The sequence below is a fragment of the Entelurus aequoreus genome, linkage group LG14 (assembly GCF_033978785.1).
Source record: "Entelurus aequoreus isolate RoL-2023_Sb linkage group LG14, RoL_Eaeq_v1.1, whole genome shotgun sequence".
Taxonomy (NCBI): domain Eukaryota; kingdom Metazoa; phylum Chordata; class Actinopteri; order Syngnathiformes; family Syngnathidae; genus Entelurus; species Entelurus aequoreus.
The window spans coordinates 24,704,153-24,848,331 of NC_084744.1; the positions used below are offsets into that span (position 1 = coordinate 24,704,153).

The 144,179-nt window shown below is 39.6% G+C and overlaps 2 protein-coding genes across 3 annotated transcripts in view; both read right to left on the minus strand.

Moving 5' to 3' along the window:
• Nucleotides 1-29,732: 29,732 nt before the first annotated feature.
• On the minus strand, nt 29,733-120,250 carry LOC133664566 (agouti-related protein-like). 2 transcript variants are annotated; one of them, XM_062069283.1, is made up of 5 exons: nt 120,056-120,250; nt 110,575-110,692; nt 110,380-110,499; nt 36,309-36,382; nt 29,733-30,495 (listed from the first exon to the last, which is right to left on the minus strand). In XM_062069283.1, the coding sequence occupies exons 3-5, from the start codon at nt 110,477-110,479 to the stop codon at nt 30,301-30,303; spliced, it is 369 nt and encodes a 122-aa protein (XP_061925267.1). In that variant the 5' UTR covers nt 110,480-110,499; nt 110,575-110,692; nt 120,056-120,250; the 3' UTR covers nt 29,733-30,300. The 2 variants fall into 2 exon arrangements, with proteins under 2 accessions (XP_061925267.1, XP_061925268.1); XM_062069284.1 differs by lacking the exon at nt 120,056-120,250 and adding an exon at nt 116,360-116,406.
• A 19,677-nt stretch (nt 120,251-139,927) lies between these two features.
• The window catches only part of LOC133664266 (sorting nexin-16-like), a 7,418-nt gene continuing 3,166 nt past the window's right edge, over nt 139,928-144,179 (minus strand). The window contains exon 5 of the mRNA XM_062068779.1: nt 139,928-140,226. Coding sequence (XP_061924763.1) covers nt 140,089-140,226 — 138 coding nt within the window. The 3' untranslated portion in view covers nt 139,928-140,088. The remainder of the gene's footprint in view (nt 140,227-144,179) is intronic.

Sequence of the window (144,179 nt, forward strand, 5' to 3'; positions counted from 1 at the left end):
TGCCTTTCGCTTTGCATAGTAGAGCTTTAACTTGCACTTACAGATGTAGCGACCAACTGTATTTAGTGACAGTGGTTTTCTGAAGTGTTCCTGAGCCCAGGTGAAGATATCCTTTAGAGATTGATGTCGGTTTTTGATACAGTGCTGAGTCTGAGGGATCGAAGGTCACAGTCATTCAATGTTGGTTTCTGGCCATGCCGCTAACGTGGAGTGATTTCTCCAGATTCTCTGAACCTTTTGATGATATTATGGACCGTACATGGTGAAATCCCTAAATTTATTGCAATTGCACTTTGAGAAACGTTGTTCTTAAACAGTTTGACTATTTGCTCACGCAGTTGTGGACAAAAGGGTGTACCTCGCCCCATCCTTTCTTGTGAAAGACTGAGCATTTTTTGGGAAGCTGTTTTTATACCCAATCATGGCACCCACCTGTTCCCAATTAGCCTGCACACCTGTGGGATGTTCCAAATAAGTGTTTGATGAGCATTCCTCAACTTTATCAGTATTTATTGCCACCTTTCCCAACTTCTTTGTCACGTGTTGCTGGCATCAAATTCTAAAGTTAATGATTATTTGCCATCAGTTTGAACATCAAATATGTTGTCTTTGTAGCATATTCAACTGAATATGGGTTGAAAATGATTTGCAAATCATTGTATTCCGTTTATATTTACATCTAACAATTTCCCAACTCATATGGAAATGGGGTTTGTACATGGTGAGTCCTCACATTATATTATTATAACTCCTGCTTTGATTAGATCTTCTATTACTGGTTTTATTCCTTCTAATGCATCTGGTTTTAGTGGATAGTTTTATGCATGATCTATATTCTGTTCTTGGTCTGATTTGTACTGTTTGTATATTTTTAATTTTGCCCACATCGGTAGGTCCTTTTGACCATAATCCTTTTGGTATTTGGTCTAAAAATACTCCTTCAACTTCAGTCAGCAGCAGATGTCAGTGTTTTGCGTCAGGTTCCAGATGTACTCCACTTTGTAGAGTTACAGTCCAGAACAGACTTGTTTTTGTCATTCCAGTTTCTCTATTTACCCATGTTTTGTCTGAGGTCTTTTCCCAATTAGTCAGATATTCTCCTTTCGTTACTAATGCTCCTAGATCTTTCCATTTCATGTCATAATCTTTGTACAGTGATATATGTGGTGCAGTATACATTCTGAACGAGAAAGACATGGCTGCAGGTAGCTTTACAGCCACTGCAGCTGCTGCTTCCCCATCCGTGTACAGTGTTACTTTTGTTGGAGTCTCTTTCTCTAATTTCTTTTGATAGCCAAAATCTGGTCCATCTCTGTACCACATGGTCACATGTAATTCATCAACGTTCATGCTGTCTTCTCTTCTATTGTCACATGTTTATTTCCCTCATTTAGCAACACTGTTGCTCTGTTTCATGGAGGTGTATTTTTCAGATCTAGGGAGTACAAGTATTTGGGTCCTCCTACTCCTTCCTCCTATGTCTCCTCTCTCTAATTGGTGTCGTCTTTTAACAGTCATTCCTCCTTCATAATCTGCACAGTCATCACGTCTCGTCCTAGTAGGTTTACTGGACAGTCTGGTAAACTTATGATTGGCATGTTACACGAGTTCCCTAACGGGTCTCGCAACCATGCTTTTTCTGTTTCTGCTACTGTCACAATTTCACCATTTGCTGCTCTTGCAGAAATTTTGTTTCCACTTAGTTTTATTCCTGGAAAAGGTTCTCCACATGTACAAACCCTGTTTCCATATGAGTTGGGAAATTGTGTTAGATGTAAATATAAACGGAATACAATGATTTGCAAATCATTTTCAACCCATATTCAATTGAATGCACTACAAAGACAAGATATTTGATGTTCAAACTCATAAACTTTATTTTTTTTGTGGAAATAATTAACTTAGAATTTCATGGCTGCAACACGTGCCAAAGTAGTTGGGAAAGGGCATGTTCACCACTGTGTTACATGGCCTTTCATTTTAACAACACTCAGTAAACGTTTGGGAACTGAGGAGACACATTTTTTAAGCTTCTCAGGTGGAATTCTTTCCCATTTTTGCTTGATGTACAGCTTAAGTTGTTCAACAAGGTCTCCCTTGTGCTATTTTAGGCTTCATAATGCGCCACACATTTTCAATGGGAGAAAGGTCTGGACTACAGGCAGGCCAGTCTAGTACCCACACTCTTTTACTATGAAGCCACGTTGATGTAACACCTGGCTTGGCATTGTCTTGCTGAAATAAGCAGGGGCGTCCATGGTAACATTGCTTGGATGGCAACATATGTTGCTCCAAAACCTGTATGTACCTTTCAGCATTAATGGCACCTTCACAGATGTGTAAGTTACCCATGTCTTGGGCACTTATACACCCCCATACCATCACAGATGCTGGCTTTTCAACTTTGCGCCTAGAACAATCCGGATGGTTCTTTTCCTCTTTGGTCCGGAGGACACGACGTCCACAGTTTCCAAAAACAATTTGAAATGTGGACTCGTCAGACCACAGAACACTTTTCCACTTTGTATCAGTCCATCTTAGATGAGCTCAGGCCCAGCGAAGCCGACGGCGTTTCTGGGTGTTGTTGATAAACGGTTTTCGCCTTGCATAGGAGAGTTTTAACTTGCACTTACAGATGTAGCGACCAACTGTAGTTACTGACAGTGGGTTTCTGAAGTGTTCCTGAGCCCATGTGGTGATATCCTTTACACACTGATGTCGCTTGTTGATGCAGTACAGCCTGAGGGATCGAAGGTCACGGGCTTAGCTGCTTACGTGCAGTGATTTCTCCAGATTCTCTGAACCCTTTGATAATATTACGGCCCGTAGATGGTGAAATCCCTAAATTCCTTGCAATAGCTGGTTGAGAAAGATTTTTCTTAAACTGTTCAACAATTTGCTCACGCATTTGTTGACAAAGTGGTGACCCTCGCCCCATCCTTGTTTGTGAATGACTGAGCATTTCATGGAATCTACTTTTATACCCAATCATGGCACCCACCTGTTCCCAATTTGCCTGTTCACCTGTGGGATGCTCCATATAAGTGTTTGATGAGCATTCCTCAACTTATCAGTATTTATTGCCACCTTTCCCAACTTCTTTGTCACGTGTTGCTGGCATCAAATTCTAAAGTTAATGATTAATTGCAAAACAATTTTTTTTTTATCAGTTTGAACATCAAATATGTTGTGTTTGTAGAATATTCAATTGAATATGGGTTGAAAATGATTTGCAAATCATTGTATTCCGTTTATATTTACATCTAACACAATTTCCCAACTCATATGGAAACGGGGTTTGTAGTTTTACATGTTCCGGTGTCACACAAAAACTAGATTTCTCTGCCATTTACTTCGATTATTATTTCCGGTTTGCTTACTGTTTGCTCATCTAGGTTTTCATTACTTAGTATGTCCTCATGATTACACTGGTCATTTCCTTCGTCTTTTGTCTCGGCCTTTGGAGATATGGGCTTCTCCTGACCTAGTCATGCTGAGTAACCCTGGTTGTTGTCTTTCCTGTCGGGACAGTCTCGTGCGAAATATACTTCTTTGCCGCAGCACCAACATACAGTAGGGTGTAACTGCTGCTGCTATTGTTGTTGTCCTCTACCTAAGTTTCTTCCACCTCGACCTGGTCGTCCTCCTCCTCTAAACTGTCCTCTACCACGTCCTCTATTTTGGTTGTAATAGATGTCACTATTTTCCTCCTTGTGGTAGAATGGGTCAGTGCCTGCTTTGGCTTTCTTTCTGTTTGTAACTTTTTCTGCATGTAATGCATGATTTATGTATTCACCCAATGTTCCTGTGGGGAATCCAATGTAATGTTTGTTCACCCACTCATGTATGGCTTGTCTGGAGTTTGCATGCAGAATGTTTTTTAGTTGTTGTTGGTAGGGTGCTTGTGGATCAGCATTTTCATTTAGTCCACTGTGTTGTTTAAATGTTTTTTCCAGTCTTAGTTTATAATCATCAAATGTTTCTTCATGTTTTTGTTTTGTTCTTCCAAATTCAGTGTAATTCACTCTCTTTTGGAACCTTTGTTCAACTCGTGCCATTAGGTCTCGCACTCTATTTCTTAGGTCGTCATGGTCATGCTCAAATGGTATTCTTCTTCCGCCTTGCATGTCTAGTCTCATGGGGTCCCAATTGCCTCTTACTTGGTGCTATTTCTGCCCCAAAGCAGTCATCCAGGTAGTCTGTGTCTCTATCCCGTTAAGGTGATAGGATCTGTGGAGGTTTTCCATTCCCTCGAGGAACTGTCCTCGGTGTATGGTGTTACCTCTTCTAATGCTTTTTTAACATCTACCAACGTCCATGTCCTGTGTACTAACAGTGTTTGGTCTTGTCCTTGTTCTCCTGCACGTGGATTAGCCACTTCGATTAATGGATATAATTCTCCATTGTCAGGATTATAGTCTCGAGTTGGCGTTTTAGGTTCGGGCGAAAATACTACCCCTTGCTTTCTGGACCATTTCAAGTCTGAGTTTTTTGGGTCCCTTTTTGATCTTACTGTTGGCTGTTCCGATACACTTTCATTGTAATTTGTTTAGGTCTGGATACAGTATAATGCTGATCTACGTTTTGTTGTTGTTGGAGCGTTGTGTGTGGCGGCTTCTGTCTTTACTACTCTCACTTGACTCTTCCTCACTGTCTTCCCTTACAACTTGCCTATTTCTTCTCCTAACTGGGCCTGTCTTAACATCTTCTGCTCTATAAAACATAAGCTTTTCGTCTCTTTTAGCCCTTTCTTTTTCCTCTTCTCTTCCTTTTCTTTTCCTTTCTTCCTGTTCTTCCTTTCTTTTCTTTCTTTCTCCGTCTTCTCTACTCTGAGCCATCCTCATCCAGCACTCAGTGTGATCCCACCCCATTCTGGCCAGTTTCTTTCTGTTGTTCCCACATTTTTGTACAATTGATTCCCGCAGTTTTAGTATATCACCTACTTTGAGGCATCGTAAATTCATATTTTGAGATCCAGTCATCGTGAAATTTCAGTAAGTCTGGGTTTGTTTTTTACTGCTTTCCAGTCTTTACATTTTAACTCGTCTTTTGGACTAACCTTTGGTTTACTTGTCCCTTTTCTCATTTTGAGGATATAGAGCAATCTGTCGTCCCCTACTTTTGTCTTTGTTGTAAGATAGTGGTTTAATTTATCATTGTGGTACACGTCGTTTCTACTGGAGGTTGCCCACCAGTGGAGGTGTTTTGCCTAGCGCTTCCACAATAACCCACTATTTGTTTCTCAAAACTTTTAGTATGGAGTGATAACCTAATGGCGATCACTCCCACACACTCCCACGTTCACACCTTTCACATTCGTTTTACGTAATTTTCAGTTTTCGCGGACTGCACAGTCCTTCAGACTATTGGAACTTGTCGTCCCTTTTATCTGTTAGAGCCTAGGATTTACAGGGTTTGTCTATGCGTCGTAACCCTCAGTCACACGCTTTTCCCCTTGTAATTCAAAACATACTCACTGAACTCTGCGTTCCTCCCCCTTGTCCTCGGACTCCCGTCAATCCTCAGATCCCAGCCGGAGAGAAGAAAACCAGTTCCTCAATGGGGAGATGGTTGCCGTGGCCACGGTCTGTCTGGATTCACTCACCCTGCTGGAATTGTCAGATGTGTTGGGATCCGGTTTGAAGGACCAAGAAGATGTCAGGTTTAAGCACCGAACTATCTGTTAAATAGAACAAGAAGCAAGGAATCAGGCAGAGACAGAGTTCCATTTTGCTCATGAGGAGAAGGCAAGGAGCTGCACACTCAGTTACAGTCTCACCCTACGCTCTGAGGAACCACCCTCGCTCTCCTCTTTTTATTCAGTTTAGGAGTTCCCTAGTTACATGCTGAGGCTGATTTTAAAGGGAGGGGTCACACATTATGCGATCAGCTCAGTACGCACAATAGGTGATTAGTCCGAACAGAATGTGCTGGGGGCATTGTGATTGCGCTCTGTTTGTGCTTGTCTGCCTGCTGTTGATATGACTTATCTTCGTTGAGGTGCTGGTTCCTCCTTTGGCTGTTAGCAAGCTGAAAGACAGAAAACATCTGCGGCAAGGTGACTCCTCACATGCAGTGGAAGATAACAAGTTGTGTGCCCTTGCACGAGAAGAAAAACTACAGCTTGAGCACAATAGATAATAACTACAGCAACGGCCCTTAAGCATAAGAGTTGTTTGATAACTTATATACAATTATTCTATCAATCAATCAATCAATGTTTATTTATATAGCCCTAAATCACAAGTGTCTCAAAGGGCTGCACAAGCCACAACGACATCCTCGGTACAGAGCCCACATACGGGCAAGGAAAAACTCACCCCAGGGGGACGTCGATGTGAATGACTATGAGAAACCTTGGAGAGGACCGCATATGTGGGTAACTCCCCCCCACCCCCCAACACTCCCCCTATAGGGGAGACCGAAAGCAATGGATGTCGAGTGGGTCTGACATAATATTGTGAAAGTCCAGTCCACAGTGGATCGAACACATCAGCGAAAGTCCAGTCCATAGTGGGGCCAGCAGGAAACCGTCCCGAGTGGAGACGGGTCAGCAGCGCAGAGATGTCTCCAACCGATGCGCAGGCTAGCGGTCCACCCCGGGTCCCGACTCTGGACAGCCAGCACTTCATCCATGGCCACCGGACCTGTGCAACTCCCCCTCCACAAGGAAGAGGGGAGCAGAGGAGAAAAGAAAAGAAACGGCAGATCAACTGTTCTAAAAAGGGGGTCTATTTAAAGGCTAGAATATACAAATGAGTTTTAAGATGGGACTTAAATGCTTCTACTGAGGTAGCATCTCTAACTGTTACCGGGAGGGCATTCCATAGTACTGGAGCCCGAATAGAAAACGCTCTATAGCCAGCAGACTTTTTTTGGGCTCTGGGAATCACTAATAAGCCGGAGTTCTTTGAACGCAGATTTCTTGCCGGGACATATGGTACAATACAATCGGCAAGATAGGCTGGAGCTAGACCGTGTAGTATTTTATACGTAAGTAGTAAAACCTTAAAGTCACATCTTAAGTGCACAGGAAGCCAGTGCAGGTGAGCAAGTATAGACATAATATGATCAAACTTTCTTGTTCTTGTCAAAAGTCTAGCAGCCGCATTTTGTACCATCTGTAATCTTTTAATGCTAGACATAGGGAGACCCGAAAATAATACGTTACAGTAATCGAGACGAGACGTAACGAACGCATGAATAATGATCTCAGCGTCGCTAGTGGACAAAATGGAACGGATTTTAGCGATATTACGGAGATGAGAGAAGGCCGTTTTAGTAACACTCTTAATGTGTGACTCAAACGAGAGAGTTGGGTCGAAGATAGATTCTTTACCGAGTCGGCTTGTGTAATTGTTTGGTTGTCAAATGTTAAGGTGGTATTATTAAATAAATGTCGGTGTCTAGCAGGACCGATAATCAGCATTTCCGTTTTCTTAGCGTTGAGTTGCAAAAAGTTAGCGGACATCCATTGTTTTAATTTCTAACAGTTATATTTGTTAAAACTTTTTGACATGATACAATGCACATTAATGAACATATAAATGTGACAGATTGTAGCCAAAGGCTGATTTCCATCTGCATCTCAAAAGAAACAGGGCTCCCACAAATTCAGCGTTATAGTGAGTTGTATTTTTCATGCACTTTTTTATGCTGTATTTATCTGGTACAAGTGGAAAGCCGGTCCCTGAAAATATCTACATTAAACCGGTCCATGGTGCAAAAAAGGTTGGGGACCATTGCTCTACATCACATATGTCAGAGTCAAGGCCCGCGGGCCATATCCGGCCCGCGAGAAGGTTTTTTACGGCCCTTGGGATGATCTTGATTTATTATTAGAACCGGCCCGCAGACCGCAGATCTTTTTTTTTTTTTTTTTTTTTTTTTTTTTTTTTTTTTTTTTTTTTTTAGACCGCAGATCTTTTACACGCACCAAGCGGATGCCGGTCCAAGGTTCCGAAAGGGGGCGAGCGGCCCGCCGGGACGCGCCTGCCGGCCGAAGGGCTGCAGCCCGGCCGTCAGTCGCGGAGCCCGCCGTGCCACGCGCGCCAAGGGGGCGGGCCGAAACCCGGCCCCGAGGCCCTGAGACTTCTGCTTTGTTTCCCCAAACCGCGCGTCACCGCCGGGCCCGCACCACCGTCGGGCTGCAGCCCGAGCGTCGGTGGCGGAACCCGTCATGTGCCGCGCGCGCCAAGCGGAGCGGGGGGGTCAAGCGGGCCGAAACCCGCAGGCCACCCCCTCACCACGAGGCCCTGAGACTTCTGCGTTTGACCCCTACGCGCGGCCCGTCGGGACGTGCCCGCCGTCAAGCCACGAGGGCCAGCCGTCGGGTCGCGGAGCCCGCCGTGCCACGCGCGCCAAGGGGCGGGCCGAAACCAGCGGGGGGTTTCGGGCACCCAACTCGCCTCCCTCCCACGGAGGGAGGAGGGGGGTTTAATGTGAACATTACTGTGCAATCACATATTTAGAGTTTTTACTCAATTCAAGTTTAAAAGTTAAAGTTTAATATTTGTTTTCACTGCATGTTACTTCTCCTTAAACAAAGTGTTGTTTTTGATTCATAGATTTTTGCACTTTATTTTATTGTATTTCAATTTAATTATATTTTAAAAATATTTCAGTTGAGTGGATGATAGAAAATTGCTATTATTGTTTTTTTCTTTGAAGTAAATTTAGCCCACTTTTGCTAAAATAGAAAATATAGGCTACTGATGGTGCCTTGAATACCGGTTTCTTTCATTTAATGTTCATGTTATGGGGATTTTTATATAAAGGAAATTTGTCTTTTGTGTCTGTTGAAAATTAAAGATTACTGACAGAGCCATAAGAAAATATTGCTTTATTTATCTGATCATATTGGAATATATTTGTTAGGTTTTCAGTAGGTTCAATTAGGTTCACTAGACTATATGCGTCATTTAAAAATTTTTCAATGAACATTCGAACAGTCCGGCCCTCGGCTTGTAGCTAAATTTTTTATTTGGCCCTCCGTCCATTTGACTTTGACACCCCTGCTCTACATCATCAGTGTCTTTTTTCCCCCTAAAAAAACAGATGCATACATTACACGTGTAATCCACATGAGGGCAGTAATTAACCTTTTAGAGCAGGCGTACTACTCTTCAATTGACCAAGTGGAGGGGATCTACCTCATATATATATCCATCTATCCATTTCTACCGCTTATCCCTTTCGGGGTATATATAATTTATATTTATTTATTTATGAAAGATACATTTTTGTTAACAAGTTACATGTATTTAATGATAATACAAGCCAAGCATGTGTAACACATATAGATTCCTTTCTTTCATGAAGACAAGAATATAAGTTGGTGTATTACCTGATTCTGATGACTTTCATTAATGGAATCAGACAGTGGTGCTGATAACGTCCACATTTTCAAATGGAGGAGAAAAAAAGTCCTCCTTTCTGTCAAATACCACATGAAAGTGGTTGGTTTTAGGCATCTTATTTGTCCAGCTTCCATACTCGTTTTTATACACTTTACAAGAAATACATTGGCGGCAAACACCGTAGCTTGCTAGCTTGTGGGCGCTAGCTTTCTGAGACTCTTATTTTGTTAGCAGGCAGGATGAAGCAGTGCTTTTATTGTGAAGACAGGAACTGTGCGGTCGGTCTTTAGGGTTTTGCCAGCAGGTGCGCCGCGAGAGTCTGTTGAAATATAAAATGTCAATTTGACGGTCATTTTTTTTCTTAATAATGAGCTCACAACAGCCAGCGTCATCTCAGAAGACTCTCGGGTGCCGTGAATGTCAATCAAGTGACAAAAGTGACGTCATAGTGAAGATAGATGATCGTAAATTTTTAAGTCTTTTTTTTTGCCACATTTGGAAGGGATAAGGTAAGACAAATGACATTTTTTACTGACACATCAGTATGAACAGTTAATATTTCATTATATATTTTTTGGTTAAACTGTGTTGAAAACGTGTATATTGAATTAGAAATAGCAAAATGAGTCAATTGGCATTTTATTGCATTTCATGCATTATTAAAACCATCGAGCAACATACAGTCTTTAGGTTTTTCAAATAAACAAATATAATGTTTACATTACACAAAATGGTATATTTAGGGGTAAAATATACATATACAATTAGCTGTATTATTTTGTTGTTTACTCAGTGTGTTCTGCGATAATGTATTTTTTATTTTTTATGAGAGAAAAAAATAAATCACATTAAAAAAAACATCAGGACGTTGACTTTGTGTACGTTTTTTTAGATGGCAAATACAAAACCCAAAACCAGTGAGGTTGGCACGTTGTGCAAATCGTAAATAAAAACAGAATACAATGATTTGCTAATCCTTTTCGACCTTTATTCAATTGAATAGACTGCAAAGACAAGATATTTAATGTCCGAACTGGTATACTTTATTTTTTGCAAATATTAGCTCATTTGGAATTTGACGCCTGCAACATGTTTCAAAAAAGCTGGCACAATTGGCAAAAAAGACTGAGAAAGTTGAGGAATGGTGATCAAACACTTATTTGGAACATCCCACAGGTGAACAGGCTAATTGGGAACAGGTGGGTGCCATGATTGGGTATAAAAGCAGCTTCCATGAAATGCTCAGTCATTCACAAACAAGGATGGGGCGAGGGTCACCACTTTGTCAACAAATGCGTGAGCGAATTGTTGAACAGTTTAAGAACAACATTCCTCAATGAGCTATTGCCAGGTATTTAGTGATTTCACCATCTACGGTCCGTAATATCATCAAAAGTTTCAGAGAATCTGGAGAAATCACTTGCACGTAAGTGATGATATTACGGACCTTCCATATCTCAGGCGGTACTGCATCAAAAAGTGACATCAGTGTGTAAAGGATATCACCACATGGGCTCAGGAACACTTCAGAAAACCACTGTCAGTAACTACAATTTGTCGCTACATCTGTGGAAACTGTGGACATCGTGTCCTCAGGAACAAAGAGGAAAAGAACCATCCGGACTGTTATTGGCGCAAAGTTGAAAAGCCAGCATCTGTGATGGTATGGGGGTGTATTAGTGCCCAAGGCATGGGTAACTTACACATCTGTGAAGGCACCATTAATGCTGAAAGGTACATACAGGTTTTGGAGCAACATATGTTGCCATCCAAGCAAAGTTACCATGGACGCCCCTGTTTATTTTAGCAAGACAATGCCAAGCCACGTGTTACAACAGCATGGCTTTGTAGTAAAAAGTGCGGGTACTAGACTGGCCTGCCTGCAGTCCAGACCTGTCTCCCATTGAAAATGTGTGGCACAATATTAAGCCTAAAATACCACAATGGAGACCCCGGACTGTTGAACAACTTAAGCTGTACATCAAGCAAGAATGGGAAAGAATTCAACCTGAAAAGCTTCAAAAATTGGTCGTCTCAGTTCCCAAACGTTTACTGAGTGTTGTTAAAGAAAGGCCATCTAACAGAGTGGTAAAAATGTCCCTGTGCCAACTTTTTAACAATGTGTTGCTGCCATTAAATTCTAAGTTAATGATTATCCATCCATCCATTTTCTACCGCTTATCCCTTTTGGGGTCGCGGGGGGCGCTGGAGCCTATTTTAGCTACAATCGGGCGGAAGGCGGCGTACACCCTGGACAAGTCGCCACCTCATCGCAGGGCCAAGTTAATGATTATTTGCACCAAAAATTAAGTTTCTCAGTTCGAACATTAAATATCTTGTCTTTGCAGTCTGTTTAATTGAATATAAGTTGAAAAGGATTTGCAAATCATTGTATTCTGTTTTTATTTACGATTTACACAACGTGCCAACTTCAATGGTTTTGGGTTTTGTATGAAAACAATACAATAGAATGTAGTACTAACAATTACAGTACCGTAGTTTTATGAAGTAATGTAATAATAATGTACCTCAGAGATTGGACTTTTACTGTATGTCCATGCAACTGTCGAACACACCATAAGCAATTTTTCCATATTTTCATGGCAAAATTTCCGCCGTTTAGATATTGCAACATTTTGGCTGGCGGTAAACTCATTCTGCTTCAGGAAGGTGCAGACGAGCAGTGATACTGCCAAGGTGGTGACACGCTCGGTCATGATTTTGATGATTTCTTTGTCCATTTTGATGGATACCATCTGCTTCTTCTTCTCAGCACTGTCCTTTGGTGTTAAGATCTGCCAATTTCTAGTTGTAAGCTAATGCTAGTGAGTAAGACCATATGTTTTGGGTACTGTGACATTTGCTACGCCAATTATCGGCAAAGTTGCTTGTTACTCAAAAGTTTTGCAACCAGCCAATAGACAGCTTTTGTCTCAAAACAACACAAATCAGGGGATTATTAAATTGAGGTACTACTTGATACAGTGCATCTGGAAAGTATTCACTTTCCAGATGCTTCACTTTTTCCAAACGTTATGTTACAGCCTTATCCCAAAATGGTATAAATTCATTTTTGTCCTCAAAATTCTACACACAAAACCTGATAATGACAATGTGAAAATGTTTTTTTTTATTGTGCAAATTGTTTGAAAATAAAACACTAAAAAATACATGCACATTAGTATTCAGAGCCTTTGCTCAATACTTTGTTGATGCACCTTTGGCAGCAAGTCAGAATAGTTTTATTGCCATTGTTTGAGAACGGGTTCACAAACTAGGAATTTTTCTTGGTGCAATCGTGCAACATAAAACACATATAACTAAGGCTGAAACGACGCGTCGACGTAATCGGTTATGTAAATACGTCGACGCCGTTTTTGTGCGTCGACGCGTCGCATATTTACGTCACACTACCGTCATGGCGGAGCGCAAAGCAGACTGTGCGAGCGAGGGGAAAAATGCACGCCAAAAGTCGTCAAAAGTGTGGGAGTATTTCAATACACAGCCTAATAATGTTGTTGTATGCACACTGTGTCGAGCGGAAATGGCCTATCATAGCAGCACAACGGCTATGAACGAACATTTGAAAAGAAAACCATCAACCATCAACTAGTCAATCGTCCGTGTTAGCATACGTTGTCATCATTACACAAAAACATGAATGTGTCATTTGTATCTGCTAGGGGTGTAACGGTATGTGTTTTGTATTGAACCGTTTCGGTACGGGGCTTTCGGTTCGGTACGGGGGTGTACCGAACGAGTTTCTAAGCTAAAGCTAACTTTAGCTGCTAAAGTCTTAACAAGTTGCTTTGCTCCTCTGCCTCTGTCTCAGCACGCAGCATTGTCCCACCCACACAACCATCTGATTGGTACACACGCAGCATTGTCCCACCCACACAACTATCTGATTGGTACACACGAAGCATTATCAGCCAATCAGCAGTGCGTATTCATAGCGCATGTAGTCAGCGCTTCAGCGTCGAGCAGATAGGTGTTTAGCAGGTGAGCATCAGGCAGCGGACTCTCCCCAAATGATAATAAACACCTCCCAGTCAACTACTAGTAACATCACTATGAGCCCGTTGACCTACTAGAAACTTAAACTGCAGCTCAGCTCGCTCGCAGTCCTGGTTTGAGGTGAAGGCTAATTAGCTCTCAGTTCCAGCCACATCGACCCCTTCTGAGCGCCTATTTTCAGCTGCTGGGAATATTGTAAACAAGAAAAGAAGCAAAGCAAGTAGACATGCTAACCTTTCTTCATTACAACTGTTAGTCACTCACTGGAATGAGTAGAATTGGTTATTGTGTACTGTGTTGGACTGGATGTTTATTTTGCACATTTTAAAAGCAATACTTAATGTTTACAGTGCTCCAGAATATTTAGATTGGCACTTTTTTGTATTGGATGTTTATCTTTATTTTTTTCACATTTTAGCAAATAAGCAATACTTTCACTTTTGTTGAAATGTTTACACTGTTGTTACAGAATATTTCGTTTTGCACTTTTTTGTATTGGATGTTTATCTTTATTTTTGCACATTTTAAAGCAAAATAAGCAATACTTTTACTTTTGAAATGCTTATACTATTGCAGAATATTAAGATTTGCACTGGATGTTTACTTTTATATTTGCACATTAAAAAGCAAATAAGCTACTTTTAATTTTGTTAAATGTTAAAAGTTTTAAATGTTTACATTGTTACAGAATATTTTGTCATGTTGTTGTCAATGTTGACTGAGTGGCCATACTTCTTTTTTTTTGTAAATAAAAGCCATGCCTTTTGAAAAAACTGGCCTACTTTTATTTTTTCATCTTCATTTTAAATAAAATAAAAAATAATCGGTAAAAGGAAAAATAATCTATAGATGAATCGAAAAAAATAATCTATAGATTAACCGATTAATCGGAAAAAATAATCTATAGATTAATCGATAGAAAAATAATCGTTAGCTGCAGCCTTACATATAACACATATTTGGTAATAAAAAGAGCTGTAACTGAGCTATCAGATTTTGTTATAGACTTAGAAGGAATTCAAGGAATTCAAGGAGCTACTGTTCGGAGTTATTGTTCATGTGCCTGATGGCCGAGGGGAAAAAACTGTTTAGGTGGCGGGAGGTGTGGCTTAAAGTACAGGCTTAAAGGGGAACTGGACTTTTTTGGAACTTTGCCTATCGATCACAGTCATTATGAAAGACATGACGATGAATGTATTCTTTTTTGCATTCTAAATATGAAATGAACGCGATAAAAAGTTTGCTTACAATGGAGTCTATGGGAGCTGCACAATTCTACCTATAAAGCCCTTAAAAAACATCCAAACACCTCCATTAGGGTTTTCTATACATGATGTAAGTATATAAGTTATGTAGTAACAGACACATTTATAATAACATTGAATATTTACGTATTTTGACTAGGGATGTCCGATAATGGCTTTTTTCCGATATCCGATATTCCGATATTGTCCAATTCTTAATTACCAATACCGATATCAACTGATACCGATATCAACCGATACCGATATATACAGTCGTGGAATTAACACATTATTAAAGGCCTACTGAAATGATTTTTTTTTATTTAAACGGGAATAGCAGATCCATTCTATGTGTCATACTTGATCATTTCGCAATATTGCCATATTTTTGCTGAAAGGATTTAGTAGAGAAAATCGACGATAAAGTTCGCAACTTTTGCTCGCTGATAAAAAAAAGCCTTGCCTGTAGCGGAAGTAGCGTGACGTCACAGGAGCTAGTATTCCTCACAATTCCCCATTGTTTACAATGGAGCGAGAGAGATTCGGACCGAGAAAGTGATGATTACCCCATTAATTTGAGCGAGGATGAAAGATTCGTAGATGAGGAACGTTACAGTGAACGACTTGAGAGGCAGTGATGGACGTATCTTTTTTCGCTCTGACCGTAACTTAGGTACAAGCTGGCTCATTGGATTCCACACTCTCCTTTTTATATTGTGGATCACGGATTTGTATTTTAAACCACCTCGGATACTATATCCTCTTGAAAATGAGAGTCGAGAACGCGAAATGGACATTCAGTGCCTTTTATCTCCACGACAATACATCGGCGAAATACTTTAGCTACGAGCTAACGTGATAGCATCGTGCTTTAACTGCATATAGAAACAAAAAAAATAAACCCCTAACTGGAATGATAGATAGAAGATAGATAGACATGTAAATACACGGTTAATGATTTCCAGGCTGGCGAAGGTTAACAATGCTGTGCTAACGACGCCATTGAAGCTAACTTAGCAACCAGACCTCACAGAACTATGTACTCTCTCCTTTTTCTATTGTGAATCACGGATTTGTATTTTAAACCACCTCGGATACTATATCCTCTTGAAAATGAGAGTCGAGCACGCGAAATGGACATTTAAAGTGACTTTTATCTCCAAGACAATACATCGGTGACACACTTAGCTACTGAGCTAGCGCGATAGCATCGTTCTCAAATGAAGATAGAAACAAAATAAATAAACCTCTGACTGGAAGGATAGATAGAAAATCAACAATACTATTAAACCGTGGACATGTAAATACACGGTTAATGATTTCCAGGCTGGCGAAGGTTAACAATGCTGTGCTAACGACGCCATTGAAGCTAACTTAGCAACCAGACATCACAGAACTATGTACTCTCTCCTTTTTCTATTGTGAATCACGGATTTGTATTTTAAACCACCTCGGATACTATATCCTCTTGAAAATGAGAGTCGAGCACGCGAAATGGACATTTAAAGTGACTTATCTCCAAGACAATACATCGGTGACACACTTAGCTACTGAGCTAGCGCGTAGCATCGTTCTCAAATGAAGATAGAAACCCATCAACAGCCGTGCTCACCTGCATTCCAGCGATCAACGGCACGACGAAGGACTTCATCCGTGGGTTTGGCGGCAAGCATCGGCTAGGCGTAGTAAGTAGTCCTTGTTGTGTTGCTGTAAGTATTGTAATGCCCCGCAGTGGAGAAAGAGTCACACAGACGAGGAAGCGCTGCTCAATCGCTTTATTAAAAAGCGGTAACTGGTTGTAGTTCAAGAAGTAACGCACACACATACACGAGCTGCTGTTAGCCAAAGCTCACACACACAAGTTCTCCGCCAACTCACTCGCGCATGCACGTTCCCCAAACCCTTAAAGACAGTACACTAATGCAAATATCACAGATATTACAGTATTGTACTTAGCCGCTAAGACACCGATCGATCCCACCTACAACGTTTTTCTTTGCAGTCTCCATTGTTCATTAAACAAATTGCAAAAGATTCACCAACACAGATGTCCAGAGTAATGTGGAATTTTGTCGAAGAAAACAAGAGGCTTTTCTATCGGGTCCGATGGGGTCCAACCACTTCCGTTGCTTTTGTGACGTCACGCGCATAAATCATATCCAAAGGAGTTTTTCAACCGGAAGTGTGGCGGGAATTTTAAAATTGCACTTTATAAGTTAACCCGGCCGTATTGGCATGTGTTGCAATGTTAAGATTTCATCATTGATATATAAACTATCAGACTACGTGGTTGGTAGTAGTGGGTTTCAGTAGGCCTTTAAGCCTAATTTGGACAACCAGGTATGGTGAAGATAAGGTCCTTTTTTAAAAAATAAATTAAAAACATTTTCTTGAATAAAAAATAAAGTAAAACAATATAAAAACAGTTACATAGAAACTAGTAATTCATGAAAATGAGTCAAATTAACTGTTAAAGGTTAGTACTATTAGTGGACCAGCAGCACGCACAATCACGTGTGCTTACGGACTGTATCCCTTGCAAACTGTATTTATATATATTGATATATAATGTAGGAACCAGAATATTAATAACAAAAAGAAACAACCATTTTGTGTGAATGAGTGTGAATGGGGGAGGGAGGTTTTTTGGGTTGGTGTACTAATTGTAAGTGTATCTTGTGTTTTTTATGTTGATTTAAAAAAAACAACAACATTTTAAAGCATTTATTGGCCAATAATATCGGCAGGCCGATATTATCGGACATCTCTAATTTTGACACATTATTTTAAAAAACGCATCACAACGTTTGCTTTTTTTCCATCACTGCAGACTTCATAAGAGTCAACAGACATAATACAACCTCACTTACTGTACAATGTCCGCTGTCATTAGGATGCCGACTGCTAGGATGTGTCACACCGATGTCTTGTCTTGGTTTCTTTTGTCTTGTGAATTGCATGTTTCACTTTGAAAAGTAACTCCTCTCGTGTCAGATCACTTGCCCTTCCTTTTGTGTCATCAGTCTGATGTCATCCCTGACCCCTGATTGTTTCCCATTACCCTCATGTGTTTTATAAGCCCACACCTCACCTTGTCCTGTGCCAGATTGTCTAGTGTATTCGTGCCTCTCTAGCCTCCCTGTCCATGCCTTGCCTTGCCTTGCCTCGTCTTGTGTTTATATTCCTTGATCCTGAATTCTTTCGTTGCTATTTTGAGTTTTCCTTCTTTCCTCCTCAGCAGAGAGATTTTTTGTTATTTAGTTTATTCAGCCGAAGTGGTGAGTTATCAGTTTTTCTCTTTCATTTTTTGTTAAACTTTATTAGATTAGATAAGTGTAGAATTTTTCATAGCCATTGTTTCTTCCTCCTGTTGGAGCTTTTTGTGTTGACACATTTTATAGCATATACGGCGTCAATTATAGTTCGTCTTTGTTTTTGTGTTTTCCTCCTTTCGGAGTGATTTTCGGTTGTTCCTATTTTTTGGAACCTTTTTCGCCGACTACTTTCTGTCGAAGTATTTCCTACTCTGCATCTGATTCCTATCTTTTTGACCAAGCCTGACATTATGTTCATATATTCCCATTTAGGTGAAGAATGTCTCATAATCCTCACGAAGAAAGAGGGTGGGGGGTGAACAAGGGTATTTTCGTGTCGTCCTCGCCAGTTCCAGTCCCTATATGGCTGTCAAAGTGTACAAACTTCTCGGATTAGCTACTCAGATGTCTCGTGTCCAGGTGAGATGCCTGATTTATGATCTAGAACAGGGGTCTCAAACTCAATTTACCTGGGGGCCACTGGATGCAGAAACTGGGTGAGGCTGGGCCGCAAAAAAAGATTTCTTAAAAAAAATCTATCATGCACTTTTTAATGAATTCACCTTCTTTGAATGGCTTTCCCGCCGTAGCAACCATCTCACTCACCATTTAGCTAGCTTTGACTGCTGCATCGCTCTTTTCGCTTGCTTTCTTGACGAAATCTTGTTGCCTCAGTAGACTGGTTTTAAAATTTGCAACCCGGTTCACTCTCTCATCTCCCTGCTATTTTGCATACTCCTCAGCATGTCTAGTTGTATAATGATGTTTCAAATTGTATTCCTTGTGCATCGCAACTTTCTCTGTATCAACTACAGAAAAGAGCCATAAGGATTATTCATAAAGTAGATTACTTAGAACACACTAACATATTATTTATTAATTCCGGTTTATTGAAATTACAGGAGCTAGTAAAGTTACAGACGTTATGTGTCATGTTTAAGGCTAAAAGTAAAACATTACCAGCAAATTTACAAAAAATGTTTGTCATCACTTCTGAGAATGAAGAGCATAGAAGAAAAGGTCATTTCAAACATCAGTATTCAAGGACAACTTTAAAACAAATGTGCATATCAGTGGTGGGGGTTAAACTATGGAATTCTCTTTACAATGAGATAAAAGATTGTAAAAATATATTCCAATTGAAAAACTATATAAAGACAGAACAATAAGATCATATGGACAGCCATAAGTGTTTACATTTTGCTGTATATTTATTATTTTACTTATTTTTTGCCTGGTTTTGTATTTGTTTTGTATCATCCTGTGAGGTGTATATTACTTTTGTTTTTTTTGTTCAGTTTGTACATCATGAAGTTTTGCACTTCTTGTGTTTTTTTGTGTGTTTTTTTGTTTGTTTTCGTTATATTTGGATGTATTTGTTGGTTTATATGATATCATTAAGTAAGACTACGTATTATGTTGAAGGGGGCAGAAAAATATACGATTTTTCTTCATCCTGCTCCTTCTCAGGCATTGGTGTGTAAATGTATAATTGAATAATTGTGGTTTAATTGTCTATCGATCAAAGATGCACATCAATGAAGGAGATAAATAAAAATGAAATGAAAGACACGTTGGGGTGCCCCTATGCTCAACAAAGAAATATTGCATCAAAAATTGTCTCTGTCTGGAGCCAACGGGAGGGGAAGGAGGGGGGCTCACCGTGGAGTTTACAGTTACGGTAGCACAATTAGCCCCGAACGGGCTAACATCACCACTAACGTGTTACACGTCTGATTCGCCCAGCGACTCTCTGTCGGAGTATCAGCGCTGGGGTCCAGTGCACCACACTTTTGTATTGTCGCTCAGTCCTTCGGCGGAGTGCTCGTCTTCCCCGCCCGGACTGTTTACAACGGGGGCGGGAGCGAGCAGGCGGGCGAGCGAGGGAGGCAGGGAGGGAGGGAGGAAGAGCGTGAACGGGTGTCGTGGAAAAGCGGCAAAATGTTTCTCTGCTTGCATCACGCAAGTGACGTCAATGCATACTTGCCAACCTTGAGACCTCCGAATTTGGGAGATAGGGGGGGGGTTGAGGTGTATGTGGGGGGGTTGAGGTGGGCGGGGTTGGGAGGAGACGGGGTTGGGGGTAGGGGGTGTTTTTGTAGCCCGGAAGAGTTAGGGCTGCAAAGGATTCTGGGTATTTGTCCTGTTGTGTTTATGTTGTGTTTAGGTGCGGATGTTCTCCCGAAATGTGTTTGTCATTCTTGTTTGGTGTGGGTTCACAGTGTGGCGCATATTTGTAACAGTGTTAAAAAATAAAATATGACCACCCTCAGTGTGACATGTATGGCTGTTCCTCAAGTATGTCTTGCAATAACTTGCGTGTGTCTGCAGAAGCCTCATACTACATGTGTCTGGGACGGCACGCTGTTTGTATGGAGAAAAAGATGATGCGTTGACAGTTTCTGGAGGACACTTAAGGCAGTGCCATCAAGGCACGCCCTCAAGGCACACCGTGATTGGTAGATTCCTTCAGCTCCGCACACAACGCTGTCAAGCGCCATTCATTTAAAACTCGCGGGCCGCACTAACATTTAACTTTCATATTTAGGTGGGGGCCGCAAAATAACGTCTCGCGGGCCGCAATTGGCCCGCGGGCCGCGTGTTTGAGACCTCTGATCTAGAATAAACTTACAGGGAACAACGATGCGAGGAAACAGGAGACCACTTGATGATGTAAACAAGTGATCACAGGTCCGCTAAATAGTTCATCTGCGTTAGCGCTTATAACAACAATATCACCAATACTTGGTTAATATTCAAGTCTCAAACTGTTGTTGCCGCTTTTTGAATGGTTATTTAATGGATTTTATGGGCGAAATAGAGGAGCTTCCACTTACTCATCTGTTAGCAGACTTTTACTCACTTTTATTTCCAAATTAGAATGCACCAAAAAATCCATTAGTCATGTCTTTCATAATGATTGTGAACGACAGGCAAAATTCCCCAAATTGTGCAGATCTCCTTTAAAGTCTTTTTAAATACGATGCTACAAGCTTAGCACACCTATCTTTGGGCAGTTTCACCCATTCCTCTCTGCAGCACCTCTCAAGCTCCATAAGGTTGGATGGCAAGCGTTGGTTTTCATGCAGGATGTGTCCGTACATTGCTGCATTCATCTTTCCCTCTATTCTGACTAGTCTCCCAGTTCCTGCCCCGGAAAACCACCCCCGCCCCCGTTGTGAGTTGTCGTGATTAAATGTAACTTGTTTATGTGTGCATGGCATGGAGGTTTTTTCCCACTCCAGACTAGGCCCCCTTAGGAGCCCAGTCTAGGTTGTATTTTTTTACTCATCTTCTTCCCCAGCGTTTTACCTTTTTCCCACCTTTTACGGGGCACCTCATGGCGACCCATCAGCGTTCCTGTTCTGTAACCCTGTACACTGTTTGTTTGTCTAATCTTGAACAGGTTTGTGCTGAAAACATAGTTTCGTTGTACTTGTTGCAATGACAATAAAGACCTATCCTATCCTATCCTATCATATGCCTGATTGGTGGATTGCTGCAGAGATGGTTCTTCTGGAAGGTTCTCCTCTCTCCACAGAGGAATGCTGTAGCTCTGACAGACTGACCAACAGGTTCTTGGCCGCCTCCCTGACTAGACTAAGATGAATGCAGCAATGTACAAAGACATCCTGGATGAAAACCAACGCTTCTCATCCAACCTGATGGAGCTTGAGAGGTGCTGCAAAGAGGAATGGGCGAAACTGCCCGAAAATAGGATAAGATAAGGTAAGATGACAAGCTTGTGGTATCGTATTCAAAAAGACTCGAGGCTGCAATTGCTGCCAAAGGTGCATCAACAAAGTATTGAGCAAAGGCTGTGAAATTTATGAACATGTGATTTTTATTATACATTTGCAAGAAAAAAAACACATTTTCACACTGTCATTATGGGGTATTGTGTACAGATTGTTGAGGATAAAATGAATGTATTACATTTTGGAATAAGACTGGAACATAACAAAATCTGGAAAAGTGAAACACTTCCAGGATGCACTGTATATAACAGGGGTGTCAAACTAATTTTAGCTCAGGGGCCACATGGAGGAAACTCTGTGCACACGCGGGCCGGACTATTAAAATCATGGCATTAAAACTAAAAAATAAAGACAACTTCAAACACATTCTGAAAATATTACAATACCAATATAGAAAAAACTACCGGCAGCGGTAAAGTTTAAATCCATGCAGGAAAGAAGAAAGTGAATGAATGTTTATAACGGAATACATTTACATATGCATGAAAATTAGTTTTCTTTTGTACTATTTATTTTAATGATTAAGTAACGTTTATGACAACCTTTTTCCAAAACAATTTACGAACCCCGTTTCCATATGTGTTGGGAAATTGTGTTAGATGTAAATATAAACGGAATACAATGATTTGCAAATCATTTTCAACCCATATTCAATTGAATATGCTACAAATACAACATATTTGATGTTCAAACTGATAAACTTTTTTTTTTTTGCAAATAATCATTAACTTTAGAATTTGATGCCAGCAACACGTGACAAAGAAGTTGGGAAAGGTGGCAATAAATACTGATAAAGTTGAGGAATGCTCATCAAACACTTATTTGGAACATCCCACAGGTGAATAGGCAAATTGGGAACAGGTGGGTGACATGATTGGTTATAAAAGTAGATTCCATGAAATGCTCAGTCATTCACAAACAAGGATGGGGCGAGGGTCACCACTTTGTCAACAAATGCGTGAGCAAATTGTTGAACAGTTTAAGAAAAACCTTTCTCAACCAGCTATTGCAAGGAATTTAGGGATTTCACCATCTACGGTCCGTAATATCAACAAAGGGTTCAGAGAATCTGGAGAAATCACTGCACGTAAGCAGCTAAGCCCGTGACCTTCGATCCCTCAGGCTGTACTGCATCAACAAGCGACATCAGTGTGTAAAGGATATCACCACATGGGCTCAGGAACACTTCAGAAACCCACTGTCAGTAACTACAGTTGGCCGCTACATCTGTAAGTGCAAGTTAAAACTCTCCTATGCAAGGCGAAAACTGATTATCAACAACACCCAGAAACGCCGTCGGCTTCGCTGGGCCTGAGCTCATCTAAGATGGACTGATACAAAGTGGAAAAGTGTTCTGTGGTCTGACGAGTCCACATTTCAAATTGTTTTTGGAAACTGTGGACGTCGTGTCCTCCGGACCAAAGAGGAAAAGAACCATCCGGATTGTTATAGGCCAAAGTTGAAAAGCCAGCATGTGTGATGGTATGGGGGTGTATTAGTGCCCAAGACATGGGTAACTTACACATCTGTGAAGGCGCCATTAATGCTGAAAGGTACATACAGGTTTTGGAGCAACATATGTTGCCATCCAAGCAACGTTACCATGGACGCCCCTGCTTATTTCAGCAAGACAATGCCAAGCCACGTGTTACATCAACGTGGCTTCATAGTAAAAGAGTGCGGGTACTAGACTGGCCTGCCTGTAGTCCAGACCTGTCTCCCATTGAAAATGTGTGGCACATTATGAAGCCTAAAATAGCACAAGGGAGACCCCCGGACTGTTGAACAACTTAAGCTGTACATCAAGCAAGAATGGGAAAGAATTCCACCTGAGAAGCTTAAAAAATGTGTCTCCTCAGTTCCCAAATGTTTACTGAGTGTTGTTAAAAGGAACGGCCACGTAACACAGTGGTGAACATGCCCTTTCCCAACTACTTTGGCACGTGTTGCAGCCATGAAATTCTAAGTTAATTATTATTTGCAAAAAAAAAACAAGTTTATGAATTTTAACATCAAATATGTTGTCTTTGTAGTGCATTCAATTGAATAAAGGATTTGCAAATCATTGTATTCCGTTTATATTTTCATCTAACACAATTTCCCAACTCATATGGAAACGGGGTTTGTAGAATGTGAGATATAACAGGATACTGCATATATTTATATTTTTTTTTCAATACGGTTACAAAAAAGTGGGACCCCAAAAATTTACTGTGGGACCCCATATTTATGACTTGATGTGGTGCCTGGGGCCCCCATTTTGAAAATTGACGGAGCCAACACTGATGGAGTATTGGTGCGTGCAAAATAGCAGTGGGCCGGTTCTAATACTAATCAAGTCTCATCCCCGGGGGCCAAAGATAATTAATTTGCGGGGCCGGATCTGGCCAGTGGGCCTTGACTTTGATACATCGGTTATATAATGAGTTGGAAATAATAGCATCTCTGCAATCTACGCCTGCTTAAATGTCATCATCTCATTGCGGTTTAAGTAAATGATCCAACTTTAATTGTATTTATACAATTATTATACTGTTTTTTTCAATTCGATATATGGAACAATGAAGATAGTTCCCATGTGCATATTAAAGCAAGCTGAAGAATGAAAGCCAGAACAGATTCCTGGCATAACACAAGTAGCAGTGATTGTATCGCAGCTGGAAAGCAAATAGTGTGATCTTACCCTGAAATGTGTCCCACTGTGCAAGATCGTGATAGTCCGCGTGTGTAAGCAGCTCAGCTTTCAATCCACGTACCAAACCCTCCAGGTAGCCATGGTCTGCATTGAAAGTGAGCACCGAACACATCTTGCAAGCAGCTGAAGTATCTTAGTCCGTGTCAGTGCATCCATTCTTCCAGGAAGTTCTCTCTGGTTCCGTCTCTGACGCTAACAATTATTTTCTTGTGTTTCAAGTACATGTACAAAGAGCCCAGTGGGGTCTGGTACCGTGTAGTTCCTCGAGCACCTGACATCAAATTTCCCACGGTTGCCCTGAAATAAATGTGTTCCTTTTTGTCAACTTTACGCTATTTACACTTCAGCTCTGTAAAACCTACCAAGATCATAGAACGACAAAAGTCAAACAGTCAACACATTTTCTTTATTTATGCTTTCCAGATCTTGGCCTTGGAGCAAACACAACAATCTTTCAGTAGCCTTCATGAAGATGACAGCAAATGGAGAATTTTAAAGAGTCAAACGGATGACAATATTTGTCTTGTGTATTTACCACAAAACAGGGAACAAACTTCACTCACACATCAACATTTAGGAATGGGAATTTAACATTTGGACAAATAAACTTCCAAACAAAGTAACATACAGTGTAGGACTGCAACTATCGATTATTTTAGTACTTGATTAGATTGTTCGATTAATTGGATGAAACCCACTTTATAGACTTAAAGGCCTACTGAAACCCACTACTACCGACCACGCAGTCTGATAGTTTATATATCAATGATGAAATCTTAACATTGCGACACATGCCAATACGGCCGGCTTAGATTAGTAAAGTGCAATTTTAGATTTCCCGCGAAATATCCTGCTGAAAACGTCTCGGTATGATGACGTTTGCGCTTGACGTCACGGATTGTAGCGGACATTTTGGGACAGCATTGTGGCCAGCTATTAAGTCGTCTGTTTTCATCGCAACATTCCACAGTATTGTGGACATCTGTGTTGGTGAATCTTTTGCAATTTGTTTAATGAACAATGGAGATAGCAAAGAAGAAAGCTGTAGGTGGGACGCGGTGTATTAGCGGCCGGCTGCAGCAACACAAACACGTAGCGGCTACATCGTAGCCGGTGTTTTATTGTTTACATTCCCGAACGATGACAGTCAAGCTTTACCATTGGCCTGTGGAGAACTGGGAGAACAGAGACTTTTACCAGGAGGACTTTGAGTTGGATATGCGGTACTGTGAGTACGCAGCTGCGGCTTCCAAACATTTGATCGCTTGCCCGTACGTGTGTGCCGCTATGTGCATGTCACATACGTAACTTTGGGGAAATATATGTGCTGTATGAACTTTGCGGAGGTGAACGGTACTTTGGGCTGTGGGATTGAGTGTGTTGTGCAGGTGTTTGATTTGTATTGGTGGGTTATATGGACGGGAGGGCGGATGTGTTTGTTATGCGGGATTAATTTGTATCATATTAAATATAAGCCTGGTTGTGTTGCGGCTAATAGAGTATATATATGTCTTGTGTTTATTTACTGTTTTAGTCATTTCCAGCTGAATATCAGGTCCCACCCGCCTCTCACAGCATCTTCCCTATCTGAACCGCTTCCACTGCCCTCTAGTACTTCACTCTCACTTTCCTCATCCACGAATCTTTCATCCTCGCTCAAATTAATGGGGAAATCGTCGCTTTCTCGGTCCGAATCGCTCTCGCTGCTGGTGGCCATGATTGTAAACAATGTGCAGATGTGAGGAGCTCCACAACCTGTGACGTCACGCTACTTCCGGTACAGGCAAGGCTTTTTTTTATCAGCGACCAAAAGTTGCGAACTTTATCGTCGATGTTCTCTACTAAATCCTTTCAGCAAAAATATGGCAATATCGCGAAATGATCAAGTATGACACATAGAATGGATCTGCTATCCCCGTTTAAATAAGAAAATCTCATTTCTGTAGGCCTTTAATGTGTATTTTAGGGAAAATAGTTTTAATAAACAACATTAAAATTGCACTTTTACCATATGTGCAATTATACACATTTTTTTTAAGTACAGACTATATGTTGCAACTTTTCCCCACCCTTTGAACCGTGCGGCTTACAAAACGATGCAGCTTATTTCATAAATGTATCATATCATTAAATCAAGACTCAAAACACACCTATTCTTGACTGCTTATTCACTGTAAATCTTATCGATCGTTGTTGTTGTTGTTGTTGTTTTTATCCAATTGATTTTATTGTTTTGATTTTGTACGTTGTCCTAGAGTGCCCAGAAAGGTGCCTTATAAGTAAAATGTATTGTTATTATTATTATTATTATAAGTTAGTAATTGTATTTTTTTAATTTACTAACTAATCTTTGTTTGTATTGTAAATATATTTAATTTCTATTTTGTGAGTTTCTAATGTTTTAGATCAGTGGTGTCTAAACTTTTTCTACCTGAAAAGTCAAGTAAGGCTTGGCATTTTGATATTTTTTAATTTAATTTATGTATTTTTCTTTGCTAACGGCCATAATGTTTTGTATTGAACAAATAGTTTTCATAAAACACCAACAAACACTGAAAAGGTGTGTTATTCTTTTGAAATGTACTTTCTGTTTTATTGCCTTGAACCGGAAGTATAACCGTCCATAGCGTTTTTGCTCGAAGGGATTCTTTATTCATTACTCCGAGCAACGTTTGTACCTAAAACAATTCTTACTTACGAAACTGTCCCATGTGTGATGTCTGTAGCAGTGTTTTCATGCATATTTTTACGTGCTATTGTTTACAAGTTGTCTGTGTTAGCATTATTAACTTACAATGGCATTTTTTTGTATCGTTTCAATTTCACAAATTCCTCAGTAAATTCACCGAAACGTCACCGGGGAGGTATTGAGTCTGTTTAGCTGATTGGAGAGCTAGCTTCCGCAGCTCGTGGATCCATGACGATGACTTCTGTTTTGTCAGATCAACCATTTTACTGCCGTGTTACAGACACCGTTTGCAAACAATTAAGGTATGTAAATAAACATTTACAAAATTGTTCATTTGATAAATTAATAAGTTACACTCATTAAACGATTAATCGAAGCAACATGATATACATTTTATTTTATTTTTTAAAATCCAATTAATCAGTTTGTTGCAGACCTATACAGTAAGCCTACATATTGTCATACCTGTCAACGTGTGCCTTTCAAACATGGGCCTTTTCTAGGAAAATGGGTCAAATAAGGGGTGTTTATTTTCATCACAAATTGCCTTTAAGTAAAAAATAAAAAAAAAGATAATAAAGGTGCTAAACAGAGTTTGAACTAATGTCCCTTGGATATTTAGAGTGTCATTATAACACTGTATACTATCCACTCAGACACACATCGAATAGTTAACCCTATAGAAGGCTTCCAAATGAGGAACCTTGTAATATTGCACAAATGAAAATTAAAAACAAACCTGGACTCCTTCACAGCGTTTATGGTTGAAACATTTTTTAAACGGGCTCATGTCATTTCTTCCTCCGTGTTACAGACAGCATGAGGAGATGTGAGCAGCTCGTCTTTACGTAATGTGTCATATTTGTCAACATATTTATGCAAAGTTTGAATCTTTGACAGAGATGTTTCTTCCGTGAGCATCCCCACCATATCTGGTAAAGAAATTTAAAAAAAAACACCAAGAAAAACAACCCGGACGCCCGGAAAGAAGGACAAAAAAATGAGACTTCACAGCAAAAGCGGGAAGGTTGACAGGTATGCATATTGTAGACATCAACATTTAAGGGTATTTCTGAAGCATGTCCAGTGGTATCTCGGTTTTGGTTAGTCCCGCATTTCTTCTAATTCGGTTGCCGACGGTTTTAGGATACGCTCAAAAATCGTACTGCCAAACATAGCACGTAGATAACTAGTCTGTTTGCCGGATAATCAGAATCCCATCTCTTGGTGACTTATTCTCTGTGCTTTTTTATGAGTATGTGTGCAAAATAAGACACCATGGGGCCAAAGACAGATGCAAGTACCAGCTCTTTGATCAAGAAGGTGAGAAACACTCTCATATTCAACAAATAACTTGTAGCGAAGTACTTCTGTCCTCCCAATCTGAATGTAACCGTCTTCACTGACAAGTTGAAAGTGATGTTAAATGTTCATTAATCTATTTTGTTTGTCATTCGTGTGTATTTGTAATTTTTTTCTGAATAAAAAAAACTGTGGTTATAATGAAAAAAATGGATTCACATCGAAATTGGGTTTCTTATTTATCATAATATAAATATGCATAATTTAAAAAAATGATTAATTTATATATATATATATATATATATATATATATATATATATATATATATATATATATATATATATATATATATATATATATATATATATATATATATATATACAAAAGTCATATTTAAATATATTAAATCTATACAATTTGTTAATTTATATTTAAATTGATATATATCAATCAATTTTATGGATTAAATATATTCAAATATGAATTTATTTTTAATACTTTACTGGCAAAAATATTATATATTTTTTTCAATCAACCTTTGAAAATTTAGAATCACTTTAGAATCGGTATAAATATTAATTAAAACAAATATATATGTATGTATGTAAATATGTGTATATATATATATATATATATATATATATATATATATATATATATATATATATATATATATATATATATATATATATATATATATATATATATATATATATATATATATATATATATATCAGGGTTTCCCGCAGCGTTTTGTTGTTACGGCGGCTGCCTTAACAACAAAGAGCCACCGCCTAAACTAATGTCTTAACAAGAAAATTGTAGGTTTCTTTATTTCTCAAATATTTGTATTTATTATAAGATATTGTTATTTGGTTATTTTTTAATAAACAATGTGTTCAATGTAATCAGAGTCTGTAGTCTATTGCCCCCCTAGGCTGTGGTGGCAACGATGAGGTGGAGACGTGATGCGATAGGCTGAGTTACACTGTTCCTTACACCCACCCACCCACCCCCTTCCCCGTCTTGCTGCCTATCCCGGGCGACGCCCTCTCCCACAAATTTTCTGGGGGAAACACTGTATATACATATACACACATATGTATGTGTATATATATATATATATATATATATATATTTATGTGTATATATGTATGTTAATATATATATACAGTATATATGTATATACATATATACATACATACATATATAATTTATATATATATGTATGTATATATACAGTGGGGCAAAAAAGTATTTAGTCAGCCACCCATTGATAATCAATGGGTGGCTGACTAAATACTTTTTTGCCCCACTATATATACTTACATATACATATGTTTGTAATTTATTTTTTCCGCCCATCTCCGGCTTACTCTCTACGCGTATACGTCATAGGCAAGTAGCCAAGAGTAGCTTTTGTAACGTGTAACCTGTTTTGAAAATATTTTATCATCATTTTTATACCAAATAATATATTTCAAGAATCAGTTTATATCGAGAGTCGATTATGAATCGAATCGTCACCCCAATAATGAGAATCGAATCGAATCGTGTTGTAGTAAGATTCACATCCCTACTTCTATTGTAATAATAATAATTAATAATATTATTATTATTATCTTCTTATTAATTGGATTTGCAATATTTCCTATAGTAAAACTTGATTTCAATTTTGTGCGACTGGGATTACTTACTATGGATTACTTATAAAAACCGAGTTACCACTGAAATGTTGTATGATTTTTTTACATTACATATTGCATACCACAGCTAAACATTATTGTGTCAGTTTTGTTTTTGATTATTCTTTTGGGACTAAAAAGTATAGACAAGAGAAGTAAAGAGAAAGCCAGTACACAGAATGTACAGTATAGTATATGTACTGTACATTGCCATACAGGATATGGCTCCATGGCGCCTACGCACCAATACCCATCCGCGGGGTTTTACGCCTCTTCACGCATGGATGATTCATCTTCCAGCAGTGGCAGACGGTGTTGAAGAAGCGACAACGGCAGGCCGAGCAGGGGTTGCAGCACGGCACAGAGGAGGAGCAGGTCTCCCGCTGGAGGCTGCAGCGGCGCACGGGGGTTACGACCTCCGTCTTGCGTTTCTGGGAACACAGAAATTGAGTTTTATGGGATTACTGCTGCTGGCAATTTATGAAATGAGACAATATTTCCAATTTTAAGTGTCAAAAGCGAGGACGATGTTTGGCATCATTTGTTAACAAGAGAGCAAATTGTTATGTGTGTTCATTAGGGATTGATAGTGAAATATCCACACCGGCGATACCAGATGCTCTAATATCGATACTCGAATAGAAATATTGATACTTCTTATATTTAAGTTCGTGGATGCCCAAAATGACATACTGAAAAGTCAAAATATGTGGGAGCCATATTGATATATATATATATATATATATATATATATATATATATATATATATATATATATATATATATATATATTTTTTTTTTTTTAAATGTAAATGCTAAAAACAGATATTGGGTTGTACAAACCCCGTTTCCATATGAGTTGAGAAATTGTGTTAGATGTAAATATAAACGGAATACAATGATTTGCAAATCATTTTCAACCCATATTCAATTGAATGCACTACAAAGACAAGATATTTGATGTTCAAACTCATAAACTTTATTTTTTTTTTGCAAATAATAATTCACTTAGAATTTCATGGCTGCAACACGTGCCAAAGTAGTTGGGAAAGGGCATGTTCACCACTGTGTTACATGGCCTTTCCTTTTAACAACACTCAGTAAACATTTGGGAACTGAGGAGACACATTTTTGAAGCTTCTCAGGTGGAATTCTTTCCCATTCTTGCTTGATGTACAGCTTAAGTTGTGGTATTTTAGGCTTCATAATGCGCCACACATTTTCAATGGGAGACAGGTCTGGACTACAGGCAGGCCAGTCTAGTACCCGCACTCTTTTACTATGAAGCCACGTTGATGTAACATGTGGCTTGGCATTGTCTTGCTGAAATAAGCAGGGGCGTCCATGGTAACGTTGCTTGGATGGCAACATATGTTGCTCCAAAACCTGTATGTACCTTTCAGCATTAATGGCGCCTTCACAGATGTGTAAGTTACCCATGTCTTGGGCACTAATACACCCCCATACCACCACAGATGCTGGCTTTTCAACTTTGCGCCTATAACAATCCGGATGGTTCTTTTCCTCTTTGGTCCGGAGGACACAACGTCCAAAGTTTCCAAAAACAATTTGAAATGTGGACTCGTCAGACCACAGAACACTTTTCCACTTTGTATCAGTCCATCTTAGATGAGCTCAGGCCCAGCGAAGCCGACGGCGTTTCTGGGTGTTGTTGATAAACGGTTTTCGCCTTGCATAGGAGAGTTTTAACTTGCACTTACAGATGTAGCGACCAACTGTAGTTACTGAAAGTGGGTTTCTGAATTGTTCCTGAGCCCATGTGGTGATATCATTTACACACCGATGTCGCTTGTTGATGCAGTACAGCCTGAGGGCTCGAAGGTCACAGGCTTAGCTGCTTATGTGCAGTGATTTCTCCAGATTCTCTGAACCCTTTGATGATATTACGGACCGTAGATGGTGAAATCCCTAAATTCCTTGCAATAGCTGGTTGAGAAAGGTTTTTCTTAAACTGTTCAACAATTTGCTCACGCATTTGTTGACAAAGTGGTGACCCTCGCCCCATCCTTGTTTGTGAATGACTGAGCATTTCATGGAATCTACTTTTATACCCAATCATGGCACCCACCTGTTCCCAATTTGCCTGTTCACCTGTGGGATGTTCCAAATAAGTGTTTGATGAGCATTCCTCAACTTTATCAGTATTTATTGCCACCTTTCCCAACTTCTTTGGCACGTGTTGCTGGCATCAAATTCTAAAGTTAATGATTATTTGCAAAAAAAAAAAAGTTTATCAGTTTGAACATCAAATATGTTGTCTTTGCAGCATATTCAACTGAATATGGGTTGAAAATGATTTGCAGATCATTGTATTCCGTTTATATTTACATCTGACACGATTTCCCAACTCATATGGAAACGGGGTTTGTATTTCATCACGTGACTTTTGACCAGAATTAAACTGGTGGGCCACCAAACCAACCTGGCTACTGTGCAGCAAACAAACTGAACTGAGCACGCATGGGGCTTAGATCTTCCTGCTAAAAAGCAGATACAAGCAAAAAAATCCTACTATCCCTATACGTAATCAAATAAAGTTTTGTCGAGTGATATCAAAGATTATCTGTTTTGTTGCACGGGCCGTTAAAAGTAGTGTGTTTTTCCCCGTTTTTATCAAAATATAACTATAGATGTCAACATTGTGTATGTGCTGAAAGCTTCATTTATGATCACTGCCTTTGGTAAAAGCAGTTTAGGTTTAGGTTTTAGGTTTACTCGTTTAGGTTTTGTTCACATTTGCTTTCTTCGCCGAGTTGGTGCTTTACGAAACGTTCGTAGCAAAAATGCATTTAAAAAAATACAAACAACATCAAGATAATACTTAAATGGGAAATAGTAAAAGTAAAAAATATATCAAACAAATGTTTAACAAAGTGATCTCTGCAAACTGGTGCGTTCTTCGACTCTGCTCCCTTGGACTGGAGTGCATGCCATTTTTCTTGTCGTTATTCGTAAAATCTTGACATCTTTCGCCCTTCTTGATTATCTCTCTAGGAACTCTGAAGAAACTTTAGTCCTTTTTGTGCTTTGAACGGTTCCAACAGCCGAAAGCAACGCAAGCATAGGACATTCTTCTTCGAAAAAGGCACCACTTCGAGCCTTGCATAGTTAATGAGCCGAACGTGACATCAAGTTAATTCAACCTATATATTCTAGATCAGGGGTCACCAACCTTTTTGAAACCAAGAGCTACTTCTTGGGTACTGATTAATGCGAAGGGCTACCAGTTTGATACACACTTAAATAAATTGCCAGAAATAGCCAATTTGCTCAATTTACCCTTAACTCTACGTTATTATTAATAATTAATGATATTTACACTTAATTGAACGGTTTAAAAGAGGAGAAAACACGAAAAAAATGACAGTTAAATTCTGAAACATAGTTTATCTTCAATTTCGACTCTTTAAAATTCAAAATTCAACCGAAAAAAAGAAGAGAAAAACTAGCTAATTCGAATCTTTTTGAAAAAATTTAAAAAATAATTTATGGAACATCATTAGTAATTTTTCCTGATTAAGATTAATTTTAGAATTTTGATGACATGTTTTAAATAGGTTAAAATCCAATCTGCACTTTGTTAGAATATATAACAAACTGGACCAAGCTATATTTCTAACAAAGACAAATCATTATTTCTTCTAGATTTTCCAGAACAAAATTTTTTAAAGAAATTCAAAAGACTTTGAAATAAGATTTAAATTTGATTCTACAGATTTTCTAGCTTTGCCAGAATAATTTTTTTGAAATTTAATTATAATAAGTTTGAAGAAATATTTCACAAATATTCTTTGTCAAAAAAACAGAAGCTAAAATGAAAAATTTTATTAAAATGTATTTATTATTCTTTACAATAAAAAAGATACATTTACTTGAACATCGATTTAAATTGTCAGGAAAGAAGAGGAAGGAATTTAAAAGGTAAAAAGGTATATGTGTTTAAAAATCCGAAAAAAACATTTTTAAGGTTGTATTTTTTCTCCAAAATTGTCTTTCTGAAAGTTATAAGAAGCAAAGTAAAACAATTAATTAATTTATTTAAACAAGTGAAGACCAAGTCTTTAAAATATTTTCTTGGATTTTCAAATTCTATTTGAGTTTTGTCTCTCTTAGAATTAAAAATGTAGGGCAAAGCGAGACCAGCTTGCTAGTAAATAAATACAAATTAAAAAATAGAGGCAGCTCACTGGTAAGTGCTGCTATTTGAGCTATTTTTAGAACAGGCCAGCGGGCGACTCATCTGGTCCTCACGGGCGACCTGGTGCCCGCGGGCACCGCGTTGGTGACCCCTGTTCTAGATAAATAACTATGTTTATATTAATTATTGTGGACCAGCTCTATACTCTCGGCAGGGTCCTGGAGGGTGCTTGGGAGTTTGCCCAACCAGTCTACATGTGCTTTGTGGACTTGGAGAAGGCATTCGACCGTGGGGAGTGCTGAGAGAGTATGGAGTATCGGACTGTCTGATTGTGGCGGTACGTCCATGTATGATCATTGTCAGAGCTTGGTCCGCATTGCCGGCAGTAAGTCGGACCCGTTTCTAGTCAGGGTTGGACTCCGCCAAGGCTGCCCTTTGTCACCGATTCTGTTCAGAACATTTCTGAACAGAATTTCTAGACACAGTCAGGGCGTTGAGGGGATTCGGGTTGGTGGCTGCAAGATTAGGTCTCTGCTTTTTGCAGATGATGTGGTCCTGATGGCTTTATCTGGCCAGGATCTTCAGCTCTCACTGGATCGGTTCGCAGCCGAGTGTGAAGCGACTGGTATGAGAATCAGCACCTCCAAGTCCGAGTCCATGGTTCTCACCCATAAAAGGGTGGAGTGCCACCTCCGGGTTGGGGAAGAGATCTTGCCACAAGTGGAGGAGTTCAAGCACCTCAGAGTCTTGTTCACGAGTGAGGGAAGAGTGGATCGTGAGATCGACAGGCGGATCGGTGCGGGTGATGAGGGAGCTGAGCCGGAAGGCAAAGCTCTCAATTTACCGGTCTATCTACGTTCCTATCCTCACCTATGGTCATGAGCTTTGGGTTATGACCGAAAGGACAAGATCACGGGTACAAGCGGCCGAAATTAGTTTCCTCCGTCGGGTGGCGGGGCTCTCCCTTAGAGATAGGGTGAGAAGCTCTGTCATCCGGGAGAAGCTCAAAGTAAAGCCGCTGCTCCTCCACATGGAGAGGAGCCAGATGAGGTGGTTCGGGCATCTGGTCAGGATGCCACCCGAACGCCTCCCTAGGGAGGTGTTTAGGGCACGTCCGACCGGTAGGAGGCCACGGGGAAGACCCAGGACACATTGGGAAGACTATGTCTCCCGGCTGGCCTGGGAACGCCTCTGGATCCCCGGGAGGAGCTGGACAAAGTAACTGGGAAGAGGGAAGTCTGGGCTTCTCTGCTTGGGCTGCTGCCCCCGCGATGGATAAGCGGAAGGCGATGGATGGATGGATATATTAATTATTAATTGGAACATTTAAACTTTTTCTCATTACGTCCTGATTTTTTTGCAGTTTTTTCTTACAATTTTACTATTATTTTTTCCCCCATGTAAAAATAGAATAAAAATACGATTGTTTACCTGCCTAACCAAGTTTGTACATAAATAATAATGCTCTGTTACACATTTAACAGTCTTTATGGTTGTTGTAATTCTTCAAATAATTTCATAAGTTAGTAATTTTATTTTTTAATGAACTAACTGTTTGTTTATATTGTAAATATAATTCATTTCTATTTTGTGAGTTTATAATATTTTAGATCATGGGTGTCTAAACTTTTTCCACCAAGGGCCGCATACTGGAAAGTCAAGTATGGCAGGGCATTTTAATATTTTTTAATAAAAAATAAATAAAAAAAAGCTTAAAAAAATACATTATATATATTTAAAGACACAACGTTGTGTTAAATGTGACTAACTATGACATTATTATTATTAGTTTAAAAAAACAGAGCTATTTCTCATTATATTACAGGTAGATATGTTATTTGAAAATACACATCTTTTAAAATTTTTGCAGACACATTAGGTATATTTGCACAAAACATCGGTATTGCCGATATCAGCCTGAATTTTTACTTGGTATTGGATCGGAAGGAAAATCCGTGGTATCGCACATCATGAGTGTTCATGCAGTTGCGAGAACATTTAATAAAAAAATAGTGGCATCTGGAAAATAACTGGAAAATTGGAAAATGACACTTTCAATTTGACGTAAACAACAAAACAACCTACAGGACTGACACCCTCCGCAGGCGGTGAAGTCTTTTGTCTCGCAAAGAGCCGTCTGGTCCTCGCTTGGCCCCCAACTAAAATCAGATGAAAAAGAAGCAGTGTTTATTTTCCATATTCAGACAATGCACACGTTTTCTACACTTTACCACAAAATAATATCCTGGATCTCTGACAACCTGTGAAGTTATAGATTAGGACATTGATATTGGAAAATCCAATTCAGGCTGTGGTCAATTAAGTTTTAAAAAGGTATTTTTGTGCCCCAAAGACATTTTAGGTTAATTACGCTGTCATCTGGATTTAAAAGGGTCCTCATTTTTTAAAACCCTTACTTGTGTTCTACTTAACATGTAATGGTGGGTCTTTGGTCAAAAGTTGTTTTTCTCTTCAGAATGCGCTGTTTTGCGGGTGGTCTTATTCACGTGCCTCCACTTCGACAGCGACTTCTCCCTGCCAGCCATGTTGTAGTTGTAGCACTTCCATATGGAGCCCACTGACCGATATAGGGTTGAACTATTCGCTACTTTGAATTAGAAATGGCAGCAACAGAGGATGCATGTGCATGTACGAGCCAGTCTGCACCACAACAAGGGGATAGAGAAAAGAAGGAGCTTATTGACTATGGCTTAAGGCGGGGGTCGGCAACCCGCGGCTCTCGAGCCGCATGCAGCTCTTTAGCGCCGCCCTAGTTGCTCCCTGGAGCTTTTTAAAACATTTATGAAAATGGAAAAGATGGTGGAAAAAATTAAATTTTTGTTTTAATATTGTTTCTGTATGAGAGCAAACATGACACAAACCTTCCTAATTGTTAGAAATCCCACTGTTCACATTAAACATGCTTCACTGATGAGAGTATTTGGCGAGCGCCGTCTTGTCCTACTAATTTAAGCGGTCCTTGAATGCACCGTAGTTTGTTTACATGTACAAATTTCTCCAACGCTGCCACAGAAAGACGTGTTTTATGCCACTCCTTCTTTGTCTCATTTTGTCCAACGAACGTTTCATGCTGTGCGTGAATGCAGAAAGGTGAGCTTTGTTGATGTTACTGACTTGTTGGAGTGCTAATCAGGCATATTTGGTCACTGCATGACTGCAAGCTAATCAATGCTAATAATGCTATGTCCTCCATATATTTAATTTATATTTGCATGCCTCATGACACATTATCTGTAGGTAATATTAATAATAATAATAATAATACTAGATTTTATTTGTAAAAAGCACTTTACATTGAGCAAACAACCTCAAAGTGCTACAGTGTATTGAAAAAAATAATAAAAAGATAATTTAAAAAAATAAATAAAATAAAAACTAGAACAGCCTAATAGCTAGAACTAGTTTGCATATATCTATAACAAGGCTTTTTTTTTAAAAGAAGGGTTTTTAAGCCTTTTTTAAAAGCATCCACAGTCTGTGGTGCCCTCAGGTGGTCAGGGAGAACATTCCACAGACTGGGAGCGGCGGAGCAGAAAGCCCGGTCTCCCATAGTTCGTAGCTTTGTCCTTGGAGTTTGGAGGAGGTTAGCCTATTCGGAGCGGAGGTGTCGTGTGGAGGATTTGGGGGTGAGTAGTTCTTTGAGGTAAAGGGGGGCATTTCCATGGAGGCACTGGTGGGTTAGTAGGGAGACTTTGTATTCAATCCTGAGTGGAACAGGAAGCCAGTGAAGGGATTTGAGAATTGGTGTGATGTGGTCGTATTTCCGCACTCTCACCAGGATCCTAGCAGCACTATTTTGTATGTATTGCAGGTTCTGGATGTTCTTGCTGGGGATCTCGACAAGAAGTGCGTTGCAGTAGTCTAACCTGGAGGAGACAAAGGCGTGGGCGAGCCTCTCGGCATCAGAGAGAGTGAGTGAGGGGTGTCTGATAGTTGTTTGTGTGACACGTTGTTCCAGACCACAGCAAACGTTAACCAGCTTGCAAAGATTGTAATAAATCCAGTAGAAGAAGACAGCCTGTTGTTTCCTTTAACTTGGACACACACATCTATACCTTTCGCCATTCTAAAGCAGTAAATTCCAGGAGTTATCTCACTCTCTGGGAAGCCTCTGTTTTACTAATGTTTTCCGATGTTGCAAAAATGTGTAGAATAAATATTACATTTCAACATTTCTGTCAATGACCATTTGCATCAGCCTGCGAAACATAGTCATTTTGATAGCTAATAGCTGATATAAACACTTACACCCTGTGTTGCCTTCATTATAAGACTTATGGAAGGCTTTTAATTTTTTGCAGCTCCAGAAGGATTTTTATTTTTTATTTTTGGTCCAATATGGCTCGTTCAACATTTTGGGTTGCCGACCCCTGGCTTAGGGCTACGATGGCGGAGTCATGCAAAGCACGTTGGATACAATTCTACAGTGGCAAGCTGTGCATTTCACCTAGGCCTTCAGTGATAGCATATTATCTAATGCTAACAACGCTAGCTTGATTACATTATGATAGCGCGTAAACATATGCATGAGAACACTTCTACAGACATCACACAGGACGATTTGGGAAGTAAGAATTGTTTTCGTTATATTGAAAAACTTACAAACATTACTTGGAGTGATGGATGAAAAATACGTTCGAGCAGAAACGCTATGGATGGTTTTACTTTCGGTTCAAGGCAGTACATTTTTCAACCCGCAAAACCTGCATTGAAAAATGGTGCCATCGCACAAACAATAACACAGCATTATAGTCCTCTGCTTGGGTTTAATGAAAACTATTGAACACAAAACATTAAGGCCAGTAGCAAAGACAAATCGACAAATTGTCCGCATCGTTTTATTAGCCGCAGGTTACAAAGTGTAGGAAAAAAGTAGCGGCTCATATAATAGTATATCTGCAATAGAGATGTCCGATAATGGCTTTTTTGCCGATATCTGATATTCAGATATTGTCCAACTCTTAATTACCGATACCGATATCAACCGATACCGATATATACAGCCGTGGAATTAACACATTATTATGCCTAATTTTGTTGTGATGCCCCGCTGGATGCATTAAACAATGTAACAAGGTTTTCCAAAATAAATCAACTCAAGTTATGGAAAAAAGTGCCAACATGGCACTGCCATATTTATTATTGAAGTCACAAAGTGCATTATTTTTTTTAACATGCCTCAAAACAGCAGCTTGTAATTTGGGACATGCTCTCCCTGAGATAATCCTGATACCCACTACAAGTATGGGAAATACTATACTTTGACTTTCACAAAGTGCATTCTTTTTTTTAAACATGCCTCAAAACAACAGCTACAAAAACAATGTAGGCACACAGCTTCAGTCCAGAGTATACTAGAGCATACTTGGCAACCTTGAGACCTCTGAATTCGGGAGATGGGGGGGGGGGGGGGGGGGGGGGGTTTTGGTGGTAGCGGGGGTGTATATTGTAGCGTCCCGGAAGAGTTAGTGCTGTAAGTGGTTCTGGGTATATGTTCTGTTGTGTTTATGTTGTGTTACAGTGCGGATGTTCTCCCAAAATGTGTTTGTCATTCTTGTTTGGTGTGGGTTCACAGTGTGGCGCATATTTGTAACAGTGTTAAAGTTGTTTATACGGCCACCCTCAGTGTGACCTGTATGGCTGTTGACCAAGTATGCCTTGCATATGTAGCCGAGCTAAATTTTATTTTATTTTAATTTTGGTCATTTATTCACATCATTTTTTGTTGTGAACTTCCCCAAAAGTGTTTCTCATTGTAAATAGGTTCCACTCTATTATTTTCCGTTACATACCTTTTTGTTTCCCTGGGGGGTGATTTGGCGTCGCACCTGTGTGACCAGCTTCAGTGAGCACTGACGTTCGGAGCTGGTAAGTCACGTTAATGTCTCTCTCCCTTTGTTTTTTTTTTTACAAACTTTTTGGTTGTCGCTTTTAAAAGTGTTTTGTGGGAATGCGCACTGTCTTGTGACTTGTTGGTGTGCATGCGGGTTGAATTCCCGAATAATGGTTGTTGAATTGTTGAAAAAAACGGACTTTTGTATGCTAAATGAAGTGTGGATTAGCTTGATTAGCTTACTGCTAGCGGCAGTTGTTGCGGGGTTTCCTGGTCTCGTGAGTTTGTGCACGAGTCAGGGGCTCTGCTGTGTGTCTGTGTGGACATCTTGTGTGCCACTGTAGCATTAATATGAGTGTGTATTATTCCTCTCTTTATTCTTTAGTGGAGAGAGATACTGTTTGCTGTGGACTGTGTGTGACGCCCTGTTGTTTTTGTTTCTATTCAAAAAAAGGTATGTCTGTTATGAGTTTTTTTGGCATAGTTTATTGTAAAAAAAAAGTATAAAAAGAGTTGATGTGGGTGGGAAAGATGAGGTGTATTGCTGCACATATTAAGGATCCTTTTTCTTAATATATATTGTTATTTGCTGAAGTATATATTTTATATACTGTGTTTTATTTTATAATTTTATTTGAGACTATTTTATGCTTTATTTACCTTTTTATTATTATTATTATTATTATTATTGTTATTATTTCCACATGAAAGCATACATAATTGAATTGAGTGAGCACTGACGCTCGGAGCTGTGGAGAGAGATCCTGTTAGCTGTGGACTGTGTGTGACGCCCTGTTGTTTTTGTTTCTATTCAAAAAAAGGTGAATAAACCCTCTAAGACTCAACTCCGGTGTGTGCGCCTCACTACAAAATACACAACGCAGAACAGTGACTGTTACACATTCACTTGTGTGTGTGTGAAAAGCCGTAGATATTATGTGACTGGGCCACAATGATGAAATCTTAACATTGCAACACATGCCAATACGGTCGGGTTACATTAGTAAAGTGCAATTTTAAATTTCCCGCGGAATATTCTGCTGAAAACGTCTCGGTATGATGACGTTTGCGCGTGACGTCACGGATTGTAGCGGACATTTTGGGACAGCATTGTGGCCAGCTATTAAGTCGTCTGTTTTCATCGCAAAATTCCACAGTATTCTGGACATCTGTGTTGGTGAATCTTTTGCAATTTGTTTAATGAACAATGAAGACAGCAAAGAAGAAAGCTGTAGGTGGGAAGCGGTGTATTAGCGGCCGGCTGCAGCAACACAAACACGTAGAGAACTGGGACAACAGAGACTCTTACCAGGAGGACTTTGAGTTGGATACGCGCTACTGTGAGTACGCAACTGCGGTTTCCAAACATTTGATCGCTTGCCCGTACGTGCGTGCCGCTATGTGCATGTCACATACGTGACTTTGGGGAAATATATGTGCTGTATGAACTTTGGGGAGGTGAACGATACTTTGGGCTGTGGGATTGAGTGTGTTGTGCGGGTGTTTGATTTGTATTGGTGGGTTATATGGACGGGAGGGGGGAGGTGTTTCTTATGCGGGATTAATTTGTGGCATATTAAATATAAGCCTGGTTGTGTTGTGGCTAATAGTATATATATGTCTTGTGTTTATTTACTGTTTTAGTCATTCCCAGCTGAATATCAGGTCCCACCCGCCTCTCACAGCATCTTCCCTATCTGAATCGCTTCCACTGCCCTCTAATCTTTCACTCTCACTTTCCTCATCCACGAATCTTTCATCCTCGCTCTCGCTGCTGGTGGCCATGATTGTAAACAATGTGCAGATGTGAGGAGCTCCACAACCTGTGACGTCACGCTACTTCCGGTACAGGCAAGGCTTTTTTATTAGCGACCAAAAGTTGCGAACTTTATCGTCGATGTTCTCTACTAAATCCTTTCTGGAAAAATATGGCAATATCGCAAAATTATCAAGTATGACACATAGAATGGACCTGCTATCCCTGTTTAAATAAGAAAATCTCATTTCAGTAGGCCTTTAATGTCCTTTGTGTTCTTTGATGTTTCCCTCTTACACACATGTTTATGTGTGCTATGGCTATGGAGGGGCGCCGGAAGTTGGCAGACCCGTGAGCGATCCTGTTCTGTCTCCCTGTAATGTTTGTCTGATCTTGAATGGGATTGTGCTGAAAATCTTTATTTCCCCTCAGGGCAGTGGTTCTTAACCTTGTTGGAGGTACCGAACCCCACCAGTTTCATATGCGCATTCACCGAACCCTTCTTTAGTGAAAAATAAAATGTTATTTTTTTCAAATTTAAGACAAAGTTATATGATTTTTTACTGGTGCACAAAATGAACCGTGCATGAACATCACCTTGTTCAAAGAACAAAACCAACACAGTGCACAACACTCACAACAAATTACACACCTGCAAATCAGTTTGACTTCTGCTGTTGCCGTATCCATAATATGCCGATAGGGAGAAGTTTTTATGTACACGATGAGTCGGGTGTGGCTTGACCTCCCGGGCGGAGGCTCCACCGAACCCCTGAGGCCGACTCACCGAACCCCGAGGGTTTGATCGAACCCAGATTAAAAGCCTACTGAAATGCGATTTTCTTATTTAAACGGGGATAGCAGGTCCATTCTATGTGTCATACTTGATCATTTCGCGATATTGCCATATTTTTGCTGAAAGGATTTAGTAGAGAACATCGACGATAAAGTTTGCAACTTTTGGTCGCTGATAAAAAAGCCTTGCCTGTACCGGAAGTAGCACATGATATGCGCGTGACGTCACAGGTTGTAGAGCTCCTAACATTCGCACATTGTTTACAATCATGGCCACCAGCAGCGAGAGTGATTCGGACCGAGAAAGCGACGATTTCCCCATTAATTTGAGCGAGGATGAAAGATTTGTGGATGAGGAAAGTGAGAGTGAAGGACTAGAGGGCAGTGGAAGTGATTCAGATAGGGAAGATGCTTTGAGAGGCGGGTGGGACCTGATATTCAGCTGGGAATGACTAAAATAGTAAATAAACACAAGACATATATATACTCTATTAGCCACAACACAACCAGGCTTATATTTAATATGACACAAATTAATCCCGCATAACAAACACCTCCCTCCTCCCGTCCATATAACCCACCAATACAACTCAAACACCGGCACAACACACTCAATCCCACAGCCCAAAGTACCGTTCACCTCCCCAAAGTTCATACAGCACATATATTTCCCCAAAGTCCCCAAAGTTACGTACGTGACATGCACATAGCGTCACGCACGTACTGGCAAGCGATCTAATGTTTGGAAGGCGCAGCTGCGTACTCACGATAGCGCGTCTGCGTATCCAACTCAAAGTCCTCCTGGTAAGAGTCTCTGTTGTCCCAGTTCTCCACAGGCCAATGGTAAAGCTTGACTGTCATCTTTCGGGAATGTTAACAATGAAACACCGGATACGTGTTTGTGTTGCTGCAGCCGGCCGCTAATACACCGCTTCCCACCTACAGCTTTCTTCTCTGCTATCTCCATTGTTCATTGAACAAATTGCAAAAGATTCACCAACACATATGTCCAGAATACTGTGGAATTTTGCGATGAAAACAGACGACTTAATAGCTGGCCACAATGCTGTCCCAAAATGTCCGCTACAATCCGTGACGTCACGCGCAGACGTCATCATACCGAGACGTTTTCAGAAGGATATTTCGCGCAAAATTTAAAATTACACTTTAGTAATCTAACCCGGCCGTATTGGCATGTGTTGCAATGTTAAGATTTCATCATTGATATATAAACTATCAGACTGCGTGGTCGGTAGTAGTGGGTTTCAGTAGGCCTTTAAGAACCACTGCCTCAGGGATTATTTAAGTATTTCTGATTCTGATTCTGATTATTGCGACATCCAGGGGACACATTTAGAACTCATCCCAAGGGCCGGACAAAACCTGTTCGCGGGCCTGATCCGGCCCGTGGGCCGTATGCTTGACAACCCTGTCCTAAATACACAAAAACAGGTACCAATAGGTAGGAAAAGTTGGTTTTGCATAATAGGTTCCCTATAAATCATTTTAATCACGCTCTTGAATTTGGAATAATCATGATTAGTCACAGGTTATTACTCACTTGCATAGTTTAAACAAAGTTATGAAAGAGCCCAATATTTGGACACAAATGGAATTTTTTTGGACACTTAAATGCACCACTTTTTTTTTTGTTTGAAAACGTTTTATCAAAAGGCTAATCAGGGTGTATTTTGGATTGAAATTTGCCAGCGAACACACCAGTCGGAGTCTCCTCACTCATCTTTGCACTGACTGGACCATTGAGCAAACTAATCATTTATGTATGTACGCTCAAAATAAATTGTGTAGTTACCGTATTTTTCGGAGTATAAGTCGCACCGGCCGAAAATGCATAATAAAGAAGGAAAAAAACACAAGTCGCACTGGAGTACAAGTCGCATTTTTTGGGGAAATTTATTTGATAAAACCCAACACCAATAATAGACATTTGAAAGGCAATTTAAAATAAATAAAGAATAGTGAACAACAGGCTGAATAAGTGTACGTTATATGAGGCATAAATAACCAACTGAGAACGTGCCTGGTATGTTAACGTAACATATTATGGTAAGAGTCATTCAAATAACTATAAAATATAGAACATGCTATACGTTTACCAAACAATCTGACGTCACTCCTAATCGCTAAATCCCATGAAATCTTATACGTCTAGTCTCTTACGTGAATGAGCTAAATAATATTATTTGATATTTTACGGTAATGTGTTAATAAGTTCACACACAAGTCGCTCCTAAGTATAAGTCGCACCCCCGGCCAAACTATGAAAAAAACTGCGATTTATAGTCCAAAAAATACGGTACTCTAAATTAATGTTGTGATTAATCACATGAATTAACTAGTTTTTTGAGAGAGCCATTTGAACATCTATCATCTCCCTCAGTTGGTACTGTCTCTGACCCCTCAGACAGCAGACTCCTCAGATACTTCCCAAATCTGCTGAGGAATTTGTCTTGGTCTTCTCCACTGTTGGGAAGCACCGCCCTCCTGAAAAAAGGGCCCCTGTCAGGATCAGGCCACAAAGGAGGTAAGGGCTTCATGATTAAGAAGGGATTGTACAAATAATTGTCTCCAAACCCGAAAGAAAACTTGACCGTTTCACCCTGCAGTTACTGTCATAACATGTCTTCTAGAGGTTTGACCCTGTAAGCTGGGAAACCCAGGACAGAAGAACAATTTAACACCTTAGATCAGAATCCCCAGTGGAGGAAAAAAACAAACATTTTTCATTGCACTTATGTCCACTGGAACCGCGCAAAAAACTCTGCTCTTGAATAAATCTTCATCTTCCTGTTGATTATAATCAGTTGTGAACGAAATAGCGTTATAGCGAGCGATGGAAAGGATTCATGTACTTCTTACAAGCTACTTGGAAAATGTAGTAAGCTAAGCTACAAGTTACTCTCGATTAAATGTTGCTAAGCTACAGGGGAAGCTATCCCTGGAGAATTGTAGAAAGCTTCATGGCAAAAGTAGCTTGCCATATCAAAGCTACATTTAACAGCATTTCTATCTATGGGTCCACATGTATAATATCAATGTTAATGTAGTGTACAAATTGACCCAATAAGGGTCCATTACTATTAACTATCTGTCATTTAGCTGGGGGGGGCAGCACGGTGGCACAGGAGTTAGTGCATGTGCCTCACAATACAAAGGTCCTGGGTTCGATCCCCGGGCTCGGGGTCTTTCTGTGTGGAGTTTGCATGTTCTCCCCGTGACTGCGTGGGTTCCCTCCGGGTACTCCGGCTTCCTCCCACCTCCAAAGAAATGCACCTGGGGATAGGTTGATTGGCCCTAGTGCGGGGGTCGACAACCCGCGGCTCGACCTGAGTGGAGGCCTGAATGTATATTTGTTATATATATATATATTACATTGGTTTTTAAAATAAAAAATATCAAAATGGCCCCCGCTTCCTTTGATTTGTCAGTGTGCGGCCCTCAGTGGAAAAAGTTTGGACACCCCAATCTTAGATCGAGGGTGTCAAACTAATTTTCATCAAGGGCCACATCGCAGATACCAAAGCCCTTGGAGGGCCGCTTCATGATAATATTACAGTTTCCATTTTTTGGAGGGGGGGGGTTTGAGGTGTGTGTGTGTGTGGTAGCGGGAGGGTGTATATTGTAACGTCCCGGAAGAGTTAGTGCTGCAAGGGATTCTGGGTATTTGTTCTATTGTGTTTATGTTGTGTTACGGTGCGGATGTTCTCCCGAAATGTGTTTGTCATTCTTGTTTGGTGTGGGTTCACAGTGTGGCGCATATTTGTAACAGTCTTAAAGTTGTTTATACGGCCACCCTCAGTGTGACCTGTATGGCTGTTGACCAAGTATGCCTTGCAGTCACTTAAGTGTGTGTAAAAACCGCATATATTATGTGACTGGGTCGGCACGCTGTTTGAATGGAGGAAAAGCGAACATGACGACAGGTTGTAGAGGACGCTAAAGACAGTGTCTTTAAGGCACGCCCCCAAAATTGTTGTCCGGGTGGAAATCGGGAAAAGTTCGGGAGAGTGGTTGCCCCGGGAGATTTTCGGGAGGGGCACTGAAATTCGGGAGTCTCCCGGGAAAATCGGGAGGGTTGGCAAGTATGTGCATAGTTGTGTTTCATTGTATCCATTAAACCATATTCAGTTGTATTTACAATCCTCAAAGTATGTGAAAATACCGTCTAAACATCACAAAATGCCACAAATTCTGTCGGCCATTTTGATTATCCCGCTTCGAATATCTTTGGCAATTTTCACGTAGATTCGGGGTCGGATGACGTCTCTGGAGAACCGTTTCTGCACTCTGACCATATCATCAGATCAGTCATGCTGCTTATCATTCACAATCCTTACACATGCTTGGCTTTTTTATGCATTCAGTCGTAAAAAAAATATGTAAAAATTAAGTAAACAAATCGAGAGGCCTCTATTGCGTCCATTAGCAGATGGCCTTTTTTAGCGGCACATTGATAGCAGTGAGCTAATGCTGGCTTACGCTGCTATTGTTGACACACTGAGCCGGCGGCTGCTTCTGCTTCATCTCAAATTTGCTAAAAGTTAGTTCTAGATTGTAGTTCATGCATCTCTCACCTGGTAGTAGACAAATGTGGCCATGTACCGAGAGGCTGGTTGACTTTCACATGCCCCAAGATGGTGAAAAAGACACAAAAAGACACTTGTTGTTTCTAAGGATTGTGATTGATTCTTCATCTAAACGGGATTATGTTAGCGTTTTGTCAGTCGGCATCCCAGCAAGAGTGGAAAATGTACAGAGAGTGTTTGTTTGATTTTGGTTTATTGTAGTTAGTTTGTATGTTTAGCACCTAGCAATGTTGCTGATGCCATAGTGTTTCAATAAAGCTGCATCCATTTAGCACTTGGCTTCTAAAACTTATAGCTCAACTTCCTTGTGTTCAGGCTCAAAAATATAAGTATCTTAATCATATAATTCCCAAAGTAATCGTTGTTGGTTTTCACAAAGTCTTTTTGTTTAGCATTGTTGTTAATGGAGACGGGATCTGTGGTTCCTCACTCTACGTCACACTTCTCAAAATGGCAGAGAGATTTATACTATTTTGATCATATCTATTTACTCGCAAACTTTGGAAGTCTTTTAGTGTCAAATCAGATAATAATAATTTTGTTCCCATTATATTGGTAGCAGAAGAGTTTTTTGGGATGAAAATCATGGAAACAAAAATTTTGAATGTCTCAAACCAGAGGCCTTAAATGGCATTATAAAACATTAAATACGACGCCCAGAGGCATTAAAAAAAGAAATGCAATTATAGGACTTGGCTGATCTGATCAGATCCGAGCCAAGATGTCAATCAATCCAACGATAAATGATAATAAACCTAACAACGTTGTGGTCGTCGATAAATTGCTACGTCTGTCTGTGTGTTTCTTTTCTTCGTCTCTGGCTTTAAAACTGGATGCAAGAGGTCTTGTAAGTTCCAAAAGCTTGAAAAGCGCTGCCTCCATGGACGGCAAAATGAAACGGCTCTAGGGGCCTAAACTTTGCCATTCTTTGGTCAGTCACTATGTTTCCATGCACTTAATTAGTCTGATTTCTCAAACAGTTACTTGTTTTGTATTTCCCCTAGCTATTATTTCGGCAACTGCTAGTTTGCACATCTTTTCTAGACATACTAAACATGTATGCAAAACAGCCGCTCCAGAACAATTTCAGTCTTAAAGGCCTACTGAAACCCACTACTACCGACCACGCAATCTGATAGTTTATATATCAATGATGACATCTTAACATTGCAACACATGCCAATACGGCCGGGTTAACTTATAAAGTGCAATTTTAAATTTCCCGGGAAATATCCGGCTGAAAACATTTCGGTATGATGACGTTTGCGCGTGACGTCACGGATTGAATGGAAGTAAACAAACAGCGTGTGTTTTCATCGAAAAATTCCACAGTATTCTGGACATCTGTGTTGGTGAATCTTTTGCAATTTGTTTAATGAACAATGGAGACAGCAAAGAAGAAAGCTGTAGGTGGGATCGGTGTATACAGCAGAGGACTTTGAGTTGGATAGCAGACACGCTATCCGACGCTAGCCGCCGACCGCACAGATGATCGGGTGAAGTCCTTCGTCGCGCCGTCGATCGCTGGAACACAGGTGAGCACGGGTCGTGATGAGCAGATGAGGGCTGGCGTAGGTGGAGAGCTAATGTTTTCAGCATAGCTCTGTCGAGGTCCCGTAGCTAAGTTAGCTTCAATGGCGTCGTTAGCAACAGCATTGCTAGGCTTCGCCAGGCTGGACAGCATTAACCGTGTGGTTACAGGTCCAGGGTTTAGTTCGGTGTCTCCTGATAGTAGAAGTAATAGTAGTATTGTTGATCTTCTGTCTATCCTTCCAGTCAGGGGCATGTTTCATCTGTTTCTATCCGCAGTTAAGCACGATGCTATCACGTTAGCTCCAAAGCTAAAGTGCTTCACCGATGTATTGTCGTGGAGATAAAAGTCACTGTGATAGTCCATTTCGCGTTCTCGACTCTCATTTTCAAGAGAATATAGTATCCGAGGTGGTTTAAAATACAAATCCGTGATCCACAATAGAAAAAGGAGAAAGTGTGGAATCCAATGAACCCTTGTACCTAAGTTACGGTCAGAGCGAAAAAAGATACACCCTGGCGTCCTGCACTGCACTCTAATCCTTCACTCTCACCTTCCTCATCCACAAATCTTTCATCCTTGCTCAAATTAATGGGGTAATCGTCGCTTTCTCGGTCCGAATCGCTCTCGCTGCTGGTGTAAACAATGTGCAGATGTGAGGAGCTCTTCAACCTGTGACGTCACGCTACTTCTGGTACAGGCAAGGCTTTTTTTTATCAGCGACCAAAATTGAGAACTTTATCGTCGATGTTCTCTACTAAATCCTTTCAGCAAAAATATGGCAATAAATCGAAATGATCAAGTATGACACATAGAATGGACCTGCTATCCCCGTTTGAATAAGAACATTTCATTTCAGTAGGCCTTTAATAAATCAAACTGCGTGTGCTAAGAAACTATATTTGCATTTTTTTCCTCCCAGTATTGTAGCCGTTCTGATAATATTGCATATTAATGAAGTACGCAAAGTGAAAAAGGTTTGTGCTCCTTACTTTTCTCACTTAAGACGTTATCCTCTACGCACCTCTTTAGTGGATCAGCTTTGCGTAAGCTATCAGGTTTGCATGTGTTTTAATCAGAGCCGGCCAAAGGCATAAGCGTACTAAGCCCTTGCTTAGGGCCCCGCGGCCACCAGGGGCCCCCAAAAGCAATTAACAAAAAATTCTTATTTTTTATTTTTTGCATGTACGAGTCTGACTGATGATTTCTAAATGATCAAAGATATATTATTGTACAAAAACACAATTTTAGGTCAACAGAGTGCTGCTGCTGATCTAGGCCTTGTGATTCTTCCTGCCTCTCTTTAAATGTAAAGCTGCCTCTGCTGCACCTGTGACGTTTGCCGCCTGCCATGCAATGCCAGTGCGCACTGGGCATCAAAAGCGCAGATAGAGGCAAAACAATGTCACAAAAAAGGACATATCCTTCAGGTGCAGAAAAAAGGAAGAAGAAGAAAGTGGAAGAGGAGAAAAAATGCCATGATAAAGGTATGTTTGCATGACTTGGTAATAAAAAGTTTATCAAAGAGATTTGTAGCTGTAATTAGCTAGGTGACGTTAGCTAGCTAGCGCGGTGCTAGCAATATGTTACAATGCATCAGGTTACTAGTGAGATATGTTGTTTGCACAAATTGTTTGTAGCAGAGCAAGGTAATTTATGTGAGTAAAATAAACATTATTTTTTACATCAACTCGTAAGTTATGTGAAACTTCCCCAGGAGCATTGTTAAAATACTTTGGAGGCACAGAATCAGCCCAGAGCCAGTCCACATCCTCAGGCTCAACTGTGAGTGATGAATCAGGTGAGGAAAAGACTGTCACCATACAGTATACATTTAATTTCTTAGTATAAACATTACACCTGAAGGGAAATTAATATAGTCAAACTATCTCATTAATATGTGTGCCTATATGTCTGTATGTACACTACCGTTCAAAATGTTGGGGTCACCCAAACAATTTTGTGGAATAGCCTTCATTTCTAAGAACAAGAATAGACTGTCGCGTTTCAGATGAAAGTTCTCTTTTTCTGGCCATTTTGAGCGTTTAATTGACCCCACAAATGTGATGCTCCAGAAACTCAATCTGCTCAAAGGAAGGTCAGTTTTGTAGCTTCTGTAACGAGCTAAACTGTTTTCAGATGTGTGAACATGATTGCACAAGGGTTTTCTAATCATCAATTAGCCTTCTGAGCCAATGAGCAAACACATTGTACCATTAGAACACTGGAGTGATGGTTGCTGGTAATGGGCCTCTATACACCTATGTAGATATTGCACCAAAAACCAGAAATTTGCAGCTAGAATAGTCATTTACCACATTAGCAATGTATAGAGTGTATTTCTTTAAAGTTAAGACTAGTTTAAAGTTATCTTCTTTGAAAAATAAGGACATTTTAATGTGACCACAAACTTTTGAACGGTAGTGTATGTATTTCATCTTAGGTCCATCTCCATCCTCTACAGTGCTCTCTCACACACCTCCATCCTCTGTGCCCACTGTCCCCCCCATGTCTGAAACCACAGCTGATTTATCTAGTAAGTTAACTGCAAAACACCCTTTATAATTGCTCATTGTACTGCAGAACATTCTGAGATTAATCATTATGTCCAACAGTGCAATTTAATGACCTTATAGGTCCTTCTTTTTTAGTCATTGTCATTCTTTGGTCACTTCCACCACAACGTCCCCTTCACACCATGGACCATCATCAGCTCCGCCAGTTGACCCAGCTGAGTGGCCTTCTTTCCTCTCAGATTCAGACAGGACTGAGCAGGTGATCAGAGGACCACTGTCTATTAAGGAGAACTTTTCATTCCCCAAATGGCATGATGGCCGAAGTTTTCATTATCATTATACCTACAGACAGCTAGTCAATGGGGAAAAAGTCAAGCGTAGCTGGCTGACTTGTTCAAGAAGTAAAGATGCAGTCTATTGCTTTTGCTGCAAATTATTTTCCAAAACGTCCTTAAAACTGGCAGCTGAGGGACAGCGGGATTGGGTCAACATAGGTGCACTGCTGAAACAGCATGAAAACAGTGAAGCTCAGTGTAGCAACATGGTGAAATGGAAGGAATTTGCCTTGCGTCTTTCAAAGGGGAAAACTATTGATGAGACAGAAATTGGCCTCCTGGAGGCAGAAAATAATCGCTGGAGAGACGTTCTCACACGCTTAGTCACTATTATCCAGTCACTGGCAGAAAGGAACCTGGCACTGAGGGGATCTGTTGACACATTACATCAGACGAACAATGGGAACTTTCTAAAAGAAGTGGAACTGATTGCTAAATTTGATCATGTGTTGAAAGATCACATGAGACGCATTGACAGTGGAGCAGAGCATATCACATACTTGGGGAAAACTATTCAAAATTAGTTGATAACCTGTATAAGTGATAAAATAGTGGAGACAATGGTGTCTGAAATCAAACAGTCAAAATACTATGCTGTAATACTGGATTGCACCCCAGATGTAAGTCATCAAGAACAGATGTCTGTTGTTGTGCGCACTGTAAATATTGACAAAACACCTGAGGTAAAGGAGCACTTCTTGGGGTTTCTTCTAGCTCCTGAATCTACTGGTCAAGGCTTGTCTGAACTAATTCTTCAGAGGCTTGAAGAGTTGAACATCCCCTTTGAGGACTGTAGGGGACAATCATATGACAATGGCGCAAACATGAAAGGTTTTAAGATTAGGAACCATATGTAGCACTCTGGACATCATTCGTTCATTCATTGGTATTATTTATGTTCTTAACTGGGCCACCCCCATATCTTTATAAATGACATGTCATTTGTAAAGACATGCCAGGCTGACAATAGGATAATGTAAACAACACTGCCAGAGCCGCAATGAGTTTATAGTAGGTGTGTGAATGATCAACAATCAATATTATTGGCAGAAATAGAGGGCCCCAAAATCAAATTTTGCTTAGGGCCCCATGGAGGCTTGGCACTGGTTTACACGCAAACCTTTAGTAGCCCAGGCACAAAGTGTCCAAAGATCTTTTATTTATTTATTTTATAGTTTTTGCCTGTTTGTTGTTGTTTTTTTTTTTTGTTTTTTTTTTCAATTTAATGCCAAAGCGACATAGCTGTTTTGCTTCACTGAGGTAAAATATATCACGTTTCATTCCCCTTGAAACCATATTTTGAAAAATATTTGTATTTTTTACAATGCATTTTTGTTACAAGTGTTTCATAAGGCACCAACTCGGCGAGTCTAAATAAAAGAAAGCAAATGTGAGCAAAACCTAAAAGAGTTAAGGTTTTACCAAAGGCAGCAATCATAAATGAAGCCTTCAGCACATACACAATTTTGATATTTATAGTTATATTTTGATAAAAACGGGGAAAAACACGCATACTTTTAACGACACTTGCAACAAAAAGGCAACAAACATGGCTGTAGATGTGAAGTTAAAACAAACAAAAACGATGCATATTCATCCAGAGTCTTGATACCAATTTCTTTGACCCAGCCACACACAGAAGTTGTAGACCACCATGCTTTTCCAAGTTTTCATCTGTTTTGTCGTGTAGAATGATGTCTAGAGCACCAAATAGTTTGATATGTCTGGGAACGCGACCAACAAATAATCCTTGATGACACTCGACAAATATTTATTTGATAACATATAGGGATCTATTCCATTTCATAGTTAGGTTGTTTTGCTAGTATCTGCTTTCAGTGGTAAGATCTAGGCCCCTTGCGTACTCCGATAGTTTGCATACTGTTAACTGCACAGTCGCCATGTTGGTTTGGTCGCCCACTACTTTGTTCACCTCCGTTCAAAAGTCATGTGATGGAATACAACCTAATGACTAATGATGCACCGATAAATCGGCCGCCGGAAAAATACTTTGCTCACCAAAACCAGGTGTCGTGATGACATATACACTTCTGCACACCAATGATGTAGCTCACCCAAAAATGACGTAAAAGGTCGCATTTCCTTTAGGACAGCAGTCATATTTGAAAAGATCAATTTCCAATCAGATGCAAAAAGATCAGGTATTTCTCAAGATTCTGAGAATCCTCTCAGAGAGCTCCTTACTTAACCTGAAAATTCCTAGCAAGGAGTCTAAGCTTAGGAGTGATTCCAGAACATTCTCGGAGAACTCAGAGCAAGGAATACACATAAACTACTATCTTAGTGAGGAGGGTATGAGTCATCTTTTCAAAAGCTGTGATTCGTTGATCCTAAAAGCTAGATACAAATATACTTTTGGTGATAATGGGCAAAGGATGGACCCTCAAATCGATAAACTTAATCATATAATCAAATCTTATGAAGACTCTGAAAATAATATTTCACATAAAATAAAAATATATGTTAAATTAATAGTTAGCTATATTTTAAAATTAACCTACAAATGTGTGAAAACTTAGGCCCACTTGCACAGTATTCACATAGTGATAGATATATTTTTTTCTCATAATAATTGACAAGCTTTGTACTTTCGACATTTCACCTCAATTTGGTATTTACGAGGGTAAAATGGCTCAGCTTTCATCAATGTCTGTGATTGCTATCTGACCTATAAGAAACCGCCTTGGTGGCTTTCATTTGGGCTGGTATTGCATTGTGGCGTTGGGTTGGAGAAGAGAGTGCATCTTTATTGAAATCAACCACAAATATGATTCTTGCACAATCCAAATAGTTTCATTACTTTACTTTACAGTGTTTGGAAAATATCTCTCTTGCCTCTTCCGTCCGCTATTTTGTCCTCTGTTTAGGAAACTCATGAGCCACTTAAAAGTCCTCTTCCCTGCTCTTAACAGCTCTCACCTTCAAATCTCTCTTAAGATCTCAGGTTCTTAAAGAGTAGCTTTTATCTTACTTGGATCTAGACCAGTTTTAGGGCAAATTCTAACAAAACATCATGATTCTAAAAATTGTCTTAGAATTTAGAACTAACTGCACAAAAAATCTTTAAAAAGACGTACAGATTGGAAGCACTTTGGAGCGTTTGGACGAGCAAAAAATATTCCATCCGTGACACTTGAGGGCAAAAAAATTGATTTGTTGTGCAGTGTAAACAGGGCCAGAGAAACATAGTAAACCCTCGTTCATCACTGTTAATTGGTACTGGGCCCAACTTTGGTTAATTCATTTCTGTGAAGTGGGAATTATTCATTATAAATTGATTATTTTTTTATGGCAAGAGCATAAAAAACCTGTTTACAACTTTCTGAATATGTTTTTTTAACATCACGACTCTAATACAGTACTCACTAGGCTGCAGTCAAACCTGTAGCCCCTATAGCAGGGGTGTCCAATCATTTTGACTTTTGACTTCTATATATATATGTGTATATATATTTATATATATGTGTATATATATACATATATTACAGATGTCCGATAATGGCTTTTTTGCCGATATCCGATATTCCGATATTGTCCAACTCTTAATTACCGATTCCGATATCAACCGATACCGACACCGCCACACCCCTTCCCGCAGCCTCCGCTCCTCCGACGCCAACCTCCTATCCCCACCTATCAGAACCAAGCACCGGACCTGGGGTGACAGGGCCTTCTCCATCGCTGCTCCCACCCTCTGGAACTCTCTCCCCAAACACATCCGTGACTGTACAGACCTTCCATCATTCAAATCACATCTCAAAACTCACCTCTTCAAAACTGCTTTTAATATATGATTCATATGTTGTGTCTTGTAATGTCCTCTCATGTTTGTCCCATGTTATGTGTAATTTGTCCTGCCTCCACTGCTTTTTAACTGTCCTGTGTGTACTGATTTTATGATTTTATACTATGTAAAGTGCCTTTGAGTTTTTAGAAAAGCGCTATATAAATAAAATGTATTATTATTATTATTATTATTATTATATACAGTCGTGGAATTAACACATTATTATGCCTAATTTGGCTGTGATGCCCCGCTGGATGCATTAAACAATGTAACAAGGTTTTCCAAAATAAATCAACTCAAGTTATGGAAAAAAATGCCAACATGGCACTGCCATATTTATTAATGAAGTCACAAAGTGCATTATTTTTTTTAACATGCCTCAAAACAGCAGCTTGGAATTTGGGACATTCTCTCCATGAGAGAGCATGAGGAGGTTGAGGTGGGCGGGGTTGGGTGGGGTGGGGCGGGGTTGAGGTGGGGGGAGGGTAGCGGGGTAGCGGGGGGGTGTATATTGTAGCGTCCCGGAAGAGTTAGTGCTGCAAGGGGTTCTGGGTATTTGTTCTGTTGTGTTTGTGTTGTGTTAGTTGCGGATGTTCTCCCGAAATGTGTTTGTCATTCTTGTTTGGTGTGGGTTCACAGTGTGGCGCATATTTGTAACAGTGTTAAAGTTGTTTATACGGTCACCCTCAGTGTGACCTGTATGGCTGTTGACCAAGTATGTGTGGCATTCACTTGTGTGTGTGAAAAACCGTAGATATTATGTGACTGGGCCGGCACGCAAAGGCAGTGCCTTTAAAGGCCTACTGAAATGAATTTTTTTTATTTAAACGGGGATAGCAGATCTATTCTATGTGTCATACTTGATCATTTCGCGATATTGCCATATTTTTGCTGAAAGGATTTAGTATAGAACAACGACGATAAAGATTGCAACTTTTGGTATCTGATAAAAAAAAGGCTTGCACCTACCGGAAGTAGCGTGACGTAGTCAGTTGAACATATACGCAAAGTTCCCTATTGTTTACAATGATGGCCGCATGAAGTGAGAGAGATTCGGACCGAGAAAGCGACAATTTCCCCATTAATTTGAGCGAGGATGAAAGATTTGTGGATGAGTAAAGTGCAAGTGAAGGACTAGTGGGGAGTTGAAGCTATTCAGATAGGGAAGATGCTGTGAGAGCCGGGGGTGACCTGATATTCAGCTGGGAATGACTACAACAGTAAATAAACACAAGACATATATATACTCTATTAGCCACAACACAACCAGGCTTATATTTAATATGCCACAAATTAATCCTGCATAAAAACACCTGCGTGTTTGTTATGCTAGCTCCTAGCTCCTCTGCTAGCTCCTAGCTCCATAGAACACGCCAATACAATTCAAACACCTGATCAACACACACAATCACTCAGCCCAAAAGACCGTTTACCTAACCCAAGGTTCATAAAGCTTATATATTTTTAAAAAGTTACGTACGTGACGCGCACATACGGTCAAGTTATCGAATGTTTAGCAGCCAAGGCTGCATACTCACGGTACCTGATATTCAGCTGGGAATGACTACAACAGTAAATAAACACAAGACATATATATACTCTATTAGCCACAACACAACCAGGCTTATATTTAATATGCCACAAATTAATCCTGCATAATAACACCTGCGTGTTTGTTATGCTAGCTCCTAGCTCCTCTGCTAGCTCCTAGCTCCATAGAACACGCCAATACAATTCAAACACCCGATCAACACACACAATCACTCAGCCCAAAAGACTGTTCACCTAACCCAAGGTTCATAAAGCTTATATATTTTTAAAAAGTTACGTACGTGACGCGCACTTACGGTACGGTACGTGTTATGCTAGCTCCTAGCTCCTCTGCTAGCTCCTAGCTCCATAGAACACGCCAATACAATTCAAACACATGATCAACACACACAATCACTCAGCCCAAAAGACCGTTCACCTAACCCAAGGTTCATAAAGCTTATATATTTTAAAAAAGTTACGTACATACGCAAAAAAAAAGCCAAAGCTGCATACTCACAGTAGCACGTCTGCGTCTTTGTCATCCAAATCAAAGTAATCCTGGTAAGAGTCTGTGTTGTCCCAGTTCTCTACAGGCGTCTGTGTATCCAAATCAAAAGTCCTCCTGGTTAGAGTCTCTGTTATCCGAGTTCTTCCATCTTGACTGCATCTTTCGGGAATGTAAACAAAGAAGCGCCGGCTGTGTACTGTTGTGGCTGACTACGTTCGAAAAATACGTCCATTTCGCACCGACAACTTTCTTCTTTGCTTGCTTGGCTTCCTTCTCCATAATGCAATGAACATGATTGAAACAGATTCACGAACACAGATGTCCAGAATACTGTGGAATTATGAAATGAAAACAGAGCTTTTTCATATTGGCTTCAATGTGGAAGGCATACCCGTGTTCGTCGGGCTACGTCACGCGCATACGTCATCCTCAGAGGCGTTTCGAACCGGAAGTTTAGCGGCAAATTTAAAATGTCACTTTATAAGTTAACCCGGCCGTATTGGCATGTGTTATAATGTTAAGATTTCATCATTGATATATAAACTATCAGACTGCGTGGTCGGTAGTAGTGGGTTTCAGTAGGCCTTTAAGGTCTGTACTTTTCCCTACGTCCGTGTACACAGCGGCGTTTTAAAAAGTCATAAATTTTACTTTTTGAAACCGATACCGATAATTTTGAAACCAATACCGATAATTTCCAATATTACATTTTAAAGCATTTATAGGCCGATGTTCCCTCCGGGTACTCCGGCTTCCTCCCACCTCCAAAGACATGCACCCGGCGATAGGTTGATTGGCAACCCTAAATTGGCCCTAGTGTGTGAATGTGAGTGTGAATGTTGTCTGTCAATCTGTGTTGGCCCTGTGATGAGGTGGCGACTTGTCCAGGGTGTACCGCCCGAATGCAGCTGAGATAGGCCCCGCGACCCCGAAAGGGACAAGCGGTAGAAAATGGATGGATATATATATATATATATATATATATATATATATATATATATATATATATATATATATATATATATATATATATACATATATATATATATATATATATATATATATATATACATATATATATATATATATATATATACATATATATAAATAAATGATAAATGGGTTATACTTGTATAGCGCTTTTCTACGTTCAAGGTACTCAAAGCGCTTTGACACTATTTCCACATTCATCCATTCACACACTGATGGCGGGAGCTGCCATGCAAGGCGCTAACCAGCAGCCATCAGGAGCAAGGGTGAAGTGTCTTGCCCAAGGACACAACGGACGTGACTAGGATGGTAGAAGGTGGGGATTGAACCCCAGTAACCAGCAACCCTCCGATTGCTGGCACGGCCACTCTACCAACTTCATCATCTTCTTCATGCTTTTCATAATTCATTCACACCATGTGTTTTCCATGGCAACACTTTTAATAATTTATGTGTGTTTTTTGTCATTCACTTCCTGTTTTTAAGTGTCACCATTTTCTGAATAAACAGAAAACAACAGGATGTGTTGGCCCTGCGATGAGGTGTACAAGAGTTAAAAAAAAAAATATATATGTGACTGAGTAAATAAATAAAATATATATATAATATAATATTCATATAATCATTTATAAATATAATAATATACATAATATGTAGAGAAACAAAAAACAAAAGTGAATAATACGATTGATATGATTAAAATACATTGAATAACAAATAAAGAAAAATGTACTGCATACAGGCAAGTCATTATGTGTTTTCTTTTTTGTTTCTTTAGCCTTATTATAAATTTGAATTGAGCGTCTTTGGCATTCTAGTTCAGCGATGTCATCGGTCAGGAGTCACATGTTTGTTTTGTATCGTGTTAAGTTGGATAGCAATTTGTCTTCCTCAAAAGGTCAGAGCAATTACTTTTTCAGCTTATGTTTTTTTTAAATAGCCTCAAACTAAATCTTTCACGGTTATTTACAGTCTTGCACTGCACATTAAACACAAAGCGGTGAAATATTTATCCCTTAGCCACTAACAAATTGACTTTAAGCATACATATTTAAACATACCTGACTTGCGGCTTTGTTGAAGTGATAGCCAGCGTCTGACATCCAGGAAAAATACACTTTGTCAAACTTATTTGTGCTTTTGTTTTTGTTTTTGGGCTTTATTAGAGCGAGTGGTTAGTCTGCTTCTGTGCAAAAGTCCATTAGATACTAAAGATCACGTACATACAGTATATATAACTTCAAGGTCAACACCCCATTAAGTATATTAACACATGGGAAACAACCATCTTTAAGAAAACTAAAATATTTAAGCAGGTCCTCACCATATTTTATTGTAGTATTTTCTTAACGATAGGGCCTATTTTTGGGCCACGAATACTGTCTGTTTTTGAGCTGTGGGTCTGTATTCCCTTGTAATACACTTTTCCACCACTTGTGGCAGTAATGACAATATCAAACAAACAGAAGAAGTCTGGAGCTTAAAGGTGCTGTCTGCAACTTCCTCACAGAAACATTTTTCATAGCAAAAAAAACATAAGAACACCACCGGCTACGTTATGTTAACATTATTGTCTATATTTCTCACAATTTGGAAGTTAATGTCATAAAAAAAATTTTCGGCCCAGGTAAAATGATTTGCCTTTACGGCGGTCACTCGTACACGCAGAGAGCACGTGCACAAAAGTAGTCCTACAGAAGCAACGAACAAGTTGCAGTCATGTTGTTGTTATGATAAAATAATGCTAGCTATCAAATTGCATTTTTTAGCTAACAAAAGCTATTGCTAATGCAAGTGCATGTGTTCTCATTACATACGTTGGAAAATTGGCGCCCTCTAAGCATCTGTGTAAATGTTGCAAACCGCCCGTTTAGTTCAGAGAAGTTTCTTAAGCGCAGAAATTATGACTAAAGTGGTAAAGCTGCATTTAATTTTATTGACAGTTAAGAAACATATCAATGATCAATTTAGTTCATGTTTTACTACAACATAAATGTATGTTAATGTATTTTTGGAGTTATTTATGAGTCCCTTCTCATGCAGTGTGTTTGGTTGGTACTTATTTTTCTAATCAGCCTGACCTATGCCTAATGTCTATGGGTTAAATAATTATCTGTGTGATCATATAATTTGAAACTGTAAATTGGTTGGATATAATGATTAAATACAATTAAAATTAAGAGTAAAATTAACATACAAATTGTTAGAGCGTAATGCATAAGAGCTGCTTTTTCTTTGTAACAAAGTACACAAGTATGGAGGCATTAAACCTAAAAGAGCCTTATAAATGATAGTCAGCCAATGTGTGTATCGGCATGCACTCAATGAAGATAAGTCTGATTTCATATACAGTTGACAGTGGTGGGTGAGGTTACGACAGCCAGTAACAAATCTTAGTGCTGAATGAAAAACAGTGTCCAAGGACTGGAGGCATTTAGATGAAGCACATAATCTCCATAATCAATTACTGGCAAGATAGTTGCTGTCACCAATTTCTTTCTGACTTTAAGAGGGATCAGTTTTTATTTCTAAAAAAGAAAGCAAGCTTTACCCTAAGCTTAGAGACCAAGTTGTTAATATGGGCTTTAAATGAAAGCTCTTGATCAAGAGTAAAACCCAAGTACTTGTAATTTAAGACCTGCTCTATAGGGTTTCCATTTGATGTTACAATATTTGGAATATTTTCCATTAGCACCCTTGAATGAGAGTGTAGTAGAATTTCTGACCTTTGAACTATATTTCATGTCTGTCAAGAATGTACGCTCATTTCATTTCTCTTCTATTCTGTGCCATTGAATGGACCGGGTGTGGGACAAAGTTGAATATGAAGTCGTGCCAACCTGTCTACAGAATTTGATTGTCTAAGTATGATTAAGGGATTCAAGGATGTTGCAAAACAAACCACAAAACCGTGATGCACGAGGGAAACAGATTGACGCACAAAGAAACAGATAAAAATGGCCAGGAGACCAGGACTCGGGAAAGATTGCTTTTTTGTGTGTCCTCCGGAGGACGGCTGTTTGTTTGCAGGGACAAAAGAATCCAACTTATGCACTTTTGACTATGAGTAAATAAACGTGTTGTACTAAATTCACTTTTGTTGCTGTTTAAGCTTTGAACAATCCACAACAAGAGAAAACCATTACCTTGCTTTTATTTGTATTTAAAACCAATTTAAGATCAAATAAGCGAGCCTGGATGACATCAAAAGCAGCTTGTAAAAACTCAAAAGCCTGAGTGATGGAGGTGAACAGCAATAAATAATGGTGTCGTCTGCATAAAAATGGTAAATTGCGTTTGACAAATTATTGCAAAGATTATTTAAGTAGATAGAAAATAAAATGGGCCCCAGCACTGAGCCTTGTGGAACTCCTTTGGTAATGTCCAGTAATGAAGAGGTTGTCCCAGCCACCTGTACACGTTGTGAAATATCCGGCTGAAAACGTCTCGGTATGATGACGTTTGCGCGTGACGTCACGGATTGAGCGGAAGTATTGGGACACCATTGTGTCCCAATACAAACAGCTCTGTTTTCATCGCAAAATTCCACAGTATTCTGGACATCTGTGTTGGTGAATCTTTTGCAATTTGTTTAATGAACAATGAAGACAGCAAAGAAGAAAGCTGTAGGTGGGATCGGTGTATTAGCGGCTGGCTACGGCAACACAACCAGAAGGACTTTGAGTTGGATAGCATACACGCTACCGTGAGTACGCAGCTTTCTTCCAAACATTTGATCGCTTGCCCGTCCGTCCGTGCCGCTATGTGCATGTCACGTACGTAACTTTGGGGAAATATATGTGCTGTATGAACTTTGCGGAGGTGAACGGTACTTTGGGCTGTGGGATTGAGTGTGTTGTGCGGGTGTTTGAGTTGTATTGGTGGGTTATATGGACGGGAGGGGGGAGGTGTTTGTTATGCGCGATTAATTTGTGGCATATTAAATATAAGCCTGGTTGTGTTGTGGCTAATAGAGTATATATATTTCTTGTGTTTATTTACTGTTTTAGTCATTCCCAGCTGAATATCAGGTTCCACCCGCCTCTCACAGCATCTTCCCTATCTGAATCGCTTCCACTGCCCTCTAATCCTTCACTTTTCACTGACAAGCATTCTCCCGAATTTCTCCCGATTTCCAGCCGGACAACAGGTCCATGCGGACCTGAGTGAGGACAGCCTGTCGTCACATCCGCTTGGCCAACCAAAAAGTAACCACAGAATACGGGTACCGTATAGTGTTCTGTGGTTACTTTTTGGTTGGCCAACGGTTTACGTTATATTGCGCACCCTGACGGCAAGTGTGGGAGTCGGTTCTTGACTCCAACCCAAAATATTACACTGCCCATACCTATGCTCCTTCAAAGGCTGTGCTACTGGCTGCAAAGCATTGCACTTTCAAATACAACAATGAGTAGAGAGGAGTGTTATGTGTGTGTATATGTGTAAATAAATGAACACTGAAATTCAAGTATTTATTTTATTTATATGTGTATATATATATAATACAATACATATATATATATATATATATATATATGTATATATATAATTCACTGAAAGTCAAGTATTTATTTTATTTATATATACTTATATATATATATAACAAATACTTGAATTTCAGTGAATTCTAGCTATAAATATACACCTCCCCCCTTAACCCTGCCCCCCGGTATCGCCCCCGCCCACCTCAACCCCCCCCAAAAAATCTCCCGAATTTGGAGGTCTCAAGGTTGGCAAGTATGGACTGGAGTCACTTCGCACCGACCAGAAAGAGGAAGTCGTATGCAAGTATTATTGCAGCAAAATTATTTAATCCACTGTGCCTACAATGATTCAACCACCAAAGACACCACGCAACTTAAACCAATCAGGAACAACATAAGGCGGGTCTTGGCGTCTCTCTTTCACGCACCTCAGCTGTACCTTGTTTCTGATTGGTTTAAATTGCATGGTATCTTCCGTGGTTGGTGACATGTAGGCACACGTCAGATACGCACGCGCAGATTGTGTTACATGCACACACTTCGTACACGGCAGATGTGTCGCAAAAGTCACGCGTGAAAAAGACAGCCAATGGTGTCAAAGTCGTTTTCACTGAGGGCCACATCGCAGTTATGTTTGGCTCCAAAGGGCCGATTTTAACAGTGAATACTATTATTACACAATTTTTTTAATGCATTTTATTAGTGGATTTTTTTAAACTAAAATGTAAAAAAATATGGTAAGTTGCAATAATTTCACCTCAACATGTACTGTATATTAGTGTAAATGGAAAAACAGTACTGCTGTTTTCATGGTTAAAAAAGGCAGCTCAGTTGCCATAATTTTACTGTAAAATGTACATTTGTTTTTTTTACTGTAAATAAAAAAACATGCAATTTTACAGTAAAATTTTGCCACCAGTGTCACCAGGTTGTTTTCTTTTTTTCTTTTTTTTTCTTTTTTACGGCAAATCAACAACTGTAGATTTTTCGGTGTGTTACTGTAAATGCTAAAACAACACCACAGTTCATTACAGTAAAAAAAGTACTGTTTTTTTCATTTAGAGAAAAATGCTGCAAAAGCCACAGTGAAATTTCACATTTTTACCATGACATCTATTGCACAATTTGATGGATAACTTGCTTCAAAATCATTATTGTTAGTATTTATTTCTATTTAAAAAATGGTTTGGATGTTTGATAATATATATTTGCATAATTAGACAATATTTAAGTTAACATAATTTGCGATTACATGGAGTACCGTATTTTCCGCACCATAAGGCGCCCCGTGTTATTAGCCGCACATTCAATGAACGGCATATTTCAAAACTTTGTTTACCTATTAGCCGCCCCGTGCTATTAGCCGCACCTACGCTACGCTAAAGGGAATGTCAACAAAACTGTCAGATAGGTCAGTCAAACTTTAATAATATATTACAAACCAGCGTTCTAACAATTCTGTTCACTCCCAAAATGTAATGTGCAAATGTGCAATCACAAAAATAGTAACACTCAAAATAGTGCAGAGCAATAGCAACATCAATAACTCAACGTTGCTCATACGTTAGTGTCACACAACACACAAAATAAACATTTAAAGCTCACTTTCTGAAGTTATTACTCATCCACAAATCCATCAAATTATTCTTCTTCGGTGTGCTTCACTTGTTTTTTGGCACCATCTGTGAAGTAGACGCGCATGCAGTCGTAGATCAACAGGGACGTAGCTGCGTGAAAAAAGTCACCCGGTGTCTTCGCTCATCTTTTCTTCATCCATCCATCCCTTCGAGTTAGCTTTTATGATGACGCCGGCTGGAAAGTTCTCTTTTGGCAAGGTCTTCCTTTTGAATATCACCGTGGGTGAAAGTTTCTGGCCGTTAGCATGGCAAGCTAGCTAGCTCACGGTGAAGGACGACTTCTCATTGCCTGTGGTGCGAATATTCACCGTACGTGGTCCCGTTGTATCCACAGTGCGGTTCACATGAATATCAAAAGTCAGTGGAACCTTGTACGCGTGTCTCTTAGTAGGAGACATTTTGTGGTCTTTACAGAAACACACAAATTAAATGAAAGGTAATATCCGCGCGCTTCTTCTTCTACGGGGGCGGGTGCTCACCTTGGCGGTTGCTTACAGTAGAAGAAGAAGCGCTTCCTCTTCTATGGAGCGGTTGCTTACCGTAGAAGAAGAAGCGCTTCCTCTTCTACGGGGAAAAAAGATGGCGGCTGTTTACCGTAGTTGCGAGACCTAAACTTTATGAAAATAAATATTAATATTAATCCATATATAAGGCGCACCGGGTTATTAGCCGCACTGTCAGCTTTTGAGAAAAATTGTGGTTTTTAGGTGCGGCTTATGGTGCGGAAAATACGGTACATGTATTTTTTTTCTCTCAAAATAGAAAGAAAGAATACATTTAGTAAGAAAAGTTACAGTACTTTATTGATACATATTATTTCCAGGCTTTCGAGGGCCGAATAAACACCTGTGCAATAGAGGGTTCCTGCTCCTCACAAATCATAGATACGCACGTGCAGATTGTATGCATGCGCTTCTTTGAATGCACTCACAAACCTGGATGCGCGCGCTTAAATCTTACAAGTGTGTGCTGGAGCCTATCCCAGCTGCCCACTGTAATGATCCATCCATCCTCTTCCGCTTATCCGAGGTCGGGTCGCGGTGGCAGCAGCCTAAGCAGGGAAGCACAGGCTTCCCTCTCCCCAGCCACTTCGTCCAGCTCTTCCCGGGGGATCCAGAGGCGTTCCCAGGCCAGCCGGGAGACATAGTCTTCCCAACGTGTCCTGGGTCTTCCCCGTGGCCTCCTACCGGTCGGACGTGCCCTAAACACCTCCCTAGGGAGGCGTTCGGGTGGCATCCTTACCAGATGCCCGAACCACCTCATCTGGCTACTCTCGATGTGGAGGAGCAGTGGCTTTACTTTGAGCTCCCCCCAGATGACAGAGCTTCTCACCCTATCTCTAAGGGAGAGCCCCGCCACCCGGCGGAGGAAACTAATTTCGGCCGCTCGTACCCGTGATCTTGTCCTTTCGGTCATAACCCAAAGCTCATGACCATAGGTGAGGATGGAAACGTAGATCGACCGGTAAATTGAGAGCTTTGCCTTCCGGCTCAGCTCCTTCTTCACCACAACGGATCGATACAGCGTCCGCATTACTGAAGACGCCGCACCGATCCGCCTGTCGATCTCACGATCCACTCTTCCCTCACTCGTGAACAAGACTCCGAGGTACTTGAACTCCTCCACTTGGGGCAAGATCTCCTCCCCAACCCGGAAATGGCACTCCACCCTTTTCCGGGCGAGAACCATGGACTCGGACTTGGAGGTGCTGATTCTCATCCCAGTCACTTCACACTCAGCTGCGAACCGATCCAGCAAGAGCTGAAGATCCTGGCCAGACGAAGCCATCAGGACCACATCATCTGCAAAAAGCAGAGACCTAATCCTGCAGCCACCAAACCGGATCCCCTCAACGCCTTGACTGCGCCTAGAAATTCTGTCCATAAAAGTTATGAACCGAATCAGTGACAAAGGGCAGCCTTGGCGGAGTCAAACCCTCACTGGAAACGTGTCCGACTTACTTACAATGCGGACCAAGCTCTGACACTGATCATACAGGGAGCGGACCGCCACAATCAAACAGTCCGATACCCTATACTCTCTGAGCACTCCCCACAGGACTTCCTGAGGGACACGGTCGAATGCCTTCTCCAAGTCCACAAAGCACATGTAGACTGGTTGGGCAAACTCCCATGCACCCTCAAGGACTTTGCCGAGAGTATAGAGCTTGTCCACAGTTCCACGACCAGGACGAAGGCCACACTGTTCCTCCTGAATCCGAGGTTTGACTATCCGGCATAGCCTCCTCTCCAGTACACCTGAATAGACCTTACAGGGAAGGCTGAGGAGTGTGATCCCCGATAGTTAGAACACGCCCTCTGGGTCCCCTTTTTAAAGAGAGGAACCACCACCCCGGTCTGCCAATCTAGAGGTACCGCCCCCGATGTCCACGCGATGCTGCAAAGTCTTGTCAACCAAGACAGCCCCACAGCATCCAGAGCCTTAAGGAACTCCGGGCGGATCTCATCCACCCCCTTGCCACCGAGGAGCTTTTTAACTACCTCAGCAACCTCAGCCCCAGAAATAGGAGAGCCCACCACAGATTCCCCAGGCACTGCTTCCTCATAGGAAGACGTGTTGGTGGGGTGAGGAGGTCTTCGAAGTATTCCCTCCACCGATCCACAACATCCGCAGTCGAGGTCAGCAGAACACCATCCTCACCATACACGGTGTTGATAGTGCACTGCTTCCCCTTCCTGAGGCGGCGGATGGTGGTCCAGAATCGCTTCGAAGCCGTCCGGAAGTCGTTTTCCATGGCTTCCCCGAACTCCTCCCATGTCCGAGTTTTTGCCTCTGCGACCGCTGAAGCCGCACACCACTTGGCCTGTCGGTACCTGTCCGCTGCCTCAGGAGTCCTATGAGCCAAAAGAACCCGATAGGACTCCTTCTTCAGCTTGATGGCATCCCTCATCGCCGGTGTCCACCAACGGGTTCTAGGATTACCACCACGACAGGCACCACTACCTTGCGGCCACAGCTCCAATCAGCCGCCTCGACAATAGAGGTGCAGAACACGGTCCACTCGGACTCAATGTCCAGCACCTCCCTCGTGACATGTTCAAAGTTCTTCCGGAGGTGGGAATTGAAACTCTCTCTGACAGGAGACTCTGCCAGACGTCCCCAGCAAACCCTTACAATGCGTTTGGGCCTGCCAGGTCTGTCCGGCATCCTCCCCCACCATCGCAGACAACTCACCACCAGGTGGTGATCGGTAGAAAGCTCCGCTCCTTTCTTCACCCGAGTGTCTAAAACATGAGGCCGCAAATCCAATGACACAACTACAAAGTCGATCATGGAACTGCGGCCCAGAGTGTCCTGGTGCCAAGTGCACATATGGACACCCTTATACTTGAACATGGTGTTCGTTATGGACAATCCGTGACGGGCACAAAAGTCCAATAACAAAACACCACTCGGGTTCAGATCCGGGCGGCCATTCTTCCCAATCACGCCTCTCCAGGTTTCACTGTCGCTGCCAATATGAGCGTTGAAGTCCCCCAGTAGAACGAGGGAATCACCCGGGGGAGCACCCTCAAGTACTCCCTCGAGTGAATCCAAAAAGGGTGGGTACTCTGAGCTGCTGTTTGGCGCGTAAGCGCAAACAACAGTTATGACCCGTCCCCCCACCCAAAGGCGGAGGGAAGCTACCCTCTCGTCCACTGGGTTGAACTCCAACATGCAGGCTCTGAGCCGGGGGGCAACAAGAATTGCCACCCCAGCCCGTCGCCTCTCACTGCTGGCTATAATGATACCAATCAATATTTTTTTATGGTCACAAAATATTCTTTATTTTTTTAAATAATTCATATTATATTCATTAACTCAGGAAATACGTCCCTGGACACATGAGAACTTTGAATATGACCAATGTATGATCCTGTAACTACTTGGTATTGCATCAATACCTAAATTTGTGGTTTGATTGATTGATTGAAACTTTTATTAATAGATTGCACAGTTCAGTACATATTCCGTACAATTGACCACTAAATGATAACACCTGAATACGTTTTTCAACTTGTTTAAGTCGGGGTCCACGTAATCAATTCATGGTATCATCCAAAACTAATGTAAAGCATGCAAACAACAGAAGAATAAGTGATTATTACATTTTAACAGAAGTGTAGATAGAACATGTTGAAACAGAAAATAACCAGATGTTAGTAAATAAACAAGTGGATTAATAATCCATGTTTACAGCTTGTCCTTTATAATTTTGACAAAATAATAGAATGACTGGGATGAGGTGGCAACTTGTCCAGGGTGTAGGGTTGGGTATCGTTTGAATTCGAACGATTCCAATTCCGATTCAGATTCTTTGTTTCGATTCCGATTCCTGACGATTCTCGATTCCGATTCTTTTAAGAGGCAGAGTCAAAAAAAAGTTTAGGATATTTTAAATGAGCTAGCTAACCTACAGTCTTTCTGAATGAAATAGTCTGACATTCTCCATCAATTTTAATTCTATTAACTTTTTATTAACTTTACTATAAATTCCTCACAGAGCTGTTTTCAACTAGAATATAAATATCAAATCTATGAACTTGATTATAAATATTATAAATTATGAATACATTTTCCCAGGGGTACACTTTCCTCAAGAGAGCTTTATTTTTGAAAACCTCATGAAAACACATTTACACATAAGTGTATGATGCTGCAGGAAACCTCATGAAAACACATTTACACATAAGTGTATGATGCTGCAGGAAACCTCATGAAAACACATTTACACAAGTGTATGATGCTGCCGGAAACCTCATGAAAACACCTTTACACATAAGTGTATGATGCTGCAGGAAACCTCATGAAAACACATTTACACACACAAGTGTATGATGCTGCAGGTACTTAAAAATGTTACCGTGCTCCCACTGATGGGCTAACCTGGTGCAGAAAAGCAAATAAACAATAAGAAACAACTTGCAAAACCCAGTCCAGATTAGCAGCAGGTACTATAAAATCAGAGACAGTTCTTGTTTAGGAAAATGACCATATCCGCCTTCTCAGGCAGGATGCGTGAGCGTTCTGGACAGATAGTGTCTCCTGCTGTGGAAAATACACGTTCGCTGGGTGTGGAAGAAGCTTGAACACATAAATAGGAGAAAGCGAGATATGACAGCAAAGGATAAGTCTTTTGTTGGTTCCACCGGACCACCACCATGCAGCAGGGTCGTCAGACATAAGTATCGGTGGAACGTCCTGGTACATCTGCAGCTCTCTCTCCACTCGTTTCTTGATGGACATGGAGCTCTGTTATTTCGCGGTTATTTCATTTTTTTTTTGTAAAGTAAAGCCACACTTTCGACCGCCGACGACCGCTATCCATGCTTGAGCTTGACTGACTCGCTCGGCTATGCTAACACTTCCGGCGGTGGGCGCTTCTTCGTTGGTGTTCAGCGGCTTCTTCTTCCGGTTCGGCGGACATATTTTTTTCCGGTCGGCGGACTGGGTATCGAAAATAGGAATCGAAATTTAAACTTTTGAACGATTCCGGGAGAATCGGAAAGTTAGTCCCGGTTCCAATCGATACTCGATACTCGATACCCAACCCTACCAGGGTGTACCCGCCTTCCGCCCGAATGCAGCTGAGATAGGCTCCAGCACCCCCCGCGACCACAAAAGGGACAAGCGGTAGGAAATGGATGGATGGATGGATAATAGAATGACAAATGACACAATATAGTTTACTGCATACATCAGCAGACTAATTAGGAGCCTTTGTTTGTTTACTTACTACTAAAAGACAAGTTGTCTCGTCTGTTTACTATTGTATTCAAGGACAAAATTGCAATAAGAAACATATGTTTAATGTACCCTAAGAATTTTTGTTCAAATAAAGCCAATAATGACATTTTTTGTGGTTCCCTTTATTTAGAAAAGTATCGAAATACAGTTGGGTACGGGTACGGGTACAAAAATATTGGTATCGAGACAACCCTAGTACACACACACGCAAATAGAATTACACGTGCACAGATTGAGATACACGTTTGCAATAATTTTACTAAAACAATACTTCCATAAAGTCAGTGTCGTAGAAATTTCTGACCTTTTGACCTATATTTCTTGTCTTTTAAGAATGTCCGCTCATTTTCAATTCTCTTCTATTTTGTGCCATTGAATGGACCAGTTGTGGGACAAAGGTGAATATGGAGTTATGCCAACCGGTCTACAGAATGTTTAGAATTTCCAAATATGACTAAGAGATACAAGGTTGTTTTGGAACAGACAAAACCAAAACAAAACAATCATGACGCACTAGATAAAAAACAGTGACGCACAAGAGACATATAAAAAATGGCAGAAGACCGGAACTCGACAGTGATTTTGGCTTGTGTGTGTCTTGTTTTTCTCCGGAGTAACATGTGGTCTGTCTGCACGGCCAACTTAATTCAACCTACACTTCTGATAATGGGTAAATAAATTTGTTGTACTAAACTACTTTTGTTGCCTGCTTAAGCTTCGGACAATCCACTACACAAATTGGCGTCACGAACAGGATGGTTTAGAAGCTACAGGTCGACAGCCGCTCCCGCTCTCTCTGTCAGGCAGACAGTGTGTTGCACGCGCGCATCACAAGGTAAGCAGTTTGCTTTAAAGTGTAAACATTTTCTGCCTGGAGAGAGCCGGATCGATAAGACTAATTGCTGAATCTATTTTTGATAAAAGATAGGTTTAGTCAGGTTCTCCAAAACAACCTGGAATGGGGTAAATTATGGTTGGATTGAGTTGTTTTATATGTGATCATTTGTCTGTGTGTTTGTTGAAAACTTGTGATTTCTTGTTTTTAGCTATAAGGGGATTGTTGATAGAATTTTGGTGGTTTGGAGTGTTTTTGAAGCATAGACGATGTGAGACGAAACATTTCTTTTAACCTCTTCATCTTCTGTCGTTGTTGGCAGAGGATGCTTCTTGCTGCAAGTGCATCAGATTAGTCAGAGTTGGATACAGCTAAATTATAGGCAAGATTTGCTAACTGGTGTGACATTTGGCCCATACAAATTGATGACGTCTATGAAGGTGCGACATATCTGTTTATGTGGAAACTGCAGCGGTGGGAAAAGCGTCTTATAGGTGACCGCTCATTGACTCCGGTAAAGGAGATCAACTGAGCGGATAGCTGTCACGACGATTTGGAAATTTGCTGCAAATAGACAGGTATTGATCGGGCTGCATATGGTAGAGCTTTGGTGAAACTTGGTGAAACTGTATGGACTGACCAGACACGAGTCTGTAGGATTGTTGGGTGATTCCCCGTGGTCCTACTGGGCGTTAGGCCAGGTTTTTCCGTGTTGGTCAGGGATAACGCAGGTGCTGCTCCAATGAAACGGGTTAATCGCCGTTGTATGAGCAATGATGGAACCTGGTTTTTGTGATATGAGACGGCCGATTCCACAAAAGCACGCGTGCATTAGTTGTTTATATTTGTCCGGACATGGGGTGGTATTGTAATTTATAAATGTGTGTGTATAATGATGAATGCTGAAATGTGTGTGTATTGAGTGAGTCAGTTTATGTTGGTACATTTAGATGTATGCATAATTTAATAACTTTTGTGTAGCACCTGGTTTCTTATCTGGTTTAATTCCCCCCTTGAGCTAGGTTTAGAGAATACATAAATAAATAAATACAATTTATATATATATATATATATATATATATATATATAATATATATATATATATATATATATATATATATATATATATATATATATATATATATATATATATATATATATATATATATAGTGGACAGCTGTACTCAATCTGAAGAGAAGGCTGACAGGTTGGTTTTGATAATAGGAAAAATAAAATATACTGTATATAAATATCAATACATAAATTTGGACTGGGACATTTAAGCATTGTTAACTTCATTAGTCATTAATTATGTGTGTAATATACTGTATTGAACAGCCATGTTGCTTATCTGATCCATCCAGTTCCTGTGTGGAAGTTGAGACAAACACACACGCACGCACATCATAGATTAGAACACATTGTAGCTTTGAATTAATAATGATATAGCAAACACATTAAATAAAATTGAATTAAATTTAATAAAGGTAAAATTATTATTTAATTATATTGACATTTTAATTATTTCAAGAATAATCACGAAGTAAAATTTTAATTTATATTCTAAAACTTCTAAAAAACATCTGTGCAAACTGTGAAACATAGAGTCTGAAGAAGTACAGATAAGAATCGCCAACACTCAGCGCCATAGTCAAAACAAAACGTAGAGAAGCGTTAAACAAATTCTAATCAGAAGGAAGACAGACCAAAAAATGAGAACTTAAGTAAACGGACAGCAAGTAAACCAGAAATAATAATGTAAATAAATAACAAAGAAAGCAAATTTCTATGTGACATTGGTGCATGTAGAGAATAAAACAAAATGGAAACAACTGTCTGCAAGATAAGCATGACATCATGAATTGTGCTCGGGTTGACAATACATAGATAGATGAACAGATAACACGTTATTGATTCCTTCAGGAGAGTTCCCTCAGGAAGAAGAAGTAAAAAGTAAACAGTAACTAATAAGGGTATAAATGGAAACAAAATAGAAAAATATTACAAGGAGAATAAAAATAGAACAGTAAAATAAGAGAAACTAGGCATTAACGACCATGATATAAAAAAGTATTGCACTGTTATTGTTTTGCATTCCCTGTCATCCTAGCCCCCCCAAAGAGGAGTTGTACAGTTTAATGATGTGTGGGACAAAGGATTTTTTATAGGCTAAACCAGTAGTTCTCAAAGGAGGGTAGGGTGTTTCCGCCCGGACAAAAAGGGGGGTACCTGAGATTTTAAATATTTTAAAATAGCGACAATTCAAAATCCTTTATAAATATAATTATAGAAGAATAATTCTTCAACAAAATAAATATTTAGAATTAAGTTCATGAGCCCAGATGGATCTCTATTACAATATCCAAAGAAGGTTGATGATTGATTATATGTATAGAAATCTTTATTATAATTTAATCACTTGTTTAATTTTTAAAACGTTTTAGTTATTCTTATATTTTTTTGTCCAAATAAGTCAAGTAAGACCACAACAAATGAGCAATATGGTGCACTGTTATACAATTTAATAAATCAGAAAATGATGACATTATGCTGTATTTTATTTTTTATTTTACTGGGAAAAAAGGTTGAAAACCACTGCCCTAAATCATATCTAAAGCTAAAATTATTTTATAAGACTGATTATTTTGGATTATTGTGTTTGTATTGTGAGAGAAGGAGAGAAAGTGAGAGAGAGAGAAAGAGAGAGCAGGTGAAAAAACAGATTGAGGGTGAAGAGGATGGTTTGAGAAAATATGGGAAAAGGATGTTTATAACCTTACGTTATGTGAATGGTTTCTAGGAGAACAGAAAATAGAAACATTGTGTGAAGTGTAAGGAAGAGATGGATACAGGATGTTGTTTGTAAAGGAAAACGAAAGTGAAGAAAAGATGAGAAAGTGACAAATGAAGGTATTCGTAAATGGTATGCTGTTGATTGTGGTTAGCTGCAAGTTTGTTTAGTTGTTTGTTTGTTTAGTTGTTTGAGTGAAATGGGAAGAAATCAATAGGAATAATTACATGCAAAATGGAATAAAACTATGAGTGCAATAGATAATGAATGAATAGATGAAATAGGTTTATTTTGGTCATATAATCAACCATCAACCAATTTGTGTGAGCAGTTTAACAGTAAATTAGACATATTAACAATCATACACATTTACACACAGAAAAGAAAAGAAAAACAATGACCGAAAAAAGAATAGGCGGAAGCCAAAGCTTATATTGGCCTATGATATACATTTACTGAACATTAAATTACCTGGAATCTCAACGTTAAAAGATGAAAGTAATTGTTACTATATTTTATAATGTTCAAAAAACTTTACTTTTCAAGGGTCTCCAAAACCATAACAAAAAACTACATGTGTTCAGCTCATCACTGAGGGTGGTACATCATTTAACTCCTAAAACTGAAATACATTTGTGTTTTTATTTTTATTTTTTGACCTATTTCAAAAATCAATATCCCCCATAAATGATAGTTTCTCCTCATAATGTAAATAAGCTAAGAATACAAACTGGAAGGCTGTTGTTCTTTACTCTGAAACATAATTGCCATTGTTTTAAAAATAGATTATCTGAACATTAAACACATTATGACTTATAAAAAATGGATTGGTATGATTATAGTAGCATGCTTTGTGTATTATTGAAATGAGCCTTTTAATTTTAAGTATTGGGTCTATATTTCTTCTATAAACATTTCCCCAAACTTAAAAACAATATTACATATGGAAAAATAAATGAATAATATAACATGTGCAGACATTTCTTATTCAGCATGTGTTTTACTTTATACCGAATAGCAGTGGATTTGGATATTTTTCTTTAATATGTTCAATATGTGGCTTCCAACATATTTATGATCAATTATTATCCTCAAGAAGTTAGTTCATATACTCTGTCAAGTTACTCTTTCTGGGAAAGATTTAGTCTTATTAATTTCTACATATTGAGATCTATTACTTAAAATAACTACTTAACCACTGTTGTGAAACACTTTTAATTTATGGGAGTATTGGGATAGGATTGAGGAAGATGTCTGCTGTGGTGGTGGTTAGTTTGGAAATCAATTTAATAAAAGTACGTTTAAGTCAGGTAACTTTAAAGTGTAGTCTGACATTTTAATTTGGAGTAATTTATATTTTTAATTAGACATTGCATTCCACCATACATCTGGGAGGTGGCCTTGTGAGGTGTTTGTGCTGCGATATCAGGACAGCTGGCACAAAACAATGTGTGTGTGTGCATGTTGTAACTAGTGTGAAAGAAAAGATAAGGAGAAACGTGAATAAAAACATTCTTTTGTTTTGGAGAATATCACGCACAGCGGGAGGTCAGAGTGCAAGCATGACAGCTTGCTCGCGCCTACTGATAGACAAATGATAGTTTAAATTAACTTATAGATAATCTTTAAGTGAATTAAAAGGGTACTTAAATACACATGAAGTAGTACGTATAATATTTGATTTAGGGTTAGTGATTAACATTTAATGGGATAGTTAAGACTGTGATTTTAAAACGTGATATGCAAAATTGAACTAACCGAGAGGATATGAAAACGATGGGTGTACATGTTTTGAGTTCCAAATTCTGGAGGAAAAAAAAAAAACCCTCAACAAAACGTAAAACCATACAGACGGACTTGGGTGGTAGCCGCCGTTGCCCTAGGTCAAGCGAGGGTGGAAACTGTTATGCAGCCGGGGGACTGCCAACTTCTCTGAACAAGACAAGCTCCAAAGTTGTAGCCAGAACATGCTCACAAAAAATACAGGTGTGACAGAGGACGCCCACAGCAGGACGAACAGCAGGATACAAACAGACCCCTGCTGGACATAAGTGTCAACGGACAATGTTCAACACAATCTTTGAAGCATTCCTTTGTGGTCAACCTGCACACACCTTGTAATGACCTGCTTACGAACTGTGCCCTGACAATTCAATACTGCACAGAAGGAACTTCCTGATGTTGCCTGACAGCACGACATCAGCTGACAACTACTGGGGACGCCTCCCAGGAACGAATGGAGGACGGGGACTGCTCCAACTGTCCTAGCACTGGCTGACTGAGGTGCGTCCGTGTGCCCTGCCACCCAAACCGCCAAAGTGTATGATCACCAATTAGACGACTCATAATAGGAGCCTTTTGACTCTTATATATGGTGGGACTCAAGGTATGGCCGCTCATGTGAACTATCCTTACAACAATTAGCATGGTATAAGATGGACAACTAATGACCCACATTGTTCCTTTGCTCTCTGTCCTGCCTATGAAACCAAAAATTTAGGTCAAATGATAAAACAGGGCGTAGCTGCCGCTGATTGAACCGATACGCTAATACCACATTTTCAATTATTTCGGTTGTCTGTTAAAAACATAGCTATTGGTTGCAATTTGGACACTCCTGCTGTAGGCTACAAGGAGCTAGCAGCTATATAACAGCTGAGCTAAAATAACAAATTTAAGCATATCAAATATTTATAGTTGCTTATTACATACACAAAGTCGCAGAGAGACAGAAGTCTGTAGAAAGTATTCAGTAACAAACGTGTCCATCCATCCATCCATCTTCAACCGCTTATCCGGAATCGGGTCGCGGGGACAGCAGCTCCAGCAAAGACCCCCAGACTTCCCTCTCCAGAGCAACATTTGCAACTTCCTCCTGGGGAATCCCGAAGCGTTCCCAGGCCAGAGAGGAGATGTAATCCCCCCATCTGGTCCTTGGCCTGCCGGGGGGCCTCCTCCCAGTGGGACGTGCAACGAGGACCTCCCTAGGGAGACGCTCGTGAGGCATCCGCACGAGATGCCCGAACCACCTAAGCTGGCTCCTTTCCAAGCGAAGGAGCAGCGGCTCTACTCCGAGTCTCTCTCGGGTGACTGCACTTCTCACCCTATCTCTAAGGGAGATGCCAGCCACCCTTCTGAGGAAACTCATTTCGGCCGCTTGTATCCGCGATCTTATTCTTTCGGTCATTACCCACACTTCATGACCATAGGTGAGAGTAGGAATGTAGATAGCTCGGTATACCGAGAGCTTTGCCTTCTGGCTCAGCTCCCGTTTCGTCACAACAGTGCGGCAGAGAGACTGCAATACTGCCCCAGCTGCTCCGATTCTCCGGCTGATTTCCTTCTCCATCTTTCCCTCACTCGTGAACAAGACCCCGAGATACTTAAACTCCTCCACCTGGGACAGAGTCCTGTCCCCTACCCGGACTGTACAAACCATCGGTTTCCTGCTGAGAACCATGGCCTCAGATTTGGAGATGCTGATCCTCATTCCAGCCGCTGAACACTCGGCTGCGAACCGATCCAGTGAGAGCTGAAGGTCACGAACCGAAGGTGCCATCAGGACCACATCATCTGCAAACAGCAGTGACGCAACCTTTAGCCCCCCGAGACGTATACCCTCTCCGCCATGGCCACGACTCCGCCTAGAAATCCTGTCCATGAAAATCACAAACAGGATAGGTGACAGAGCGCATTATTAAACTTTCTACCACAGGAAACATACTGAACAAATACAGCAGTTAATGTCAGACTATAATCTGGGATACCTTGTCTATCAGAGACATGGTTAAAACCCACAACACCTTTCGTTCTAATTCATGTCCCGGGGAACAACATTACAGAAAAAACAGATCGAGTGACAAAGGGGGGAGGAATTATGATTTATGAAAGGGAAAACATTAAAAGTAGATCAATTTGAGTATGTTGAAATTAAAATCACATTTTCCTCAGAAATGTTTTTCAAGGTAATTGTAGTATACCGACCGACCACAGCTAAAGACATTTTTCTTGATTCATTTTCAGACATCCTCAAACAGCATAGTATGAAAGAAGTAACGTCATGGGGGACGTTAATCTGGACTGGTTAAATAAAACACGTAGAAAGAAATTTAAGGATGTTATAAACGGCTTCTACATGATACAAAGGATAAGCAGCCCTACTAGAACTACAATTGGATGACAAAAATCAAAGAGATCATCTGTAAATACACTAATACAAAACCAGAAAGAAGAGTGCTAAAATAAAAATACCTTGGATTAATAAAACAATTTGGATTCTAATAAAGACATCGGGACTCAGCTCTCATAAGAGCAATTATAACAGGTCTAAATACAGATCGTATGATTTTAAAAGTTTTGAGGAACAAAGTTACAATGTTTATGCGGAAGTCTAAGGCTGACTTTCACTTAGAATTAATCAAAGCTGCAAAAGGGAACATTAGAAAGTTATGGAAAACCAGATACAAACTTACGGAAAGAGAGCAAACAAGAAACAACACTATAACATTAAATATCAATGGCGCTACTATCGCAGACAGTCTGGACATAAGTAATAATTTTAATGAACATTTCATCGAGTCTGTACAAACCCTGAATAAAAAGTCCCTCAAAATCAGTGCAAATAATTGTCATTTATTCAGGATGGACTAATTTTAGAATTAACAAATGAAACAAAGTTAAACAAAATCTTCACTGCATTATCAGACTCATGATCTACAGATATATATATGGGTTGGACACTATCTTCCTAAAAACATATAAGGATTGTATTATTGCTCGTATAACAACGATTGATAAATAAATTAATAACGGAAAACACTTTCCTTACCACGTCGAGGAACTGCTACTATGATTAAATCCATAAAGCAGGAAATAAAGAAGACCAGAACAAGTACAGACCAATTAGCCTTCTCCACGTTATAACAAAAGGAATAGAAAATTTGAAGTTAAAAGGTGGCTTTGGAGCAATCAAGGCTGCTCACACGGTCACTAAGAGGGGCATTATGTAGACACATCAATTTAATGAGTATTATATTTATCCATGAGAGCATTTTTGTTGTAAATTGTGAGGTATGGCTGTTAAAATCTTGGTTGTTGTTATGAATGATGACAGATGTGAACAAGAGCATGTATTGTCTTTGTGTGATGATGTAAATAAGGTGTGGTTGTATTGTATGTTAAGTATGTGTCCATGAAGGGGCATTTGGTGACTTTTCTTAAAATTGATTACATGCTACAGTATGATTATTTTTTGATTAATTATTGATTATTATGAATGTATATATTTATTATGATTAATTAGTGTCATAATTCTATTGCTTGATTTGTGGATCACTTTAATTTAGGTAGCCAGGGACTACAGATGGAAAGTAGCTATTTAGATATAATCTGGTACAGAACATATCTGTTTCTGAACTTAATGTTTCTGTGCATTGTCCCATCATAGATAGACTAAATTAAATACAACTATTTAGTGAATTATTGAGGCCACAATAATTCACTAGGTGTTGTAAAATATCAAAGTACTATTGCAAAAGCGAACAGTGACCTCAAACATGACCTGTCCTCCGCCTCTGTTCTTGCTGCACTTGACTATCAGCTGTCTTTTCTTTTTCTTGGATGTTTCTGAAACTACTACTACTACTACTATTACTATTACTACGACTAACACTGTCCCTGTTTCAGGGACAGAGGGGGGAGGTGAGTTTGGATTGGGTCAAGTTTGAGCGTGTTGAGGTTTTATTTAATCGATATGATCAATCCGGTACAAGGATAAAGGAACGTAATGATTTAGATTGACAATTGCAGTGGTTGGCAGAAGCAACCCCAACCTCAAAGGAGGGTGCCAATTCAGTAATTAAATGTTTTGTGAATGATCTAATATCCCGACATGGTTTCCCCAAAAAGATTAGGTCAAAAAACGGCACCTATTTTAAGAAAACAGGTTATCGTCTTCAGTCACAAGATCAGCACTTCTCAGGACCAGCAGCTTCCTAGGAAGGTGGAAAGACCATGAGACCAAAATGGTAAGTTTGCAAAATGTAGAATTTGTGTGTTCCTCTGTGCAGATTTGAGGATGAAAGAAGCCACCCCAGATTCCCTTGCACTCGCTAAGAGGGGCACGGTCAAAGCCAATCCAGGACCAACACCCGATACCTGACTGGAGGGAACCGAGAGGAGGGACAACACCTTGCCAGCGATGACGAGAACGACTAAGGTTGCCAGCCAATGTGTCCACCGGGACTCCGGCAGCTGTGGAAAGAAGGGAGTGCCGAAGCAGCGAGGAGGCCCTGAAGCAAGCCGAGGGCCTGGACCAAAGCCCCACGACCCATACTCTGCCCCAGCCTTCCCCAAAGCCCCCACAGCTCCAACTCTACCTGAGTTTTCCCCAAAGCAGCCAGCGCGCACATGCCATTGCACAGTCTGCCCAATGGACTGAACCACACCCCAAGAAGAGACAGAGACAGACTGTTTGAGTGGATCTTTTTCTTCACCAAGGCAGCCAAAAGCCCAACGAGGTGTCGGCAGGCCACCAGCCTGAGGCACCACCGAACCATCTATACGAGCACTGATCGAACATGGACTCATAAGAAATTCAGTTGTGTGTTCAAAATCAATTGGTAATTAACAATATTGGTAACTACATTCATTGCAAATGCCGGAAAAAATATTTTTGCAAATGTCTTACAGTCATAAGTCTATATACATTCATCTAATTATATTCATGATCAAAGTATTTGTTATTCCTTTACTAAATCAAAGGGTAGGCCACTAATTGTGTTCTGTGAGATGGTTTTACTGCAGGCTGGTAACAGCGATTGCTCTGAAGGAGGGTCATAGACGGAATTTTTGCCTCGTATAAAAACATTGAGGTTTTTGCCTCTATCTGTGGTAGAGATTTAACTTAGTGGTCTACATCAGAAATTGTTTTGGTCCAGGGTCTTAAGACCCTGGAAGGAGGGTATGTCATAGAATTTCTGACCTTTTGACCTATATTTCTTGTCTTTTAAGAATGTCCGCTCATTTTCAATTCTCTTCTATTTTGTGCCATTGAATGGACCAGTTGTGGGAAAAAGGTGAATATGGAGTTATGCCAACCGGTCTTCAGAATGTTTAGAATTTCCAAATATGACTAAGAGATACAAGGTTGTTTTGGAACAGACAAAATCAAAACAAAACAATCATGACGCACTAGATAAAAACAGTGACGCACAAGAGACATATAAAAAATGGCAGAAGACCGGAACTCGACAGTCACTTTGGCTTGTGTGTGTCTTGTTTGCTCCGGAGTAACATGTGGTCTGTCTGCACGGCCAACTTAATTCAACCTGCACTTCTGATAATGGGTAAATAAATTTGTTGTACTAAACTACTTTTGTTGCCTGCTTAAGCTTCGGACAATCCACTACATCAGCGAGTCTAAAAAAAATAGTGTGCAAATCTATCAAACTTGGCACACTCACAGATACATGTGTATCTTACACTTTAAAAATAATTCCAATGAAACTTTTACTCGCTGTAGATTTTTTACAGGGGAGCTTTGTCAGAGCTTTGTGGAGCGAGTACTTGTCCAATCCGAAAATTTCGATGGTTTGGATAAACTAGGATATGTGTTCCAAGTCATGAGTATTGGTGTATATTGGTGACGGAACTAAGACCAACGCAGTTGAACTCTGAAAACAGCGGTCCGGTCGCTAGTCACGGTGGTGCATTCTAGCGTGAATGGTGACGAATACACACGTACCTTGTTAACGGGTTAAACCAGTGCTAAATAATTGTTTAATACTGCATTCGATTGTTTGTCTCTGTAGAAGAAATAGTTGAATGCTGTTTGGGGTCGGCAACCCAAAATGTTGAAAGAGCCATATTGGACCAAAAATACAAAAAAAATCTGTCTGGAGCCGCAAAAAATTAAAAGCCTATATAAGTGATATAATGAAGTCAACACATGATATGAGTGTCTATATTAGCTGTATTAGCCTACTATTAAAATGACTACGTGTTGACACAAATCTTCGTTGACAGAAATGTTGAAATGTAATATTTATTCTACCCATTTTTACAACATTGGAAAATATTAGTAAAACGCATGCTTCCCAGTGGCTGAGATAACTCCTCTAAATTACTGGCTTAGAATGGCCAAAGGTATAGATGTGTGTGTCCAAGTTTAAGGAAATGGCGGGCTGTCTTCTTCGAATGGATTTATTACAATCTATGCAAGCTGCGTTACGTTTGCTGTGGTCTGAAACAACATGGCACACAAACCACTATCAGAAATGCAGGCAATATTACATACAGATAATGTCATGAGAAATGCAGATATAAATTAAATACACAGAGGACATTGGAAATTAAATGAGCTCACATATACCTACAAGTGAGGCATAATGATGCAATACATACATAAAGATAGCCTAAATAGCATGTTTGCATCGATTAGCTTGCAGTCATGCACTGACCAAATATGCTTGATTAGCACTCCACACAAGTCAATAACATCAACAAAGCTCACCTTTGTGCATTCACGCACAGCATAAAAAGTTTGGTGGACAAAATGAGACAAAGAATGAGTGGCATAAAACACGTCTTTCTCTGGCATCGTTGAAGAAATTTATTAATGTAAACAAACTATGGTGAGTTCAAGGACTGCCAAAATGAGTAGGACAAAACGGCGCTCGCCAAATACTCTCATCAGAGAATCATGTTTAATATAAACGGTGGAATTTCTATTAATTAGGGAGGTTTGTGTCATGGTGTCCTCCTACCGAAACCATATTAAAACAAAAATATATTTTTTCCCCCATCTTTTTCTATTTTCATACATTTTTGAAAAAGCTCCGGGGAGTCACTAGGGCGGCGCTAAAGAGCCGAATTCTAGAGCTGCAGGTTGCAGACCCCCGGGTTAAGGGAAGTCCCAAAGACAGAAGAAACCAGAGCACTGTATTTACTGGAGCTGCTGTGTTCATTTACTGTCTTCATCCAGCATGAAAAATCAGATGTTATTTATTAAGATCATTTATTATCAGATTGATGTTATTTCTTAAGATCATTTATTATTATACTGATGTTATTTATTAAGGAATAAACAATTCCGTGAAATAAACAGCGTCATTTACTTAATTGAAATTCATGCATATTAAAAATGTATTCATCTTTAACCTTCAAGCTGCATTAATTATGACGGTGGACTTAAAACCATTGTTTTATATGCTGGCATTCCTGCCCTGACATTTGGCCTCTGTGTCCTCAAAAGGTTGACGACACCAAAGTGGCCCTGCCCCTAAAATGACAAAATTCCAGGCCTGATTAGTGAGATCCTTTTTTTAAAGCCTAATCACACGAGTTAACTCGTTATTTTCCACAGATCTATAAAGAAATGATCCTGAAGATTTCAAGAAGAAGACATAGAAAGTCCTCAAAGGCCTGTTGTTAACATCTTTAAATAGGAATGGCCGTAAGTTACTTTTTTGCTGCCTGGGGATAACAATTATGTTTCTTTTGGCCGTGTTGCTTCTTGGCTCTGCTGTTTTGACATTTAGGATGACATAGAGAGGCAGACATTCATTTGTTTTGATGTTGGAAACATGCAAGCCTCAGACTCAGGTGTCTGTTTATTCAATTTAATAAATTACCTTGCATGTTACTTTTTTTGGTCGTGATTGTAGATCGTTTGCCTTAAACTTAAGCAAAAGTGATGAAACAGTCAGCCCGGCCCGCTCTCGCCTGGAAGCTGTTGTACTTGGCATTTGTTTTTACATCGGAGCAGGGAAAAAGAAGCGATAACGAATAAAAACAAAGGAGATAACATACTTAACTGACATGTTAGTTAACGTATATATATATATACAGTACAGGCCAAACGTTTGGACACACCTTCTCCTCATTCAATGCGTTTTCTTTATTTTCATGACTATTTAGTAGATTGTCACTGAAGGCATCAAAACTATGAATGAACACTGAAACCCACTACTACCGACCACGCAGTCTGATAGTTTATATATCAATGATGAAATCTTAACATTGCAACACATGCCAATACGGCCGGGTTAACTTATAAAGTGCAATTTTAAATTTCCCGGGAAACTTTTGGTTGAAAACGTGTATGTATGATGACGTATGCGTGTGACGTCAATGGTTGAAACGGAAGTATTCGGACACATTGTATCACAATACAAACTGCTCTGTTTTCATCGCAAAATTCCACAGTATTCTGGACATCTGTGTTGGTGAATCTTTTGCAATTTGTTTAATGAACAATGGAGACTGCAAAGAAGAAAGTTGTAGGTGGGATCGGTGTATTAGCGGCGGACTACAGCAACGCAGCCATGAGGACAGAGATGGATAGTAGACGCGCTAGCAGCCGAACTCACCTTAACTTCCTCCGTCTCGCCGACCGCATCTGTGATCGGGTGAAGTCCTTTGTCGCACCGTCGATCGCTGGAACGCAGGTGAGCACGGGTGTTGATGAGCAGATGAGGGCTGGCTGGCGTAGGTGGATAGCTAATATTTTTAGCATAGCTCTGTGAGGTCCGGTTGCTAAGTTAGCTTCAACGGCGTCGTTAGCAACAGCATTGTTAACCTTCGCCAGGCTGGAAAGCATTAACCGTGTATTTACATGTCCATGGTTTAATAGTATTATTGATCTTCTGTCTATCCTTCCAGTCAGGGATTTATTTGTTTTGTTTCTATATGCAGTTAAAGGCCTACTGAAACCCACTACTACCGACCACGCAGTCTGATAGTTTATATATCAATGATGAAATCTTAACATTATAACACATGCCAATACGGCCGGGTTAACTTATAAAGTGACATTTTAAATTTGCCGCTATACTTCCGGTTCGAAACGCCTCTGAGGATGACGTATGCGCGTGACGTAGACCGGCGAACACGGGTATGCCTTCCACATTGAAGCCAATACGAAAAAGCTCTGTTTTCATTTCATAATTCCACAGTATTCTGGACATCTGTGTTCGTGAATCTGTTTCAATCATGTTCATTGCATTATGAAGAAGGAAGCTGAGCAAGCAAAGAAGAAAGTTGTCGGTGCGAAATGGACGTATTTTTCGAACGTAGTCAGCCACAACAGTACACAGCCGGCGCTTCTTTGTTTACATTCCCGAAAGATGCAGTCAAGATGGAAGAACTCGGATAACAGAGACTCTAACCAGGAGGACATTTGACTTGGATACACAGACGCCTGTAGAGAACTGGGACAACACAGACTCTTACCAGGATTACTTTGATTTGGATGACAAAGACGCAGACGTGCTACTGTGAGTATGCAGCTTTGGCTTTTTTTTGCGTATGTACGTAACTTTTTTAAAATATATAAGCTTTATGAACCTTGGGTTAGGTGAACGGTCTTTTGGGCTGAGTGATTGTGTGTGTTGATCATGTGTTTGAATTGTATTGGTGTGTTCTATGGAGCTAGGAGCTAGCAGAGGAGCTAGCATAACACGTACCGTACCTACGTGCGCGTCACGTACGTAACTTTTTAAAAATATATAAGCTTTATGAACCTTGGGTTAGGTGAACGGTCTTTTGGGCTGAGTGATTGTGTGTGTTGATCAGGTGTTTGAATTGTATTGGCGTGTTCTATGGAGCTAGGAGCTAGCAGAGGAGCTAGGAGCTAGCATAACAAACACGCAGGTGTTATTATGCAGGATTAATTTGTGGCATATTAAATATAAGCCTGGTTGTGTTGTGGCTAATAGAGTATATATATGTCTTGTGTTTATTTACTGTTGTAGTCATTCCCAGCTGAATATCAGGTACCGTGAGTATGCAGCCTTGGCTGCTAAACATTCGATAACTTGACCGTATGTGCGCGTCACGTACGTAACTTTTTAAAAATATATAAGCTTTATGAACCTTGGGTTAGGTAAACGGTCTTTTGGGCTGAGTGATTGTGTGTGTTGATCAGGTGTTTGAATTGTATTGGCGTGTTCTATGGAGCTAGGAGCTAGCAGAGGAGCTAGGAGCTAGCATAACAAACACGCAGGTGTTTTTATGCAGGATTAATTTGTGGCATATTAAATATAAGCCTGGTTGTGTTGTGGCTAATAGAGTATATATATGTCTTGTGTTTATTTACTGTTGTAGTCATTCCCAGCTGAATATAAGGTCACCCCCGGCTCTCACAGCATCTTCCCTATCTGAATAGCTTCAACTCCCCACTAGTCCTTCACTTGCACTTTACTCATCCACAAATCTTTCATCCTCGCTCAAATTAATGGGGAAATTGTCGCTTTCTCGGTCCGAATCTCTCTCACTTCATGCGGCCATCATTGTAAACAATAGGGAACTTTGCGTATATGTTCAACTGACTACGTCACGCTACTTCCGGTAGGTGCAAGCCTTTTTTTTATCAGATACCAAAAGTTGCAATCTTTATCGTCGTTGTTCTATACTAAATCCTTTCAGCAAAAATATGGCAATATCGCGAAATGATCAAGTATGACACATAGAATAGATCTGCTATCCCCGTTTAAATAAAAAAAATTCATTTCAGTAGGCCTTTAAGCACGATGCTATCACGTTAGCTCCGTAGCTAAAGTGTTTCGTCGATGTATGGTCGTGGAGATAAAAGTCACTGTGAATGTCCATTTCGCGTTCTCGACTCATTTTCAAGAGGTGGTTTAAAATACAAATCCGTGATCCACAATAGAAAAAGGAGAGAGTGTGGAATCCAATGAGCCAGCTTGTACCTAAGTTACGGTCAGAGCGAAAAAAGATATGTCTTGCACTGCATTCTAGTCCTTCACTCTAACGTTCCTCATCCACGAATCTTTCATCCACGCTCAAATTAATGGGGTAATCGTCGCTTTCTCGGTCCGAATCGCTCTAGCTGCATTGAAAACAATAGGAAAATGTGAGGAGCCTTTCAACTGACTACGTCACGCTACTTCCGGTAGGGGCAAGGCTTTTTTTTATCAGATACCAAAAGTTGCGATCTTTATCGTCGTCTTTCTCTACTAAATCCTTTCAGCAAAAATATGGCAATATCGCGAAATGATCAAGTATGACATAGAATGGATCTGCTATCCCCGTTTAAATAAAAAAAATTAATTTCAGTAGGCCTTTAACAAAAAAAGTTGAAATAACTGAAAACATGAAAATGGATGGATGGATGGATGTTTCATATTCTAGTTTCTTCAAAATAGCCACCATTTGCTCTGATTACTGCTTTGCACACTCTTGGCATTCTCTTGATGAGCTTCAAACACACCTGTGAAGTGAAAACCATTTCAGGTGACTACCTCTTGAAACTTATCGAGAGAATGCCAAGAGTGTGCAAAGGGTGGCTATTTCGAAGAAACTCGATTATAAATCTTGTTTGCCGTTTTTTCACCTTTTTTTGTTAAGTACATAACTCCTCGTGTGTTCATTCATAGTTTTGATGCCTTCAGTTAGATAGTCATGAAAATGAAGAAAACGCATTGAATGAGAAGGTGTGTCCAAACTTTTGGCCTGTACTGTATGTGACGAAAATGTTGACAGGAACAAAATCCAATCATATTTAATTTCAACTTGTCGATGGGTGGGACAAGTCCGGAAAAGATCTAATCACAGCTCTTTAAATGTGTGCATTTAAAAGATTGGTGGGGGTGAGTTATGGAGGCGCAATGTGGAGATGAGATGAGGAAGTCACCACCAAAATGTGTGGATTTAATATGTTCCACATCGTAATATGTGTACCTGGGAGAAAGTAAGTTAAATCTATGTTTTGCTGCTTCAGGTCATACTTGCCAACCTTGAGACCTCCGAATTCGGGAGATTTGGGGGTGGGGGGGTTGAGGTGGGCGGTGTCTGGGTGGGCGGGCGACCCGGGGGGCGGGGATGGGGTTAAGGGGGGAGGAGTATATTTATAGCTAGAATTCACTGAAATTCAAGTATTTCTTATATATATATAAATAAAAGAAATACTTGAATTTCAGTGTTTATTTATTTACAAATATACACACACATAACACTCCTCTACTAATTGTTGTATTTGAAAGTGCAATGCTTTGCAGCCAGTAGCACAGCCTTTGAAGGAGCATAGGTATGTGCAGCATCTGTGAAATTTAAAGGCCTACTGAAACCCACTACTACCGACCACGCAGTCTGATAATTTATATATCAATGATGAAATCTTAACATTGCAACACATGCCAATACGGCCGGGTTAACTTATAAAGCGCAATTTTAAATTTCCCGCTAAACTTCCGTTTGAAAACGTCTATATATGATGACGTATGCGCGTGACGTCAATCGTTGAAACGGAAGTATGCGGACGCATTGAATCCTATACAAAAAGCTCTGTTTTCATCTCAAAATTCCACAGTATTCTGGACATCTGTGTTGGTGAATCTTTTGCAATTTGTTTAATGAACAATGAAGACTGCAAAGAAGAAAGTTGTAGGTGGGATCGGTGTATTAGCGGCTGGCTGCAGCAACACAACCAGGAGGACTTTGAGTCGAATAGCAGACGCGCTACTGTGAGTACAGCTTTGGCTTCCAAACATTTGATCGCTTGCCCGTACGTGCGTGCCGCTATGTGCATGTCACGTACGTAACTTAGGGGAAATATATGTTTCTTGCCGACTCTGATGGCGGCCGGGGTGTCGTCGAAAGCTACAACGTCGTCCGCCACCGCGCTGCTGTCCTCACCTGTCTGGGTTGACTTCCTCCGTCTTTGGGCCGCCGACCGCACCGATCATCGTGGTGAAGTCCTTCGTCGCGCCGTCGATCGCTGGAACGCAGGTAAGCACGGGTCGTGATGAGCAGATCAGAGCTGGCGTAGGTGGAGAGCTGATGTTTTTAGCATAGCTCTGTCGAGGTCCCGTAGCTAAGTTAGCTTCAATAACGTCGTTAGCAACAGCATTGCTAGGCTTCGCCAGGCGGTACAGCATTAACCGTGTAGTTACAGGTCCAGAGTTTGGTAGTATTGTTGATCTTCTGTCTATCCTTCCAGTCAGGGGCTTATTTCTTTTGTTTCTATCTGCATTTAAGCACGATGCTATCACGTTAGCTCCGCAGCTAAAGTGCTTTGCCGATGTATTGTCGTGGAGATAAAAGTCACTGTGAATGTCCATTGCGTTCTCGACTCTCATTTTCAAGAGGATATAGTATCCGAGGTGGTTTAAAATACAAATCCGTGATCCACAGTAGAAAAAGGAGAAAGTGTGGAACCCTTGTACCTAAGTTACAGTCAGAGCGAAAAAAGATACGTCCTGCACTGCACTCTAATCCTTCACTCTCACGTTCCTCATCCACAAATCTTTCATCCTGGCTCAAATTAATGGGGTAATCGTCGCTTTCTCGGTCCGATTCGCTCTCGCTGCTGGTGTAAACAATGGGGAAATGTGAGGAGCCCTTCAACCTGTGACGTCACGCTACTTCTGGTACAGGCAAGGCTTTTTTATCAGCGACCAAAACTTTATCGTTGATGTTCTCTACTAAATCCTTTTAGCAAAAATATGGCAATATCGCAAAATGATCAAGTATGACACAGAATGGATCTGCTATCCCCGTTTAAATAAGAAAATTTCATTTCAGTAGGCCTTTAAACGTATTTATACCGGATGTATAGCATAGCGCTTTTATTTTGACGCCGGAAAAGTGTTTGATTGATTTGAGAAAGTGTCTTAACATGTTTTGATGTTGGATCGACTGCAATAAAATCTCTTTTCGACATTCTGCCAACCATCTTTTATTTCTGTTTAACTTTTATGTCATCTTACTCACTAAAGCAGTCAGAGTAACAATCTAAATGTTATGTTATCACTGCACCTTAAAGGCCTACTGAAATGAATTTTTCTTATTTAAACGGGGATAGCAGATCCATTCTATGTGTCATACTTGATCATTTAGCGATATTGCCATATTTTTGCTGAAAGGATTTAGTATAGAACAACAACGATAAAGTTCGCAACTTTTGGTCGCTGATAAAAAAAAGCCTTGCCTATACCGGAAGTAGCGTGACGTCACAGGAGGTAGGATTCCTCACAATTCCACGTTGTTTACAATGAAGCGAGAGAGATTCGGACCGAGAAAGCGACGATTACCCCATTAATTTGAGCGAGGATGAAAGATTTGTGGATGAGGAACGTTAGAGTGATGGACTAGAATGCAGTGAAAGACATATCTTTTTTCGCTCTGACCGTAACTTAGGTAAAAGGTCTCATTGGAGTCCACACACTCTCCTTTTTCTATTGTGGATCACGGGTTTGTATTTTGAACCACCTCGGATACTATATCCTCTTGAAAATGAGAGTCGAGAACGCAAAATGGACATTCACAGTGACTTTTATCTCCACGACAATACATCAGCGAAGCTCTTTAGCTACTGAGCTAACGTGATAGCATCTGGCTCCAATGCAGATAGAAACAAAATAAATAAATCCCTGACTGGAATGATAGACAGAAAATCAACAATACTATTAAACCATGGACATGTAACTACACGGTTAATAATTCTAAGCCTGGCAAAGCTTAACAATGCTGTTGCTAACGACGCTGAAGCTAACTTAGCAACTTAGCAACCGGACCTCACAGAGCTATGATAAAAACATTAGCGCTCCACCTACGCCAGCCAGCCCTCATCTGCTCATCAACACCCGTGCTCACCTGCATTCTAGCGATCGACGGTGCGACGAAGGACTTCACCCGATCACAGATGCGTTGGCGGCTAGCGCGTCTGCTATCCAAGTAAGTACTCCTTGTTGTGTTGCTACAGCCAGCCGCTAATACACTGATCCCACCTACAACTTTCTTCTTTGCAATCTCCATTGTTCATTAAACAAATTGCAAAAGATTCACCAACACGGATGTCCAGAATACTGTGGAATTGTTCGATGAAAACAGAGCAGTTTGTATGGTGACACATTGGGTACGAATACTTCTGTTGCCGTTGTGACGTCACGCGCATACGCATCATCCAAAGACGTTTACAACCGGAAGTTTAGCGGGAAATTTAGATTGTGAAACCCATTATCTAAGTCACATTTAAACCAGTGTGATTGGCCTTGGGAGCGAGTGGGTAAAGTATCAGTAACTAGGATGGCGGAAGTGGGGATCGAACCTGGAACTCTCAAGTTGCTGGCACGCCCGCTCTATCGACCGAGCCGTGCCATCCCCGTATACATATGAACCAAATAGTTGAACGATTTAATGATTACTTTGTGAATATCGGAACAAATCTGTAACAAAGAATTCCAAATGTAGATGATGGGTCAGTTGAGGACGTGAGCGTAGACAGAAATCCCAATTCCATGTTTCATAAGAATGTGACAAAAGAAGAAATAATCAAAATCGGGATAAGTTGTAAATCCAAGACCTCAACCGACTGTCATGGAATAGATATGGTAACTATAAAAAAGGTTATAAAAGAAATATCAGCAACCTATCATTTCTAACCGGCAAATTCCCGGACAAAATGAAAATTAAGAAAGTCGTACCAATTTATAAGAATGGAGACATACACCGGTCAGCACGGTAGAACAGGGGTTAGTGCATGTGCCTCACAATACACAGGTCCTGAGTAGTCCTGGGTTCGATCCTACGCTCGGGATCTTTCTGTGTGGAGTTTGCATGTTCTCTCCGTGACTGCGTGGGTTCCCTCCGGGTACTCCGGCCTCCTCCCACCTCCAAAGACATGCACCTGGGAATAGGTTGATTGGCAACACTAAATTGGCCCTAGTGTGTGAATGTGAGTGTGAATGTTGTCTGTCTATCTGTGTTGGCCCTGCGATGAGGTGGCGACTTGTCCAGGGTGTACCCCGCCTTCCGCCCATGTGCAGCTGAGATAGGCTACAGCACCCCCCCGCGATCCCAAAAGGGACAAGCGGTAGAAAATGGATGGATGGATGGAGACATACACCAGTTTACCAACTACAGACCTGTTTCACTACTTCCACAATTCTCCAAAATCCCTATTCAATACCCGATTAGATAAATGTATCAACAAAAGTGGAACACTCGTGGAGAACCAATATGGATTCCGAGGAAATAAATCAACATCGATAGCGTTAATCAAAATAACGGAGGAAATTACCAATGCAATAGATGGGAAAGAATGTGCGGCCGCAGTATTTATGGACTTAACAGAAGCATTTGGCACAATTAATCATGATATTTTAATTAAAAAAATTGAATGATATGGCATCAGAGGGTTGGTCTTGAACTGGGTAAGAAGCTATTTAACCGACAGGAAGCAATATGTGAAGATGGGTGAAAATATGTCAACACAGCTTGATATATCTTGTGGTGTACCACAGGGATCAATACTGGGACCAAGATTGTTTAATCTTTGTATAAACGACATTTGTAAAGTTACAAACCCCGTTTCTATATGAGTTGGGAAATTGTGTTAGATGTAAATATAAACGGAATACAATGATTTGCAAATCATTTTCAACCCATATTCAATTGAATGTATTACAAAGACAAGATATTTGATGTTCAAACTCATAAACTTTATTTTTTTTGCAAATAATAATTAACTTAGAATTTCATGGCTGCAACACGTGCCAAAGTAGTTGGGAAAGGGCATGTTCACCACTGTGTTACATGGCCTTTCCTTTTAACAACACTCAGTAAACATTTGGGAACTGAGGAGACACATTTTTGAAGCTTCTCAGGTGGAATTCTTTCCCATTCTTGCTTGATGTACAGCTTAAGTTGTTCAACAGTCCGGGGGTCTCCGTTGTGGTATTTTAGGCTTCATAATGCGCCACACATTTTCAATGGGAGACAGGTCTGGAGTAAAGGCAGGCCAGTCTAGTACCCGCACTCTTTTACTATGAAGCCACGTTGAAGTAACACGTGGCTTGGCATTGTCTTGCTGAAATAAGCAGGGGCGTCCATGGTAACGTTGCTTGGATGGCAACATATGTTGCTCCAAAACCTGTATGTACCTTTCAGCATTAATGGCGCCTTCACAGATGTGTAAGTTACCCATGTCTTGAGCACTAATACCCCCCATACCATCACAGATGCTGGCTTTTCAACTTTGCGCCTATCACAATCCGAATGGTTCTTTTCCTCTTTGGTCCGGAGGACACGACGTCCACAGTTTCCAAAAACAATTTGAAATGTGGACTCGTCAGACCACAGAACACTTTTCCACTTTGTATCAGTCCATCTTAGATGAGCTCAGGCCCAGCGAAGCCGACGGCCTTTCTGGGTGTTGTTGATCAACGGTTTTGGCCTTGCATAGGAGAGTTTTAACTTGCACTTACATATGTAGCAACCAACTGTAGTTACTGACAGTGGGTTTCTGAAGTGTTCCTGAGCCCATGTGGTGATATCCTTTACACACTGATGTCGCTTGTTGATGCAGTACAGCCTGAGGGATGGAAGGTCACGGGCTTAGCTGCTTACGTGCAGTGATTTCTCCAGATTTTCTGAACCCTTTAATGATATTACGGACCGTAGATGGTGAAATCCCTAAATTCCTTGCAATAGCTGGTTGAGAAAGGTTTTTCTTAAACTGTTCAACAATTTGCTCTTGCATTTGTTGACAAAGTGGTGACCCTCGCCCCATCCTTGTTTGTGAATGACACTTAATGGAATCTACTTTTATACCCAATCATGGCACCCACCTGTTCCCAATTTGCCTGTTCACCTGTGGGATGTTCCAAATAAGTGTTTGATGAGCATTCCTCAACTTTATCAGTATTTATTGCCACCTTTCTCAACGTCTTTGTCACGTGATGCTGGCATCAAATTCTAAAGTTAATGATTATTTGCAAAAAAAAAAAAGTTTATCAGTTTGAACATCAAATATGTTGTCTTTGTAGCATATTCAACTGAATATGGGTTGAAAATGATTTGCAAATCATTGTATTCCGTTTATATTTACATCTAACACAATTTCCCAACTCATATGGAAACAGGGTTTGTACAAAGGACTTAAAGTTTGTTTTATTTGCAGACGACACAACTGCTTTCTGTTCAGGAGAGAACACGCATAAGCTAATACAAATAATAACAGAAGAAATTAAAAAATTAAAAAGATGGTTTGACAAAAACAGATTCCTTTAATCTCAGTAAGACTAAAATAATGCTATTTGGTAACAGTAGAAAAGAGCATCATACACGAATACAACTAGACGGAGTAGAAATTGAAAGGGTAAAAGAAACCAGATTTTTTGGGAGTATTATCATTATTATCATTATTATTAATAGATGATACAATTAACTGGAAATCCCATACACAAAATTTAAAACATAAGGTGGCAAGAAACATTTCAATAATGAACAAAGCAAAATACATCCTGTGCCAAAAATAACTTCATATTCTCTACTGCTCGCTAGGTTATAATATCTGAGCTATTGTGTAGAAATATGGGGGAATAACTATAAATGTGTGCTTCATTTGTTAACCGTGTTACAAAAAAGATCAATTAGACTGATACATAATGTTGGATATAGATAACATACAAACCCTTTATTTATTGAGTCTAAAATATTGAAGTTGAATGATTTGGTAAAATAGCAAATAGCTAAAAGTTATGTACAAAGCAAACAACAACCTGCTACCAAAGAATGTACAACCATCTTCTCAACTAAAGAGGAGAGATACAACCTTAGAGGAAAATCTAATCTAAAACATGTGTATGCTCGTACAATACTAAAAACCTTCAGCATATCAGTATGTGGAATTAAATTATGACATGGATGAAGTAAAGAAGTTAAACAATGTACTGATATGATCCAGTTTAAGAGATTGTTCAAAATAATAGTGCTTACAAAGTACAAAGAAGAAGAATTATGAGAAACAGCTTCAACCTTTTTGAAAATGGGATATTCTTCATCTCAGTATGTTTATCATGACTGACGTAATTATCTATTGCAAACACTTCTGTATTAATCATTCACGGATGTCATTGTGCTACAAAAAGAAAGTCAGTAAACGAACGTATGTATTTGTAAACGCTCTGAAGTGGGAAAGGGGTAGGATTAAATAAGATTTGCTTCTTCCTACTCCTTTTCGGACATGATGTAAAGTGAAAAGATATGAAATTGTGTGATGTATTATGCTGTAAGTGTGTTCATGTTCGAAATAAACCAAAGAATGAAGAAAGAAAGAAGAGCAGCAACAAGGGTTGTGGCACGCAGATAGCACCAAGCAGCTTCATTTCTACTGGAAACAGAAGCTCTGATGACCAGCTGAACACTGAAGTAAACATTCGTACTGAGATCACAAGGAGCAAGAAGAAAGCAGTTACCCTTCTGCTTAACAGTGTTCTTGACAGCAGTTTTCAATTTAGCTTTAGTCATAGTCTTTTGACAAGAATGTATTTTAGTTTTAGTCAAATTTTAGCCATCTAAATTTATTTAGTTTTAGTCTAGTTTTATTCATATATATGGAAGGATATTACATACACTACCGTTCAAAAGTTTGGGGTCACCCAAAAATAAAGAAAACGCATTGAATGAGAAGGTGTGTCCAAACTTCTGGCCTGTACTGTATATCAACTATTACTATGGTTATCACAAAGTCTGCTTGATTAGCATTGTTGTTGATGGGGAAGGGATCTGTGGTTCCTCCCTCTATGTCATAGATCACGTGACTGGCTTGCTTATTATCTCTCAAAATGGTTAAGGAATCTCAGTGAGATTTATACTATTTTGACCATGGTAAATGGGTTATACTTGTATAGCGGTACTGGACCGGACAAAAAGTCATAAGTCAAAAATATATGGTAATAGCTTCAATATAGAGGCAACTTGTTTTTCCATTGTACTGGTATTTTAAGCGGGGCATTAAAGGCCTACTGAAATGAAATGTTCTTATTTAAACGGGGATAGCAGATCCATTCTATGTGTCATACTTGATCATTTCGCGATATTGCCATATTTTTGCTGAAAGGATTTAGTAGAGAACATCGACGATAAAGTTTGCAACTTTTGGTCGCTGATAAAAAAGCCTTGCCTGTACCGGAAGTAGCGTGACGTCGCAGGTTGTGGAGCTCCTCACATCTGCACATTGTTTACAATCATGGCCACAAGCAGCGAGAGCGATTCGGACCGAGAAAGCAACGATTTCCCCACTAATTTGAGCGAGGATGAAAGATTTGTGGATGAGGAAAGTGAGAGTGAAGGACTAGAGGGCAGTGGAAGCGATTCAGATAGGGAAGATGCTGTGAGAGGCGGGTGGGACCTGATATTCAGCTGGGAATGACTAAAACAGTAAATAAACACAAGACGTGGCGAAGTTGGTAGAGTGGCTGTGCCAGCAATCGGAGTGTTGCTGGTTACTGGGGTTCAATTCCCACCTTCTACCTTCCTAGTCACGTCCGTTGTGTCCTTGGGCAAGACACTTCACCCTTTGCCTCTGATGGCTGCTGGTTAGCGCCTTGCATGGCAGCTCCCGCCATCAGTGTGTGAATGTGTGTGTGTGAATGGGTAAATGTGGAAATACTGTCAAAGCGCTTTGAGTACCTTGAAGGTAGAAAAGCGCTATACAAGTATAACCCATTTATTTATTTATAACATATATATACTCTATTAGCCACAACACAACCAGGCTTATATTTAATATGCCACAAATTAATCCCGCATAACAAACACCTCCCCCCTCCCGTCCATATAACCCACCAATACAAATCAAAACACCCGCACAACACACTCAATCCCACAGCCCAAAGTACCGTTCACCTCCCCAAAGTTCATACAGCACATATATTTCCCCAAAGTTACGTACGTGACATGCACATAGCGGCACGCACGTACGGGCAAGCGATCAAATGTTTGGAAGCCGGAGCTGTGTACTCACGGTACCGCGTATCCAACTCAAAGTCCTCCTGGTAAGAGTCTCTGTTGTCCCAGTTCCCCACAGGCCAATGGTAAAGCTTGACTGTCATCGTTCGGGAATGTGAACAATGAAAGACGTAGCGGCTACAACGTGTTTGTGTTGCTGCAGCCGGCCGCTAATACACCTCTTCCCACCTACAGCTTTCTTCTTTGCTATCTCCTTTGTTCATTAAACAAATTGCAAAAGATTCACCAACACAAATGTCCAGAATACTGTGGAATTTTGCGATGAAAACAGACGACTTAATAGCTGGCCACAATGGTGTCCCAAAATGTCCGCTACAATCCGTGACGTCACGCGCAAACGTCATCATACCGAAACGTTTTCAGCAGGATATTTTGCGGGAAATGTAAAATTGCACTTTACTAATCTAACCCGGCCGTATTGGCATGTGTTGCAATGTTAAGATTTTATCATTGATATATAAACTATCAGACTGCGTGGTCGGTAGTAGTGGGTTTCAGTAGGCCTTTAACTTTGTTCAGGGGGCAAGGTTTTTTTGACCTACAAATAATTTGCTTCAGGCTAAAAAATGGCTCTGTGACCACTCTTACAGTGCGTTGAAATCATTTCCCTCCTACTAAAAAGGGGCAGTTCAACCCAAAATCCATTCATTCAACTCAAGCATGCATTGAAGAATGCCATGACCACTTTTTTCTACTAACAGGTGAGCGATGCATGAAATATAATTGACAGTTTATTTTTACCAACTTTGAGACGAAGCAGAAGCAGCGTAAGCTAGCATTAGCTCAATGCTATCATAGCGCCGCTAAAATAGTTTGTCTGCGTTAGCACTTCTAATAACAATATAGCTCATATTTGGCTAATTTTCAGGTCACTGACGTGTAAATGGAGTATTGTTGGCCGTTTCTGGAAGGTTTTATGGGCTCGATAGAATTAGACTCTCCATGTGTTGACTCAATGGTTAGCTATTTATTTTTGATTTTGAATGCATAAAAAAGCCAAATGTACATAAGAATTGTGAATAATACACAACACATCTCTTTCCAATGTTGGCATATTTCCAGTATGACTGATCTGATAATATGGTCACAGTGTAAAAGCGTTACTCCAGTGATGTCATCCGACCCCGAATCTACAGATATTGCTGAATATATTCAAAGTGGAATATTCCAAATGGCTGACTGAATATTTGGCATTTTGTGATTGTAAACACAATTGGATATGGTTTTATGGTTACAATGAAACACAATTCAACATGAAGTCAACTTGTTTTTCCATTTTACTGATACTTTAACTGTTTTTTCAGCAGCCGGGACTGCAAGAATGGGAAGAAAGGTATTAAAGAAAAGTATTTGACAATAAATCTGTAAAAGGTAAACTAACCAAATTTGTGTTTGCACTAATGCATTATTGTGTACTCATATTTTTACTGTCTAAATATGTATTTTTTGTACATTGCTTTTCAATGTCATCTATAATACAGTATCTGTATTCAACAGTTATACAATTTCAACTTCTACAGTATATTTCCGTTTGCACCTTACACTAAAAAATCTTGTAGAATTTTAGAACATTTTGGTGAGTCTCAGGAAGATATTACGATTTTCAGCATGTAAATGTTAGATATTCTAGTATTTCAATGGGTTTCCTATATAAGTGTTTCTCAACCTTTTTAGAGCAAAGGCACATTTTTTGCGTGGAAAAAATCCACAGGCACACCACCAGCAGAAATAATTAAAAAACGAAACTCAGTTGACAGTAAAAAGTCGTTGTCACAATTGTTGGATATGACTTTAAAGTATAACCAAGCATGCATCAATATAGCTCTTGTCTCAAAGTAGGTGTACTGTCACCACCTGTCACATCACGCCGTGACTTTTTGAGTTTTTTGCTGTTTTCCTGTGTGTAGTGTTTTAGTTATTGTCTTGCGCTCCTATTTTGGAGACTTTTTCTCTTTTTTTGGTATTTTCCTGAAGCAGTTTTATGTCTTCCTTTGAGTGATATTTCCCGCATCTACTTTATTTTAGCAATCAAGAATATTTCAGTTGTTTTTATCCTTCTTTGTGGGGACATTGTCGATTGTCATGTCATGTTCGGATGTACTTTGGGGACGCCGTCTTTGCTCCACACATAAGTCTTTGCTGTCGTCCAGCATTCTGTTTTTGTTTACTTTGTATCCAGTTCAGTTTTAGTTTCGTTCTGCATAGCCTTCCCTAAACTTCAATGCCTTTTCTTAGGGGCATTCACCTTTAAGCACTAGACACCTTTTTACCTGCACACTGCCTCACAAAGCAATTAGCTACCGGCTGCCACCTACTGATATGGAAGAGAATTACACGGTTACTCTGCCGAGCTCTAGATAGCATCGACACTCAACAACAACACATCATTTGTTAAAGTTAAAGTTAAAGTACCAATGATTGTCACACACTCACTAAGTGTGGTGAAATTTGTCCTCTGCATTTGACCCATCCCCTTGTTCACCCCAAAATGATTCCCAGGCGCGGCACCGCTGCTGCTCACTGCTCCCCTACAATTACTGGTTTGCAAAAAATATTTTTAACCCAAATAGGTGAAATTAGATCATCTCCCACGGCACACCAGACTGTATCTCAGTGGTTGAAAAACACTGCCCTTTATAAAAGGTGAATTAAACGATGGTAAGCAATACACACAAATATGTGTAAAACGTGTATTTACAAAATGATGTCTATGATATTATTCTGTTTTCTGCCACAGTACAGTCATAGCCAAAAATGGTGGGAGTGACCTTAATGTCATCAATCATCCTTTTTACGAAATAGCGATCAGAGCAGTGGCGAGTCTAGCTTGAATGGCTTCTTATTGGAGCCTCCATTTCTTTCATTTTCCTTTCCCCCCCCTCCTGCCTGTATTGATTTTGGAATAAAGACATTGTTGATCCACCAACTCAATGGAGGGTCAACTGGGACAAATTAATTAAACCCATCTTTAAATAATTATCTCAATCTGTCATTATTTACAAAACCCAAAACCAGTGCAGTTGGGACGTTGTGTAACTCGTAAATGAAAACACAATACAATGATTTTGCAAATCCTTTTCAACTTATATTCAATTGAATAGACTGCAAAGACAAGATATTTAATGTTTGAACGGATAAACCTAATTTTTTTTGGCAAATCATTAAATTAGAATTTAATGGCAGCAACACATTGCAAAAAAGTTGGCACAGGAGCATTTTTTCTACTGTGTTACATGGCCTTTCCTTTTAACAACACTCAGTAAATGTTTGGGAACTGAGGAGACCAATTTTTGAAATTTTCAGGTTGAATTATTTCCCATTCTTGCTTGATGTACAGCTTAAGTTGTTCAACAGTCCGGGGTCTCCGTTGTGGTATTTTAGGCTTCATATTGCGCCACACATTTTCAAAGGGAGACAGGTCTGGACTACAGGCAGGCCAGTGTAGTACCCGCACTCTTTTATTATGAAGCCACACTGTTGTAACACGTGGAGAATGTGGCTTGGCATTGTCTTACTGAAATAAGCAGGGGCGTCCATGGTAACGTTGCTTGGATGGCAACATATGTTGCTCCAAAACCTGTATGTACCTTTCAGCATTATTGGTGCCTTCACAGATGTGTAAGTTACCCATGCCTTGGGCATTAATACACCCCCATACCATCACAGATGCTGGCTTTTAAACTTTGCGCCTATAACAGTCCGGATGGTTCTTTTCCTCCACGTCCACAATTTCCAAAAAACTATTTGAAATGTGGACTCGTCAGACCGCAAAACACTTTTCAACTTTGCATTAGTCCATCTTAGATGAGCTTGGGCCCAGAGAAGTCGGCGGCGTTCCTGGGTGTTGTTGATAAATGGCTTTTGCTTTGCATAGTAGAGTTTTAACTTGCACTTACAGATGTAGTGACAAACCGTAGTTACTGACAGTGGTTTTCTGAAGTGTTCCTGAGCCCATGTGGTGATATCCTTGACACCCGATTTTTGATGCTGTACCGCCTGAGGGATCGAAGGTCCGTAATATCATCACTTACGTGCAGTGATTTCTCCAGATTCTCTGCAATAGCTGGTTGAGAAATGTTGTTCTTAAACTGTTCGACAATTTGCTCATGCATTTGTTCACAAAGTGATGACCCTCGCCCCGTCCTTGTTTGTGAATGACTGAGCATTTCATGGAAGCTGCTTTTATACCCAATCATGGCACCCACCTGTTCCCAATTAGCCTGTTCACCTGTAGGATGTTCTAAATAAGTGTTTGATGAGCATTCCTAAACTTTCTCAGTCTTTTTTGCCACTTGTGCTAGCTTTTTTGAAACATGTTGCAGGCATCAAATTCCGAATGAGCTAATATTTGCAAAAAATAACAAAGTTTCTCAGTTCGAACAATAAATAACTTGTCTTTGTAGTCTATTCAATTGAATATAGGTTGACAATGATTTGCAAATCATTGTATTCTGTTTTTATTTACCATTTACACAACTTGCCAACTTCGCTGGTTTCGGGTTTTGTAATTATTGGAATTGAATATGTAATTGTGTAGGTAAATAACTTATTATAAAAGTACATTTAGCTATTCAAATAATTATTTCAAAATCTAATTAATTATATAATCATTCAATTCATTATTGATTCCTAGAGATGCGATGTTTGCGAACCAATCAAGTCTTTTGAACGCCTTGTTTAAGTGAACAATGAGAATTGATTCGCAGTTGTGAGACGTTAGTTTGGGAGCCCTTTTTTTTAATGAACATGCAGATGCAAGTCACCCGACTGGCAACTGAACTGAAAAATGTTTACTTTTTCAAATTATTTGTATTTTTAATTGATTTTGTTTATTTATTTTTATTTTATGTAGTTTTGTGTTTTTTTTTTAATTCATTTTTTTGGTTCATTGTTTTGATCTATGTCTAGCATACACACACACTACAATGTTGTATTTACATTTTTATGTCTATTCTGTTTATTCTGATCTACATCTTATTTGATAACGGCAAACAGTGATTATTTTGTTGCTAAAGAATAATAAAATAACAGTTAAAAACAAAAAGAAAGACCTATAGTAACAAGCCAAGTCTTTTCAATGGCTCCTTTAAAGGAAAGAACCATAAATCCCGTCTTTATTGATTTTATTATTTTATTGTTTAATTGATTATTTCATTATTTATTTCATATTTTCGTATTGTTGAATTGATTATTTCATTATTTATTTACTTTTTTAATTAACCTTTGTGTCAGCTGGGGGTGTATATTGAGTTCCGGTATTTTTTGGTATAATTTCCGAATTAGTAGGATCGCTAAGATTTTGGACAAACGGTATGGCAATGTATTTTTTTAATCCAGCTGTGCTATCCGTGCCTGCTGTCACACTCACTAACGTTGCTGCTGCTATGCATAAAAAGACACAGGCAGGATCTGATGTTCAGCTTTGAGTAATCACAAATAAGGAAGCAACACCACAGAAAGGTTTAACAACAATATTTCCTCCACAAAAGTCCCCCAAAGTCACGCACGCTAATAAGTTAGTAACAGTTTGAAGTGAACAAGCTTTACTCACGACCACCAATACCGTGCTTCATCAACCGTAATCGTATTGATCCAGTAATCGACAGGCCAATATTAATCCACTCGAAACAAAATTTAATTTAGATAATACAATAATCCATTAAGTTACTCTGAAGCAAAAAAGCATCCGCTGACAGGTCTTTAGTCATCTAACGTCACTCCAAATTGATTGTATTGATATATATTCTATATTCTATATCAGTGTTCCTTAACCATAGGGGCAGCAAACGTCCCTTAGACTAAAGGGCCGCTGAAAAGTGTTCCTCATCTGTGGTCTGTATGGGCAGCAGTAGTATTCAGTAGCAATACACTTTTCCACCACTTGTGGCAGTATTGACAATATCAAACAAACAGAAGAAGTCTGGCACTAAAGTCATAGAGGCGTTTCTTAAAGCGCAAAAATTATGACTGAAGTGGTGAAGCTGTATTTCCATTTTCACTTACATTTTACTGACATGTTATTTAAGAAACATAAATATGAATATGTATTATTAATTTAGTTGGTGTATATTTTTAACAAAGTATTGTTTTTGTAATCAGCCTGACCTCAGCCAATATCAGGCCTGGGCAATTATTTTGACTCGGGGGGCCAAAATTTAGAGAAAAAATGTGTCTGGAGGCCGGTATGTCTATTTTTAGGAACACTAATACAAAAACTCACAATAATATCTGATTGGATGCTAAAAACCTTATGACAGACCGCCTGAAAAAACGGAATGGAATTTATTTTTTTTTTACTGAATGAGACACCTAGAATGTACATGAAAATAAAGAATGTGGGATTTACAGTATTAACTATAAACGATAAAACACTGAATATTGACAACATATGAACGTCACACACCCTCTCCATCGACATATTGTACAATTAAGCAGAACGCAACAAAAACAGCGAAATATGAACGCGAAGGGTAAAAAAAACCCCCACCTACAATCTGATATATCTGATATATCACTAAGTTTTAGAACTTTGTTGTAAAAATCTCCGACGGGTCTGTCCCTGACACCCACATTTCAGGCTGGCCGCTCTGGAAACACTCTGTGGAAATGCTCCCCCACCCACACTGCTGCAGTGACGTAGATTACCATAGTAACTAATTAGATTACCATAGTAAGTAATTTGATTACTTACTATGTATATCATGCAAAAGCCCAGATTCCAATCATTGAAATACTTTGTATAGTTCAAGACTTCCGGTCATATGTAGGTTGCTTCTCTTTCTTCCCCCCCATTTTTCTGCATTCTTTCGTATCTCAAGTTATCATTACGTATATGTATTGTTGCATTTGAACAACTGTATTGTTGATAATAAAGGTAAAGTATTGGTATTGTTCATTATCAATAGCGCTATTTCTATTGGTATTTGTATTGCTCCATTTTTAGTGTAATAAAGCTCAATGTCATTTCTGTATTATTTTTTATTTTTGCTAACTGCTTATTTGCTATTACTTTTACCATCATATTTGTACATGTCGTATTTGCTGATGTTGCTCTATTGTTGCTGTTGTGGTTTTTGTCTCTCTGTCTAATCCCCCTCTTGTCCCCACAATTCCCCCCTGTCTTCCTTTTTTTCTCTTTCTATCCCCTCCTGCTCCGGCCCGGCTGCACCAAATGATAATATAAATACATTTAATAAAGCCAAATACAAATAAGGCAACAAGAGAAGTATCCTACACTTCTCTTTTGTAAAGTAAATCTGAACAGCTGATATGGGCATCTACATCAACTATATGATTTGCCTGAGAAGCTGGACAGGACATAAAATTTTTTAAAAAAAAGACTTCCGGTCATTTGAAAACATCACTGCACATCATAATGGCAGCTACAGTTTCCATCTTAAAGATCTAAAACAATTATTTGGGAATTTCTGGCGGAAAAGCTTAACGGTCTGCAATTTGCCCAGGTCTGGCCTATATAATAATCATTGCGATTAGCACATGCTTTCATATTATTTGACAAGGTTGCAAACTGTAAGTAGGTTAGATATAACTATTGAATACTATTAAAATCTAAAGTAAAATGACTCATTCAGTGTTAATATTTGAGTGATCTCCGTGTCACTCTTTAGTGGAAACGTTGGGCCCCGAGGTCAAAAAGTATAAAAACCCCTGTTTTATATGATATGCCATGTGAAAGGTCTGTGTCCTGCACATGAATGCCATACATAAATATTATTTCCAGCTGAGTTGTAATTAATAGAAACACAGCGATGGATCTGAGTGGTGTTTAAAAGATGATGACATAACAACTGCACTGCACACATAGTTGACTTGTTTAATGCTCAAAAAGCAGGTGTTGACATGAGACTTCCCGGCTGTGAGATGTGACATGATGTTGGTGGTGTACAACCTCTTCCGCAAATAAAAATGGTAATGAAACATGCATTTTTTCCATATATTTATTCACACCAATAACATATTGTACAGATAATAGTAACAATGAATATCGGTTCCAGTAAAACCATACTTGCCAACCTTGAGACCTCCGATACCGGGAGGTGGGGGGTGGGGGGCGTGGTTGGGGGCGTGGTTAAGAGGGGAATATATTTAAGCTAGAATTCACCAACTCAAGTATTTCATATATATATATATATATATATATATATATATATATATATATATATATATATATATATATATATATATATATATTATATATATATATATATATATATATATATATATATATATATATATATATATATATATATATATATATATATATATATATATATATATATATATATATATATATATATATATATATATATATATATATATATATATATATGTATGAAATACTTGACTTTCAGTGAATTGTAGCTATATATATATATATATATATGTATATATATATATATATATATATATATATATATATATATATATATATATATATATATATATATATATTTATTTATTTTATTATACATATAAATAAAAGAAATACTTGAATTTCAGTGTTCTGGAGGCTATCCAGTAGATGGCAGTATTGTCCTGTTTAAGAGTGTCACAACATTGCTGTTTAGGGCAGAAGAACTGCTTTACGGTAGACTAAACGTGACTGCTGTTGTTGTGTGTTGTTGTTACCGCGCTGGGAGGACGTTAATGAAACTGCCTAACAATAAACCCACATAAGAAACTAAGAACTCGCCCTCGATCATTCTACAGTTATGACGTCATTGGGCAGGCAAGCTGTTTATATTGTGGGAAAGCGGACGTGAGAACAGGCTGTCCCCACTCAGGTCCGCATTGAGCTGGAGGGGGCGTGGCCTCCAGCTCCGGCTGAATACCGGGAGTTTGTCGGGAGAAAATTTCTGCCGGGAGGTTATCGGGAGAGGCGCTGAATACCGGGAGTCTCCCGCTAAAAACGGGAGGGTTGGCAAGTATGAGTAAAACCCTAACGATTTACATCCCTAGTGTCAGCACTTTTTGAATGCATTTTATCCGTCAAAGTCAGTGGGCGGGTCCTAACACCTGATTGGTTAGTCGGCAGTTCCACTTGTTTGTGGAACTTCGACCAAATAACCTTTTTCACACCTTTTTCGGGGCGCCGTAAGTGGCGACTAAGCATAGTTCCTGTACAATGTTTGTCTAATCTTGAACGGGTTTGTGGTGAAAATGACCTTTCATTGTACTTGTGCAATGACAATAAAGAGCATAACATACCATACCATCATACTTGCCAACCCTCCCGAATTTTCCGGGAGACTCCCGCATTTCAGTGCCTCTCCTGAAAATCTCCCGGGACAACCATTCTCCCGAATTTCTCCCGATTTCCAGCCGGACAACAATATTGGGGGCGTGCCTTAAAGGCACTGCCTTCAGCGTCCTCTCTCACCTGAAAAGGAGACTATTACATATGTCTCCGTTATCCATAGGTTTATCTATAACCCATAAAGTAGGCAGGCACGGAGCTACAGTATTTCTCAGCGTGTGTTTATTCCAGCCGGCACGTTAATACACTGACACACAACATCCGGATTCCCATCATGCATTGCTTCAAAACTACGGCAAGTAGTAATGTCCAAAATTTCCAGCCGGACAAACAATATTGGGGGCGTGTCTTGAAGGCACTGCCTTTAGCGTCCTCTCACCTGAAAAGGAGACTATTATATATGTCTCCGTTATCCATAGGTTTATCTATAACCCATAACACGGTGGTCGAATGGATATAGTCACTCATGAACGGTCAGAGGAGCACAAGGCTGGTCACAGCCCAGTTTTATGGACCACCATGCAAAATGGAGACCCGAAGGTGTAACATATGCCGAGACAAAGATGGCTACGCTGATAGCTGCAAGAAACATCCCGTTCTCATTTGCGGATGTTTTCAACAAATCCGTGAAGGATATGTTACCGGATTCGGAGATCGCTCGCCAGTACTCAAATGGCAGAACAAAAGCTACTCAAATAGTGAAAGGTAAGTGTTATTTTTTTTAAAAGTAAGCAGCAAGTACAGTACAGTTATGAGAAATACTTGAATTTCAGTGAATTCTAGCAATTATCAATATACTCCTCCCCCCTTAACCCCGCCCCCGGCGGCGCCCCCCATCTCCCGAATTCGGAGGTCTGAAGGTTGGCAAGTATGCATACCATACCCAGTGTTGGCGTTAACGCACTTTTTGTGTCTTTTTACGCATTGAAATCAGAAAGGACGTGCAATTCCGGAAGCCCACGCGTCCCCAGGACGCCGTTTTTATTTTTTTTTATCGCCCGGTTTGCCTGTTTTTTTTAATCTTATCGATTATCGCTTTCCGTCGGTGTTTTGTTTTGTTTATATCTGCTGGATCAAATTTCCGTCCCTGTTTATTGCTTTTTTTTTTTGGTCGTAAATTTTGATTCACGGAAAGTTTTATCAATCACAAATACTGCCTCAGTTTGCACTCGGAAAACTTTACCGCAAGGGTCTGTCAAAGGAAAGTCTTCATGGTAAACACTAAGGTGAGTGAAAAGTCAACCTTTTTAACTTCATCCTGTGCCATGTGTCCAGTAAATGAGTTGTTTTAGTCTTTGTGAGTCCATGGAAGCTTCACTTTTATCTCCCGCTGAAGCGACATCGTTCGAGGATGGAGACAGGCCAGCTGTTAGCTTCAAGCTAACCAGCACTCGACCAGACTCCTCCACCCCTAAAACATACTTTGCAGGTCAACAAACGGGGAAAATATGTGCCTTTTGAAGTGTTAATTTGCCAGGAGTGTTCAAAAGGCGTCTTTTGGAGAAGTGGCTGACAAGTTAGCAAGTGTGTCCCGCATAGCTGACAGTGACGTCATCACCGTCATTTTTTATTGAAGCAGAAATGCTGACTGTGCGTTATGATAAACGCGCATGCGTCGCCAGGCTCTGCTTTTTATCGATAGACTTATCAGAGTTAATTTGTTATCATCTAAGCAGGGGTGTCAAAAGTGTGGCTCGGAGGCCATTTGCGGCCTGCAGCTAATGTTTTAAAGTTCCACAGCACAATCTAAAAATACTATTCAAATAAACAAAAAACATTACAAAAGTGGAATAAAAAAGCTTACAGGTGAGATGTAATTTAGAAAAAGTTGCTATGTTGACTAATAAAACAAAGCTGTTTTTTTTATTTAAAACGGTCGTTGCTCAAAACATAATATTGAATCCAAATCAATGTTATTATGAATTACTGACCTATCCAAGGTTCTGATTACTTCACATCAAATATTCCACTTTGAAAAATATTTTTTGTGGATGATTTTGCATATTTTGTGTGTTAGCCATAAAAAAAAATAGTTTTCTTTGACAAAAAGGGCAGAAAACAAACAAACAAAAAAACAACATAAAAAAAACAATTTAAGAATGACAGATAGATCAGAAGTTGATGTAGACTCTACAGATTTAAGCGTTAAATATAAAATGTATGTATATCCTGGCACACGGTTATCATCATTTCATGACCCAAGCAAAAACTTTTTTACACTTTTATACTGAAATAAATACACCTACAACTTATTAAATAAAAATATAGAAAAAACTACTGGCAGCGGTAAAGTTTAGATCCATGAATGAAAGAAGAAAGTCAATGAATGTTTATAATTGAATACAGTTACATATGCATAAACATTTATTTTCTTTTGTATTATTTTTTTTAATGAATTAATTAACGTTTATGACAACCCTTTTCACAATATAGAATGTGAGATATACAAACCCCGTTTCCATATGAGTTGGGAAATTTTGTTAGATGTAAATATAAACGGAATACAATGATCCTTTTCAACCCATATTCAGTTGAACGCACTACAAAGACAACATATTTGATGTTCAAACTCAAACTTTATTTTTTTTGCAAATAATAATTAACTTAGAATTTCATGGCTGCAACACATGCCAAAGTAGTTGGGAAAGGGCATGTTCACCACTGTGTTACATGGCCTTTCCTTTTAACAACACTCAGTAAACGTTTGAGAACTGAGGAAACACATTTTTTAAGCTTCTCAGGTGGAATTCTTTCCCATTCTTGCTTGATGTACAGCTTAAGTTGTTCAACAGTCCAGGGGTCTCCGTTGTGGTATTTTAGGCTTCATAATGTGCCACACATTTTAAATGGGAGACAGGTCTGGACTACGGGCAGGCCAGTCTAGTACCCGAACTCTTTTACTACGAAGCCACGTTGATGTAACACGTGGCTTGGCATTGTCCTGCTGAAATAAGCAGGGGCGTCCATGGTAACGTTGCTTGGATGGCAACATATGTTGCTCCAAAACCTGTATGTACCTTTCAGCATTAATGGCACCTTCACAGATGTGTAAGTTACCCATGTCTTGGGCACTAATACACCCCCATACCATCACAGATGCTGGCTTTTCAACTTTGCGCCTATAACAATCCGGATGATTCTTTTCCTCTTTGGTCCGGAGGACACGACGTCCACAGTTTCCAAAAACAATTTGAAATGTGGACTCGTCAGACCACAGAACACTTTTCCACTTTGTATCAGTCCATCTTAGATGAGCTCGGGCCCAGCGAAGCTGACGGCGTTTCTGGGTGTTGTTGATAAACGGTTTTCGCCTTGCATAGGAGAGTTTTAACTTGCCCTTACAGATGTAGCGACCAACTGTAGTTAGTGACAGTGGGTTTCTGAAGTGTTTCTGAGCCAATGTGGTGATATCCTTTACACACTGATGTCGCTTGTTGATGCAGTACAGCCTGAGGGATCAAAGGTCACGGGCTTAGCTGCTTACGTGCAGTGATTTCTCAAGTTCTCTGAAACCTTTGATGATATTACGGACCGTAGATGGTGAAATCCCTAAATTCCTTGCAATAGCTGGTTAAGAAAGGTTTTTCTTAAACTGTTCAACAATTTGCTCACGCATTTTGTGGTGACCCTCACCCCATCCTTGTTTGTGAATAACTGAGCATTTCATGGAATCTACTTTTATACCCAATCATGGCACCCACCTGTTCCCAATTTGCCTGTTCACCTGTGGGATGTTCCAAATAAGTGTTTGATGAGCATTCCTCAACTTTATCAGTATGTATTGCCACCTTTCCCAACTTCTTTGTCACGTGTTGCTGGCATCAAATTCTAAAGTTAATGATTATTTGCAAAAAAAAAATGTTAATCAGTTTGAACATCAAATATGTTGTCTTTGTAGCATATTCAACTGAATATGGGTTGAAAATGATTTGCAAATCATTGTATTCCGTTTATATTTACATCTAACACAATTTCCCAACTCATATGGAAACGGGGTTTGTATTATATTATATGTTTATATCATATACACCTCTCATTCCTCTCGTCCAGCTAGTGAATCTTGGGTTTTTTTTGCACCTCATCATTGCGGCGCCCCTTGCAGAATGCTGTCGCTGAGAGAAGATCGAAAGGGTCTGTTTTCCAGCAGGCTTCATTCTCTCTGCATACTCATAGCACAACGGGGTATGAGTATTCTTTTTGTCGTTTACAACCCCCACAAAAATGGCTTGTTTTTTTCATTACCAATCGACAGATGCGTAAAGTGATTCTTGAAGAAGAGATTCTGAGACCCTGAAATGAAGTCACTGCCAACATTTCCGTGCTCAACTGGCATGTGCTTCAAAATCCCCGCTTAAATGTAAACTATGAACTCCTCACCTGTGTCCTTGTCCACTTTCCTCCCATTCATGGTGTCCACAAGGCAGCACAGAGGGATGGCGAGCATCAACCAGTAGAGGTGTTTCTCTGTTAGCTTCATCTTCCTCTCGATGGAGAGATCTGCGCATGAAATCATTTGCTCATTGCCAGAACAGATTCCAAAACTGAAAAAAAAAAAAAACAGCCAACACTCACATTTTCGTCTTGCTTCTGCTGCTATTGACTTGATAAGGACTCTTGCTGCTCTGAGGAGATTCCACTCTGTTTTGACTTGTCTGAAGACTCAGTACGCTCCGCCCACCTACTTGACACACTGCAGGGGATGATGCAGTGAAGGGCACTTAGTTGCCCTGGTAACATGCACTAAATAGGTACAATACATATTGTGCCAAGGAAAGCTCCTTTGTCGTGACTTTATAGAACAAAACCAACATGTTTATAATAAGGTTGTCAAATTCAATGCATTAACTCATGCAATTAATCACTAAAAAAAATTGCATCAACCCAGATTAAATACGCTATTTATTCTGACTACACGTTCTCCTTTACATTAATTGCAAACGGTTTCTGGAAAGAAAGAATCTGACCGGTGTGCTCGCTGGCAAATTTCACTTCAAAATACACCCCAACGGAACTCTAGAGCAGACCTGGGCATTCTGCGGCCCGCAGGCCACATCCGGCCCTTTGTGCGTCCCTGTCCGGCCCGCGTGAGGCCAATCATAAATTACAAAATACATTTTAAAAAGTATCTGTCGAGTGTGCAATACAACGGTGCTGCTTTTGTTTTGAAAAGCATTATTTGTATTACTTCCATGTGGACGTATGCGCGTGCGTGATTGTGAGTGAATGTGAACAGCTGCAATCACAAATTACAAAATAAAGTTGAAAAAACATCTTTGTCGTGCGCGCAATACAACTGTGCTGCTTTTATTTTGAAAAGTGTTATTTATGGGCTTATGTCCGTGTGTAACCTGTGAGTGAAGGTGCACAGCGACAAGTGATGCACGGTTTACACCCGAGACGCTAAAAAGAGAAAAGTTGATGAGGAATGGTGTGTTTTCAACAAGACATGGACTGCCAAGCAACGTTCCCTCTAAGGTGCGCGCCTGCGCAATTGCGCACTGCTCAAGCGTCCTCTGCGCACAGCAAATATATGCCGCGCACCAAATCAAATCCCATCTGAATTCTAAACAAAATAAGCACATTTATTCTGTGTAATTTTGCAATGCAACTTTGAGTGACAGCGACAACAAGCGGCTCTAACGGTGTTCGTCAACACCGTTCAATTGAACACCGTTCAATTATTGTAACGTTTATCGAGATGCTTCGAGGCCAGGAATTATATTGATCACTTTATTGAGCAAAACTGTTTATATTCGGCCATAACCACACCAAATACATGAGTAAAACACTTCCATCTCGAAAAACTAGTCATTTTCTGCCGTACAAACCAGGCCAAAACCAACTTGTCATCTGTCACCAACACGCATACCACTAAGCCACTAGTGCGTTTATGGCCACACAAAAAGTCGGACAACTCAAACACCACACAAAGTTACACTATGACTCCTCAGTCATACGCTTATTTTACTGTCATTTATTATTAATGTTAATTTATTGATATTAATCATGGAATGCTGTAACTAGAGATAGTTACAGAAATGCACACTTCACCCTATGCTTGCATTTCATTGTGCAACATGAGGATGTTTAAGGGGAACTAAATGTGATCTCTGAAAGGGGTACAAATGATTTCCAAAGCAGTGCTTTTGGTATAAAATTAAGTTAGGTTAAATGAAAGTATTATTATTATTATTATTAATTATTATTATTATTATTATTTATCTTACGGTATATATCAAAAATAATATTGAGCAAAATTTAATTGAAATATTGTCGATGTGGCCCTCCAGCAGTGCTCGGGTTGCTCATACGGACCCCGGTAAAAATTAATTGCCCACCCCTGCTCTAGAGCCTTGTTTCTAGAAGGCCGCCAAAAACTACCGTATTTTTCGGACTATAAGTCCCAGCTTTTTTCATAGTTTGGCCGGGGGTGCGACATATACTCAGGAGCGACTTATGTGTGAAATTATTAACACATTACCGTAAAATATCAAATAATATTATTTAGCTCATTCACGTAAGAGACTAGACGTATATAATTTCATCGGATTTAGTGATTAGGACTGACAGATTGTTTGGTAAACGTATAGCATGTTCTATATGTTATAGTTATTTGAATGACTCTTACCATAATATGTTACGTTAACATACCAGGCACGTTCTCAGTTGGTTATTTATGCGTCATATAACGTACACTTATTCAGCCTGTTGTTCACATTCTTTATGTATTTTAAATTGCCTTTCAAATGTCTATTCTTGGTGTTGGGTTTTGTCAAATAAATTTCCCCAAAAAATGCGACTTATACTCCAGTGCGACTTATATATGTTTTTTTCCTTCTTTATTATGCATTTTCGGCCGGTGCGACTTATACTCTGGAGCGACTTATACTCCGAAAAATATGGTATGTTTCCGTATTGGCCGCAGCAGTACTCGGTTGTAATACACCTTTCCACCACTTGGGGCTGTAATGACAATCTCAAACAAACAGAAAGAAGTTCGAGTAACAATCGACATTCTATGTTGTAAATGCACTTACAGTAACTGGGCATTATAGTTCGGTTGCCAACAACTTGAGGGCTCCAGGTTCGATCCCCACCTGCTCCCAATGCCACCCACACTGGTTTAAATGTAACTTAGATTTTGGGTTTCACTATGTAAAAGTGCTTTGAGTCATTAGAGAAAAGCACTATATAAATATAATTCACTTCACTTCACAACTGTAATCCAAACACGGACGTAAAGCTCCTCCATTCTACAAGCAGCAATGCGCGCTTGTAGCATTCGCTCCGCTGATGTCATATCATGACAATTGAACTGGAAGCCAATACAATTTTCCCCAAGCTACGGAACAGGCTGAAGGTCAAAAATGTTAATCGCCCGTTAAAGGAACTTATACTTTATTTTTTATTTTAACAGCCATAATATGTATATAAATATATGTATATATGTGTATAAATATATGTGTATGGGCGGGTGGCGGTTGAACCAATTCGGAAATATATATACATAGTTAAATGTTGTTACCCACATACGAAAAACGAGCAGCACTCTTTGAAATAGGCAATTATTCATCAGGCACTGCTGCAGCTGTCACGCCAAATTTCTTCCCCCTACAAAAACCTTCCCCCACCCCATTTACTTCCGGGGCTGCGTCCAATAAAGTCACAAAGTTGCCGGGGGTCCTTAACCGGCCCGCGACTGTACTGTTTCGCGCCTGTACAAAAAAAACAATAATCGATTTCTTCAGATTCCAGCAGCTGTCAAAGACGAAGTATCCTTCCAGCGACGGGCAGTCAAAGCCGAAGTGCTATCGATCGCTGTCAATGACGTAAGAGGAAACATGACCACGGAAGTAAATGGGGGTGGGGGAAGGTTTTTGTAGGGCCAAGAAATTTGGCGTGACACAGCACACCACAACACAACACAACATAAGAAGAATAAAAAAATAAAAACATGGGAACGCCGGCAGCAAACGTGGTACGCGACAAACTAAAAAAGGGAATACTAAAGACCAGGGAAAAAACCCAACAATAATAGTCAACACTTTCTTAATGGAAATGACAATAATATTATTATAATGATAAATAATATTATCACGCATTAATATCTCTTAGCCTCTAATGCGTGGCCAAGATATATTAATGCGTGGCACGCATTGAATGTCTCTGCTGCATTGGATCAGTCTCCTTTCTTTAACAGGCAAAAGCTTTCTAACCTCACTAATGCCTTGCATCGTCTATATTAGATATATAACAACGGGCGGGTGGCGGGCGGTTGGGGTTTTGATAAAATGTTAGTTCGGGTGGATGGCGGGTGGATGACGACTTTTGTGATGCGGTTGCGGATGAAATAATTGCCTATCCGCGTATCTCTAGTATATGTGTATATATATATATATATATATATATATATATATATATATATATATATATATATATATATAAATGTATATGTGTATACATAAGCGGAAGAATATGGATGGATGGATGAATGGATGGAAATTGACAATAGAATTTATTGTTAAACAACCAATCTTTAGAAATATATTTAAAGACAAAATCCCAAACTGATTCCAGTAAAAAAAAAAAGAGATATCATGTTTCTTAGCGTAGTAATGAATGCTTCATTCATTATTATCGAAGTTGATTTCATAATTCCTTCTCTGTTGTTTGCCACATTGACCAACTGTGTGTCGCGGCAGCATCAGTCTCAGGATTTGTGAGTGACAAAAAAAATGCTTTGACTTGCTTTTTTGTTGTGTATGAATATCACCCATTTTTTTTCAGACCAATATTTATATTCAGGTCAGTAGGTGTAGTGTCATACTCTAGTGTAATTTAATAGTGACGCAATTTTCTGCTTAATTCGAACTAGTTTTCAATAAACCTAATCTTGTGTTTTAGAGACTTTGACTTAGACTTCCTTTTATTGTCATTCAAATTTGAACTTTACAGTACAGATAAGAACGAAACTTTGTTGCATTAACTTGTTGTAGTGGATAAAAGAGCAATAAGGTGCAGATATGAATACAAAGATTACTGTACAGATACATATATTGCACTTTTTCATATGCATCCACGTTTATGGATGTAAGTTATATTGTCTTTATATTCCAGCGAGTTAATCCGTTTTTTCTGCTACGGAGGCTGCAGAACCTCTTTCTAAAGTCCAGCAGTGAAAACAGTCCTTGGTGGGGGTGAGAGGAGTCTCTACAGATTTTCTGAGCCTTGGTCAGGCAGCGGCTTTTTGCGATTTCCCGGATAGGAGGAAGAGGAGTCCTGATGATCTTTTCCGCCGTCCTCACCACTCTCTGCAGATACTTCCAGTCTGAGGCACTGCAGGCTCCAGCCCAGACAGAGATGCAGTTAGTCAGTAGATGTCAGGGTTGCTCCTGACAGTTTGGTTGTGTTTGTCTTAGTTTCCTGTCAGTGCTTTTATTTTGTCTTCATTTCCTGATTATCTCCCTGAGTGCTTTGTCCCCTCAGCTGTGGCTGATTGGCACCTGGCCACACCTGGTGTCAATCAGCCAGCTGCTATTTGAACCTGCCTTCCTCTCCAGTCAGTGCTGGATTATTGTAGTGTCTACTTGTTATTTCTACCTGTCGTGTCATTGCAGCTCCTACCTGTTTTGTCGTTTATACCTGAATCCTGTAGCTGTTGGCAGCGTGCTGTTTTTTGTTCCTAGTTCCTGTTTGCTGGATCCTGTGTCCCGTTTTCCAGTTTGGTTCCTAGTTCCTGGTTTGTGTCTTTTCTTTATTTTTACTTGTGGACATTAAATAATGTTTTTCCGCACAATGCCTGCATCTTGGGGTTCGTCACCAACACACATTGACAGTAGACTTTCTATAGTGCCTCTGTAGAATGTCGTGAGAATGGGGGGAGGGAGCTGTGCTCTATTCATCCGACGCAAAAAGTGCATGCGCTGCTGAGCTCTTTTTACAAGAGCTCCGGTGTGTAGGGACCAGGTCATATTGTCATTATCTGCACCCCCAGGAACTTGGTGCTGCTTACCATCTCCACTGCTGTGCCGTTGATGAAGAGTGGAGTGCACCACTCAACCAGATGTTTCACCTCCTCCCTGTACTCCATGTCGTTGTTGTCACGGATGAGGCCCACTACTGTCGTATCGTCCGCATACTTCACAATGTGGTTAGTAGTGGACCTGGCGCAGCAGTCATGGGTCATCAACGTGAACAGCAGCGGACTCAGGACACAGCCCTGGGGGGAGTCGGTGCTCAGGGAGATGGCACTGGAGGTGTTGTCGCCCACTCTCACAGACTGGGGTCTGTCTGTGAGGAAGTCAAGCAGCCAGTTGCATAGGGGGGTACTGAATCCAAGGGGGGCCAGTTTGCTCACCAAGTGCTGCGGGATGATGGTGCTGAACGCCGAGCTGAAGTCCATAAACAACATCCGCACGTGTGTGTCCTTTCCTTCCAGATGTTCTAAGCTCAGGTGGAGTCCAGAGGAGATAGCGTCCTCTGTGGAGCGGTTAGGGCAATAAGCAAACTGGTATGGGTCGAATGTGGGGGGAAGTCTGGAGACAATGTATTCCTTCACTAGCCTCTCGAAGCACTTCATTATGATGGGGGTGAGTGCCACGGGGCGATAATCATTGAGAGCTTTCATCCAGTGCTAGAACTGTTTTTTTAAAACCCCAAAATAGTACATGGTCTTTTATGTTTGACCTATTTTACAGTAATTAGAGAATCTTTCATGAGCATCACCGCATTAGTTGTTTTTTTGTTTTTTCAATGAAAATCAAAGTATGTTCAGCTTTGAACTGCGTTGAAAATAAATGATGCATATACTGTACATCCGATATGGTTTCCATTGCAATCAAATGATACATATGAGTCTGATTAAATTTCCATTGCAATCAAATGATGCACATGCATCTGATTTGGTTTATTATAGCTCAAATACATTCCAAGCAAGCAACCTTTTCTATTTCAACTTCAACTAAAAAAGCACCAGAAAAATGATTCTCATATTTGGAGTCTGAACAATGACATCCCCTCTAACTGACAAAGCATCAGTATCTTGTTGTGGTTTTTATGACAGTTTGTATTGTTTAAAAACCTTATGTTTTTGTTCACAATTTGCCTTCACCTTTGAATAATTATGGCGCACAGCCAAGTTGTGTGCGTTCCAGTTGCGAGGTCGGATATCAAGATGGCCACATTTATGAAAGCTATTTCTGCGCTTGCCTTGTCTGAATATAAACTTTATGGGAAACTTATGGGAAAATATGCAAACTTTCTACAACCTTCATACACAGGGATGAAGGGTTAACACAAACGCTTTTGCTCGCAATATAGAACGTATAAAATACATAAAACTAGTGTTGTCCCGATACCAATATTTTGGTACCAATATTCTGGTACCAAAATGTATTTCGATACTTTTTGGGACGGCGTGGCGAAGTTGGTAGAGTGGCTGTGCCAGCAATCGGAGTGTTGCTGGTTACTGGGGTTCAATCCCCACCTTCTACCTTCCTAGTCACTTCCGTTGTGTCCTTGGGCAAGACACTTCACCCTTTGCCTCTGATGGCTGCTGGTTAGCGCCTTGCATGGCAGCTCCCTCCATCAGTGTGTGAATGTGTGTGTGAATGGGTAAATGTGGAAATACTGTCAAAGCGCTTTGAGTACCTTGAAGGTAGAAAAGCGCTATACAAGTATAACCCATTTATCATTTATTTATTTACTTTTCCGATACTTTTCTAAATAAAGGCGACCACAAAAAATTGCATTATTGGCTTTATTTTAACAAAAAATCTTAGGGTACATTAAACATATGTTTCTTATTGCAATGTTGTTACTGAATAAAATAGTGAACATACAAGACAACTTATCTTTTAGTAGTAAGTAACAGAGGTGGGACCAAGTCATTGTTTTGCGAGTCACAAGTAAGTCTCAAGTCTTTGCCCTCAAGTCTCGAGTCAAGTCCCGAGTCAAGACAGGCAAGTCCCGAGTCAAGTCCAAAGTCAAGACTGGAAAGTCTCAAGTCAAGTCCCAAGTCCTGCATTTTGAGTGTCGAGTCCTTTCAAGTCCTTTTAACCACAGACTAATATATTTACACAGATTGTTTATGCTTGTAAAACACTGTATTTATTTATTAAAACAAGTGCATTTGAAATTGCAGGAAAAAAAATAGTGCTGACATTGCACTTCATAATAGCACTATTAACTAGTCATTTTAAACATTTAACTCATTCCTTTACAGAATAAACCTATTTGAAAAAACAAGTGCAACTGTACTTATTTGCACAAAAGTGTTAACATTGTATTTCAATGGCATATTGCATTGTAACTAGTTCCACAGCAGTTTCTATCCTGTTCTTACCTTATCTCATTGATCTCATCTCATACTGTATGTGTGTTAATGTGTGCGTACACATGAAAAACATAACAAATACATGAACATAACAATGAACAGAGTTGTACTTTTTAGATGTCAGGGCCCCATGCAATATGTACACATATTCTTAATATAGTATACATTTTAACTGACCTTTACTTGACTACGTTTGTCTTTTTGTAGGTGGCTAAAATACGCGGTGCTGCTGACCGCCGTCTAACGTTACGTTACTGTGTGTGATACATTGACTAACGTAACGTTATGTATAGGTACCTCATGCAACCCTGCTTAAAAAAAATCACTTGACAAAAAGTATGAATAAGGTAGTGAACTGCAGTGGGGGCAACAGATTGCCGTGTTTGCAATGACGTTATAACCATAGACATCTTATAAGTAGACGCAGCATTGGCTGCTGTGACGCGAGCAATTTGGCCGCCATCTTGAAGTGGTGATGAGGAGCCGGCGAGCAGCCTAAACTGACAGTTGACAGGTAGAAAACAAAGATGGTGTTCAGCGTTTTCTTGCTCAAATGAGCGGACTGTTGAAAATAGGAATTGGGGGACTACTTTTCACAAGTAAGATTTGACATTAACGTATTATTGGTTTGTTTTGTGAAAAGAATATTAGCACAGAGTTGAGAAGGAGAAAAGATCTTCAATATTTATATGTGAAAATCACAAATAAATCTTCTCGGGGAGGATGACGCCCCTACAGGGGTTTGGTTTACAAACTTTCAGCCCCACCTAAAACAAAATTCACCAGCCGCCACTGATTATGATGCATTCTCATTTTAGGCAAAATATAAAACAATACTTTCTTAACAGTATAATTGTAACCAGGAATAAGTCTTCAAGTAACAATATTCAAATACTAACATTGTTGGGTAAGACAGAATTTGGTTTTATTACGAATCCAGAGAAACAGATTGGTGGTTTTAGCTGATATAAAGACTTTCAGGTGTTTATATATGTTTATGTTTAAGTATTTGGCAGACGCTTTTATCCAAAGCGACATACATAAAAAATACATACAAAACAATGACTGTAAACATGATAATTTAAGGGAAGAATGGAATACAAAATATCAATACAAAGTGTCAAAACAGAATAAACTCTCTGCTGCTGCAGCAACAGAGATACAGTCTATAAGATATATAGATATCTAATGTATTCATACATTGTTTATGTAGGATATACGCATGTATATATAACCTAATCATATTTTTTCTTCAATTTAAAAATAGCTGACCATTTTTTCCCCCCTCTCTGGGATTATATTCCCAGTTTTGATCTCGGACGTCTGGTCATTTATAGCATATAAGATTATTCTATTACTGTTAAGCAAACTATGAATAATAAAACACGCCAAAACATGTGTCCTTTATCATAGCTACACGTATGACAAAAAAACGCGTGAAAATCAGTGGTATTCAGTGAGGTAAAATGAATTAAATTGTGCTGACAGTTCATTGCTCCTGCCAAATGAATTGCACTGAGTGGAGCTGATCACCACTCCAAGATGGCGGCCCCGCGTCTCGTCTGCGCCAGTAGGCAGTAGCGCTCGATGCTGCGTACCCTTATAAGATGTCTATGGTTATAATGTTAGCAGTGAGTTTACAGCCTCACTCATTTAACCACACAGCAAATAAAAGTCACGTACTTAGCCAATAAACGTTAGCTTACATTCAAAACTTACCGTTCTGTGTGCAACTTCAAATGTCGAACGAAGTTAGAAGTTGTTGCGTCTCAGTCTGTAATATTCGAACTGCATGTTTAGCATACTGCAATTCGTTTTTTGTTGACCAAGTCGTAGTTTTTATACCCGAACGAAACCAACTTTGGTATAAATCTTTCTCACTGGCGCGTTGTTTGACAACTCTTGTTCATTGGTTGTCCTGCAATTTGATTGGCTGAATGCTGTGTGATGAAAACAACGTAGATCTAATTTGATTGGCTGTTGTACTGCGAGCACACACACTGACAGGCAGCACACACGCTGATAGACAGACACGTACAAAATGAAAGCTACGGAGCGCTGAATAACTTTTTAATCTTTGGGTTTTGGGGAAAGTAGCAAGTCATGTCAAGTCAAAAGGCTCAAGTCCAAGTGAAGTCACAAGTCATCGATGTTAAAGTCTAAGTCGAGTTGCAAGTCTCTTTACATTTTGTCAAGTCGAGTCTAAAGTCATCAAATTCATGACTCGAGTCTGACTCGAGTCCAAGTCATGTGACTCGAGTCCACACCTCTGGTATATATATATATATATATATATATATATATATATATATATATATATATATATATATATATATATATATATATATATATATATATATATATATATATATATATATACATACATATATATAAATATATATGTATATATATATATGTATATATATGTATATATATATATATATATATACATACATATATATAAATATATATGTATATATATATATGTATATATATGTATATATATATATATATATATATATATATATATATATATATATATATATATATATATATATATATATATATATATATATATATATATAAATCAATCAATCAATCAATCAATGTTTATTTATATAGCCCTAAATCACTAGTGTCTCAAAGGGCTGTACAAGCCACAACGACATCCTCGGTGTCGAGTGGGTCTGACATAATATTGTGAAAGTCCAACACATCAGCGAAAGTCCAGTCCATGGTGGGGCCAGCGGGAACCATCCCGAGTGGAGACGGGTCAGCAGCGTAGAGATGTCCCCATCTGATGGACAGGCTGGCGGTCCACCCCGGAGCAGAGTAGAAAAGAAAAGAAAAGAAACGGCAGATCAACTGGTCTAAAAAGGGAGTCTATTTAAAGGCTAGAGTATACAAATGAGTTTTAAGATGAGACTTAAATGCTTCTACTGAGGTAGCATCTCTAACTTTTACCGGGAGGGCATTCCATAGTATTGGAGCCCGAATAGAAAACGCTCTATAGCCCGCAGACTTTTTTTGGGCTCTGGGAATCACTAATAAGCCGGAGTTCTTTGAACGCAGATTTCTTGCCGGGACATATGGTACAATACAATCGTCAAGATAGGCAGGAGCTTGACCGTGTAGTATTTTATACGTAAGTAGTAAAACCTTAAAGTCGCATCTTAGGTGCACAGGAAGCCAGTGCAAGTGAGCCAGTATAGGCGTAATATGATCAAACTTTCTTGTTTTTGTCAAAAGTCTAGCAGCCGCATTTTGTACCATCTGTAATCTTTTAATGCTAGACATAGGGAGGCCCGAAAATAATACGTTACAGTAATCGAGACGAGATGTAACGAACGCATGGATAATGATCTCAGCATCGCTTGTGGACAAAATGGAACGAATTTTAGCGATATTACGGAGATGAAAGAAGGCCGTTTTAGTAACACTCTTAATGTGTGACTCAAACGAGAGAGTTGGGTCGAAGATAATACCCAGATTCTTTACCGAGTCGCCTTGTTTAATTGTTTGGTTGTCAAATGTTAAGGTGGTATTATTAAATAGATGTTGGTGTTGAGCAGGACCGATAATCAGCATTTCCGTTTTCTTAGCGTTGAGTTGCAAAAAGTTAGCGGACATCCATTGTTTAATTTCATTAAGACACGCCTCCAGCTGACTACAATCCGGCGTGTTGGTCAGCTTTAGGGGCATGTAGAGTTGGGTGTCATCAGCATAACAGTGAAAGCTAACACCGTATTTGCGTATAATGTCACCTAGCGGCAGCATGTACATTGTTATGGGAGACACACTGCATCCTGTCAGTAAGATAAGAGTTAAACCAAGACAAGGCTAAGTCTGACATCCCAATACGCGTTTTGATACGCTCTAATAAAATATTATGATCAACAGTATCGAAAGCGGCGCTAAGATCAAGAAGCAGCAACATAGATGAAGCATCAGAATCCATCGTCAGCAATAGATCATTAGTCATTTTTGCGAGGGCTGTCTCCGTAGAGTGATTTGCCCTGAAACCGGATTGAAAAGGTTCACAGAGATTGTTAGTCACTAAGTATATATATATATATGTATATGTATATATATACATATATATATATATACATATATATATATATATATATATATACATATACATATATATGTATATACTGTATATATATGTATATATATATACATATATATATATATGTATATGTATATATATGTATATGTATATATATGTATATATATATATATATATATATATATATATATATATATATATATATATATATATATATATATATATATATATATATATATATATATATATATGTATGTATATATGTATATATATATATATGTATGTATATATGTATATATATATAGTTTGGCGGCGCATGGCGATGGCGATGCTGCGGCTCTGCTAACGCTCTTGGGAGTGTAGAGCGATTTGGCAAAAAACACCCGTCATTTCTGTCAATTTCATGGCTGGCTCAAAGCGTGAACACTCTGTGATCACATACGACCGACAGACAATTCTGGATGTGGATGGATCGGGTCGTTATAGACTGAAAGATGCATGTACAGTGGACCTCCTCGCTAGCATGGGAATACTTCGTGGGCTACATCGAGCGGCCTTTGTAGCAGCGGAGTCAAGTGCTAGCGGTGACCGCCAATGGAGACGACATAGGCGGTGCGAGCGGAAGCAGAAGCGGGGATGCCGAGCTGGGCTAACAACAAAGAGAAAAGCTAACCAAAGAAACGTGGAGTCTCCGGGTAAGAAGCCATTTAAACTAGAAATAGCCGGCGTCAGGCTGGATAATCCCTGCACACATAGCAATTCTCTTAGAATAAAACACAACTCACATAATGTTTTTTCTTTTGTGACCGTGTCAGAGGCAGACATACATTGTACTGAGGTAGCTAACTATGATGCGTTCAGTTTATCGCAACATCAAGCAAACAATCTGAATATCCCCGTCGTATCAATTCCTAGATATGGTCGAAACTATTTAAAGTGCAATACGCATAATAAACGCAACATTATTAATATTGCTACTTCGGATAATTTCAACAAACAATCCTCAAAACAGCCCACTACCTATAATATGGGCTTTTTAAACATAAGATCATTATCTTCCAAAACGTTATTAGTTAATGAAGTCATTAGAGACAACAAACTTGACGTCGTTGGTCTCGCCGAGACCTGGCTCAAACCAGACGATTTTTTTGCGCTAAATGAAGCATCTCCTCCTGGCTATACCAATACACATGTTGCCAGACCTCTTAAAAGGGGAGGGGGTGTCGCACTAATATACAATGAAAACTATAATCTTACACCTAACCTAAATAATAAATATAACTCGTTTGAGGTGCTCACTTTGAGGTTTGTCACACCGCTGCCTCTCCACCTGGCTGTTATCTACCGCCCCCCTGGGCCCTATTCGGACTTCATCAGTGAATTCTCAGAGTTTTTTGCTGATCTAGTGACGCACGCCGACAATATAATCATAATGGGGGACTTTAATATCCATATGAATACCCCATCGGACCCTCCATGCGTGGCGCTCCAGACTATAATTGATAGCTGTGGTCTTACACAAATAATAAATGAACCCACGCATCGCAACGGTAATACGATAGATCTAGTGCTTGTCAGGGGTGTCACCACCTCTAAAGTTACGATACTCCCATACACTAAAGTAATGTCCGACCATTACCTTATAAAATTCGAAGTTCTGACTCATTGTCAACAAACTAATAATAATAATAATAACTACTATAGCACCCGCAACATTAATGCTGCCACAACGACGACTCTTACTGACCTACTGCCTTCGGTAATGGCACCATTCCCAAATTATGTGGGCTCTATTGATAACCTCACTAACAACTTTAATGACGCCCTGCGCGACACCATTGACATTGTAGCACCGCTAAAGCAAAAAAGGGCTCCTAAAAGGCGTACCCCATGGTTTACAGAAGAAACTAAAGCCCAGAAATTATCATGTAGAAAGCTGGAACGCAAATGGCGTGCGACTAAACTTGAGGTTTTCCATCAAGCATGGTGTGATAGTTTAATAACTTATAAACGCATGCTTACCTCAGCTAAAGCTAAATATTACTCAAATCTCATCCACCTCAACAAAAATGATCCTAAATTTCTGTTTAGTACAGTAGCATCGCTAACCCAACAAGGGACTCCTCCCAGTAGCTCCACCCACTCAGCAGATGACTTTATGAATTTCTTTAATAAGAAAATTGAAGTCATTAGAAAAGAGATTAAAGACAATGCATCTCAGCTACAACTGGGTTCTATTAACACAAATACGACTGTATATACGACGGACATTGCCCTCCAAAATAGTTTCTCTCTCTTTGATTAAATAACATTGGAGGAATTGTCAAAATGTGTAAATGGGACAAAACAAACAACATGTTTACTTGACCCAATTCCTGGGAAACTTATCAAGGAGCTTTTTGTATTATTAGGTCCATCAGTGTTAAATATTATAAACTTATCACTTTCCTCTGGTACTGTTCCCCTAGCATTCAAAAAAGCGGTTATTCATCCTCTACTCAAAAGACCTAACCTCGATCCTGATCTCCTGGTAAACTACCGGCCGGTGTCCCACCTTCCGTTTATCTCGAAAATCCTCGAAAAAATTGTTGCACAGCAGCTAAATGAACACTTAGTGACTAACAATCTCTGTGAACCTTTTCAATACGGTTTCAGGGCAGATCACTCTACGGAGACAGCCCTCGCAAAAATGACTAATGATCTATTGCTAACGATGGATTCTGATGCTTCATCTATGTTGCTGCTTCTTGATCTTAGCGCCGCTTTCGATACCGTCGATCATAATATTTTATTAGAGCGTATCAAAACGCGTATTGGGATGTCAGACTTAGCCTTGTCTTGGTTTAACTCTTATCTTACTGACAGGATGCAGTGTGTCTCCCGTATGGGGCGGTATAGCTCGGTTGGTAGAGCGGCCGTGCCAGCAACTTGAGGGTTGCAGGTTCGATCCCCGCTTCCGCCATCCTAGTCACTGCCGTTGTGTCCTTGGGCAAGACACTTTACCCACCTGCTCCCAGTGCCACCCACACTGGTTTGAATGTAACTTAGATATTGGGTTTCACTATGTAAAGCGCTTTGAGTCACTTGAGAAAAAGCGCTATATAAATGTAATTCACTTCACTTCACTTCACTTCACTTCACTTCACTTCACTTCACTCCCATAACAATGTGACCTCGGACTATGTTAAGGTAACGTGCGGAGTTCCCCAGGGTTCAGTTCTTGGCCCTGCACTCTTTAGTATTTACATGCTGCCGCTAGGTGACATCATACGCAAATACGGTGTTAGCTTTCACTGTTATGCTGATGACACCCAACTCTACATGCCCCTAAAGCTGACCAACACGCCGGATTGTAGTCAGCTGGAGGCGTGTCTTAATGAAATTAAACAATGGATGTCCGCTAACTTTTTGCAACTCAACGCTAAGAAAACGGAAATGCTGATTATCGGTCCTGCTCAACACCGACATCTATTTAAAAATACCACCTTAACATTTGACAACCAAACAATTAAACAAGGTGACTCGGTAAAGAATCTGGGTATTATCTTCGACCCAACTCTCTCGTTTGAGTCGCACATTAAAAGTGTTACTAAAACGGCCTTCTTTCATCTCCATAATATCGCTAAAATTCGTCCCATTTTGTCCACAAGCGATGCTGAGATCATTATCCATGCGTTCGTTACGTCTCGTCTCGATTACTGTAACGTTTTATTTTCGGGCCTCCCTATGTCTAGCATTAAAAGATTACAGATGGTACAAAATGCGGCTGCTAGACTTTTGACAAAAACAAGAAAGTTTGATCATATTACGCCTATACTGGCTCACTTGCACTGGCTTCCTGTGCACCTGAGATGCGACTTTAAGGTTTTACTACTTACGTATAAAATACTACACGGTCAAGCTCCTGCCTATCTTGCCGATTGTATTGTACCATATGTCCCGGCAAGAAATCTGCGTTCAAAGAACTCCGGCTTATTAGTGATTCCCAGAGCCCAAAAAAAGTCTGCGGGCTATAGAGCGTTTTCTATTCGGGCTCCAATACTATGGAATGCAATCCCGGTAAAAGTTAGAGATGCTACCTCAGTAGAAGCATTTAAGTCTCATCTTAAAACTCATTTGTATACTCTAGCCTTTAAATAGACTCCCTGTTTAGACCAGTTGATCTGCCGTTTCTTTTCTTTTCTTTTCTACTCTGCTCCAAACCCGGGGTGGACCGCTAGCCTGTTCATCAGATGGGGACATCTCTACGCTGCTGACCCGTCTCCACTCGGGATGGTTCCTGCTTGTCCCACCATGGACTGGACTTTCGCTGAAGTGTTGGACTTTCACAATATTATGTCAGACCCACTCGACATCCATTGCTTTCGGTCTCCCCTAGAGGGGGGGGGGGTTACCCACATATGCGGTCCTCTCCAAGGTTTCTCATAGTCATTCACATTGACGTCCCACTGGGGTGAGTTTTCCTTGCCCGTATGTGGGCTCTGTACCGAGGATGTCGTTGTGGCTTGTACAGCCCTTTGAGACACTTGTGATTTAGGGCTATATAAATAAACATTGATTGATTGATTGATATATATATGTATATATATATATATATGTATATATATATGTATATATATATATATATGTATATTTGTGTATATATATATATATATATATATATATATATATATATATATATATATATATATATATATATATATATATATATATATATATATATATATATATATATATATATATATATATATGGATATCCATGTACCTTCTGTACATTCTCTTTCCAATTCTGAAACGCAAATCAAAAAAACAAAATTAGGGCCTATTGTCGTTTTAGAAAATTGTCATTAAATAGTTGTCCAACTTTGTGTTTATCTGGAAAAAATAAAAATCCATGAAAGGAAAACAGCACAAAAATCCAATTATATGGCAATATTTGAATGAAAATCAACCCTTTTTGTTTGTTTTAAAATCTGACATATATAATAAAAATCGAAAAACGGCCCTATTTTTTATTTATTTTACTTGCGTTCAGAATTGGAAATAAAATGAACAGAAGGAACACGGACCTATTTGCCACTATTTGTTTTTGATTTTTTTTCAGAGAATCACTTTTTGGAACAACTATTAATACTATTATTATTACTATTATTATGGATACTGTTGCCTTTATACATTTTTGGTTTTCCTTTATTTTAGTATTGTATTTATTCAATTTTTGTTTTGTTTTTCTCAATTGCTTTGTAAAGTTCTATCCTAAGTAAGGTATACCGATACTAGTATTGTACCACGATACTAATGAATCATATTCGGTACTATACCGCCTCTAAAAAGTACCGGTCCAACTCCCTCCACCTCCCAGTCGTCATCACGTCATGATATTGCTGGTTTTACGAGCAGATGAGCATGTTCGGCAGCGCACAATCACGGAGTACTTACAAGCAGACACAGTGTGTAGACAGAAAATGGAGAATGGATGCATTTTGGCTTGAAAACTAACAATAAAGGTGGAGTTATAACACTGAAACGCCCTCAGGAAGAGGTTCTTTAAGAGATGGCTAGCTAGCTAGCGGCTAAAGTCCATCCGCAGTCTGCAGTGTTTTAGCTACTTCTAAATCACTAATTCTCGTCTCCATGGCGACAAATAAAGTGAGTTTCTTACAAATATCATCTCTGCAGGACGAGGAATAGCTAAACATGCTTCACTACACACCGTATGAGGATACAATAGCTCACCGGCGTCACAATGTAAAAAAACGCCATGGGTGGATCTACACCTAACATCCACTGTAATGATACCAAGTCCAGGAGCGTATCTAGTCCATACTACTATGATTACATCAATATTTCTTAGCATCACAAAATCTTTTTTTAAATTTTTTTATTTATATTATGTTTATAAACTCAGTGAAGACATCCCTGGACATATGAGGACATTGAATATGACCACTGTATGATCCTGTAACTACTTGGTATCGGATTCATACCCAAATTTGTGGTATCATCCAAAACTAATGTAAAGTTTTCAAACAACAGAAGAATAAGTGATTATTACCTTTTAACAGAAGTGTAGATAGAACATGTTGAAACAGAAAATAAGCAGATATTAACAGTAGATGAACTAGTAGATTAATAATACATTTTTACAGCTTGTCCTTTATAATGTTGACAAAATAATAGAATGAGAAATTACACAATATGTTGGTGCATACGTCAGCAGACTAATAACTAATAACTTTGTTTGCTTACTTACTAATAAAAGAAAAGTTGTCTCGTATGTTCACTATTTTATCTAAGGACAACATTGCAATAAGAAACACATGTTTAATGTACCCTAAGATGTTTTGTTAAAATAAAGCCAATGATGCCATTTTTTGTGGTCCCTTTATTTACAAAAGTGTCGAAAAGTACCATGATAACATTGCTTGGATGGCAACATATGTTGCTCCAAAACCTGTATGTACCTTTCAGCATTAATGGTGCCTTCACAGATGTGTAAGTTACCCATGTCTTGTGCACTAATACACCCCCATACCATCACACATGCTGGCTTTTCAACTTTGCGCCTATAACAATCCGGATGGTTCTTTTCCTCTTTGTTCCGGAGGACACAATGTCTACAGTTTCCAAAAACTATTTGAAAGGTGAACTCGTCAGACCACAGAACACTTTTCCAATTTGCATCAGTCCATCTTAGATGAGCTCGGGCCCAGCGAAGCCGGCGGCGTTTCTGGGTGTTGTTGATAAATGGCTTTCACTTTGCATAGTAGAGTTTTAACTTGCACTTACAGATGTAGCGACAAACTGTAGTACTGACAGTGGTTTTCTGAAATGTTCCTGAGCCCATGTGGTGATATCCTTTACACACTGATGTCGCTTTTTGATGCAGTACCGCCTGAGAGATCGAAGGTCCGTAATATCATCGCTTATGTGCAGTGATTTCTCCAGATTCTCTGAACCTTTTGATGATATTACAGACCTTAGATGGTGAAATCCCTAAATTCCTTGCAATAGCTCATTGAGAAATGTTGTTCTTAAACTGTTCGACAATTTGCTCACGCATTTGTTGACAAAGTGGTGACCCTCGCCCCATCCTTGTTTGTGAATGACTTCATGGAAGCTGCTTTTATACCCAATCATGGCACCCAACTGTTCCAAATAAGTGTTTGATGAGCATTCCTCAATTTTCTCAGTCTTTTTTGCCACTTGTTCCAGCTTTTTTGAAACATGTTGCAGGTATCAAATTCCAAATGAGCTAATGTTTGTAAACAATAACAAAGTTTACCAGTTTGAACGTTAAGTATCTTGTCTTTGCAGTCTATTCAATTGAATATAAGTTGAAAAGGATTTGCAAATCATCTTATTCTGTTTTTATTTAAAATTGACAAAAGTGTCGAAAAGTACCGAAATACATTTTGGTATCGGTACCAGATCCAAAATATTGGTATCGGTACAACACGCATCCTAAGTATTGTAATGCTGTAATTGAAAGCGAAAGTGTTTTTTTTTGTTGTTTTTTTTAAATTGAAAGAGCAAATACATTAAGCCAGAAATACTTTGACGAATATTATTTCCAGCATTTGGCGGGTCACATAAAAGTGGCCTTGAGTTTTATTGAGTTTGTATTAGACCTCTTTTGGCAGGTTTTTCAAATGCGTGATTCATTGTCTTCAATGACTGCATGGTAATTTTTAATCAGAGTTAAAAGTACAAAACCCAAAACCAGTGAAGTTGGCACTTTGTGTAATTCGTAAATAAAAACAGAATACAATGATTTGCAAATACTTTTCAATTTATATTCAATCCAATCCAATCCACTTTATTTATAAGCACATTTAAGCAACAAAATATTTCCAAAGTCTTGCACAACAATATTAAAAACAATATTCAAATATTATCCTTAGCTCCACCAATAATTGAATAAAAAAAAACAAAAAACATATAAAACCAATATATAAAAAAAAATATATATACATATAAAATAAATATGATTAAAAATTATTTTAATGGGTAAAACCAATTAAAACAGTAAATAGAAATCAAAATTTTAAAAACACAGAGGACAACAGAAGACCACACAACTCACGTAGTGTTAAAAGCCAAAGAATAAAAGTGGGTCTTAAGACGAGACTTAAAACACTCCACTGTGGGAGAAGTTTGAACATGGAGGGGCAGAGTGTTCCAGAGCTTAGGGCCACCACAGGGAAGGCCCTGTCTCCCCTGGTTTTAAGTCTCGTCTTGGGCACCACGAGCAGGAGCTGACTCTCGGACCTCAGGAGTGTAAATTTGGATGAGGTCCGAGATACACTGAGGTGCCAGTCCATGTAAAGCTTTAAAAAAAAAACAGCAAGGTTTTAAAATCAATTCTAAAATGAACAGGGAGCCAGTGCAAACTCTGAAGAATTGGGGTTTATATGCTGGCGTCTCCTGGCCCCTGTTAAAAGTCGTGCTGCCGCGTTCTGGACTAACTGCAACCGGGAGAGAGCCTTTTGGCTAATGCCAGCATAAAGTAGGCTGACCATACGTCCTCTTTTCCCCGGACATGTCCTCTTTTGCGGGGGTGTCCGGGCTCTCCGGGCGGGGTTTCTTAAATGCCTCAAATGTCCGGCATTTTGAATTAGGGTTGCGTGTATTTTCAATGTACGTCCAGGGTTAAGTTAAGAAGGGGTTAAAAAAAAACAACTGAAGGTGTGCACACGTAGAAACATTGGTGAGGGAGGGGCAGAGACACAGAGCGAGAGAGCTAGTGAGTGGAGAGAGACATGAGAACAAGAAATGCCTAAACGTAAATGCAACTTCTCGGATGATTTGCGGGAAAAGTATTCGTGTCTTCGTCCTGGCCGTGACACATGGGAAGCAGAATGCACTGTGTGCAAAGCAGGGAGGTATGTATCTGTGGCAAATAAAGATCTACAAGCCCATATCGACGCTACAAAGCACAAAACAACTGTGCAGGGCGAGAGCTCGTCTGCTGTTTTTTGTTTAAATTTAATTAACTTGTTTTGAGGCATTATTTATCTTTACATTATATACAAGAGGTTATTTTGAATATTTCTACCTCTGCAATTTTTTTTCCAAAACTGTGAATGTTACAGAATATAAGTGTGACTTATTTTGTTATACTGTCAAGCAGTGTTGGCGTTAATGCACTTTTTGTGTCTTTTTAACGCATTGAAATCAGAAAGGATGCAGATTATTTATTTTTTAAAATTTTTTTTTACCATTTGTGGCCCACAGCTAATGTTTTAAAGGCCCACGGCACATTCTAAAAATACTATTAAAATAAACAAAAACATAACAAAAGTGAAATAAAAAAGCTTAAAGGCCTACTGAAATGAATTTTTTTAATTCAAACGGGGATAGCAGATCTATTCTATGTGTCATACTTGATCATTTCGCGATATTGCCATATTTTTGCTGAAAGGATTTAGTATAGAACAACGACGATAAAGATCGCAACTTTTGGTATCTGATAAAAAAAGGCTTGCCCCTACCGGAAGTAGCGTGACGTAGTCAATTGAACATATACGCAAAGTTCCCTATTGTTTACAATGATGGCCGCATGAAGTGAGAGAGATTCGGACCGAGAAAGCGACGATTTCCCCATTAATTTGAGCGAGGATGAAATATTTTTAAATGAGGAAAGTGCAAGTGAAGGACTAGTGGGGAGTGGAAGATGCTGTGAGAGCTGGGGGTGACCTGATATTCAGCTGGAAATGACTACAACAGTAAATAAACACAAGACATATATATACTCTATTAGCCACAACACAACCAGGCTTATATTTAATATGCCACAAATTAATCCCGCATAAAAACACCTAGGTGTTTGTTATGCTAGCTCCTAGCTACTAGCTCGAGCTAGTTATAGCTCGAGCGGGTAATATGGACGGGATCCTGTATATATAACCCGCCAATACAATTCAAGCACCTGCACAACACACACACTCACTCAGCCCAAACAACCGTTCACCTAACCCAAGGTTCATAAAGCTTATATATTTAATCAAAGTTACGTACATGACACGCACGTACTGGCAAGCAATCAAATGTTTGGAAGCGCGCGGGTGGGACCTGATATTCAGCTGGGAATGACTACAACAGTAAATAAACACAAGACATATATATACTCTATTAGCCACAACACAACCAGGCTTATATTTAATATGCCACAAATTAATCCCGCATAAAAACCCCTAGGTGTTTGTTATGCTAGCTCCTAGCTCCTAGCTACTAGCTACTAGCTTGAGCTAGTTATAGCTCGAGCGGGTAATATGGACGGGATCCCGTATATATAACCCGCCAATACAATTCAAACACCTGCATAACACACACACTCACTCAGCCCAAACAACCGTTCACCTAACCCAAGGTTCATAAAGCTTATATATTTAATCAAAGTTACGTACATGACACGCACGTACGGGCAAGCAATCAAATGTTTGGAAGCGCGCGGGTGGGACCTGATATTCAGCTGGGAATGACTACAACAATAAATAAACACAAGACATATATATACTCTATTAGCCACAACACAACCAGGCTTATATTTAATATGCCACAAATTAATCCTAATGCTAGCTCCTAGCTCCTAGCTACTAGCTCGAGCTAGTTATAGCAAGCGATCAAATGTTTGGAAGCGCAGCTGTGTACTCACGTTATCGCAACAGTGTATCCAAATCAAAGTCCTCCTGGTAAGAGTCTCTGTTGTCCGAGTTCTTCCATCTTGACTGCATCTTTCGGGAATGTAAACAAAGAAGCGCCGGCTGTGTACGTGTTGTTGCTGACTTCCCTCGCAAAATAGACACTTCGCACCGACAACTTTCTTCTTTGCTTGCTCAGCTTCTTTCTCCATAATGCAATGAACAAATTGCAACAGATTCACCAACACAGATGTCCAGAATACTGTGGAATAATGAGATGAAAACAGAGCTATTTCGTATTGACTTCAATGGTGTCCGAATACTTCCGTTTCAATGATTGACGTCACGCGCATACGTCAACCCTCAGAGGCGTTTCGAACCGGAAGTTTAGCGGGAAATTTAAAATTGCACTTTATAAGTTAACCCGGCCGTATTGGCATGTGTTGCAATGTTAAGATTTCATCATTGATATATAAACTATCAGACTGCGTGGTCGGTAGTAGTGGCTTTCAGTAGGCCTTTAAAGGTGAAATGTAATTCAGAAAAAGTTGCAATGTTGACTAATAAAACAAAGCTGGGTTTTTTTCTTTCAAATTGTCATTGCTCAAAACATAATATTGAATCAAAATCAATGTTATTATGAATGATTGACCTATCCAAGGTTCCGATTACTTCACATCAAATATTCCACTTTGAAAAATATTTTTGGTGGAAGATTTTGCATATTTTGTGTGTTTGCCATTAAAAACATAGTTTCGTTTGACAAAAAAGGGCGGAAAACAAACAAATAAAAAAAACTAAAACATTTTGAAATGAGGAATAGATGTGAAGTTGATGTAGACTCCAGAGATTTAAGCATTCAATATAAAATGTATGTATGCCCTGGCACACCATTATCATCATTTCATGACCCAAGCAAAACACTTTTTACACTTTTAAACTGAAATAAATACACCTACAACTTCTTAAATAAAAACCTAGAAAAAACTAGCAGCAGTGGTAAAGTTTAGATCCACGAAGGAAAGAAGAAATTGATTGAATGTTTATAACTGAATACATTTACATATGCATACACATTTGTCTTCTTTTGTATTATCTTTTTTTATGAATTAAGTAACGCTTATGACAACCTTTTTCAAAAACACAATATAGAATGTGAGATATAACAGGATAATGCATACATTTATCATTTGTTTTCAAAACGCTTACAAAAAAGTGGGACCCCAAAAATGTACTGTGGGACCCCATTTTTATGACTTTATGGGGTCCCTGGGACCCCATTTGGAAAATTCCTAGCGCCAACACTGCTGTCAACAGAGGAGAAAAAATGCTTTATTCAAAAAAAAATATTATTTATAAAGCAAGTTCGAGTATCATTGGCAAATTTTCACCTAGTCCCGGCCTTGGCACGCATATATGTATCCTCTTTTTGGGATTTCAGAATATGGTCAGCCTAGCATAAAGTGCATTGCAGTAGTCCAGGCCACTTGAAATAAAAGCATGCACGACTTGTTCGAAAAGATTAAAAGATAAAAACGGTTTTACCTTTGCTAAAAGACGAAGATGATAAAAACACGATTTTAAAACGCCATTGACAAGTTTAAAATCGCTGTCTCTCGTGACGCCAAGGCTGGTGACTTTGGGACGCACATCATTTTGCAATGGTCCCAAGTCAGTGAGGGCCGGACCGAAAACCAAAATTTCCGTTTTTCCCTCATTCATTATTTAAAAATTCTGGGCTAACCAAGCCTTGATGTCGCATAGACCGTTGAAAAGGGGTGTCAGGGGGGCGTGGCCTTTTGAAATCGGCATATAAATTTGTCAGTCGTCTGCATAAAAGTGATAATACACTCCATGCCTCTTAAAAATCTCTCTAATCAGGAGGAGATATAGAGCGAACAGGATGGGGCCTAGAATACATCCTTGGGGAACACCACGGTAAATTTAATGGCAGCAACACGTTGCAAAAAAGTTGTCACAGGGGCATTTTTACCACTGTGTTACATGGCCTTTCCTTTTAACAACACTCAGTAAATGTTTGGGAACTGAGGAGACCGATTTTTGAAGCTTTTCAGGTGGAATTCTTTCCCATTGTTGCTTGATGTACAGCTTAAGTTGTTCAACAGTCCGGGGGTCTCCGTTGTGGTATTTTAGGCTTCATAATGTGCCACACATTTTCAATGGGAGACAGGTCTGGACTACAGGCAGGCCAGTCTAGTACCCGCACTCTTTTACTATGAAGCCACACTGTTGTAACACGTGGCTTAGCATTGTCTTGCTGAAATAAGCAATAAGCAATAACATTGCTTGGATGGCAACATATGTTGCTCCAAAACCTGTATGTACCTTTCAGCATTAATGGTGCCTTCACAGATGTGTAAGTTACCCATGCCTTGTGCACTAATACACCCCCATACCATCACACATGCTGGCTTTTCAACTTTGCGCCTATAACAATCCGGATGGTTCTTTTCCTCTTTGGTCCGGAGGACACGACGTCCACAGTTTCCAAAAACAATTTCAAATGTGGACTCGTCAGACCACAGAACACTTTTCCAATTTGCATCAGTCCATCTTAGATGAGCTCGGGCCCAGCGAAGCCGGCGGCGTTTCTGGGTGTTGTTGATAAATGGCTTTCACTTTGCATAGTAGAGTTTTAACTTGCACTTACAGATGTAGCGACAAACTGTAGTACTGACAGTGGTTTTCTGAAATGTTCCTGAGCCCATGTGGTGATATCCTTTACACGCTTATGTCGCTTTTTGATGCAGTACCGCCTGAGAGATCGAAGGTCCATAATATCATTGCTTATGTGCAGTGATTTCTCGAGATTCTCTGAACCTTTTGATGATATTATAGACCTTAGATGGTGAAATCCCTAAATTCCTTGCAATAGCTGGTTGAGAAATGTTGTTCTTAAACTGTTCGACAATTTTCTCACGCATTTGTTGACAAAGTGGTGACCCTCGCCCCATCCTTGTTTGTGAATGACTTCATGGAAGCTGCTTTTATACCCAATCATGGCACCCACCTGTTCCAAATAAGTGTTTGATGAGCATTCCTCAACTTTCTCAGTCTTTTTTGCCACTTGTGCCAGCTTTTTTGAAACATGTTGCAGGCATCAAATTCCAAATGAGCTAATATTTGTAAACAATAACAAAGTTTAACCAGTTCGAACGTTAAGTATGTTGTCTTTGCAGTCCATTCAATTGAATATAAGTTGAAAAGGATTTGCAAATCATTGTATTCTGTTTTTATTTACGATTTACACAACGTGCCAACTTCACTGGTTTTGGGTTTTGCAAAATCGGTTAATCGTTGCTTGCCTGCTTGCAAGTCCTTTTGTGTGTTTAGGACACTGTAAACTTTGATTTTGTATTATTAGATCATGGGTTTCACCTGTATTTTTTGAAAACTAAACCTTGTGTTTGAGCAGCATGCAGCTACCATCTCCCTGCTTCTCTGTATTCGAGTCCATCTTGCCTTTCTACCACATCCCAACCATGACACATTTATCAAGAACATTCTTATTTTAGAAATAATTAGGCTTAACTTTTTGACTAGACATTTTATTGATTTGACAAATCAATCTGTTACGTGTCAAATGCAGTTAGCTAAAGGGCCCCTCTAATGCTGTCAACATTAGCACATATTTCATAGTTCTGGACCTAACAAATGATGGCTACAAATAAATTTCCCCCAAATTAGTCACAGAGATTTCAGGCTTGTTTTGGCACATTTTGGAACGGCCAGCTTTCTTGCAGACTGGAGGCAATTTCATATTGCTTGAATTGTGAAAAAAAAAAAAAGCGTGCACTAGGGTTGTACGGTATACCGGTACTAATATAGTATTGCAGTACTAATGATACTATACTATGTTTGAAAAGCACCAGTTCCCCATTTATTTATTTTAATTTTTTTAACGGTCATGACAGCGCGTCGTCAGGTTGTGACATTGCTGGTTTTTACGAGCAGAGGAGCATGTTCGGCAGCGCGCACACACAGAGTACTTACAAGCAGACACAGTGTGTAGACAGAAAAGGGAGAATGGATGCATTTTGGCCTAAAAACTGACAATAAAGGTGAAGGTATAACACTGCAACACCCTCAGGAAGAGGTGTTTTAAGACATGGCAGCTAAAATCCATCCGCAGTCGGCAGTGTTTTAGCTACTTCTAAATCACTAATCCTCGCCTCCATGGCGACAAATCAAGTAAGTTTCTTACAAGTATCATCCCTGTAGGACCATATCTAGACATGCTTCACTACACACCGTAGCTCACCAGCGTCACCGCTAATGACGTCATTCCTGAATGTAAACAAATGCCATGGGTGCATCTATACCTGACATGAAGTACAAGAGTGTATCTAGTCGATACTACTATGATTACATCTATATTTTTTATCTTCACAAAATATATTTTCCTCTTTTTAAAATTCATATTATATTTATAAACTCGGGAAATATGTCCCTGGACACATGAGAACTTAAAATATGACCAATGTATGATCCTGTAACTACTTGGTATCGGATCGATACCTAAATTTGTGGTATCATCCAAAACTAATGTAAAGTATCTAAACAACAGTAAAATAAGTGATTATTACATTTTAACAGAAGTGTAGATAGAACATGTTAAAAGAGAAAATAACAGTAAATGAACAAGTGGATTAATATTCATTTTTTACAGCTTGTCCTTCATAATGTTGACAAAATAAGAGAATGAGAAATGACACAATATGTTACTGCATAAGTCAGCAGACTAATTAGGAGTCTTTGTTTGTTTACTTACTACTAAAAGACAAGTTGTCTAGTATGTTCACTATTTTATTTAAGGACTAAATTGCAATAAGAAACATATGTTTAATGTACCCTAAGATTTTTTGTTAAAAATAAAGCCAATAATGCCATTTTTGTGGTCCTCTTTATTTAGAAAAGTATTGAAAAGTATCAAAAATGTCTTATTATTATTATATATATAATAATTATTATTATAGTATTACAAATTATTGGTATCGGGACAACCCTAGCTTATACTATTAGTGGGCATGTTGAGTGGGATCTACTAAGACTTCCTGTGCAATTAAACAGTGGTGCACTTTTCTTTATTTTCATTCTATTAAGCAGGAACAATTTCTATTACAGGAAGATATTTATTGTATTCTGTTAATCTTGTTATTTTAAACAAAATATGTTTCCCATGCATTCCAAAACAAGCTTGTAACTCAATTGTAATTTGATTAAAATATTATAAACACAAATAAAAAAAGGCAAAAAAAAGGACAAACCAGCCTTGCCAATAAAGTGTACCTCATTTAATTTTGAAAAAGTTGGCAACTGGTATTGACAGAACATGTGCAATTGTCAAATTCAACAATAAAAATACCTAATAGCCTTTAGTACCCCCAAGACAAATGTACTTCTACACACAAATTAAATCATGTGAGTAAATTTCAGGGATGACTGATGACATTTCACTTAATATGCATGACTCAGCCCTAAGATTAGTATTTTTCATTTATCTTGTGGCGCCCTTTAGAGGACATTAATTGCAAGTGGCCAATTCATATAATAACTTGTTATTTTAAAGGCCTACTGAAATGAATTTTTTAAATTTAAACAGGGATAGCAGATCCATTCTATGTGTCATACATGATCATTTCGCGATATTGCCATATTTTTGCTGAAAGGATTTAGTAGAGAACATCAACGATAAAGTTCGCAACTTTTGGTCGCTGATAAAAAAAAGCCTTGCCTGTACCGGAAGTAGCGTGACGTCACAGGTTGAAAGGCTCCTCACATTTCCCCATTGTTTACACCAGCAGCGAGAGCGATTCGGACCGAGAAAGCGACGATTACCCCATTAATTAGAGCCAGGATGAAAGATTCGTGGATGAGAAACGTGAGAGTGAAGGACTAGAGTGCAGTGCAGGACACATCTTTTTTCGCTCTGACCGTAACTTAGGTACAAGGGTTCATTGGATTCCACACTTTCTCCTTTTTCTATTGTGGATCAGGGATTTGTATTTTAAACCACCTCGGATACTATATCCTCTTGAAAATGAGAGTCGAGAACGCGAAATGGACATTCACAGTGACTTTTATCTCCACGACAATACATCGGCGAAGCTCTTTAGCTACTGAGCGTCGGGCTCAAATGCAGATAGAAACAAAATAAATAAACCCCTGACTGGAAGGATAGACAGAATATCAACAATACTATTAAACCATGGACCTGTAACTACACGGTTAATGCTTTCCAGCTTAGCGAAGCTTAACAATGCTGTTGCTAACGACGCCATTGAAGCTAATTTAGCAACGGGACCTCACAGAGCTATGATAAAAACATTAGCGCTCCACCTACGCCAGCCAGCCCTCATCTGCTCATCAACACCCGTGCTCACCTGCTTTCCAGCGATCGACGGAAGGACGAAGGACTTCACCCGATCATCCGTGCGGTCGGCGGCTAGCGTCGGATAGCGCGTCTGCTATCCAAGTCAAAGTCCTCCTGGTTGTGTTGCTGCAGCCAGCCGCTAATACACCGATCCCACCTAAAGCTTTCTTCTTTGCAGTCTTCATTGTTCATTAAACAAATTGCAAAAGATTCACCAACACAGATGTCCAGAATACTGTGGAATTTTGAGATGAAAACAGAGCTTTTTTGTATTGGATTAAATGGTGTCAGAATACTTCTGTTTAACTATTGACGTCACACGCATACGTCATCATCCAAAGGCGTTTTCAACCGGAAGTTTAGCGGGAAATTTAAAATTGCACTTTATAAGTTAACCCGGCCATATTGGCATGTGTTGCAATGTTAAGATTTCATCATTGATATATAAACTATCAGACTGCGTGGTCGGTAGTAGTGGGTTTCAGTAGGCCTTTAATGTGTGGGGAAAAAAATGACTGAAGGACAGCAAGAGATCAACAATACTGGTGAATAGTTACCAAAACTGCAATAAAGTCAGTTAAAATGAATCGTTGATAATATGAACATTTTTGGATTATTAAGATTTCCTAAGCGTATAAACCCATTAGACTTTGCTCATCAGCAGGTTTATGTAGTTTTCTCTCTCCTTTAGGATGTGTGTCAAATTATCAAAATCTCGTTGTTTTTCCATGAGTTCCCTCTGTAGATGGTGGTTGGTCTCCTCCAGCGTCTCACAGAAAGCCTAAACCAACAGTAAAATCATTTTCAACAAAATTAATTCATAAACTATGTATACGTGTGCACATTGTCCCCAAGATGTGGAGGCAGCGTGCTTGTAAAACTGTGTTTAAAGGCCTACTGAAACCCACTACCACCGACCACGCAGTCTGATAGTTTATATATTAATGATGAAATCTTAACATTGCAACACATGCCAATACGGCCGGGTTAGATTAGTAAAGTGCAATTTTAAATTTCCCGCGGAATATCCTGCTGAAAACGTCTCGGTATGATGACGCCTGCGCGTGACGTCACGGATTGTAGCGGACATTTTGGGACAGCATTGTGGCCAGCTATTAAGTCGTCTGTTTTCATCGCAAAATTCCACAGTATTCTGGACATCTGTGTTGGTGAATCTTTTGCAATTTGTTCAATGAACAATGGAGACAGCAAAGAAGAAAGCTGTAGGTGGGAAGCGGTGTATTAGCGGCCGGCTGCAGCAACACAAACACATAGCCGGTGTTTCATTGTTTAAATTCCCGAAAGATGACAGTCAAGCTTTACCATTGGCCTGTGGAGAACTGGGACAACAGAGACTCTTACCAGGAGGACTTTGAGTTGGATACGCAGACGCAGTACCGTGAGTACGCAGCTGCGGCTTCCAAACATTTGATCGCTTGCCCGTACGTGCGTGCCGCTATGTGCATGTCACGTATGTAACTTTGGGTACTTTGGGGAAATATATGTGCTGTATGAACTTTGGGGAGGTGAACGGTACTTTGGGCTGTGGGATTGAGTGTGTTGTGCAGGTGTTTGAGTTGTATTGGCGGGTTATATGGACGGGAGGGGGGAGGTGTTTGTTAACTAATTTGTGGCATGCCCTCTAGTCCTTCACTCTCACTTTCCTCATCCAAAAATCTTTCATCCTCGCTCAAATTAATGGGGAAATAGTCGCTTTCTCGGTCCGAATCGCTTTCGCTGCTGGTGGCCATGATTGTAAACAATGTGCAGATGTGAGGAGCTCCACAACCGGTGACGTCACGCGCATATCGTCTGCTACTTCCGGTACAGGCAAGGCTTTTTTATCCGCGACCAAAAGTTGCAAACTTTATCGTCGATGTTCTCTACTAAATCCTTTCAGCAAAAATATGGCAATATCGCGAAATGATCAAGTATGACACATAGAATGGACCTGCTATCCCTCTTTAAATAAGAAAATCGCATTTCAGTAGGCCTTTAATAAACAGGAAAACAAAAAGTAGCGCAACAGGGGAGTGCACAGTAAGCAGCGAAAGCTAAGACTAAAGAGAGTTTACGTCCATTAGTAGCGAAGTACAAAGAAAACACAGTTAAAGTTTAAAGTTATAGTCCCAAAGATTGTCACACACACACTGGGTGTGGTGAAATTTGTCCTCTGCATTTGACCCATCCCCATGTTCACCCCCTGGGAGGTGAGGGGAGCAGTGAGCAGCAGCGTACGCCGCGCTCGGGAATCATTTGGTGATTTAACCCCCAATTCCAACCCTGAATTTGTAACCCAGTTACAAATACAATGATCCTGCCCCGACTGAATGAGAAGGCCGAAATATAACGAAGCTTATTTGGGATTGGCAGCAGGTGAGAATACTGGCCACTAATCGCGAGCAGGTGTGAAAAGCAGTGGTGAAGTCACTTCAAGACATCAAACAGGAAATGGAAACAAAATAAGAGCGCAGGAAAGGAAGAAAACACAGAAAATACCAAAAGGAAGCCAGACCTTTCGTCACAGGTCATGACAGCACCCCAATTCCCCCAAAGGACGGATTCCAGAAGTCTCAGAGTACTACAGTACAGAGTACAGAGTAAAGAGAAACTGTGTTTAATAAACAGGAAAACAAAAACTAGTGCAACGACAAAGTGCACAGGAAGCAGCGAAAGCTAAGCCTAGAGAGAGCTTACAGAGAAGCACAAACAAACACCAGTAAGAAATACAATGATCCAGCCCCAACTGAATGAAGAGGCCGGAATATAAAGAAGCCTGACTCGGGTTGGCAGTAGGTGAGAACACTGATCACTAAGTGTGAGCAGGTAGTGAGAACAGCACTAAGAAGCAGTGGTGAAGTCACTGCAAGACAACTCAAAACAGGAAGTGGAAACAAAATAAAGAAAAGGAAGTAAACAGAAATTAGGAAATACCAAAAGGAAGTCAGACCCGACATCACAGGTCATGACAAACTAACTACTATATTATTAGCTGTGTGTTAAGGCTTTTCTTGAAACATTTTGCATGTTAAAACATCTTAACCATACAAAATTCTGACATTTTAATGCACAGTTGTCAAACTCAAGGCCTGGGGGCTACAGACGATCCAGCCTTTCACATTCTGCCTGCGAAAAACCTGTAAATTACTGCACCTGGTTAGTTCTTCATCTTTCTTCCTTTAAAGGCCTACTGAAATGATTTTTTTTTATTTAAACGGGGATAGCAGATCCATTCTATGTGTCATACTTGATCATTTGCCATATTTTTGCTGAAAGGATTTAGTATAGAACAACGACGATAAAGTTCGCAACTTTGGGTCTCTGATAAAAAAAAGCCTTGCCCCTACCGGAAGTAGCGTGACGACACCGGAGGAAGGACTGCTCATATTTTCCTATGAGAGAGATTCGGACCGAGAAAGCGACGATTACCCCATTAATTTGAGCGAGGATGAAAGATTTGTGGATGAGGAACGTGAAAGTGAAGGACTAGCGTGCAGTGCAGAACGTATCTTTTTTCGCTCTGACCGTAACTTAAGTACAAGGGTTCACTGGATTCCACACTCTCTCCTTTTTCTATTGTGGATCACGGATTTGTATTTTAAACCACCTCGGATACTATATCCCCTTGAAAATGAGAGTCAAGAACGCGAAATGGACATTCACAGTGACTTTTATCTCCACGACAATACATCGGTGAAGCTCTTTAGCTACTGAGCTAACGTGATAGCATCGGGCTTTACTGCATATAAAAACAAAACAAATAAGTCCCTGACTGGAAGGATAGACAGAAGATAAACAATACTACCAAACTCTGGACAGGTAAATAAACGGTTAAAGCTTTCCAGCTTGGCGAAGCTTAATAATGCTGTTGCTAACGACGCCATTGAAGCTAACTTAGCTACAGAACCTCGACAGAGCTATGCTAAAAACATTAGCTCTGCACCTACGCCAGCACTCATCTGCTCATCACGACCCGTGCTCACCTGCGTTCCAGCGATCGACGGTACGACGAAGGACTTCACCCGATCACCGATGCGGTTGGCGGCCCGGAGATGGAGGAAGTCAAGGTGAGGTCGTTCGGCTAGCGCGTCTGCTATCCTCAAAGTGCTCCTGGTTGTGTTGCTGTAGTGCGCCGCTAATACACCGATCGCACCTACAGCTTTCTTCTTTGCAGTCTCCATTGTTCATTAAACAAATTGCAAAAGATTCACCAACACAGATGTCCAGAATACTGTGGAATTTTGAAATGAAAACAGAGCTTTTTGTATAGGATTCAATGCGTCCGCATACTTCCGTTTCAACGATTGACGTCACGCGCATACGTCATCATATATAGACGTTTTCAAACGGAAGTTTAGCGGGAAATTTAAAATTGCACTTTATAAGTTAACCCGGCCGTATTGGCATGTGTTGCAATGTTAAGATTTCATCATTGATATATAAACTATCAGACTGCGTGGTCGGTATTAGTGGGTTTCAGTAGGCCTTTGAATTGTAATTTCTATTTACAATTTACATGATCAAAGGATATTGTAATGGACTGGAATTTAAAAGCATTCAAATGATTTGATAACTGTTTGAGTGGTAGAACACAAAAGGTTCAGGTTCATGCTTTCTATTCAAAATTGTGTCCATCAAGGGTCCATATTGGGTCCCATTTTATTTACTATTTGTATCAATGTCTTGTGTCATAATGTAACAGATGGCAAATTTAATTTCTATGCGGATGACACT

Bases quoted from the DNA above. Each gene is read 5' to 3' on its own strand.
- LOC133664566 (XM_062069283.1), bottom strand. From the start codon at position 110,479: ATGAAGCTAACAGAGAAACACCTCTACTGGTTGATGCTCGCCATCCCT. The intron at 36,383-110,379 runs GTGAGGAGTTCA...ATCTGATTTTAG, and splicing joins GAAAGTGGACAAGGACACAG to TTGGGGGCCAAGCGAGGACC. The intron at 30,496-36,308 runs GTAGGTTGTTTT...CTGTGTTCCCAG, and splicing joins CTGCGGAGGGTGTCAGTCCT to AAACGCAAGACGGAGGTCGT.